The sequence below is a fragment of the Homo sapiens genome, chromosome 5 (assembly GCF_000001405.40).
Source record: "Homo sapiens chromosome 5, GRCh38.p14 Primary Assembly".
Classification (NCBI taxonomy): domain Eukaryota; kingdom Metazoa; phylum Chordata; class Mammalia; order Primates; family Hominidae; genus Homo; species Homo sapiens.
In genome coordinates this window covers 33,176,782-33,298,677 of record NC_000005.10, presented here as the reverse complement: position 1 = coordinate 33,298,677, position 121,896 = coordinate 33,176,782, and the positions used below count along the sequence as shown (strand labels likewise).

The 121,896-nt window shown below is 37.1% G+C and overlaps 2 long non-coding RNA genes across 2 annotated transcripts, besides 2 other annotated features; one reads left to right on the top strand and one right to left on the bottom strand.

The window, feature by feature from the left end:
• The first annotated feature begins 704 nt into the window (after positions 1 to 704).
• LOC124900637 (uncharacterized) lies at positions 705 to 35,210 on the top strand. Its single transcript, XR_007058725.1, has 2 exons — positions 705 to 946; positions 35,012 to 35,210. It is a non-coding gene; the product is annotated as an uncharacterized LOC124900637 (long non-coding RNA).
• Positions 4,809 to 5,310: an enhancer, noted in NCBI's record as "NANOG hESC enhancer chr5:33293474-33293975 (GRCh37/hg19 assembly coordinates)". NCBI's record gives its function as "activates a minimal SCP1, AML or CMV promoter by ChIP-STARR-seq in primed H9 embryonic stem cells {active_cell/tissue: H9 hESC(primed)}" and the evidence as "EXISTENCE:reporter gene assay evidence [ECO:0000049][PMID:30033119]".
• Positions 35,211 to 43,124: 7,914 nt separating the features above from the next.
• On the bottom strand, positions 43,125 to 68,943 carry LINC02160 (long intergenic non-protein coding RNA 2160). Its single transcript, NR_147008.1, has 4 exons — positions 68,820 to 68,943; positions 53,622 to 53,826; positions 50,027 to 50,136; positions 43,125 to 43,202 (listed from the first exon to the last, which is right to left on the bottom strand). It is a non-coding gene; the product is annotated as a long intergenic non-protein coding RNA 2160 (long non-coding RNA).
• Positions 62,661 to 62,710: a silencer, noted in NCBI's record as "silent region_15961". NCBI's record gives its function as "represses an Ori minimal core promoter by ATAC-STARR-seq in GM12878 lymphoblastoid cells {active_cell/tissue: GM12878}" and the evidence as "EXISTENCE:reporter gene assay evidence [ECO:0000049][PMID:35858748]".
• Positions 68,944 to 121,896: the final 52,953 nt, after the last annotated feature.

The window sequence follows — 121,896 nt, the reverse complement described above, 5'->3', positions numbered from 1 at the left end:
AGGTTTATTAGGAAATTATGCTGATAGTAATTTGATATTTTGGGGGTAGTGTTTCCTAGTCTGTCTGAAAATTATAAGATGGAGAAAATAAACTGAAGGAATGTTGCATGATAATAGTTATATTTATAGTGTATGTTGACAATGAAAACACATAGTGACAAAAAGCAACTATGAATTCAGTAACACTGTACCTGACTTGGTATTTTATTAGTCACAAAACACACATATATATATATTTTTTAAATAGGAATACTTTTGTGAGCAAACTATATTATTCATTTAGTTAACAGATAGTACTAGATGCATCTAAGAATTTAGTTGCAGTTTCTCTGGAGCTTTTGGTATCAAACCGCTGTTCACCCAGCGCAGGAAGACCAGATATCCACACTGAGGTTTGCAGCAGGAGAAAGGAAAGTGTTTATTTGCAGAGTGCCAAGCAAGGAGAATCAGGCAGTTCATGCTTAAGACTCAAACTCCCAGAGGGCTTACTGTAAGATTCTCCCCGGGCCTGAAAGCTTAAGATGAATAACTCCTCCCTTTTCAGGCCCAGTCCCAAGGCGCAACTTGCGCCAGCAGGGTGCGCCAGCAGGGTGCGCCAGCAGGGTGCGCCAGCAGGGTGCGCCAGCAGGGTGCGCCAGCAGGGTGCGCCAGCAGGGTGCGCCAGCAGGGTGCGCGATAGCAGAAGCAGGAAGAGAGCCGGGGGAAGACACCTACCCTGGCCGGAAGACACGAAGATCCAGAAAAAGGCCATCCGGGTACAACGTAGCAGTTACATCGGACTGTGACACTTACTGTTTACAGGAGACTATAAAACTTTGCCCAGTCGTCACTTGGGGCCCGCCTGCACCCAGGCCGTCATTAAAACAGCATGTTGCTCCACACCGCCTCGTGTTGTCTGTTGGTGTGCTCTCAGGGTGGAAACGATACAAGAACGTTACACTTACAGGTAAGGGTTTTTAAAGGCAGGAAGGCAGAAGTTACAGGTAAAGTCATAAATCAATATATAGAGGCTATACATTGGTTTGACCTAAAATGGTAGGACATCTTGAAGTGGAGGGGCCCACAGGTCATAGGTAGGTTCAAATATTTTCTGATTTGCAATTGGTTAAGGAAGAGAAACTTTGTTTAAAATTGTAAAGTCAGTAGTAAAGAATGTTAGCTCTGGCTTGTGGGTGAGACTTTCTCCAGGCCCCTCAGGAAGAAATTTAGAAGAAAGGTCAGAGTGCAATCCTCAGCTCCCCCTTATCTGAGGTCTCAGTGCCAGCAGATCCATTTGGTGGGGGTCCAGGTTGCTGAAAAACAACTCAGGTATACATGTTAAGATGTTATCTTTAGTTTCTACAGGGAACCAAACATTCTGGTGATTCTAACTCCTTGGCTATTGTTTTAAGCTACTATTACCTTCCCACTTATCAAGTTGTTTATTTACTTCTTAAGGATAGCTAGGTGCCTGGAATTACCCTTGAGGGAACTCAAGATTTTCCTTTATTTTCATGCTAGTTGTTGGGGTGGTACTCACAGGCCCCTATGAGGGGTTCCTGCCCTGTTTCACTTCTCCCAACTGTAAGTTGGGAACACTGTTCTAGAATGATAAGTATATCCAAGTGAATCAAGTTTTAACAATTTGTATTTAGCAGTAGCTAAAATGTATTGGGAGCTTAATATGTTCAAGGAGCTATGCAAAATTGCTTTATATGTATTAACTAACTTAATCCTCATTAACAGTCCTATGAAGTAAGTGCTACCATTGTCTCCTTCTTATAAATGCAGAGAGGGAAGCTTAGATGGTTAAAATCACTTTTTCAGGGTCACATATTTTCAAAGGTAGCCCCAGGTAAGTTCAATGCATATCCTTGGTTAAAAACTACTCGTCTAATTCATCTTCCTTATTTGTATTTGAGGAATTTAAAGTCCAGATGGGAAGCAAGTTACTTCTATGCCAGATCTAATATTAAAATCTTGGCCGTCAACATAAACTTTTTTTTTCTGTTTTCAGAGATTTACAGAGATAAAAGGCTCTTTGAGTGGCTTGCAATCTGAATAGGGAGATAGGACTTGAGCAGAAAAAAACAGAAATGATAAAAATAACTAATGCTATGTGGAGAAATGAGGGATGGCAGAAAGAAAAGAATATTTAATGGCAAGAGACATCTTTAAGGTAGGCTTCAGAATGGAGGCAAGTTTTAAAAGAAAAGTAGAACTTAGTGAAGCCAGAGAGGAGGAGTGGGAAGCTCTCTAGTCTGGAGTAGTAGTATGAGAAGAAGACAAGAAGGTGGGAAGATGAACAGAAGTTTGGGTTTGATGAACAGAAACATTCTGGTTCAAGTGAGTGGTCTTTTAGGGGACAAATAAAAGACCAGTTATGGAAGTGGGTAGGGTTTAGATAGTAGCCTCTTGTGCTGGACTAAGAAGTTTGTACCTTTTCCTATAGGAAGTGGGAAGCTATTGAAAATTTTAGAGAATGGGTAACTGGTTAAAATATTTCCATGCCCAGTGGCTGAGTTTGAGGGTGGGGAATTGGATTCACTTGATGCCTTTGGGACCCTCCTTCAATAGTAGTAGAACTGGCTTGGAATTAAGAGTTGGAATGGTGAGTATAAGTTGCCTGAGATGAATTGTCAGACACAGACTCTGATAGCAAATAAGCAAGGAGAATCTTGCTCAGGACCCTCAAAGCAGTGCCCTGAACTACTTTCCACAGTGGAACTTCTAATATCTGTGTTTACAAAGTTAGTATTCTTAAATTCAAGGAGGGTTGAAGAGGTGTTTGGAATTTAGTTCAATGTTTTATGTTTGTTTGTTACTGTCTATTCTTGCTCTAGCTAAGTATGCTGATATGTCATTATATGGACCTCAGGACTTTTCACGTGGTGAAATTGATTCTGGCTCAGAAAGAAACGTACATGAGAAGACCACAATAACTCTTCAGGAAGAATTTATTTATTTTTGTTTATTCACCCTTGTGGATTTAAAAAATTAAATTAATATAGATTAAATTAAAAATTAAATAAATATAGATCCACATGTAGCTATAGAAAATAATACAGAGAGATCTTGTGTACTCTTTACTCAGTTTTCTCCAATAGTAACATCTTGGAAAACTAGAGTTCAGGATCACAGCCAGGATACTGACATTTATTCAGTGAAGATACAGAACATTTCCATCATCACAACAATCTCTCATTTATAATAGCCATATCCAGTTACTGCCTGCCTCCAACACCACCTTAACTTCTGGTAATCACTAATCTGTTGACCATTTATATAATTTTGTTTTACACACACACACACACACACACACACACACATGTAAATTGAACAATGCATGATGTAACATTTAGGGACTGGCTTTTTTCACTCAGCCGAATTCTCCGGAGTTTCATCCAGGGCATTGCATGTATCAATAGTTTGTTCTTTTTTATTATATTCTATAGTGATTTTGATGTATCTCTTTGAATAACTTGTTTAGTGATTGCTCTATATATCACATTATGTATACATTACTCTTCATAGTCTGCTGGTATTATCACGTTATTGCTTCAAGTGAAGTATAGAAACCTTACCTCCCTTTAAATCTTCTATCCTCCCCTATTTGCAATACAATTGTCTTAAATACTTCTTCTGCATACATTTAGAACCACATCAAGTAGTGCTATATTTTTTGCCTCAACCATCAAACATGATTTAGAAAACTCCAGAAAAGTCTGTTGTATTTACTTATATTTTTGCTTACCATGTTCTTTCTTTGTGATGTTCCAAGGTTCCTGTTTTATAAATTTCTTTCTGTTGAGACCATTTTCTTTAACCATTCTTTTTTAGTAGATCTATTGGTGACAAATTATCTTAGTTTTCCTTCATCTGAAAATATCTTGATACCCACTTCATTCTTGAAGCATATTTTCACCCAATATAAGATTTTCGGTTGACAGTTGTTTTCTTTCAGTTCTTGAAAAATGGCGTGCTGTTTCCTTCTGGTCTCTATATCTTTAAAATTAATAATTACTGTCATTTGAATTGTTTTTTCTTATAGGTAAGGTACATCTCTTTTGCTGCTTTCAAGACTTTTTCTTTAGTTTTTGTAATTTGACCATTATGTGTAAAAGTACAGATTTCATTGAGTTTATTTTGTTTGGAATATTCTCACCTTCTTAAATCTGTAGGTTTGCATTGTTTTTGCAAAATTTAGGAAGTTTTTGGTCAACTCTTATTTCTTCAAGTATTTTTACAGCCCCATCCTCTTTTTTCACCCCTTCAAGAATAAAACATGACAATTAGATCTTTTGTTACAGTTCCAAAGGTCCCCTAGAATCTGTTAACTTATTTCAATCTATTTTCTCCCTGTTGTTCAGACTGGGTAATTCCTATCATCCTGTCTTCTAGTTCACTGATTCTTCTGTTCCCATTCTGCTGTTGAGCCCATCCACTGTTTTTTTTTCGTTTGTTTGTTTGTTTTTAATTTCAGTTATATTTTTCAGTTCTAAAATTTCCCTTTGGTCCTTAATTATGTCTTTTACCTCTTTGCTGAAACTTTAAAAAATTTGTTTGCTGAGACATCCTATTTTGTGTCAAGTGTATTTGTAATTGTTCATCGAAATGTTTTTATCATGGCTGCTTTAAAATTTTTGTCAGATAATTCTAAGATCGCTATCATCTTACTGGCATTTGTTAACTATCTTTTTTCATTTAGTTTCAGATTTTCTTGGTAATTGGTGTAATGAATAAGTATCAATTAAAACCTAGACATTTAGGTACTATGTTATAAGACTCCAGATCTTATTCAAATCTCTGTTTGAGATGGCTTTCTCTGACACCAAAGGAAGGTTGAGTGCTACCTTGTTACTGCTGGGTTTGTGTAGCAGTCCATTCAGGTTCCCCAGTTTGGATACATTGGTAACCAAAGCCATATACTTCTTGTTACTACTGGGCAGGAATGGGAGTTCCAGATCCCTCTAGTCTCCACTGATACCTTCCTAGTGGGGAAGAGTAGGAGGGCATCCTTGCTGCTCCCTTCCTAGCTACTACTGACCCCATGGGGAGAGGATGAGTGGCCTCATTTTCTCCTGGAGAGCGATGAAAGTCCTGACTTTCCAGTAGGTCTCCTCTGACACCACTCCAGTGAGAAGGCAGAAGCATACCTCATTACTGCTGGGTGGGTAGAAGTATGTTCCCCATGGCATCTCCATTGCTCCCCAGGTGGTCTCCACTGACACCATGGGTGTTTGAGGGGGGCTGGCTCATTAGTGCTCAGTGGGGAATGAATGTCCCACTTCCTACTCTACTACTACAATGAGGGATGTGGAGATGCCGTGTTACAGCCTGACAAAAGTGGGTTTTTGCTTGGCTTTTGCTGCTGATGGTGGTGGTGGAGGGGAGTGGCGATGATGTTTGACAAGAGTAGAGCAACTATTTTTTAAACATTTTCTGCCTCTTTCCAGGACATTTGACTAGAAAGAGCAGACTTTTATTGTTGTTATTGTTTTATTTTTGTATTCATTGGTGTTTTGGGGTTGCTGACTTCTTTAGCTGCAAATCCTGAATATATGAGGCAATGAGAAAATGCAGGGAACTCATCACTGTATTGTCACTCAGATCCTGAGGTCCTTAGCCTGTCTCCCTTTTCTTAACCTGTCAGTCTTCTTATATAAATTTTACATATGCAGAGGTTTTAGTTGTATTTACTTGGATGAATACAAAAAAGAACATCTACTCCATCTTCCTGAAAGGGGAAGCCCCCTGAAAAATTTATTTTTAAACATTAGTCTAGATCTTTAGGGTAACAGATGTTCTGAGATGCATAATTTATAACTTGTCCCCTTTCATACTGATTTATGCCTTTAAAAATTAATAAATTTTCTTTGTGTATATTTGAGTTACTACTTTTTAAGTGAAACATTTAAATGGGTGCTATTAAAAAAGAACTTTTGGTTTTAAGTGACACTTTGCTCTCTAAGTTGACACTTTGTTCTCTAACTCAGTATTTATTATTCTCTCTTGCTGGGGGTGGTCAAAGAAGTCTCTGAGAATATAATTAAAATAATATGACTTTTGCTGCTCAATTTTGCTTATGATTTAGGAGGTTTATATACAGCATATAGAACCCTGGTAAACCATTCATTTTCTAAGTATTGGTAACACAAGAGCTATGAAACTAAGAAAACCCCAAGAATGGGAATGAAAAAAATGATGAGGAAATACTGGACTCAGGCCTCTGTCTTGACTTAGGCTGGGCAATACCTATAGCCCAGCTCTACAGTAAAACTCCATTTGATTAGCCTAGGTAGAAAGATGACTCTTCTACATACTGGAAAGAGCTTCTGTCAATTCCTATTAATGCAATCCTTAAAGGTAGTGGAGCTACCGTTCTAAGTAGGTCTTCCTTATGTCAATGTTTATACTTTACTTCTTAATGTCATGTCTTAAGCACATAGTGAATATTTTTCTATCTGTATATTGACAGCAGTTTGAGGAATTTCCTTATTATGTAATGTTCATATCCTTACCTTTGGCTGACCAAAATTTGGCATAAAATGCAGCCCTTATGTGAACAAAAATGGTATGTTAGTAAAGACTGAGATTTTTTTTTCCCTCTTGAACAAAAGATTGAAGTAAAGTGTTGGATGACTCTCGAGGCAAGACTGCTAAAGGAAGGTTTTTCATTTGTCTATTGCTATGTGATAAACCATCCCAAACTCAGTAGTCTAAAAACACAACTATGTATTCTCTCTCATAATCCTCTGGTTTGTCAATCTAGATGGTACTTCTGCTGGTCTTGCCTGAGATCACATGATCGCAGTCATATGATGACTTCACTGGGGCTGGCAGTTCAAGATGTCCTCCCTAATACTTCCGGCAGTTGATGCTGCCAGTCAGCTGGGGCACCTTGGCTCTCCTCCACATGGCCTCTCAGCCTCCACTTGGTGAGACTGGACTCCTTGACAGCATGGTGTTCTCACAGTTAGTTCCAAGAGAGAGAAAAATGGAAATGGAAGGTGTAAGGTCTCTTAAGGCCTAGCCTTTGAAGCCACAGTGTTATTTCTACAAATCAAAGGCCTAGCCCAGATTTCCACAGAGGAGAAATAGATTCCATGTCTTGATGAGAAGAGGGGCAAAGTCACACTGCTAAAGGGCATGTGAGATGGGAGGAATACTTGTGACTATATTTGCCAACAGTCTGTCACAGGGGACAGAGAAGTGAAATGCTGATGAGGTCAAGGAGGTTGCAATGAGAGGTAGGGTGAGCTGCTGACACAGGGCCATGTGTCCTGGAGAACACTTGAGATATGAATAGCAGCCAAAGGAAAGAGTGTGAAGCAGTTGGCAGGGAGACTTTCCATGATGACTTTAGACAGCTCTAGGGACTGCTCATTTTGACTGGGCCAATGGACAGAACTATGCTTTTTTTTTTTCTAGAGTTTTCCCTTTATCGGACACAAAGACCTAAATCAACAGGCTGCAGTTCAATCTGGATACATAATCAGCCTGGCACAAAAAGATTTTCCCAAGCTAAGCACGCCACGGGCTTAAAAAATTCAAATATGAAATGAAGCAGTCTGAAAAATACTGGTTATGCAAACATTTTGTAAGCAATGAAAAAATGATGACCAGGGGTTTTGCAAAGTAAGTGATCATTTTGGTGCTTAATGACCCAGTGGATTATCAACATTAGGTTTAGCAAACTAGCTCGAAAGGGGATATTGTGGCTATTTCTTGGTAAAAGGTGGTACTTCACCATTTAGTATTGTACCATCTTGATTACTTAGGTGAGAAATTTATATCAGGTATTCACTTCTGGAACAAGAGCTTTGAGCAGAAATGTGACTATACCTGCAAGACAGAGTGAATGCCTAAGAATGATATTTTGGGGGATTAAAACAAAACAGAGGAATAAAAAGACAGAGTAGATGCAGAATCAGCTATATCTAGGAGAGACATGCACATGAATGATCCCATGGCAGCATTCCAGTACTCAGTGTATGTCCAGTCATGTGTTTTACAAGGCTAGCTTTTAGAGTTTCACCATTTGGGATCTCTGAATTCTAGGTATGCAACCTTACTCTAACACAGCAGTAAGAAACAGCCTAGTAAATAAATGTGACTAAAGTATGGCAGTGATCGCAGACAGATGTCAAGACCCACCTTATTATCCTACATGTATTTTATTCCTTTAATTGGAATATATCGAGAGTATCCATGATATAGATAAGCCATTGTCATGGAAATTAACCAGATAGTGCATGTGGCTGGTTTTATAAAGGTATGCAATAGCAAAGTGATCTGAAGAATTTTAAGGAAAACTTACTACAAAAGAACATCCTTTCTAGCTCATTTGTAAGGTCTGAAATTTTACCACTAAAGCAATTCTCTTTCCCCATTCCTCTCTTCCTTTTCCTTCTAATATTGTTTTCTATAGGTTTTCACTTTTAAAATGCAAATACTGCTGATATGTTACTATATCAAGCTTCATGATATAGTGGAAATCATACAGGCCTTGATTTCTGACCCTGTCTTTACTATCTATGTGATTGCGGGCAAGTTACTAAACCTCTGTTAAATTCACTGGGTTTTGTGAGGATTAAGTGCTATAAAAATTATATGTATATTGAATAAATATGTATATGATGTTATGTACATAATTATTAAATATATAATGTGTATGTATATATTATATATGTTATAATTATATGGAGAGAGAGAGAGAGAGGGAGAGAGAGAACTGGCAAATAGTACATGTTCAATAAACTTTAGTTTCTGGCTTCTCTTAAAAAAGCAAATTAGCAAAATACTTGGGTAGTACTTTCTTTCACTGATTTTTCCTGACTTTACAGCAGAGGTTTTTAACTTGGGGTCCATAGGTAGAATTCAGGGGCTCTGGGAATTTGGATGGGGAAAATCACATCTTTATTTTCATTACCCTTTAACTGAAATACAGCATTTCCTTCAATTATAAATATAGGTTACAAACCACAGCAATATTGGCAATATCAGTGACTTTGTCATCAATAGAAGTCATAGATACTTTCATGTAACGTTATAAGTTACAGAAATCTTGAAACATGATTTATGCTCATGTCCGCTTTGAAGTTGTAATAGTTATTAGACTGCCCCTAGATCTTATTATTTTCCGTGTTGATATAGATGCACATATGACACCACATCATAATTTGTTTAGTGATTGGTAAATGTATTTCATGGTAATTGGTTTCATTTTAAATTTTATGTATTTCATTTTGCATTTAAAAACATTTTAAAACTGGGTCATATGCAGTAAAGGAAAATGATGTTGCTTGTACTTGTTTATTAGTGGTGTTTGTGATACCAACTTTTGTTTATTGTAAGGTTTAATCATTTAATCACTTACTCTTAGGGTTTTTTATCAATTGGCTGTAGACATGACTGCCTTTTAGCAATTCACAATTTTATTGTTCAAAGAAATTCTTCACAGTGATTCAATTTATTATCAAACAATTAAAATTTTTATGTATAGAAGACTTTAATTAAACTATGGCATATCTATAAAATAGAATATAAACCAGTATAAAAAGAAATAAGGAATAGCTACATATACTGCTATGGAATGATTTCCAGGATATGCTGTTAATTCAAAAGAGCAAAATTAAGACATAAGTATGTAGTATACCACATATTATCTAAGAAATAGGATATGTAAGTATAAACTAAAAATATATGCTAGCTTATTTTTATAAAAATGGCCTAAATGCAATGAGATATTCTGGATGCTGGAACAGAAAGAGGACATTAATGGAAAAACTAATGAAATCTGAAAAAAGTTTATAGCTTAGTTGATGTTACTTCTCATTTTTGACATTGTACCATGATTATATAAGATGTCAACATTAGAGGAGGCTGGGTAAAGGGCGTATAGTCCTCTCTGTGCTATCTTTGTGACTTTTCTGAAAGCTGAACATTATTCCTAGTTTTTTAAACAAGAGTAAAAAAATGAAAAGATAAATAAGAAACTAATAAAAATATTACTTATGAGGGAGAACAGGATAAAGACAATAGGAATAGAAACTAGAGGGCTCTAAATGTACACTGTTTTATAAATGTAACTCTGGAACTATGTAATGTTTTAAGTAATTTTTAAAACAAAAGCGAAGGGAATAAATTTCCTAAAATAAAAAGCCAAAATAATCTAAAATATAACTACTTTTTGCATTGCTGGCTTAATTACACAGAGGGGAATTATGCCAAGTGATTTTAAAACAGATAATTTGCCTGCACACTCCTAGTGGGATGTATACTATGGCCAAAACAAACTGTAAAAAAACCTTAAACTGTTTTGAGTAATTGTGTACTAATATTAGCACTGTTATTTTGAACCCATTGTATATGTACATATATATACATATATATGCATATGTATATGTGTCTGTGTGTATAATATATAGTAGTATAACATTAATAAAGTATGTTTATGTCATTACTAATCAATATTTTCAGTACAATAGACAAAAATAAAAACATAAAATCAAAGAAGTAAAAGCCCTATAGTCATGTACTTAAACTGCAGTGTTTACTGGGATGAATTCATGACAATTTTCTCTTAAAAATATCAGAGGCAATATGATATTCTTTTACTGATGATTAAAAGAAGCAAATTAAAGATAAAGACATAAATAAGGTGATTTCTTGGTGATTAAAAGAAGCAAATTAAGAGATGCATACATAAATAAGGAAAAGAAGTCAGATTGAAAAAAGAAATTAAATCAGCACAGTGGTCTCCAGTGTGCAAGGCACTGTGGGGAATAGTGGGAAAAGGATAGTCTACTCGTTATAGCTATTGTCAAATGGAGGAAAGAGATACTTTGGAGGTAATGAGTATGGGGCAAACCATCCCTTTATACTTAATCACTGAGGAAATTACACTCAAATTAACAATACTGACAATTATGATTTGAATTAAGAAAAGCTTCAATCATGACCACATCCTCTTTTGGAGAGCAGTCAAATGTTTTAATATATTAGAAAATAAATAAAACACGTTTCAGCATTTAAACATAAGTTCAGGTATGTAAAAATTTATGTGTGTGGCTTGCCTTATTCCCAGATGATACTGCAAAATGAAGAGTGGTTATATTTGGAAGCACTTCCAAATATGAGCTAATGTCCCCTATTGATTTGCACCATGTGATACCTTGAAGTATCTTGGTAGGAATAACAAGCGTCTGGTCTGAGTCTATAATTATGAAAGGAATTGGCTGATAAGTAGTCATATGAATCCATGTGTCTCTCAGAATGTAAGTGCTGCCTGAATAGGTCATTGCAAGATGATCAGGCCTGTCTAAATATACAGTTAATCTCCAAATGAATCTGGAGTATCTCCTCCCCTCCCCACAGTGCCTTGCACATTGGAGACCATTGTGCTGATATCATTAAATATTTTTTTCAATCTGACTTCTTTTCCTTATTTATGTCTTTATCTCTTAAAAAGTAGTAGCACTATAGTTTGCTTCACATTTTAAACTTGGGATTTATTGAGTCACTAGTCTCAGATATCAATGACAGAATAGTCTTAGTTGAACTTGTCCTTATGTGAGATACTCAGACATTGATGGCTTGCTTTTTTGGTAGAATGGTTAATTCTTTAATTATACTTTACTGCTGTCTGTTTTCTGAGCCAAAGTAAAGAAATATACTGAATTGATAGATCACATTATAAGGAGAACAACTGATCTTATTTTTCAAATAGGGCAGAAATGTGCTCAATTGTATAAAATATATTAATTCTTTCTTTCATAAATGTCTATATACCAGGCACTATTCTAATACTGTAACATGCAAGGGTGAATTATACATGGAGAGTATCCCTCCTCACACTCTTGCCTATTCCTACCATTTTCCTCTATTGTCTGAAATTTATTGCATAGTTGTAATGCAAGTGCAATTCATGTATTTTAACAAGTTTTAAAAAATGCATATATATCTGGAGTTGGTAGAAGACTATCCTCTTAGTGTTAGCAGAATCAGATTACTTCCCTTCTAACACCTAGCTGAAATGAACTTCATTGATGGAATAAACTTTGTCTTAAAATGAGCATTGTGGAAGAAATTGTTGATTAATTTGGCACGTTAAATATTCGTAGTGTCAACATTTGGGCAGCTAGAAGACAGATGACAGCAGTGAGTATCTAAGGAATCTGGGGTAAGGGAAAGAAAGGAGTAAAGAAAGGAAGATCCATTTCTAAGGACAAACTGCTTCTGTCATTGTGCCACAGACTGACTTTGTAGCCTATCCCAGGGCCAGTTCTCTTGGCATCTTGTCTCTTGCTCCACTCTCCCTCATCTCTCCCCTTGAACTTCCCTTTTATTGAGGCTGTTCTTTATTTAGGATGTATCAATCAGAATATCCACACAGTTTCCATATTTACAAAGCTGCCAGAATGATATTTTATAAACCTCAGCCAAATATTACTCCACTAATTAAAACTTTCCAGTGGCTTCCCAATACATTTAGAATAAAAGTCAAACTCCTTACCTCAACCTACAAAAGTCTGCTTCATCTGGCTTGGGCCTGTTCTGTGATATTATCTCCCACTGTCTTAGTTTGTTTTATATTGCTATCACAGAATACCGCAGACTAGGTAATTCATAGTGAAGAGAAATTTATTTGGCTCACAGTTCTGGAGGCTAGGGACACCAGAATTGAAGGGTCACATCCAGTGAGGGCTTTCCTTTTTTTTTTTGAGATGGAGTCTCGCTCTGTCACCCAGGCTAGAGTGCAATGGTGCGATCTCGGCTCACTGCAACCTCCACTTCCCAGGTTAAAGCAATTCTCCTGCCTCAGTCTCCTGCGTAGCTGGAATTACAGGTGTGCACCACCACGCCTTGCTAATTTTTGTATTTTTAGTAGAGACGAGGTTTCACCATGTTGGCCAGGCTGGTCTTGAACTCCTGACCTCATGATCCGCCCATCTCCGCCTCCCGAAGTGCTGGGATTACAGGCTTGAGCCACCGCCATCCAGTGAGGGCCTTCTTGCTGTGTTATAACATGGCAGAAGGCATCACATGAGTGAGAGACAGTGGGAGATCAAACCCACATCCTCAAGCCCTTTTATAATTGGCATTAAAACATTCATGAAGGCAGAGCCCTCACGACCTTCCCATTGGGCCCCCTTTCCCAACACAGCTGCATTGGAGAGTAAGTTTCCAACACATGCTTTTTGAGGGGCACATTCAAACTATAGCACCCACTGTTCTGGTGCTTAGCCATGCTGCCTTTCTCTCTGTGATTTGGGCATCCTCAGTATATTCTTGGTTGGCAGATTTTGGACTTCTTTTTTCTCTCCTATCTCTTGACTCTTTCCCTAGACCTTTGTATGTCACTAACCCCCATGTTAATCTCTAAATGGAAATACCTTATTTTTTTTTTGTTTACTTGTTTATTGTTTCTCTAATTTCATTGGAACATAAGCTCCATGAAGGGAGAGATCTGTTCTGTCATGTTCTCTGCTGTTCATTAATGATGTGTTCAATGAGTAAATAGAGTACATTTTATTTCGACTGATTTTACTTATTATTTTAGGGGAATAGCCTCTGTCGGCAATGCCTCATTTTCATTTAGTTTCCCTCTTTGTAAAAAGGCCAAAGTTTTCAAATAAATATACAAATATATGCACAAGCTGAAAAAAACAAACTTTGCCTTACATTCAAGTCTCTTTAATTTGGGGGAAGTTGAGATGGTAAAAGAGCATGCAGCTCTCTTTTTCTTACAGTTCATACTTGTGTTAGAAGGCTGAAAAGTATTCTTACGTGTCTTGGATATGTTTCCTGGGGCTTAATCACCGTTAGCCAGAGAATGTTATCTGTTGTTGAAGAAAAGAATAGGCAAGAGAAATGTCAGACCAGCAGTATTGCTTTCTATTTTATGTGATTTTATTCTTACTGCACCATCCTCCTTCTCACTTCTGCGTTCTGTAAGTAGTTTGGAAGCTTCTTAAGCATGAAAATGGGAATATGTATTTTTATTTCCCAGTAGTGTGTAGCATAGTGCTAGAGAGTAGATAACCAATAATCACTTTTTCACTAAAAATAGTATTTAAGTTTTACATAGATCTTTACAGTTTAGTAAGAAATACAACATCATTTATTACAAAAACCCAGTGAAGTAGCAAGGCAGATATTAATTTCTTTTCTTTTACAGATTGAAAGACAGATTTCAGAGCTCAACAGAGTTATCTGAGTTCACTCAGCTAGAAGTGGCTGAGCTGGGAGTAGAGACTCTGGAGAGTGTTCTGTTTCCTCTAAGTGCTCATGTCTCTTTGTGACACACTGTTAATGATGATGGTATTGCATACAAATTAAAAGAGGAAATAACTTCATGTAAGATTTGGTGAAATACTGTTAATTCTTTGATAATAAAGTGAAAACATGGATTAAGCATTTGAAACAGAACTCACATACAGTCTCTCAGATACCGATGAGGCCTCTGAGACTATGCTGGCATTTTAGATCAATAGTGGAAGCACAAATGGTTCCAATGGGTCTCAGCCTTCAAGCCTTATTGTCTTTTGCAAATTTGCTTATAAGCTGCTGAAAATGCCACAGAATTGCCCTAACATTAGAGAATATGATAGTATCAAAGAATTTTGCTTTTTTACTTCTAAGAGAATTTTGAAAAACTATTAACCTCCTTGCATATTGTTGACATTCAAAATTTTTGTTATAAGTAAAATGGTTGACCAGGAGCACTGGCACACACCTATAATCTCAGCACTTTGGGAAGCTGAGGTGGGCGGTTCACGAGGTCAAGAGATTGAGACCACCCTGGCCAACACGGTGAAACCCCCTCTCTACTAAAAATAAAAAAATTAGCTGGGAGTGGTGGTGCGCGCCTGTAGTCGCAGCTACTCAGGAGGCTGAGGCAGGAGAATCACTTGAACCCAGTATGCGGAGGTTGCAGTGAGTCGAGATGGCACCATTGCACTCCAGCCTGGCGACACAGCGAGACTGCATCCCAAAAAAAAAAAAAAAAAGAAGAAGTAAAATAGTTGCAAATGATGGAATTGTCACTGTATTATTATAAATATTGACATACTAAAACAAAACTACTGTATGACTTTTTAGAATATGTTCAGTGGCATATAAGTGCAATTATAATAAAAGGCAATCATATATTTAAAAATACTTGCATAAGCTCTTTTTAACAGTTGGAAATTTTATATCTCTCTTGGAACTATAATTTTCATTGCATTTTTCTTTCATAAATCATAATGTAAATAGTTTTATGCTTGCTTTACTTTATGGATCACTCATTACATACCTCTTAAGACATATGTCCATTCTTATAAAACTTAAAACAGTGAATTTTCTGTGACCATAAGGCTCTAAGTATTTAAAACATTCTCCTGAATTGCATTATCATTACAATATTATTACTACATGATTAGTACAAGATAAATATATATTTTTAAAATAATATATAATTGTTAACATAAAGTAAAATTTTCTTAGGCATACTTTATTACCATTATTAGATGGGTCAGGTGTTTTCCCAATCAATTCATGTGTCTATGTTTACTATTTATTGCTAGGATGAAATGGGATTTAGCATCAGTTTTATTTCTGTTAATTTTTAAATGCGTAGATGCTATAAATCTTATTCATACAAATAAGTAGATAAGAATGGAATGGAATAAGTTTGTTATAGCAGTGTTATTCCGTGTGATATTAGAGCAGTATTCACTTAGTTCTTTTTTTTTTTTGCAATAAATGCCAAAATTCATGTAAGTTAACTTTCATCAAGATTAATTTTAATGATTTATCAGCTGACAAGTTGATTTTGGCTCTCCTTCAATTTTGCTAAAAGCAAAGAATTTGAAACCATCATATTTTCCAAAGGTTTTGCTTCCCTGTCAGAATAATTCATTTTCTAAAAGCTGATACTGATATTTGAAAATGTTGCTTTGTTTGGTGCCCCAGAAGTTTTGACATTTGTGGGCCACAAACTAGGGTAAGATTCTGGATGGGTAAAAAGTTTGCCTATCTTTTGTGGGAGGGAGAAAGAGATTATAAACGAGCACCACAGGCATATCCTCAGGCAGATCAGCTTTAATAAAAAGAATGTATGGAAATTGAGTACCTGGAAATACAGTGATCTGCAAATACCATTTTGAATGCCACAAGGTTAATGGACTAGCTGTGAGAGTTGAATGAAACACCCTGATAAACTGGGTCGGGAAGAGAACGATCAGAAGCTGCCACCATTCACGTTTTATTATTTATTATTAATTGTCTCACTTTAGAGGAAAACTCCAAAGATGGTCAAATACAGTGACTTTTCATTGATTTCTCAGAAAACTGCTAAGTCGGCAGAATAAAGTAAGATATGTCACTAATTTTTATTATTTAGAGATGTTTTGCTTACTTTTTGAACATAGAAATTTAGTGTTTGCTGAAAGCAAACTGGTTCACATTTTTTTTGCAGGGATAAATAATAGGAAGGCTGGTTTTTGGCAAAATTATGAGATAGCAATGTTGATTTTTGGTGATTTCTCACACCTTCCTTCAGCATATACCTTTCTTTCATTTTTCAGATTCTTCAGTTCTTCAACTCTTGAGTTGCTACAATAATCCACCTACCCCCGAACCCCAACCTCCTTAACTTCACCTTGTCTCTGACATCTCAATTTTAAGGGGAATTCCTAAAGAATCCAAAACCTTCAAGATGCAAAAGAATGCAAGATACAAAGGAGTAGTGACAGGCAATGAGAAATGTTCTTTTGGAATAAAAAGTTACTTCCTGAAATATAGATAGGTAGCTAATGCTACTTATTTTTTCTTCCATGGTCAGGTCTGGGGCACTGGGAAGAATGAGTAAAGGGCAGCGTAGTTCCTGTGTGCTGGACCAGTGTTTATTATGTAGGCCAAGTAGTATTTTGTAAGCCAAATGACCTTCTTAGACTGAGTTCCAAGACTAGGCTATTTAGATCAGATCCACGTGATATAAATATTGCATATCATATGAAACTGAAGACAGTGACCAGATACTGACCTCCCAGGTTGTGGCGCCGAAAGATTAATGAATGGATGAAGTTTGGGTTTCTGACAGCATTTTGGCTTTTAGAAAAAGTTGTGAGCAATGGTAGTGACAAGCAAGTAAAGGACTGTTGTATCTAAGTCTAAATAAACAAAAAGATAGGAGCAGACTGAATATAAATAGATGAAGGTTTTTCTTCTTAGCGCCAAGATAAAGCACATAGCAAAGCAGAATCTTTATTTATGATGATTATAGAGTCGAGTTTGAGTTCATTGCTCTTGAGAAGAATAAGCAAATCTGTGTATTTTTAAACATCTTCCATGCTAAATTTTATTTTTAATGAAATCATGTGCATCAGTTTAAAGAGAAACAATATTCTTGAATCCATATAACTTCAATTATTGGCATGAAGAATGTGGTTTAACAAGACACTATCCTACAGTTTTCTTACGGAGTCAGTTTCTTCTTCAAAAAGCAAAACCATTCTTAACTCTATAAGAAAATGATAAGCTATTGTATTTCCCATTCCAAGGAAAGTTATTCCAGCACAGCAAGCTGCAGCCATCATGATAAATCTTAGAGCCAGTCACCAGAGTGTTTCTATATTGCTCATGAAGCCTTAGCATATTTTATATCCTACACAGTGTAGTGGAGAAAATTAAGCCTTGCAACAGCTAGGGACTTATGCCAGGGTAATTTCCTTAAATAAATTTATTTGTTTTATTTAATTTATTATAAAAGTCATTAATACATAGCTTATAGAATTTCTGCCATAAAAACGCCTGAGGAGATGCTCAGTCAATTTTTTTTTTTTAAATCTAGAGGTCTAGAGATCGGTCAAAGGTCACGTCATGAGTTGGTCCCAGAGCTGACTCCCAGTCCACTGCTCCTGCTACTTTTCCAGTCACCCTCCTGAGATGGCCCGCTTGTCTGTATGCACATACAGAAAGAAGTACTGGGAAAAGTAGGAAATAATACTTAAAGCCCTTCCATTTGTATTTCCAGAGCCTGTCAGAGAGAATTTGGCAACCCAAGTAAAGTCTTTAGAGACATCAGAGTATTTATTCTTCACTCCGGTGACCAAATTTAGACCTGTCTGAGATTTTTTTTTTTTTTAATTATACTTTAAGTTTTAGGTACATGTGCACAATGTGCAGGTTAGTTACATAAGTATACATGTGCCATGCTGGTGTGCTGCACCTATTAACTCGTCATTTAGCATTAGGTATATCTCCTAATGCTATCCCTCCCCCCTCCCCCCACCCCACAACAGTCCCCAGAGTGTGATGTTCCCCTTCCTGTGTCCTTGTGTTCTCATTGTTCAGTTCCCACCTATGAGTGAGAACATGCAGTGTTTGGTTTTTGTCCCTGCGATAGTTTACTGAGAATGATGATTTCCAATTTCATCCATGTCCCTACAAAGGACATGAACTCATCATTTTTTATGGCTGCATAGTATTCCATAGTGTATATGTGCCACATTTTCTTAATCCAGTCTATCATTGTTGGACATTTGGGTTGGTTCCAAGTCTTTGCTATTGTGAATAGTACCGCAGTAAACATATGTGTGCATGTGTCTTTATAGCAGCATGATTTATATTCCTTTGGGTATATACCCAGTAATGGGATGGCTGGGTCAAATGGTATTTCTAGTTCTAGATCCCTGAGGAATCGCCACACTGACTTCCACAATGGTTGAACTAGTTTACAGTCCCACCAACAGTGTAAAAGTGTTCCTGTTTCTCCACATCCTCTCCAGCACCTGTTGTTTCCTGACTTTTTAATGATCGCCATTCTAACTGGTGTGAGATGGTATCTCATTGTGGTTTTGATTTGCATTTCTCTGATGGCCAGTGATGATGAGCATTTTTTCACGTGTTTTTCGGCTGCATAAATGTCTTCTTTTGAGAAGTGTCTGTTCATGTCCTTCACCCACTTTTTGATGGGGTTGTTTGTTTTTTTCTTGTAAATTTGTTTGAGTTCATTGTAGATTCTGGATATTAGCCCTTTGTCAGATGAGTAGGTTGCAAAAATTTTCTCCCATTCTGTTAGGTTGCCTGTTCACTCTGATGGTAGTTTCTTTTGCTGTGCAGAAACTGTTTAGTTTAATTAGATCCCATTTGTCAATTTTGGCTTTTGTTGCCATTGCTTTTGGTGTTTTAGACATGAAGTCCTTGCCCATGCCTATGTCCTGAATGGTAATGCCTAGGTTTTCTTCTAGGGTTTTTATGGTTTTAGGTCTAACGTTTAAGTCTTTAATCCATCTTGAATTAATTTTTGTATAAGGTGTAAGGAAGGGATCCAGTTTCAGCTTTCTACGTTCAGCTAGCCAGTTTTCCCAGCACCATTTATTAAATAGGGAATCCTTTCCCCATTGCTTGTTTTTCTCAGGTTTGTCAAAGATCAGATAGTTGTAGATATGCGGCGTTACTTCTGAGGGCTCTGTTCTGTTCCATTGATCTATATCTCTGTTTTGGTACCAGTACCATGCTGTTTTGGTTACTGTAGGCTTGTAGTATAGTTTGAAGTCAGGTAGCATGATGCCTCCAGCTTTGTTCTTTTGGCTTAGGATTGACTTGGCGATGCGGGCTCTTATTTGGTTCCATATGAGCTTTAAAGTAGTTTTTTCCAATTCTGTGAAGAAAGTCATTGGTAGCTTGATGGGGATGGCATTGAATCTATAAATTACCTTGGGCAGTATGGCCATTTTCACAATATTGATTCTTCCTACCCATGAGCATGGAATGTTCTTCCATTTCTTTGTATCTTCTTTTATTTCATTGAACAGTGGTTTGTAGTTCTCCTTGAAGAGGTCCTTCACGTCCCTTGTAAGTTGGATTCCTAGGTATTTTATTCTCTTTGAAGCAATTGTGAATGGGAGTTCACTCATGATTTGGCTCTCTGTTTGTCTGTTATTGGTGTATAAGAATGCTTGTGATTTTTGTACATTGATTTTGTATCCTGAGACTTTGCTGAAGTTGCTTATCAGCTTAAGGAGATTTTGGGCTGAGACAATGGGGTTGTCTCTCAGACCACAGTGCAATCAAACTAGAACTCAGGATTAAGAAACTCACTCAAAACCACTCAACTACATGGAAACTGAACAACCTGCTCCTGAATGACTACTGGGTACATCACGAAATGAAGGCAGGAATAAAGATGTTCGTTGAAACCAACGAGAACAAAGACACAACATACCTGTCTGAGATTTAAGATGTTTGGTGAACTATACCATCAGTAATATTTCCTCTTAAATTTTAAGAGAGGTATGCCAAAGAAATGCTGGGATACGGCAGAGATTCACTAGGCAGGATCTGGGTATTAGGACACACAAAGCAATCTGGAGAGCTGAATATTTATGGTAAACGTTTGCAAGTTTGAAAATCTTGTATATACCAATAGGTGCTCTGATTGAAGTCAGGGGTGAGAGTTCTGGAGCTCTGTTTACTTGTCTTTCTCTTTCCTCTGAGCTGCTGCTTCTTCAAAGATCCCTGGGCTTGTACGAAAACACCTCTTGGAAACCACAGGGCTAGGAAATTGACTTGCAAAGGAATCGTTTATTTGAAATTACTGACATATCACTTTCTTTCTTTAGTTCAACAAGTATTTACATAATTAGAGTGGTCTTTTATGCAAATTTAGATGTGCTACTTTTCACTCTAAGATAATGTTAAGTCAGCTGATTCCTCAATAACAATTTATTTTTTCATACCAGTTATTGGAGGAATGTCTATGGCTATACCTACCACCCTGAATACGCTCGATGTTGTCTCATTTTGGAAGCTAAGCAGGGTCGGGCCTGGTTAGTACTTGGATGGGAGGTAGTTGACTATACATTATGAGGTGTCTTCATATAATTGACCCACTTGATCTTTGTAACAGTTCTTTAAGACAAGATATTTTAAATATTCATTTCTCAGGTGAAGCAACAGAGCCTCAGAAAAATTGAGTTGTCCCAAGGCTGCATAAGTAGTCACTGGGGAAACCAATATCTCAACCTAGGCTTCTGACCATAAGTTTGGGCATTTTAGACTGTTTTCTTTCTAACCTACGTGGGTTTGCCCATTGTCTTTGGTACAATTTGAGAAAATGCTAGTATAGCCTGTAGTCACAGAATTAATCAAATCCAGATTTGGTTTATAAAGTACAGAAAACCATGACCTCGGTTTCGCTTGCACTCACTAACTAAGCTAATTGGCTGAGGGGAATTAAAATCTCCATGGTAATTATCACTAAAGCTTAAGCATGCTTAATTATAAGCTGGAATCCTGGATTGTTTTCATTACTGTCTGCTTCAGGATTCACTGTTCTTATTAAAGCATAGTCATGTCTATGATCAGAGCTATCTCTAGATAGTAAAAGAATTTTCCCTAAACTTTCATCTCTATTTTTTGTGCTAGTGTCAGGGAAATGACTTAGGGAAGTGGGTGATGGGAAGAAGGAAGTCATCCTGCCAACAGATGCACAAAAGGACTTACACAAATATAATCAATCCACAGTTTTGCCATTTTATGCCAAAAGGGATAGAATTTCTCTCATTTCACCCTCAAGCTGCAATTTTCTGATATCATTTTAAAATCACTGCTCCTAATCCTCATTTCATCAAATTTTATCTCTTCATAATAACTGAGATGTGGAGACAGAAAAGTAAGCTCATACTGATTTTCTTCCCTAACCCTGTCCCTCTCAGGAAAGTTGCTGCTAATAGGCACCAGCACAAGCCTTTTATATGTTCTTATACAATGCACAGCTGTGCACTAAGCACACAGAGAGGCGCACAACACAAAACCAGTCACCTGATGAGCAAAGAAGAATCAAGGGCAGGGGAAAAGTTGCAGCGAGATTTTTGGCTCTTTCTTCTTAGGACACTGTTTTTGTCTGACTATAATGTAAGACTGGAGAATTGTTGGCTCTAGTTTACAAGTCTGGCCACACTTAGAGAATCCTTTCCATGTGGGGAATCATTTTGATCTGATAGGCAGCCACATACTTGTCTTATTTGTCTGGGAGTCCAGTCATGTCACCTCTTTAATTTCCACTCAGACTTTCCCACAATATGGTTAGGAGTTTGAAAATATTCGATATGGTCAGACCTCCAAGGTTTCTACCATATGAATGTTTAATTGGCTCTGAAATTCTCAGCCCTGGGAATCAGTTGCTATCAGCCAGAATCTCCTGAGGTCACTTCATACCATAGCAGACCACCTCTAATCTTCTGCACCCGATGGTATTTTGGCAGGATATTCAGACTTCCTTTCGTGTCTTAGTTCTTCTTGAAGTTTGATGCCAATTAGATGCCCTCACTGTGACAGTTTCCTCATGGTCACATCTCCAGGTGTTGGGAACAAGTATGTCTGGTGCTATATTTGAGTATGACCCAAACACATATTTTCTTTCTTCCCAGGCAAGCCTGGAAGCATTTTAACCATCTTTTCTGCACATATTTTTGAGGAGATCCTGACGAGAGAGTACAAGTTGTGGTTTTCATGTTGAATTTATTGCCTTTCTCATTAAACAGTAGTAAGAAATGGAGTCTCACAGTTTTCATCTGTCCAGAGTTTCTGGTGCAGCTTTTGATGTTTTCTGGTTTACAGCCTGCTATGGATTTCCTGTATTCAGCAGACATTTGACCCTTTTTCCCGCCACCCTCCTATTTTTTAAACACAGGAAAGTTAAATTCCTGGGATGGCAGAATACAGTAGCTGATACAAAACTATGGTATTTTAATCCTATCACACAGTTAATTGTTAAGTCCTTGGTTGTAGGACACACACTGTAAATGTTAAAAGTCCTCAGAATTGGGGAATACCACTGTCATTCATTCAGCATATATTTTTTTAAGCCTCCCTTTGGAGGGACAATGCTGGACTAGGCAACAAACTAGATTCTGTTAATTTATTTCAAATATTTTATCTTGAGAAAACGAAAAATGTTTCAAAGAAAATAAGAAGGCACTTGAATTTATTTTTAGCTCTTGGTGTTTTCAAAAAATGACCACACTAATTGATGTATGTCCTGAGTAAATCTATTTGTGGGATCTCACTATGGCCCCAGTTACTAGACAGAAATAGCAAATTAATATCATCATATCTTCTCAAGTCTTTATCTGAGAGGCATGGTTTGTTTTTGTAAATGGAAAAAGCGATATTAATTAACATGATGTATCTCCACAGGAATGATGTATGATGTGGAATCCCACCCTTGCATCTTTAACGCTTTGCCTGGTTCTCTATCTCCTACCTCTTAGAATATGACACACAAGGATGGTTTTTTTAAAACAATATGTAGGATATAATTAGGAAACTACTGAGTCTTCATGGTAATGTCAGTGTTTGGTGGCTGAGATAATAAAAAAGCAAGATAATTTAAAACCATTTATTAATTTTTGCAACCAATCATATGTGTACAGTCACATACCACATAATGATGTTTCTGTCAGTGGTGAACCACATATACTATGGTGGTTCCATAAAATTATAATGGATCTGAAAAATTTCTGTCACCCAATGATGTAGCTGTTGCCATGTCATAGTGCAGCACATTACTTCTGTGTTTGTAGTGATGCTGATATAAACAAATCTGTACAGCCAGGTATATCAAAGTCCAGCACATACAGTTATGTACGGTACATAATTCTTGATAATGACAATAAATGACTATGTTACTGGTTGATTTATTATACTATGCTTTTAATCATTATTTTAGAGTATACTTCTTCTACTTATAAAAAGAAGTTATCTGTAAAACAGCTTCAGGCAGGTCCTTCAGGAGTGCTCCAGAAGAAGGCATTGTTACCATAGGAGATAACAGCTCCATGTATGTTATTCCCCCTGAAGACCTTCCAGTGGGACAAAATGTGGAGGCAGAAGACACTGATATCATAGGCCTAGGCCAGTGTGTTTGTGTCTTAGTTTAAATGAAGTTTAAAACATTAAAAACAATTATTTTAAAAATAGAAAAAAGCTTATAGAATAATAATATGAAGAAAAAATACTTTGTGTAGCTCTGCAATTGTGTTTTTGTTTTAAGCTGTTATTACAAAAGAATCGAAAAGTTAAAAAAATCAAAAAGTTTATAAAGTAAAAAAGTTTCAGTAAGCTGAGGTTAATTTATTATTGAATAAAGCATTTTTAAAATAACATTTAATGTAGGAAAAGTGTACAGTGTTTATAAAGTCTACCGTAGTGTACAATAATGTGCTAGGCCTTCCCATTCACTCACCACTTACTTATTCACTGACCCACCCAGACCAGCTTCCAGTCCTGCAAGCTCCATTCATGGTAAGTGCCCTATACAGGTGTACCATTTTTTATCTTTTAAAAGATAGTTTCACTGTGTTTTTTCTATATTTAGGTATGTTTTGATACACAAATACTTACCATAATGTTATAGTTGCCCACAATATTCAGTACAGTAACATGCTGTGTAGGTTTATAGCCTAGGAGCAATAGTTCACACCTTATAGCCTAGGTGTGTAGCAGGCTGTACCATCCAGGTTTGTGAAGTCACTCTATGATGTTTGTACAGTGATGAAATTGCCTAATGAAGCATTTCTCAGAACATTTCCCTGTCATTAAGCAATGCACAACTGTATTTATAAAATCAGGTATATCTTCACTAATTGGCTTTATTTAGGTTAAAGTTAAAATGTTTTCCCAAAATCACACTAACACTTGGAGGTTATCTTACACAAGTATCAGAGATTACAAATGTATTTTGAATGTCTATAGTAGATATTACATTCTGTATTTTTTCATATTTGATGATTTACATTATTATTTTCATTTCTGCTACCATGAAAACAAGAATGAGTTTAGCACACTGTTCATAAGGTGTCAAAGGTGTACTGGCTAGGTTGGAGTCACCTCTCCAGATCTGTCTCTTTTTATTCATACCTGCTTCACCCCGCTTTGGCCCCTAGAAACTTGATAGGTATAGACTAGTCAGACTCTGGTGCCTCTAGCTTCTGGATGCTTTTGGTCAGTGGGAGCCTTGCTCATATTTCTGGGCATTTTTCCTGAGTTTACTTTCAGTGGCTGTCTCTCTTTCAAAGGTGACCATCTGACATGACGAGTTTCCTCTTGGGTTACGGTCACCTCACTCCCCTTCCACTGTGCTTAGGAGTATTAACAGATCCTTGGGCGTTGTGAGCCTTCAAGTGACCTACTTACTGCCTCTCCCCTCACATCCTTCCACACATTGTATACATCTTGTTATAAATAAAGCATCCTCAAACTCTTCTGCCTTCAGTGTGCCATCTGTTTCCTATAGGGACGCTGACTTTTTTTTTTTAAAAAAAGAAAATATACAGAGCTCAGGGTGCAGGGTAGCTGTGAATTACTTTCATTTGTAAACAGTGAGGGAAGAATAGAAGAATAGAAAAAGAAGAATAGAAAATTGTAGCTCACCTTCAGATTTGTTAGAAAAGAACTTAAAGCTCCTAGGATAAGCACATTTACTATTTTTTCTGTCCCAAACAGATATAATTTTTATGTGTGTATATATATATATGTATATACACACATTATATATAAATATATATAATATATAATATAAATATAATATATATATTATATTTATGTTATATATATAATATATTTATATATTATATAACATAAATATAATATATATAATATATTATGTTATATTATATATATATATACACCTTGTGTTTGCTCAGTTTTGTACATAGCTCAAAATTTCACTGAATATACTAGTGCACGAATATGGGTGAACAATAGCGGTTTAGATCTGCCCCATGGGTAAGATGCAATTCTTTTTTTTTTTGACGGAGTTTTGCTCTTGTTGCCCAAGCTGGAATGCAATGGCGTGATCTTGGCTCACTGCAACCTCCGCCTCTGGAGTTCACGCGATTCTCCTGCCTCAGCTTCCCTAGTAGCTGGGATTACAGGCACCTGCCACCATGGCCTGCTAATTTTTTGTATTTTTAGTAGAGACGGGGTTTCACCATATTGGCCAGGCTGGTCTCGAACTCCTGACCTCAGGTGATCCACCCTCTTCGGCCTCTCAAAGTGCTGGGATTACAGGCAATATGCAATTTTTTTATTCCTGAGATTCTATATGTTTCTTCTGACTGACCCTGAGATGATTATTTATTATCCATAGTGATTGTGCTGATGGAATTTCTGAGGATGACTAATAATTCTGTCAGAGCTCACTCCAGTTAGAGTCTTTTCTTTGGCAAGCGTCTTTTCTTTGGCAAGTGACTAAAAGTATTGTTATGTCTGTTATTCATTGTGGTACTGCTTCCTCTATTCAGAGGCTACGTGGACTATAGCATTCTAAATGTATAAACTCTAAACCTTAGTGTTCTAGGTGGGCATTTGCAATGATGAATGGCAAAAGACTTTTCTACTCACTCAGTACTTTCATATATAGGATACAGGCCAGGATAGGTGAAATGGTAACTCTGCTTTTTTAGCATTTGTTTTGAAATAATTTTAGATTCACTAAAAGTTACAAAAATAGTAGAGTATTCTTGTGCACCATTTACCAACTTCCCCCAATGATAGCATCTTTGCATAACCAGAATTTTATATTTTATTAAGAAATTTTTTATAGAATAGATTTATTGATTTATTTCTGTCCTCTGTGTTTTAGTTTGTTCATGAGCTAATATCAAAGAAGCTCCATCTTTCTATTTTTATTTTGGGAAACAAATTTAGGATGCTTTTGTTCCCTCTTAAGAGGGAACAAATAGTATAATAAACAAATTCTTTTTGCTAGAAAGTATTAGCTTGTGGGTAGTGAAAGGCTGCTTTTATTGTAGAATTTTTAGCAATGACAGCAAAATATTGACTTTTTTTATTCCATAACAGAACAATTGGTTGTGATTTGTTACATACCAGAAATGCTTTCCCTAGCAGTGCCAAAGTATATTTGGGGAAGGATGTGGAGTTTATAGGCAGCCTTTGTTTAAAAAAAGAGAGAGAGATGGAAAGAACTACTTTTTCCAATTTTTTATTTATTATAGCTAGCACATTTTTCTGTTTATAAATTTATTTCCAATGTCTGTCTACCAAAAAGTAAAATCTGATAGAGTACGTTTGGATATTTTATTTTCATTTTCAGACGTATGGTCTGGAAAGACCTCTTTAACATTAAAAGATCCTTTAAAATAAGGCTTCAAATTGCCAAGAGCTGAAAATATAGAGTAATAATTTTTATGCTAAACTTGACTTTTGAGTACTCTGTAATGATTAATGTCTCTTCTGATGTCCAATTCCATATGAAATATTATATTTTTATAAGATAGTTTGTACTTCTTATAACTATAGAATGATCATATTCTCATTCAGATAGCCCTGCCCTCAAAATGTGGCCCTGGTCAACCAAACCCTGTGTATTCAAACACCTATTTCAGATTCTGCATTCACTAAGGAGATGAAAGCAAGTGGAAATAACCTGCTCTCTGTAGCATTCATTCAGCTATAAAGAGGTAGGCCATTGGTCTTTTAACAGATTATTGTGTATTAGCTGCTTTTCACTGAAGTCAAGTCTACTGATCAAGAAGCAGACACATCAGCTAAAAACTAGTAACTTTATAAATGACCCATTTGCCAGTTTCCAAGCATTATTTGAAATATTTGCATTTAAAATTGGAGAGACAAATGTAATTTTAACTTTCCATAAAAATTGGTTATTAATTGCAATGAATTTTCAAGGTTCTAGTTCTATAATATAAAGCAAATTTATACTATATTAAATTGTACATTTATTGTGCTACTTTCAAGCATTTAGTTTTAATAGCCCTGGGGGAGACTGCAGCTTGTTTTACTGTGCTCAGCAACAAGTCAAGGCTTGCGTTGTATGTCTATTTACCTCCTATTTGAAATTCTTTCTACAAGTATCTTTCTGCTGAAGAGGAGAATTTAAAGATGAAACTGAAGTACAAGGAAAATCTTCAATTTTGGTCAATACTTGGTTCACTTAATGTGAACCCTAATCCTAGGATCTAGAAGGGGACTTACCACTCAATGGTGTGTTCTTAGGAAGCTGTGTATGTCATTAGGAACATGATTGAACTTCTTTTTCATCAGCTTTCTCTTCATGAATCCTCTTATGGTTTTTGCTTGCTGAGATTAATACTACTTATGTTGTAAATAAAGAAGTATTTTTAATAAGTAAGGCAAACCTCTTAGGTACCTTCCTGTGGTCAATTTATTAGATGAATTCATAATGACCCTCATACTTGTGTATTATCTGGGTTGTACTGAAATTAGCACATACCATTAATGACCTGAGGAGAGCTGTGCGAGGGTAGTTGTTCATCCTCTTTTATGGTCACAAACTTTATTCCTAACCTGGCTATGTACTACTGGTTATAAAGAAGACTGGGTAAAGAATAAATCCATCACCACTACAAGGAAAATCCTTGGGATTTAAAGATTTAAATTGGGATTTAAAGAGGCATGAGACATGGTTTCTGCCATCTCGGAGCTCATAATCCAATGAGTTGGAAGTAAGCACAGAATTACAATGTAGTTTGTTAATGATATGATTAGGGTGTGTACTATATCTTTTTCTAAGGGTGAGGTTTGGGTCAGGGAGAGCTACCAGGTGGAGCTAACCTAAGATGTGAGTTCTGGAAAGACAAGTAAGAGGGCTACATAGGCAAAGGAAAGGGTGGGCAGACTGGGAGGTGTTTGGGGATGTGAGGTGCAGCACAGTAGAGTTAGAATAGATGGTAGTTAGGTGAGATACCATTATGAGCAACCATGTGTCTGAGCTTTGCAGTTCTCACACACCTTCATTTCAACCCATTCTATAGGCAAGCAAAATATCATTCCTATTTAACAAGTGAGAAAAGTAAGGCCAGAAATGTTGAGTGAATTACCCAAAATCTTATAACTGCTACAGTCGGGGTTTGAATCCAGGTCTGGTGACTCTAAATTCTGCCCTTTTAGTATGCCATTTTGTTCAAGTCCCTCTAAAGTGAATAGTGAGTTGGACTATCTCTTCACTCATAAAAACGTACCAGTTTTCTTTCTGAGACTATACATTTTTTAGATATATCACGTGTTATTTCACTTTGTACCCTCAACTGTGCTTAGCATGTGCTTGACTTGTAGTAGATGGCCAATCATTGTTTTGAACTGAATTGAATTGATGTATGGGTATTGTAAAACTTCTTGAATGAATGAAAGTCTTGGCCAGGACTTTTCACTTTTTGCTCTCCTTACTTAGTTCTCTTCCAGTCTGTTCTTACCTTCACAGGTGTCAACTCGCACTAGCACTTCATTCCCAGATCCAAAACTCAGAACTGCAGCTTCTCACCCTCTAACCAGACTCTCCTTTGCATGTGGTAGAAGGTTCCTTTTCAGATACATTTGTGTAGAACCTATGCCACATGTTTAGGTTTTTTTCCCTTCATATTCTTCACTCCAGACAAAATCTTGACAAAGAAAATTATGCCTTTGTCTTGGCAAATGGTGTTTGTTATCAGTTTTCTTTTCTTAAAACACTAGCAGAAGGCACAGGCACTCGGCTTCCTGTGAAGACCTTGAAGTGATTGTGTACTATTTTTCACACTTGCTCTTGGCTAGGGTGATGATGACATTTTTGTTTTTAGTGGGGTTTTTTGTTTTGTTTTGTTTTTGAGACGGAGTCTAGCTCCATCACCAGGCTGGAGTGCAGTGGCACGATCTTGGCTCACTGCAACCCCTGACCCCCTGGTTCAAGCGATTATCCTGCCTCAGCCTCCCGAGTTTTGGTGGTCTTTTTTACCTCTACTTGAAATTGATGAAAAAGGAAACTATACAGTTTGTCTGGAAAGGAAATCAGAGATCATTTGATGCTGACCTGATGTTAAATGAGGACAGGGCTGAATTTAAGCAACAGAACTTATTTGTACTGACTGCTCTCCACTTTCCAGCATTTGAATTGTGTTGACATTCACAGGAGCTGTGTGAGGCCAATTTTGTGTCAGAAAACCTGAATTTCCAAAAAAGTCTATGGAAGTAATTATATGACTCTAATGGTTCATCTTCCCCACTGTAACGTGAGAGACAGGTCCTAAAGGACAACCTGCATCAGTCATCACTGGAAAAGCCTGTCCTGTGTTGGAGTGGCCCCATACCGAGTGTTTCTAGTGTTTCTAGTGAGGAATCCACCATTTCTCTTGGCAGCCCTTCCAATTCTCTGTCCATCACAGCTTTTTCCAGATGATGAGGCTTGTTTTCTGCAGCTGTGTTTGGCCAGATGGTCGTGGGTCATTCTCCCAGGCCCATCCCCATTATGCCCAATAACGTGTGGGCCACAAAGTTCTGATTTGGATGGGGTAGGGGGAGAAGTGTAAATGTTGTTAGCTTAAAGATTCATGTTTTAGTGTTACATTTTTGCTCTTAGTTAAGCCTCCAGGATCCCTGTTACTTGTTTCTTACAAATGGGAGATATCAAATGTAGTGATATCTAGCTTTACTTTTTATCATCACTTAGTTCTGTAGTGACAAACCAGTACCTCCACATCCAGTCTTCATCAATGTCGTTACATCTTTGTGGGGACCTAATGTCACAAGAAACATGAGGCATTCACTTGACCAGTACACCAAATGTTCCTGGCCCACTTTCAAGCAGTACTCTATTGGAAAATCATCCATAATTTTCTGGCTGCTGTCATTCCTGAGCCTCTGCTTTCCATAACCTCTCATTCCTGTTGAACAGCTGTGCTTCTGATTAGTTTTCTCTGGAGGTATTAACTATTCAGCACTCTGCACAGGGAAACTTTTGAAGTGATGGGAACAATGGGCCCATCCTTGCTTTGTTCCAGCCAGTTAGTCTGCTGTGCTTCAGAAAAAACACTGAGAGAGACATGAAACTAAACAAAAATAAGAATTCACATAAAATTTTCCTAAAAGAAATCTTGAGCATTGACATTGTAAAAATGATTATCCACTCAGTATGAAACAGTGTGTTTTCTTGTGTATATTTCTCTTATCTACTTTTTCCACATATTTTGAGAAACAAATATTTAGTTATTAGTAACACATACCAGTTCTCTGAGAATTTGAAGAGAGAATGAGTGACTCCAGTTGTCAAAGGTAACTATACATAACCACTTTTACTCTTTTTCTCTGACCATCCAATTTTAGTTCAGATTCTATTGTTACATACACTTACTGAATGACATTTTCTTCATAGCATTTACTACTCATTCAAGTAAAATCTGTTTTACAAATGTAAACACGGGGTTCAAGCGACTCTCCTGCTTCAGCCTCCCAAGTAGCTGGGACTGCAGGCATGCGCCACCAAGCCCAGCTAATATTTTTGTATTTTTAGTAGAGACAGGGTTTCATCGTGTTGGCCAGACTGGTCTCGAACTCCTGACCTTAGGTGATCCACTCATCTCGGCCTCCCAAAGTGCTGGGATTACAGGAGAATCACTTGAACCCTGGAGACGGAGGTTGTGGTGAGCCGAGATCTGCCACTGCACTCCAGCCTGGGTGACAGAGTGAGACTCTTATCTCAAAAAACAAGAAAAGAAAAGAAAAGAAAAGAAAAATAATTCTATAATCCTATGTAATTCCTATTACAGAATAAAAGATTATCTGTAATCTTTCATTTTTATGAAAAATATTTCTATGCAATTCCTATTATAGAATAAAAGATTATTCATACTCATAAAAGATCATCTATAATCTTTTATTCTGTAATAGGAATTACATAGAATTTTTCAAATTTTTCAAACAGTATATCAATTTTGTATGCCTAAAATAAACTCAATTTAAACATAATCATCATTCTATTTATCAATTGATGAATTTTCTTTGCTAAAATTTTTCAAGGACTGAAAGATCTGTAGTAATATACACATTTTTATTCCTAACATTGATTATTTGTGTATTCTGTTTTTGTTTCTTGATGAATCTCCTCAGGGAGCTATTAATCCTATTAGTCTTTAACGGAAACAAATGTCCTGGAAGGAAAAGAAAAGGTATGTACAGCTTTGATTTTGTAGAGAATTTAATGAAGGAAATATCTAAAGGTATGTTGTTAGGGAACCCAACAAAGGATTCTGAAGCTCTCAGGTACTAACAATAAGAAGCCATTGCCATTACTGGGCTTGATATATTCACAGGAAAGGAGCCTAAGCATATAGAATTAATAGGAATGAATGGATCTTATGATAAGAGGTGTGCTTGTAGAGGGACATAGCCCCTGCCACAACTATAGCGTTGAGGCAGAGAGGAAACAAAGGAACGATGGCCTGATTCCTTGTTTTCCTCCTACAATTCTGTCTCTTACCAGTGCCTCTCCTTGTCTGAACTCTATCAGAAGGCTAAGTTTGCAGAATATAGTGGTCAGCCTCCTGAGATTGAGAAAGGCAGAAAATAGATCTTGGGGTCAAGCAGAATAGGCAGCACACAATGATCTAATCCCCTCTTAAAGGCCCCCACCTCACAACCCTGTTACATTGGCAATTAAATTTCAACAGAATGTTGGAAGGGACAAACCATGTTCAAACCATAGCAGTTCCTAAAAGGTGACCATAAACCTCTGCCACTATGATTATAGATTTGTCTATTTATCCTTATTTTTGTCAGTCTTTTTATTTTGAGGCCATGTTATTAGGTTTATATGAATTCAAAATAGTAATATCTTATTTGTGAATTAAATCTTTTAATCATTATGAAGGATCCTTCTTATCTCCAGTGATACTTTTAGCTGTAAAGTCTAATTTGATGTTAATTTAGTTATATCACCTTTGTTTTCCTTAGTGTTGGCATGGCAAAATTATTTTGATCCTTTCTTTCAATTTTTCTGTATGCTTTCTTATGATCTGGCTGTGTCTTTTGCAAACAGTCTATAGTTTGTTTTTAAATATAAATGAAAATCATTATTTTAATTGAAGCATTTAATTTATATGTATTGTATTTATTTTTATAGTTGTATTTATATCATCTTACCATGTGTTTTCTATTTGTTGCACTTGTTCTGTATTCTGTGCTTGGCTTACTTTCGTTTATTATTATATTTTTTCCTCAATTGATCCAGGAATTTTGTATTCTTTTACTATTTATATTCTTTTACTGAGCAAGCTATCAATTTGAATTTTAATCCTTTAAAGGTAATCTGCCCTTTTTCCTCTGGTTGGTTTTAAGCTTTCCCATTTGTGGGCCACAATAGCTCGCACCTGTAATCCCAGCACTTTGGGAAGCTGAGGCAGGACAATCGCTTGAGCCCAGGAATTCAAGACCAGCCTGGGCAACATAGCAAGACTTCATCTCCCCAAAAAAAAAAAGATCCTATTTGTCTTTTGTTTTCTGCAGTTTTTAGTGATTACTCTAGAGCTTATAGCCTGAATCCCTTACTTATTATATCTAATATTAATTAATAGTAGCTATATTAATTAGAATGAATTAGAATAAATGAGCAATATTTACTGACCTTCCAAGTTACATGCTGTTATTTTTGTGCATTTTAATTCTTTCTATATTTATACAGTCGATGTTCATCTACATCTTTCCACATATTATCATTTTTGTTGTTTTCCTTTTTTCTACATTTCTAATCTTCCATCTAAATCATTTCCCTTTTTCCTGAAGAATATTCTTTAGTATTTCCTTTAGTTTGGTTTATATATCTTTTAGATTTTGTCTGAAGATAATTTTATTTTACCTTTATTCTCTATATTTATTTGGGGAGGTATAGCTTTCTAGTTTGCCAATTATTTTTGTTAAGCACATGAACAATATCCTTCCATTAACTTTTGGTTCTCATTGTTTCTTTTGAGAAGCAAGCTGTCAGTCTGATTTTTATTCCTAAAGTAATCTGCCTCTTTTTCTCAGATTGGTTTTAATATTTCTTATTTGTCTTTTATTTTCTGCAGTTTTTCTATGATGTTTAAATTGTGTATCTTTTTAATCCTAGTTGGGGTTTGGAGCTCTTTTTCAACCTGTGGATTGATGCCTTGCATCAGTCGCAGAAATTCCTCAATCATTATCCTTTCAGATAATACTATCCCAATTCTCTCTTCTCTGTTTAGGGCTCCAATTAAGCCTATGTTAGACCTACTCACTATATCCTCTAAATCTCCTATCCTATCTTTTATATTTCCTATCTTTTTGTCTTTCTGCTTTTTTTTTTATTCTGGATATTTTCTTCTGACTTATTTTCTATTTCACTAACACTTTCTTCAAATGTATCTAATCTGCTATCAAACCCATACTTAGAGTCTGATCTATTTACTAACTGGGTATAGAAAGGTCAAGGACCATTTTGGCTGTACTGGTGCATACCAGTGGAGTATTAACCTTGGTGATGTCAACCATTACCAAGGATTTAACTACTAATTGTATGTCAAAGACTCTGTAGCTTAATCTCTTCAACACATTCCTCCCTTTAGAACTCTAGACCCAACAAACAAATGCTTACTTAACATTCCCCCTAAAATTACTTCCAGGTATCTCAAACTTTACATGTTTAATATTAAACATTCTATTTCCCATTCAAATCTGCTGTTCCTTGCACCTTTCTGTCATCAGTAAATAGAATTCCCACCAATTTATATATTCTTGCCAAAGCCTATGAATGGTTCTTGATATATCCCTTTCTCTTATCTTTAATATCCAGTCTGTCAGAAATGTCATCTGTTCAATTTCCAAAATATATTTGAGTCAATTCACTTCTCTCCAACTTAACTGTCCTTCTACTAGCTAAGCTACAATCTCATTGTATCTTTTCTTTATCTGTTCTCTCTGTTTCCACTCTTGTCCTTTATTCAGTTGTTTCTCCATTCAGCATTTGAAGAGATCTTTGTAAAATCTTAAATCTCTGACTTTTAAAAACCCCTCTAGGATTTCAAATGCTTTCCCATAATACACAAGACAATACATGTCTATTACAATAGCCTGCTTCTCCAACTTCCTAAAAACTTTCTCTCACTATTTAGCCATACCTATTTTAGTTTTTTGAAGGTTGGTTTGTGTTTGTTTGTTTGTTTGTTTGTTTTGGCCTAAAACTCTCTTCTCCTCACTCTCTCTTTCTCTCTTTTAGGCTTTAGTTTATATTATTCTCATAGAAGACTTCCTCATAATCCAATTTAAAAAATGAGAGTTTCCCTGCACAAGCTCTTGCTTTGCCTGATGCCATCCATGTAAGACGTGACTTGCTCCTCCTTGCCTTCTACCATGATTGTGAGACTTCCCCAGCCACGTGGAACTGTAAGTCCCATTAAACCGCTTTCTTTTGTAAATTGCCCAGTCTTGGATATGTCTCTTTTTTTTAATTTAATTTTATTATTATTATACTTTAAGTTTTAGGGTACACGTGCACAATGTGCAGGTTTGTTACGTATGTATACATGTGCTATGTTGGTGTACTGCACCCATTAACTCATCATTTAGCATTAGGTATATCTCCTAATGCTATCCATTCCCCCTCCCCCCACCCCACAACAGTCCCCGGAGTGTGATGTTCCCCTTCCTGTGTCCATGTGTTCTCATTGTTCAATTCCCACCTATGAGTGAGAACATGCGGTGTTTGGTTTTTGTCCTTGCGATAGTTTACTGAGAATGATGATTTCCAGTTTCATCCACGTCCCTACAACGGACATGAACTCATGATTTTTTATGGCTGCATAGTATTCCACATTTTCTTAATATGTGCCACATTTTCTTCATAGTATGTGCCACATTTTCTTAATCCAGTCTATCATTGTTGGACATTTAGGTTGGTTCCAAGTCTTTGCTATTGTGAATAATGCCGCAATAAACATACGTGTGCATGTGTCTTTATAGCAGCATGATTTATAGTCCTTTGGGTATATACCCAGTAATGGGATGACTGAGTCAAATGGTATTTCTAGTTCTAGATCCCTGAGGAATCTCCACACTGACTTCCTCAATGGTTGAACTAGTTTACAGTCCCACCAACAGTGTAAAAGTGTTCCTATTTCTCCACATCCTCTCCAGGACCTGTTGTTTCCTGACTTTTTAATGATCGCCATTCTAACTGGTGTGAGATGGTATCTATCTCATTGTGGTTTTGATTTGCATTTCTCTGATGGCCAGTGATGATGAGCATTTTTTCATGTGTTTTTTGGCTGCATAAATGTCTTCTTTTGAGAAGTGTCTGTTCATGCCCTTCGCCCACTTTTTGATGGGGTTGTTTGTATTTTTCTTGTAAATTTGTTTGAGTTCATTGTAGATTCTGGATATCAGCCCTTTGTCAGATGAGTAGGTTGTGAAAATTTTCTCCCATTCTGTAGTTTGCCTGTTCACTCTGATGGTAGTTTCTTTTGCTGTGCAGAAGCTCTTTAGTTTAGTTAGATCCCATTTGTCAATTTTGGCTTTTGTTGCCATTGCTTTTGGTGTTTTAGACATGAAGTCCTTGCCCATGCCTATGTCCTGAATGGTATTGCCTAGGTTTTCTTCTAGGATTTTTTATTAGCAGTGTAAAAATGGACTAATACACCACAGCCCCAAGGATACTCATTCAAATTTATTCTTCAGTATTAAAAAATTAGTGCCAAAGAGTAAAGATCATGACATTTTTTTTCCCCACCACCATAAAACCAAGACCTAGTTTGTGTCTGGTACATGGTAGGAACTCATTAAATACTTGTTGAATGAGTGAATGATCTCCAAATGGCAAATTTTACTCTTCCAAAATTAAATTTCGTTCTCTGCTCCCTGTTATGTTCTTTTTGAAAAAAATTTTCTCAACCATAACTTTCCATGTCTGTTATAAGCCATTCATTAGAGTTTTTTGTCAGGTCAGCGCATATTTACAAATCTAGTTAGTTCTTATTTTTCCATTACAAACAAATGTTAGAACATCATTCTCCAAAACCCTATCTCAGAAACAGACAAATTTGCTTTTATTTTTGAAGTTTATTGTTTAGTTTAAATCAGATTTTCTAGATCTTTCCTTTTTACAATACAAACATGAATTCTGTTAACTGAGACTACTTGAAGCTACCCAGTTACCCAGTGTCAGTTTGTACTAACTATAGATTTTTAGACCAATAGCCCTTGTTTTCTCCATACATTTCTTGGAATTTTCTATTGCTTTTGGTATTAAGATTTTTTTTTTTTTGGTCAAAACACTGGGTTTGCCCACCTCCTCCTCCTCCTCCAACAAGATGCCAGAAAGAAAGAAGCATGAGTCATAGGAAAATGAAAGAGGAATGTCTCAAATATTAGGATGAGAAGACTGCTCTTCTCATCTAACAGATTCTCATTTCCTGCCCCGCGTCATTTCTTCCCATTGAAATAACAACTGTAATTCTAGTCATGGGTGTGTGAGTGTTTGTGAGGGTGGGTGGGAGGTCTTCAGAGGTCTCAATAAAAAAGAGAGAGTATGAAACTTTTGTTATTTCCTGTTTCTGAATATGTCTTTTGGTTAAGGATGTTGGAAGGGGTGAGAATCTTTGGATCTCTGTAGTGCTTGTAGTGGTGATGGGGAGTATTGAATGTTTCCAAGCCAGTACGGCACACTGAATAACTGGATCAGAGTTCTCTTTTGGTGGGAATAATATTAATAAATAATGGAAGGTAACTACATGTTGAAGACTTGTAGAGTAATCATGAGTTTCACCTTCTCATGCCAGGTGACTCTTCTTTATGGGTATAGTCCTGTATTTGGTCTTCTAGCTTCCATGTGAAACTAGTCAACTTCGAGAAGTTTTGATCTGTCTCAACAGAAATGAATCAGGGAGAGGGGAAACAAATAAATAAATGGTAGTTACATCAAGGTGGTATACTAAGTATTAAATACAAATTCTCAAAACTTTTACCCATTTTCATTTAAAAATATTTATTTATTATTTGTACTCTCATAGAAAAAAATAAAGATCTCTCAAGAGGTCTCTCAAGACATTTGCAAACAATAAGGTTTTGTTTTTTCATGAGCCAAGATGGATTTTGGTTTGTCCTGACTTTCCTTGAAGTAGTTGTATTTCAAATGATTAATTGCCTTGAGCTGCTTTTAAAAATTGTTTTCCTGCTTCTGTGATTTTTTTATTGTGACAAAATTTGAAGGAAGTAGTAGAAATAATATTAATTATTGAAGTTTCAAGAATTTCTTCTTTTTCCTTTCCTTTAGGAATAAAATTAAAATGTAAAAATCTTGGAATTTGGCATTAACCAGCTTAAAATTTAGTATGCTAAAAATAATAATATCAATTCAACATTATTCTATGAAACTTATACAAAATTTTGGAAACATGGTCTTTACAGATGCTATATATTTCAGTTATACAAGTTCAGAATTAAGTGTTTATGCCACGTTACATTTAGATTATAGAGTTACTTATATTTCCTCACCTTTCATATTTTATTAAAGAGATTCTCTGACTCTCTAGCCTCTAGTAGCTTTTGATAACAGTCCTTTCTCCCTAGGGAACCCAACCTCTCTTATTAATGAAGTCCAAATATGAGTCACCAATCCACATTCCCAAACACTATGCTTTTTAGGTGGCTCTTCGTACTCCTTTACCTCTGGACCAGGCTAATCAGAAGTGGAGGACTTCAAGTTAATAAGTCATGTTATAGAATTTTTTCTATTATAACTAGGGCTCAGTATTTTTTTAAAATCCTAAAATACCACTAAATATCTTTGGCCACATAAAAGACTAGATTTCCAGTTCAGAATGACAACAGATATAGGGCTTGACATATCAGGTACCAAATAATGCTGTGGCAAAGTTTGGATTTTTTTTGAAGATAGTAAGATGTATGCCAATCTGTAATATCACTTGCATTAATGGATTTCCGAGTACTATATAAATCGACGATTATTCTTATTAAGCAGTGCTAATATATTTTACAAACAAAAATTCTCCCCAGTTTTATCCCTTTATATGTGTCATATCAAAAGACTTAGTCAAAGCTGCTTTCTACTGCTTCTGATGTTATATGCTTCATAAAAGTGTCCCTGTGCTATGCTTCTAATGAAACTTTATTTTGTCTTGTTTTATGTAACACATTTGAAAATTCTATCTTTTAAAATACATTATTTTTATTGCTACAGGGGTATTATGTTATGATGCTTTCTTTTACAGTTTATTCTTGTATTGACTTTAGTTCCAAAAATAAATTAATTCATATATTACTTTTGGTAATACCTGAAAAAAATTAAGTTATTCACAAAATATTTGTGAATCCTGAATCAGTGTAAGTTCTATTCAATTACAGAAATAGTAATTGCATACCTACTAGCACTATCTGAAGTTATATAAAATGAGATTTTTGTTTTCTTATTTTTGCTTTTGCCTTCTTCCAGAGAGTATTGAGTTCCACGAGAGAAAGGCCTTTGTTGGTTCACTGCTGGATTGCTGGTTTCTATAATATTTCATGGCACATAGTAAACTGCCAATAAATATTTGCTGAATGAATTCACTTATTCAGAAAATATTTATTGAGTGTCTCTTGTATGCCACATATCTAGGCACTGAGGATAGAACAGTGAATGGGCCAAAGTCCTGACTTTTTGGAATTTATTTTCAAGTGGGAAGAGAGAGATTATAAAATACGTGACCCTGAAAATATATGTCATATGTCTGATGTTGATAGTGCCAAGAAGAAAAATAAAGCAGGACAAGGTGTGGGGAGAGAGAATTATTATCCTAGCTAAGGAATTAAGTGAAGGCCTCTCTGAGAAGGTGAAAAATGATTGAATGTTACTACTCCTGTGCCACTGCCACTGGTGATACTGAAGAAAGTGGAAGACCAGGTCTTAGACTCCAAGGTGAGTATAATATGATGATAAAGTCAGACATATTACCTATCATAAACATAATGTGCAATGATAGTGTCATACGTACATGCTATGGAACAGTGTCTGGAGAATGAAGCATAGCCACCTATTAGCAAGCAGAGTATATGGTGGTGGGGTGGAGGATGACTACAGTCTGAAAATGCAGAACTGATTCTAGGCTGTGAAGGTTCTGCCAGATCAAGGACTTTGGGCTTCAGTCAATAGCTGGTGGGTGACTAATGGTAGTCTTTAAACATGGAAAGGGACCAATCAGAGCTACATTCTAAAAACTAACTGGTAGCAAAATGGGTGGATTCGAGGGCATGAGATTGGGTCAGCTGATGTTTTGATAGAATTTGTGATCAAATATTACTTGAAATAACAGAACCTTAGTTGGGCCAAATCTTTTCTTCAAACAAAAGAATAGTGCTTCCAAGATTTTTGTTTTTATGGTCGAACCGGATTACCATATAAAGACATAAGAAAGAAAGAAATAATATTTCATGACAAACTAGCTGAGAAGGATCAAGAGAAAGGCAAGAATGAAGATTTATAATCTGGGATTTATAGAATAGCTGTAATTGGTACAGGGAAAACACCCAATTTATCTGGATATACTTGTGTTTCCCTATTTAATCCACATGGTGTCATTTTTTACATGTGTTTTCTCAGAGCAGTTATTTTCATTCACAGGCTGTGGTGATGACTCACTTCATTCCCTTTTGGGTATTAGAGGCTCTTATTTCATTCAGGAGATTTTCCGATTCACCAGACAGTGCATTAGACATTATTGTCTTGTTGGAATTTGGCTGGGGGAAAATACTTAAAGAAATATATCACTGTTGCTTGTACCACCCTCACAAACACATTTTATTTAGCAAAATCTGAACCTGATGAGGAATCCGTATTAGTTTGCTAAGGCTGCCATAACGAAGTACCATAGACTGGGTGGCTTAAATGAAAGAAGGTATCATCTCACAGTGCTGAAGGCTAGAAGGCTGAGATCAAGGTGTAGGCAGGGTTGGTTCCTGTTTTGGACATTGAGGGAAAGATACGTTCCAGCCCTCTCTCCTTGGCTTGTAGATGACATTCTTCTCCCAGTGTTTTCACATGGTCTTCCATCTGTGCAAGTCCCTCTGCACAAATCTGTGTCCAAATTTCCTCTTCTTGTAAGGACCCCGTGCTTAGGGTCTACTCTAATAACCTCATTTTAACTTAATTACCTCTTTAAAGGCCCTATTTTCAAATATGGTCATATTCTGAGGTACTAGGGGTTAGAACTTCAGCATATGAATTAGGAGGATGGGGAATTCAGATGATAATAAAGTCTAAATGTTTGGCTTTTTCTCTCCAGATACCCAGTTTCCCTAAAGTGACAATCACACCCAGTGACTGGCTGATGCAGTGCTATAAAGGTCTGTTCCACTTGCTGCAAATTCAGGACAATTCCGTAAAGCCATCCCAGCCCCAGAACTCGCTGTGCCATGAGCTGAGTTCTTTGTTATGAGAGTATCACAGCTCCCCTCTCTACCTAGTCCTACTTCCTCACTCCCTCATAAGTGTTGGGTCCTTATAAATTTGCCAAGGAACTCAACCTGTGACAACTTTAGTTCAATAGATTTGACCCTTTCCTTGCAAGGGAACTATTGGTTTCTTACTATTATTGTCAGTTGTCCTCATTAACAAAGTCATTTACTAACTGGCTGCAAATTACTGAAAATTGTTTGGAACGACAATTTTTCGTATAGACTTCAATGATTATTCTGGCTAAAGGTCATTTTTTTTCTCTGCACTTCTGTAGGACAGCCCTGTACAATTTAGTACTTTAATGGTGATTTGTATTTTTTGCTCATTCACATTTGTAAATTATTTAAGGTTGCACATTTCTTGAAAGTTGATATGCTTCTATCAGATTTTTTTCTGTTCTTCAAAATGTTTAACGTAGTTTCAGAGCTCTAGTTGGTACTTAAGGAATTTGGGAGCATACAGTAGTGTAGATACCCCAGAATTTTTAAATGAGAGTGTGGAATCTGAATTATAAAACTCATATTAGGGAAAGCCTACACTGGGAAAAGAAATTGCATATGTGGTATAAAATAAATAGAAGATCTGTGTTTGAATATTGACTATGCTGTTTACTCACTATGTGATCTTATAAAAGTTACTTACCCTCCCTGAGCCTGAGTTTTCTCATCCATAAAATAGGAATATTTTTAATAGCAATCTTATAAAGTTGCTGTGAATGTTAAATGAGATGCAGTATTAAATAAGATGCATGCAGTATTTAGCACATGATTCAATCATAAAATGGATATTACCTTCACACTTCAATATTTCTGAATTCATGATGCATCTTGTGATTAGTGTCAAAAGAAATTTGTCAATTTTACACAACGAAGTGGAGTGTGATACATTAATAGTTCTTAACGTCTATATGAGTGGACTTAGTCATCAGAGAAGATAACTATTCACCCAGTTACTTGCCTCAGTTAAACACCTTGTAGTTGTGACAGAACCTTAAATTTGGATACCTAATTATTATTTTAAGGTGTCCCCAAAAGGATTACATTATAATCCAAAGACATAGCTTTAACATAAATGGTTACAGTGGAGCAGATTGCCTATCATATGCCAAGTAATTCAAATAAAGATGATGGAAATTTTTAGATATTTTAGAATTAGCTGTATAACCTTAAAAATTAGAAAAAGTTGTATGACCAGTTGATGAATTATGAAAACCAAACTCTAAATCTAATCCTAAAGAAGCAATCAGACAAACCCAAATTGAGGGGCATCCTACAAAATAACTGATCTATGTTCTTCGAAAATGTCAGTGTCTGGGAAAGCAAAGCAAAGCAAAGCAAAGTTGAGGAACTTTTTAGAGTTAAGAGAGACTAAACCAGTATGACAACTAAATAAAATATATGGTCTGGATTGGATCTTGAATTAGAAAAAATAAAATTGCCATGAAGGACAAATTAGGACAATTGGTAAAATATGGTATTGACAATTTGATTATCATATTGCATCAATGTTAAATTTTCTGAATTTTCTTATTATACTTATTATATTATATAAAATTCTTAAATACTATAATTAATCTAATTATACTGACTTATTTAAGAGTTTTCCCAGGTTAAGTTCCTCAGCAAGTTTGTAAGGACTCAACACTTGTGAGGGAGTGAGGAAGTAGGATTAGGGAGAAAGGGGAGCTGTGATACTCTCACAACAAAGAACTCAGCTCATGGCACAGAGAGCTCTGGGGCTGGGATGGCTTTACGGAGTTGTCCTGAATTTAGGGCAAGTGGAGCAGACCTTTATACCACTGCATCAGCCAGTCACTGGGTGTACACTGCCCCAGGGAAGAGTACATGACATTCATCAAAGTGTGTCTCTTTAGCCAAGGATAATTTCCAGAAGGGGATTCAGCTGCAAGCTGTTCATTGCCAAAACTCTTCAGCTGATGGGGAAAATTAGTAGTTCAGTCCTAAAGAGGGAAGAGGAATATAGGTGTCAGACCACAGCATCCAATCTGGTTATCATATCTGTAATTTACTTTAAAATGATTCAGTAAGTAAAATGATGTGAGAACAAAGATAATACCAAAAATGCGGAAAAGCAAGAAAGATCTCAAATTAGCAAAATACGAAAAAACCGGTGAATCTGGGTGAAGTACTGTTTTCAGCTTTTCTGTAGGTTTAAATTTAAAAAGAAAAAGTTTTAAAAATGAAATTCCCAGGTGATACCAGTACACTAGCAGATTGGAGGACTGTGGAATGAAGTCATCTTTAGAATTCATCCCAGCTCTAGCATGAGGGAATTCTGTGACATGATCAGATTGGTTATGGTGCATTTGCTTTGGGCTTTTGAAGCCATGGAACCACAGCATATTTCCTACATGTTTGTTTTGTCCATAAGTTCTCAAACTTTAGTAAATCATATTGTTTAATTAAATGGGTTTGAGGGATTGTAATACCAACCCTGAATTTATAAATAAAGCTGTTCTTTTCTCTATTTTGATGAACAGTGGGCAAGTTTCTGTATTAAAGATCAATTATTATCCATTTGAAGAAAAACAAGGAAGCTGAGAATATTCAAGATAAATTTATTGAGATTATTAGATCTCACAGTTAATGAAATTGTGTTGTAATAGATACATACTGTCAATAGTTTATTGAAAAACTGCAAGCAAAGCAAATGTCTTTGCCTTTATTAAAAGTCAGGGGAAGATATAGCAGGCTCAAATATTTAATATTTATCTTTTTAATTGTGAAATCATCTTTGGGATATTTATTTATTATGAAATACATTTTAAAATATTGCTTAATTCTAAAATACGATTTAAAATAAACTATTTTTCTGTGGTTTTTACTGAGTCCTCATCTCACTAGGCTGGAATATTGATCCCAACCACATCTTGTTTTAGATGTGAGGATGGTCATGTCTTCCCACTCTGTTTTCAGTGTTACATCAAAAAGTCCCAATTCAAGGGCACTGAAGACAGTTATTTTCTTATTAAAGGTTTGCCAACTCCTTTCTTACAGGGATCTTGCTGAATGCTTTCAACAATCATTTTTAAGCATAGACTCTAGAGTCAGTCTCCCTGGATCTGAATTCCAGTTCTAACACGTAGCTATGTGCTCTTTGGAAAATTACTTAACCGCTCTGTGTCTTAGTTTCCTCATCTATAAAATACAGTACTTATAGAGTTAATAGTTAATATTACCTATGTTATAGAGTTATTTTGAAGATTAAATGAGTTACAATATGTAGAACACCAGGCATGTAATAAGTACTTAATAAGGATTAGGTATTATTATTGTCATCATTATTAGATATTTATACTGCATACTAGAATCATATGTTTTAACTTAGATCATTATTATTATGTTGATTTTATAAAAATAAAGATGCAGGTTAATTAAATGTTAATCTGAAATCGCCAAGGTCATCTAGCTAGTGAAGGAGGGGAGCTGGAATTCAAACTTCAAGCCCAATTTTCTTTACACTGTTGTGGACTCATGGGTGAGAGAATTCCAGTGTATTTTTTTGTCAGCCTCCTGGGACCAGCAGCAGATTATCATTTGGAATGGACTTAAATAGGCCCTGCCACCTCCAATGTGTTTTTACATGTAATCCTGCGTGCCACAGATGTAAGCATCTGGGGACTTTATTTCCTATCAGATTATAAATTATTGAGAGCACAGTCTAAGTCTTGTTGGTATTTGTGTCCCATGCACTGCTTAGTGCAATGCTTTGAAGATAATAGTTGTTCAGAAATTGTCAATAGCATTCCAGAACAAAATTACTATTGATTTTTAACATAGTTAGGCTGGGTGCAGTGGCTCATGCCTGTAATCCCAGCACTTTGGGAGGCCGAGGCGGGTGGATCACAAGGTTAGGAGATCGAGACCATCCTGGCCAACATGGTGAAATCCCGGCTCTACTAAAAATACAAAAAATTAGCTGGGCATGGTGGCATGTGCCTGTAGTCCCAGCTACTCAGGAGGCTGAGGCAGGAGAATCCCTTGAACGCGGGAGGCGGAGGTTGCAGTGAGCTGAGATTGTGCCACTGCACTCCAGCCTGGGCGACAGCGCGAGACTCCATCTCAAAACAAACAAACACACAAACAAACATAGCTGATGCTCGTGTCTTAGTTTTACATGTTGCTGTTCCGACATTTAGTAGGGATGCAATAGCCAAGACTCAAGCTTGCCACAAGGAATTAAACAATTTGAACTTTGCTTTGTCCACCAATAAAATTCATCCCATTATGGTTTTGTGTAAAACAAGCCTTATTCTCTGCCTATAGATTATTTCAAAATGTTAATTAGTGTGGGCAGACCTGATAATAATTTCCTGATTTGTAACTAGATCTTTTAATTTATCTAACCTTAAAGCTTTGTGTTATTCTTTTCTCCTTATGAACTTATTGCCATTTCAATCAAGCTTGTGCAATCGTCAACCCACGGGCCACATGCGGCTCAGGACAGCTTTGAATGCAGCCCAACATAAATTCGTAAACTTTCTTAAAACATTATGATTTTTTTTTTGCGTTTTTTTTTCTTTTAGTTCGTCAGCTATTGTTAGTGTATTTTGTGTGTATCCCAAAGACAATTCTTTTTCTTCCAGTGTGGCCCAGGGAAGCCAATATGGATATCCCTGATTTAGATGATAGTCCGCTTCTGACACTTCATTGAGCTTCATTTACCTAATCTGCCACAAGCAAAAGTTAGATTAGATGGCTTCTAAAATATGACTTTGTAAATTTTTGCTCTTTATAAGAAGATATTTGTATGTAAACCAGTTTATTTCCATACTAACCGAGATTGTCTCCTTTCAGAGTAACAAATCAGATTGCTATCCATTTGGCCTGGTCATTTGAGTCTTGCTGATTGGTCTATGAGAAACATGGCCAAAATTTTGAATCTGCTCTTTAGGGGGACATTTAGGTGAACTGGTATGAACTGATATTTTAGAATTGTGTCCAGTTGAATGTGTGTGTGTGTGTGGGGTGGGGGGGGGTTGCCACATTATCAGTTTTTCATCTAATTTTAATATTATTTGAAGGGTCCTAGTCAACTTTGTTCATGTATTTCTTCTTAAACACAATATAAACAGACCCATTATTAGGATTCAAACTTTGAACTGTATCCTTTCCTCCTTCCTTCCCAACTCCTTTCTCTGCCCCTACTCCTCCCTCCTTTCTTTCTCTCTCCTTCTTCCTTTTCTTCCTCTCCCTTCTCTGCCTTTCCTCTCCCCTCCACATACTTTCTCCTTCTTCCCTTTCTTCCTCCCTCCCTTGCTTACTCACTCCTTTCTTTCTTTCTGAGAAAGTTTAATGAGAATCCACTGTGAGGCACTTTTCTGAGGACTTAACAATTCAAGCCTTAAATAAGGTCTAGTCTTGTCCTCAGGTAGCTCTTAGACTCATAGGGCACACTGAAAAGAATAGATACTAATTATAAAATAAGTTGGTAAGTACAGCAATATGAAAAACAGTGCATTCTCATAGGGTTAGATATAGTTTAGGGTTAGGAAGCATTCCAAATGAGGTGATAGTTGGGTTGAGACTAGTCAGACAAGGATGGTCATGGTAACAATATATACAATATATCTACTATATATATACACAATATATATACACAATATATATAGAATATATACTGTATATATATAATGCATATATATACATATGTGTGTGTGTATATATATATATGTATGTATATATATATATATTTCCCTGCATCCCTTTTACTGAACTTTTGGAGTTTCATGACTGCCCTTTAGAACCTGGAAAAGAACACAAGCTACAGTAAAGAAAAATATGCCTGTCCAAACAAATTTGAAAGGTCAACTCTCAGTCTATCAAATTGAGATTCTTGTCCTACACTTGATTCTCTTAGTGTAACACCCACATGGTTTGAAGGGAAACATGCCCTTTAGAAAACAGGACAGACGGTTATGGGCCGGGTGTGTCAAACTTTTTGTAGTACCCTGGGTTTTATCAAAATAACGCCATCCAGTTTTGCCAAGGGCTTTGCTCCTCACTTAAAAAGACCTTATATTTCAATCCGTGTGTTTCATATTCATTTAGACATCTCATCAAGCTAGAGTTGGGTAAGAGTTGTTTAGTATCCAAAACATCTTTCCTACTAGCCTTTGATTCTTAGAAATAAAGAATTATGCCGGGTGTGGTGGCTCACGCCTATAATCCCAGCACTTTGATAGGCCAAGGAAGGCGGATCACTTGAGGTCAGGAGTTCAAAAACAGCCTGGGTAACATGGTGAAACCCCATCTCTACTAAAAATACAAAAATTTGCTAGGTGTGATGGGGCTTACCTGTAGTCCCAGCTACTCAGGAGGCTGAGAATTGCTTGAACCCAGGAGACAGAAGATGCTGTGTGCTGAAATTATGCCACTGCACTCCAGCCTGGGTGGAGAGTCTGAGACAGAGTGAGACTCTCAAAAAAAAAAAAAAAAAAAAAAAAAAAGAAAGAATGAATGAAAGAATTACACTTTGCCAAATGTAAATGAATTTCGGACCCTTACTTTTCAAAGGGGCTTTGCAAATCGCCTTGTGCTGTAGGCAAATCTGGAAAAATCTTTGTGTCCCTATCCTGATTCTAGAGATACTCAGGCATGGGAACCTTTCTCAAAGTGATCTCTCTACATTAGAATCCCAACAGGGGTTCCTAAAAATGCCTCTTGATGGGCCCCAGTACAGATTTACTAAATTTGAATCCCTTCTTGTTTTATATAATGTGATTCTTTAGAAGGAACTGCACATTGACTTAGTGAATATGTACTGTATATTTATATAGTGAATAGGTACTATATATATATATATATATATACACACACACACACACATATATATACACATATTTACCTATATATATTTATATGTAGTACCTATTCACTAAGTGTTAGCTATTATTATCCAGATGCCTTTAGACATCTCAATTTGATATCTAACAGGCATTTGGAACTCACCTTGTCTAAAATTGAACTCATGATTGTCCCTCCAAATGTAGTCAAAAGTATACCTTGTCTCAGGGGGCAGGGTGCCACCATTGCCAAATCCAGAAACCCCAGCAATTACTTGCCTCTCACTTCTGATGGCTCAGTATGTCCTAGTTAGATTTTACGTCTAACTAACATCTTTCTAGTTAATTCCCTGGTTTTCATGCCTTCTGCCACTGGCTGGTTAGATCCACAACATCACCTCCACCATCATCCAGATTACTGCAATCACCTCTTTCCTTTGCTTTCAGTCTTCCAACTTCTCCAGAGGACTAATCCATCCTCCACACTTAAATATATATCTGATGATGCCACCTCCCTTCTTGACTGCCTCGGCTCAAGCTGTGATTCCTTATTAATGTCTAGGATGAAGTTTAACTTTTACTTTAATGCCCACAGCTCTTATGATTGGTCTCTTTCTTACCTCTGCAGCTTATCTCTCACTACCCCACGTGAATCCTTTGCTCCAGCCCTACAAATAAAGTTCTCCAAATGTGTTCTGCTCTTCCATGCTTTTACATACTCAGTTATCCTCTTTCATTCCTATTCCCTTCCATACATCACCCTCTCCTAACTTCTTTTAGCTCTTACGTTTTCTTCAAAATCAGCTTTGATATCACCTCTTCTTTAAAGTCTTCCCCTATCAGTCTGATTTAATTGGCACTATGCTTAGCAGAGTGTAGTAAGCACTTAGCATAATATAATAAATGATACAATTTATCTTTTATTTCTTTTTTGGGAGAGGTCAGGTGGAGTTTACCACACTCTTGTTAGTTATAAAGCTTATATTGAGACCTGTTCTTTCCGCATTTACTCTAGAACTTTCTAAATTTATGAAACTACTTGATCTTTGGAATGCTGATTACATTTAGAGGGAGGTATCTGAGGGGTCCATAAGGCTTGCTGAAGTGCTGCTGATAATGTTCTATATCTTCATCTGGGTGGCACTTCCATGAATATATACATATGCAAAATGCATTATTCTGTATTCTTAAATATGTGCACTTGATTATAAGTCATACTTTATTTTTTAAAAGTGAATAAAAGTAGCTGACCTTTTACCTTTAACTATAAAATTCTATTTTCTGTTTTGTCTATTGAGTGATATCATGGGCACCTTGGTTCCAGAGCACAACGTTAAATGCCATTATGGCAAGGCACATTTAGCTTCCTGGGGAAAAGGGCTTTTAAAATTTTAACTTCTCACTAGGTAATGAAATAATAAAATGGGATTAATTGGAGAAGTAGTTTAATACTTGCTTTACTAATGTTTCTACTCCCCAAATATTTATTTAATTTTGCTAGGTGTTAATCTTGTTACTATTGTGATACTCTTTTTAGCTTTTCAAGGTTACTAAAAGTAAAGATTATTATGAATTATCTCATTAAAAATTATTAAAAATATAGATAAAAATAAACCATTGCTTCTGAATTTTCAACTTCAGGTCTTAAATCTTTGACTTAATCATTGTCTACATGATCTGTAAACTCTTAATCCTGAGAGTCTTTGATTTCACTTGGAGTGTTTTCTTTGAAGAGACTTTATTGGTTAAGAGTTGCATTCATTTCCTGACTACTTTGAAAAGTAAATTCCCTTTAAAAGTAGACTTATAGCTATAGATTATGTTGCTTGCTATTGTATCTCCAGCACTTAAAATAGCCTCTGACACATGGTTGATGCTGAAGTATAGTAACAATAATATCGAAGCACACCCTAAATATGAGGCTCTTTATTCAGTAATTATGATTTATATATACAAAGCAACCCACTGCTATATCTTACCTAGATTTACTTCTAATTTAAAATTCATGGATCACAGCACAGCCATATTTCTGGGAGATGAAAGCATCAATTTCGTTGTTATTGTGGCTTTAGAACAAGTCTTGGTTTGACTGGAAAATCAGAAGTAAATCTGGACTCAATCCAAGTTTTATCAAATAACCTTGAGACTTTCAGATTTTAGTTAATCTCCTTGTACTGTAGGCAAGTAGAAACAATACAATTGAAATGCTATTTTTCCTTTTTATAATAGTATTAAAAATAAGAATGAAGTAAAGTCTTATAGTCTTTGACAAGATTAAAACATTATACGAATTTAAGATGATGTTATTAAATATTTTTGGCTGGTACTGATAATAATTTGCAATAACTAGATAATGTATATTTTCAGGTCCTAGTCATACTTGTTAGGATTATAGAGACAAATGTATTAATAGCTATTTCTCAGAGCAACTGTTTCTGGAAGGAATATAGAAAATAATTTACTCATACTGTAGAAAATGTATTTTTTCATAAAATATAAGAAAGTATTTGTTGGGCATATATTCAGTATGTTCTGACTAAAATCAGTTTACCACTCTTCTTTTTCAAAAAACACAAAAGATGGCTGGGTGCAGTGGCTCACGCCTCTAATCCCACCACTTTGGGAGGCAGAGGTGGGTGGATCACTTGAGGTTGGAAGTTTGAGACCAGCCTGGCCAACATGGTGAAACACCGTCTCTGCTAAAAATACAAAAATTAGCTAGGCGTGGTAGTACATGCCTGTAATCCCAGCTATTCAGGAGGCTGAGGCAGGAGAATCGCTTGAATCTGGGATGCAAAGGTTGCAGTGAGCCAAGATCGCACCATTGCATTCCAGCCTGGGCATCAAGAGCGAAACTCCATCTCAAAAAAAAAAAAAAAAAAAAAAAAAAAAAAGGAAACGCAAAAGAAGTAGCTGTTTTCTTACCATTTACTTCGTGTGCCGTTATTGTTTTTCTAGATCTGTACTGGGTTTTGCGGAAAATATGGAAAGATTAGTAAACATGCTACTTAAATTGAAAGGGTTTACAACCTTGTAGGAAAAAATAAGCCATATCTTTGGCATTGTTATTGAACAGTTTTCATGTTATTAACTAGTTTTCAAATCCACTAAATAAATTCTTACAAAGGCTAAAAATCCAGCCTATCAAAATCCCTTTGAGTTAGTTTCCCAGGTAGGTTATTAACAAATATAAGTGATGCTCCCTTCATTTTCTGAGTTTTTGTTGGTCAGTAATTTCTGTTGACTGGTACTTCTTTGTTTTACATTTAAAATAGTTATTTCAAGTATTTGCTATTAGGATGCTGTAAAATGTCAGTAGAAATGCTTTCTATATCATCAGAATTAAATCAATGATTAAATTTGGTTGAATTTAAAGTTTAAATAGTTTAAACTTTTTATCTCCATGTTTGTGGTCCCCTGGAGGAAAGACATTACATGTTTTACCTTCTTGTGTACCGCCAGCATTATGTTTGTGCAAAAAATGATACAGTTTTTTTTCCCCTCAAAAGCTAAAGGCATGGGTCATAACTATAATCACAGCAGGCTGGGAGGCTGAGGTGAGAGGATTGCTTGAGGTCAGGAGTTCGAGACCAACCTGGGCATCATAGCAAGACCCATCTCTACCAAAAAATAAAAGATAAAAAAATTAGCTGAGCACGGTGGCATGTGCTCATAGTGCCAGCTACTTGAGAGGCTGAGGTGGGAGGGTGGTTCATGCCTAGGAGATCCAGGCTGCAGTGGGCCATGATCACACCACTGTGTCGTAGGACTTTCTCCTTAGTTTAGCTAAAAGCTAGGTTCTTGTCACATGGACATGAAATATTAGGCTCGCAGACACTTTGAAGAGTGAGAAAACTGGAATTTATTGGGCGAAAGGGATAAAAGGGAAACACAGACTCTCAGTAAAGTGAGAGTCCTGCTAGCTGGTTTCCCACCTCATAGATTGAATGGCAGGTTACTTCCCTGGATCAGAAAGGCCAGGCTCCTCCCAGATGCAAAGGGCATGAACTTCCCGAGGCCCCACCCCAGTGCGCACTCCTCCCAGTGGCAGGCTGGTTGGAGGTTCTGCCAGGGGTCCCTTTTTACTTGGCTGTCTCAACTGCACTCCAGCATGGGAAACAGAGAGAGGCCCGGTCTTGAAAAAAATAAAAAATAAATGGCCAGGCGCAGTGGCTCACGCCCGTAATCCCAGTACTTCGGGAGGCCAAGGCAAGTGGATCACCTGAGGTCAGGAGTTCGAGATCAGCCTGGCCAACATGGCGAAACCACGTCTCTACTAAAATACAAAAAATTAGCCAGGCTTGGTGGTGGGCACCTGTAATCCCAGCTACTCGGGAGGCTGAGGCAGGAGAATCGCTTGAACCTGGGAGGTGGAGGTTGCAGTGAGCCGAGATGGTGCCACTGCACTCCAGCCTGGGCAAACAAGAGGGAAACTCTGCCTCAATAAATAAATCAATAAATAAGAAAAAATTTAAAATTAAATAAAGAAAGCTAAAGGCTGTTAGAAAAAGATAAATTTAACAATAATTACATAAGATGCAGTGATGCTGTTTTAATTATACAAAGAAAAAACAAATTTAAATCTTCAGATTGCAATGTCCAAATGAAGTAAAGAATTTCAAATTTTTGGCAGGGAACAGTGGCTTATGCCTATGATCTCAGCACTTTAGAAGGCTGAGGGTGCGAGGATTGCTTCAGCCCAGGAGTTTGAGACCAACCTGGGCAACATATAGTGAGATCCTGTCCCAGTTAAAAAAAAAAAAGAAAAAATTTCAAATTTTTACCTAACAAAATGAAATCTGAGTTGAAATCTACTGAAATAGTATTAGATTTTCCTTTCACCTTCTATAGCTGAAATTTCATGTTGAAAGATGTTAAAAGAATAAATAAGTATATAAAAATACGGATTTGCTTCTTTCTAGTGTTTAAAAATTATTTCTCATTTTACTATTGGTCAAGAACTTCTATTAACTTCAATGTTTGCCATTTTGCTCACGGGGTCTAGCATATAATAGGCACTCAGTAACTAAGTTTTTATTAGTTCAGCTGAAAAATAAAATAACATGAATAAAAACAAAAAAACAAACCAGTATCACCACAACAAAAACACCTGGCACAAAGCTCAATTTAGACAAAATACAATAAAGGTGAGTTCTTGCCTTCCTCTCTCTCACTCCTGCCTCTGAATGTTTCCTATACTTCATAATTTTGCTGCAAGAATTCCCAACTGAGTTCCTTTATTTAAAACCTTAGGTTCGTTGGTTCTTTGAAAGTACAAGTGATTATAATTGAATGTCCACAAATAGTCTTTCACATTAGGGCCAATAGGAGATAAATAGAGTTGGTCAAAATGTGTCATGTCCTAAGCTTGGTCACTTTTCCCATTATGCCTTGAGATCTGCTAAAACCTTTGTTTTAATGAAATTTGACTGGAGTGTTGCAAAAGGAAATGAAGCATGGTATGTTGATGGAGAGTTTGCTTCAGTATTATGTTCTTTCTCAAAATACACTATTTTGTTCAGGGCTAGCCTAATCCTAGTATGAACTTAGCCATAATTATATGACTCCATTTACCTTGTGCAATTAACTGGATAATTGCATGAATGTGAACATTGCTTTGGCCAGCCTTTCCTCCATATATTCCACAGGGGACATCCTCTTCAGCTGCCATGTAGTCTTCTGGGATCTAATTATGATGTCTCTTGGAATCTGGCCCGCATACAAGAATTCAAGCTGGTTTTCCAGGGTGGAGACCATGAAGAAATCCCAATCGGATTCACTGGAATTCATTTGTAAACATCATGCTATTCAACTGTATTGTAATGGAGTAATTCATTATGATTTTAATTTACACACTAAAATTGAATGCTAAAATATGTGTTGACTGTCCAACTTCTAGTTCAGCATGTCTGACTTGACATATTTACTGACTGTTGACTGATATGTCTGTAAGGTTGATAGGCCCTATTGTGTTGTTAATGAGACAAGGTAATTGCTCTTGTTATGGGGTTATAGCAAATGGTTCCAGAATGGAAGAAGGGCCAACATTCTTAATTTAGAGATTAAAATACGTTATTTCTTCTCAAGGTGAAAGAAACTTGTAGCAATGGTCGGAACTTCTAAAACACTAGACAGAAAAATGCAGATGAGTAAACCTTTACTCTATATTTTGACTGAGTGGAAGTAAATTTCACTTTTCATATTTCCTCAACTTGTCTTATTAAGGCTTAGAAAGAGACCACTGATGTTGATAGCCACAGCATTCTTCCAGGAGAATTATGTTTACATGGATTCAAGTTTTTTAATTCATCGAGGACAAAGTACTATCACTTGTGAAGTCATTCACTATCCAAACTCATCTTCTTCTTTAAAAAAAAATACTCACCAGGGAGAGTGGGATATGGAGGAATGTTATATAAAATGAACAAATATGGCTAGATGGATTCCATTACATAATTGGGAATAAGTGATAATGAGTCAATCTAGTTATTTAGTTGTAGTTGTATACTTGATCTTACAGCTCAGAGTGGTGGCAGCTGCTTGCTTTTGCTAATCCCTGGATTACCTTACCTTATTTTTACTTCTATACCTTGACCCTGTTTTGTTTCTTAGCCTTTGTATCACCTATGTAACTAAATTCCTTCTATTAAATTTTCGCATTCCTGTTTGCTTGGTTGAACTCTGAATGATGAGAATGAGTTTTATCTTACTAATGGAAAGAAAGAGTAGAAAACAGTTGAAGAAGAGAAATAAAGAGGTATTATAATTTATGGATTGACAATGTGTATGTTTAGGACTGGCCTGTGAGCTGCTACTTTTTTCATTCTGCTGTTTCCCTAAGTCACTGCTCACTTGCAGTAGTTTGAATGACCGGAGGTAGACATCTGAATTTGTCAAGTCCTCAGTGGTGGCTCTTACTAGAGACTTTGATTCCTGCTTGGTCATTTGACCCTCAGTCAGTTTGGTTTTCCTCCAAGAGGATACAGAATTTGTCCACTGAAAGGCTCCTGTACTTTTTGGTTAATGCAGTATGTGGAGAAGAAAGAAGGAATTCTTAACAGTTCAATGTAGGAAATTAAATATTCAATCCCAATGAGTTCTCTTGTTCCCCATAGAGCGGCATTTATGAAATTCGGACTTATTTAGCATGTGTTTTTGCTTCTTCAACCAAATCATCATATTAATAATTTTTCTGCATACACTTTGGCTGAAATTTTCTCTATAAATAAAGCTCCTTCTAAAATGACTTCCTTAATGTGATGTTAGATGTGATTAGTTCGCTGAAAAGCCGCAGAAAATATTTACACGATCAACATTGTAAAAGTAATACCTCAGATGCTGTCACATCATATGAGTACTCCATAAAAAGCAATGCAAATGCTCTTTCCATCTATGCCTTAAAGGAGACCAAAAGAAACCATGATGATCTCAGCTTCTTTATTATAAAAGTTGATCCTTTGGTAAATTTTATTAAAGAATAATTTGCTGAATTGGAAAAGAAAATAAAAAAATAGGTATGTCATCCAATAATTTGTCCTCTTTATGCTAAAAAGAAAACCCTCAGCATAATTGGATGCCTTTTTAAAAATCCAGATTTTCTGTAGTTTTAAAGCATACAGTCATTTGAAAGACAATCCAGTGTCAAATATTTTGTAGAGGTTGAGGAATTGAAAGCCAAGGTAGAGACCAAGGTGGACCTTGTATCTATCCCAGGGAGCTAGCCCATTTCTCTGAGACTATTGTGAATTGTTAGTTGCCTCCAATTTAAAGTATTCACGTTTCATATAAAAAATCCCAGGTTAAATGGAACTCATATGACCTAGGACAGACATTAGGAACCCCTTTACATGAATTAGAAATAGGACGTGCAAAGCCAAGCAGGGGAGACCAAGTGGATACACAAGCTTTCTTTGGCTCACAGAAGGACTTGGACAGCCAGATGCATTAACGCTCTGTGGGCATACATACATGAAAAGCCTTATGTAAGTGTCAGGTGCCAAGCTGCTGATGGTGTATTAGAATCATCAGATAGGTGGTAACACAAATCCAGGCTCCTCGTAAAATAAGTTTACATGTTTTTTTTGGTAGGAACCAACACTAGGTTGGACAGTTAATGAGCTCCAGAGCTGTTTATTGGTTACTCATAGGGAACCTGACGAAGTATTTCAGTCAAACTGAGATGCTGTTTGACTGGTGGGGAAAACCTACCCAACCTTAGTGCTGTTTCCTCTCACATTATGGTGGATATTTCCCTTAGCCAGAGGTCTGCTTTCTTGTTTGTTTGTTTGTTTATTTGTTTAGGGGGTCCATTGCATGGAAATTGATGGGGTTTGTTTGTGTCCTTATTTTTTTTTTAAATCACATTTTGTTGGCAGAGGAGAAGAGGGGATGCATTGGGTCAGCTGGATGGCATTAGGTCAAAGGCAGTTGGGGAAAAAATGGTCTTGGCTAAGGGGTCCCGGGCAGCTAAGGGGTCCCAGGCAGCGTGCAGAAGGCTGTGCTAAGAGAATGAAAGATAAGCAAATTTAGCAAGTGCAGGGAGAGGAAGGAGCACTTCCTCCTGGCAATTCTCAGAACTGTTTCTCAGCTATTTACTTCCTATTTTGATACCTAGAGCAACAAGAAACAAGGCCTCTGGAGCAGCCTGACTGGCCTTGTCGTGAGCTTGTTTATCCACTGCATCTGTCAGGAAGCAATTATGATAAGGCCGCTGGCACTGGTCTGGAAGATTTTTTTTTTCTGTTTTCTGTGTGGCTTTTGATTGATCATGTTGTACACACAGAGCTCTATTCTTGGATTGATCTATTAACAAGGTTCAAAAGAACCTCCACCATTTAGAAGGTTTTTTCCTTTTGCTTCAGAGGAAAAGCATTATTTGCACCTTTACATAAGGGCATTCTCCAGGCTTTCAGTTCAATAACTAATGAGGATGGAGTGACTTGTGTCTAGGGATCAATGCCCCCACATCTAGATGTATTATATATGTGTACACTTGACATTTAATTCATTGCACTGGAGTGGATTTGTTTTATCTGCTGGGAAAGTAAAAGATGAAAGGCTTCTTGAAGAAAATGCTGGTTTGGACAAGTCACTTTAAGACTCCAGGGCTTATTCAAAGGGTTTCTATTATTTTATTACATGTTAGGGAGATCCCTCTTATTTTCTTCACCCTGAAACCACTTTCTCTCCCACAGTTTTCCCTTTGCAATCACTCCAAGCTATACCATGTTGATTTTGTGTCATTGGTTTCATGTTGGATTGGGTCTGCATTTGGAATCTGCCTGCTTTGGACCAGAAATTAGATTTGCTTGGCCCCACTTCACATATTGTCAGCACTCTGTACATTTAGGGCTCTATAAAAGTATGAAATAATAACCACTACTTTATGAGCTGAAAACAGCTTTTCTCACCACATTTACTTCTCAGTGGACAACAGTAATTTCCACATTTAAGAGACAATCAATATTAAGCATCTTTCATTATCTCCATGCTACTTCCACTGAAATGGACATAATGAGAAATTGGAAGCATCTTATTTCTCTCTGTTTGCGGATGATACAGACTAAATGAATGCTTTTCAAAATCATAGTAAAAAGGATACACATTCTTCCCTGCAGTGAGGATGCTTAGATGAAAAATTTGTGTTGTCCGGCAGCTGCTATCACTTGTCATGTTTATTTTTACTTCTATACCTTGACCAATAGCAAGGGAACAAGAATAGACCACCGATAAGATTAGTTTCTTTTTAGAAAAAAGCGTGACCTTCTTATAACTCAGAGCAGCTTTGGTTTCTGGAAAATACCATCTCAAATTCTGCAGAGTCATCAGATAAGGCAGTTGGTTAAACAAACAAACAAATTGGGCGTGAGCAATAATTATACAAGGGCGGTGTAGTAACAGCCAATGAGATCCTTTTATGAAGTCATTATTCAGTATGGCCAAACGCCATGTTGGGTCAGCAAATGTTAGTCCAAATGTTGCTGTTTTGTTCTTAAATTACTGCCGTGTAATAAAGTGGGACACAATATTGAGTTTTTCAGAAGACTAATTTTTAAAAAATGTGATTACTTTCTATTAATGGGATTTAAAGGCTTTTCTTTTATGAAATGATTGTAAGGGTAGTAACTAATGCATCAGTGAACAACAAAAAGTGTTTGATATGATGCCAACTGAGTAAAATTTTACGAATATTTAATAGAGCACATTATAGAGATCTCATTTACTAGGACCCCAAGGAGGAGAAAGTTACCCATGATTGGTCATGAGCTGACAAGTAGGATTTCTGGAGGCAATACCTCAGTTATATGACCTGCTTCTTACCCCTGGTGCCCGTGATTATAATAGAGCATAAACTGCAAAACACAGGGCAGCTGCTCCTAGTCCAGAGGCAGCACAAGCCTCTGCCATGTGTTCAGACTTTATTCCTAAAGAGTAGCTTTCCTGGATCCATGAACAGCTCATCGGTTCTAAAAGCAAGGTCTGCGGCCCGAACTCTCTTAGCATGGGCTTTTTGGATTATGATACAGTATTTTGATCTGTGGTGTTACTTATCATATTATGGTATATAGATAATATACTTCGTGGTGAGGCTGAGAAAGGAGCATTAATAGCACACCCAGGAGACCTGGGTTCTCTTTTCCGTACTGTTTTTAATATGCTAGTGTCACTTTCTTGGGCTTCAGTTTCTTTGTTTGTAAAATGAATGACAAAGTTGGTCGAGGTCAGTGTTTCTGGTCAGGATCTGTTTGCCACGTGCTTCATGCTCAAAAATCCTTGTTGAAACACAGATTCCCGGGTCTATCTTGCACCTATTGAATTAGAATTTTGTGGGTTGGCCGTGCAATCTGCATTTATACTACATTGTTCCTCATAGGTGATTCTTACACAAGCAAAAGTTTGAAAAGTACATGATTGCACTGAATGTCTCTAGGATTCCTTCCTACTCTTTAGTCTCCTACTCCTCAGGGTGGTGCTTCATCAAAAGGAAGAACTCACTTTTCCTCCCCCATGGGAATGGATCACGGCTGTTCAAGGGTGTTTTGCCCAACTGAATTCTTTTGTAGATAAAAAATTGTGGAACTTAGTTATCTCCAGTACTTTAGGTTAGGAAGATTGCCTGCATCACAGAGATAAATTAAAACAATGCCCTTGTGGGGGGAAAACTTCACAAGGTTTTGAAAACACAGATGTCCTTGTACTACATTCCCCTACAGTCACCTTCAAAATAATCCCTTGAAAGTCCCAGTTTCCTCTTTGTGGGCAACAGTTCAGTCTGTGCCGAGACTCATGCAGCCAGGTGATTCAGCTCTTTAAAAGGCTTTGGTTCAGTTCTGCTGAGGATTCAGTTCTTCCCTGACTCCTTCAGACTAAACATTTGAGTTACAAGCCACATTAAAACCATTTGGTAGAGATTGTAACTAGGGAAAGTCAGTTCACAATCTGACACCTTATAAAGCCTTATTTTAGAGTTTGTGGGGTTTGGTGTATAAAATTTATTCTTTTGGTCTTAAGCAAGCACCTGGCTGTAGGTTTTTCTCTTGCTGGCTGACAAAACAAAACAAGGTTCAATTGATTTCTCTCCTTTAAACAGTTTATGATCTTTGCCTAGTTTTATTTGGACTTAGTTGAGCTAGCTGGGATCACTGCAAACACAAAGCACCTGGAGGAGCCTGGATACAGCCAGATAAATTTGAGCCTGGGTTTCCTTTCTCCAGCATTTACAGAGGTTGCTCTCAAACAGGGACAATTTACCTCCCAGGGACATTTGGCAATGTATGAAGACGTTTTTCCTTATCACAGCTGGGGCAGTTCTACTGGCCTCTAGTTGGCAGAGGCCAAGGATGCTGCTAAACAGCTATAATGCCAGGTTAACCCTCATTACCTACAAAGCATTATCTGGCTCAAAATGTCAACAATCCTGAGGTCAAAAAACCCTAATATTCTAGGGTAGCTAGAAAAATAATCCATGTATTTTGGGGGTGAGATATATCCATAAAGCCAGAAAATGGTATGGGATGGAATAATAGAAGGAGGGTAGCTTTGACATAGACTTTTTGACATAATAGTGCTGAGTGTGGTGGCTCATGCTTGAAATCCCAGCACTCTGGAAGGCCAAGGCAGAAGGATTGCCCCAAACTGTGAGAGCAGCCTGGGCGGCATAGTAAGACCATGTCTCCTCTATTTAATTTAAAAAAGAAAAACTTCATTTGAAAATGAAGTCTAACTAATTTCTAGGACAGGTTCAAGCTCAATAAGTTCCTTACAACAGATTTTGACAAGGATCCAGGAGAGAACTGTAGGCTGCATTAAATATAATAAAGCAGGCCCACTCATTTTAGGCCAGGTAAGGAACAAGATGAGTTTCATTTATCAACAGAGACATATTAGACATCTTAGCAGTTTGTTTTTCTGATGTGATTTTAACAAAGAATACATTTTCTTTTAAAAGTTGTGTTTATAGATTCTAGAATATTTTTTATATATCTCCCTATCCTTTCAACTTTTCTAAGGCTATTAAAAGCATCAAATAGTTAACCACTAGCTAAAAAGAGAGCCTGGCTGAAAGCACTTGTTTTTACTGATGTCCCTAAGACCACCTTTGCAAAATTATGACAGTCTGATTTCCAAGCTGTCCTTGGTCATTCCTAGGCATAGAGCAAGCTAACTTTGGGAGGAATTATGATAATAGTCCCTCCCTAAAACTGACCCAGGGACGAAATACTCACTTTATAAGACCAATGAAAGGTCACAGGTATAGGATTATGGGAGGGGCCTGAATTCTGCAATGATGTAGGCATAGTTTCTATAATTTCTTACTGCTCAAGGGTCATGTGGCCAGAGGTCACAAGATTTGTGACTTCTCAATTGCTCCTATAGATAACATCACTATTGTGGAACCTAACATTGGTTTTTCTTTAGGTGTTTCTCACTGACCTCACCCAGACTCATGACCCATGACTCAGCTGGTCCTGTGGCCCTACCAGAGGTAGACTCAGCCTGTGAGGATGGTTTTCCACACCCCTGTGATTTCATCCCCAACCAATCAGCAGCACTCTTCTCTAGCCCCCTGCCCACCAAATTGTCCATAAAACCCCTAACCTCTGAGCCTTCAGGAGGAAGTGATATTTGAGTGATAACTTTAGTTCTCCCATGTGAGAACTGGCCTTGCGTCAATAAAACTCTTTCTTTCTCTACTGCAGTGCCATGGTCTCAGTGGATTGATTCTGTTTGTGTGGTGGCTGGGAAGCATCTGTCAGGTGCTTACATCCTTCTACTCTCAACCTGCACTGGTTATTTTCTCTGCTCCACCCATTGTTTTCTCTTCCTTGTACACCAATAAGCTCCCTTGCTCCTGGTTTCTGTGTAGATTTGGCTAATGAGAGACACCAGTAAGAAACTAAGGGCAAGATGAAAAAGAAGTCCAGGAGGTTTACCCCAGTCCTCCTGGCTTTACAGCATTCTGGCAACAGATGACCCTCTAAGACCCCAGCTTTTATATGGGGCAGCCATTTTTCCTCCATTTTGCCAGGAATAAACCCTGGTTTCTCCCCTTGCTCCTCCAGACCTAAGAATAGTAATGGCTTTTCACTTCTCCTAGTTTCTAGATGCATCACAGTTTCCCTTTTCTCCCATAACTCAGCACTGCTCTGTAAACAGCCCCTTCAGTTCTTTTCAGTTAAGCCCTCTTTAGTGTAGGCCTCTCAGTGATGCACTGTCAAATTTTCAGTGGAAGGTTTTTGATTTTTTTTTAAATGAACTGGCCAATTAATATTGAACCGGAAGCTGTTCTTCTATTCAAGCTCTTTCCTTATAAAAACCTGATGAGTCTTATTTCCTCATCTGTTAAATAAAGATTTAAAAATATGCCCTGTGTTACACAGAAATGTAAACATTACTGCATTGAAGATTGGAAGCCACTTGACATAGTGAAAAGGAGACTAGAGACATATATTCTAATTCCAGCCCCAATTATTTAGAACTTTAACTTTATGTTATATATATAACATATATATATATATAACATTTATGTTATGTTTTATATATATAACTTTATGTGTATACTTTAGTTCTCTTGGACTCTTTTCCCCATGATAAATATGCTGATTAGGTTAAGTAATCTCCCTGTCCTTCTAGTTCAAACAATTTTACAGTCCTTATATATTCTGTTCTTACTGTTCTAGACTATTCAGTAGCATGACCTATAAAAACAAACAAAAAGAATGTGGAACATAAAACTGAAGAAAAGTGTTGATAGAAGTTCTCCAGAGAAAGGAAAGTTAAAAGATCTAACTTCTATGTGGTTACAAAGGGCATAATCAAGACCATTGGCTAGATGCTGTAGGAGGTAGCTGTAAGTACAATGAATGGGAACGCCTTTCTAGTATATAGACTGGTTCAGTAATGAAGTGGAATATGTTGACTTTCAGGGAAGTGACTTTTCCATCACTGTAATGTTCAAGAAGAGATACATATTTACTATTTTCTCAGCGGGTACTGTAAAGAAGATGCCTGTGATGATATGCGGTTGAAGTAATGGCTAGGTAAGTCACAAATGTGCAGTAGTCTTCCCTTATCTGTGGTTTCACTTTCTGAGGATGTGACTATATGTAGAAACAGGGCATGTAAAGAGGTTATTAAGGTAAAACGAGGTCATATGGGTGGGCCTCATGCCTCTGTGACTGATGTTCTTATAAGAAGAGGAAGAGGCACAAGGGGTGTGCATGCACAGAGGAAAGACCCTGTGAACACACAGGAGAAGAAAGCCCCCTGCAATCCAAAGGAGAAAGGCCTCCGAAGCCAACTCTGCTGACACCTTGATCTCAGACTTCTAATCTCCAAACTGTAAAAAACACAAATTCAGCTGTTGAAGCCATCAATCTATGGTAGTTTGTTCTGCTAGTCCTAACAAACTAATAATATGATAAAGGATACTTAGTAGTAGCACATGATTTCAAAATTTTCCACCATATAGACATAAGGTTTACTATACTTCCACACCGTGTTCCCCTCACATGTATTTACACCACTGGTACTCGGTGTGAACCCCTAGAAACTCTATACCCAGTGGTTTCAAACCTTCCAGGAGCTGCCATTGCATGTCTTTCCAGTGTATCAGTGACTCACCGAGGAGGAGAGCAGCCAGGTGAGGAGGGATTACTGGTGATTATTATTATCAAGGTTCTGTGTAGATACTTCCTGCTGGGATGTGCACAAAAGAGAGATCTGGTACATCACTGTAAGCAAGCTCCGCCTTCAGAATGCAAAATATGCTCTTGAATCTAATTAGATATGGGATCAAAGTAAAGAATTTTCTTCCCCAGATTGACTGGAAGTTTTGTATATTTTTTAGTGGACCAGGTCACCTGAGAGTACCAGTCAGCCTACAGGCTCAAACTGATTTATACTTTGGAGGGAAGGAGAAGTGGCTTTGGAAACTCCAGCCTTTTCTAAATACCATCTAGTATTTAGATGGGTCTAGTTGGCTGACCCTTCTAAGGCAGCACTGTACATCTGCAATGATTTATACAAACAGAGTCTGCAGCTTGGCTGTCGTGGTGTGACTCCTTCCCCCCAGCCCTGTCCATATTTTGAGGACCAAATGGAAGAGCCCACCTATAGCAGCACCCCATGAGGAAGAAGTTTGTTACCTATGGATTCAAGCTGAAAAAGATGAAGTACTATTTCTTCTGAAATAGCTGCTTAAGAAGCAGAAGAAACAGCTATAGGGAGAAGCATTCTCCAGGAAGGTCATCATCATAGGCCAAATGCTATCAGGAATGTAGCATGAAGAAGAAAAGCTTGAATAGATCAGGAGAGGTCTAGGTTTAATTCTGAGTTCTAGCACAGGAACACGTGGTTGGCAGGTCATTTAGACCTTCTGTATCCTCCTAAGAAATCCAGTCTGTGAAAAATAATAATGGGAAATTTTACATAGCAATTCAGGCACTAAATGCTTTATATTTATTGTAACTCGGTTAATCCTCCCAAGGGTTTTTGAAGCTTGTTGTCTTACGCAGAGTTCCAAAATGACCCTTAAGATTCCTGCCCCCTTGTGTATATGCCCTGTATGATCCCCCTCCCTCATACCCACCTGAGCATGCATGGGACTTACAAATATGAAGCCTATCACTTTATGATTGTTGTTTTATAAGATGAAATAAGTTTGTAGATGTAATTAAGATCCCTAATCAGTTGGCTCTGAATTATTCAAAAGAGAGATTATTCTATTTGAACCTGACCTAATCAGGTGAGCCTTTAAAAGGGACTGGGCCCATCTTGAAAGAAGAAATTCAGCCAGGCGTGTCAGCTCACGCCTGTAATCCCAGCACTTTGGGAGGCCGAGGTGGGTGGATCACGAGGTCAGGAGATCAAGACCATCCTGGCCTACGTGGTGAAACCCCATCTCTACAAAAAATTAGTCGGGCGTGGTGGCGGGCGCCCGTAGTCCCAGCTACTCGGGAGGCTGAGGCAAGGGAATCACTTGAACCTCGGAGGTGGAGGTTGCAGTGAGCCGAGATCGCGCCACTGCACTCCAGCCTGGTGATGGAGCAAGACTCCATCTCAAAAAAAAAAAAAAAAAAAAAAAGAGAAAGAAGAAATTCATAGTTTAAGAGGGACTCTCCTGCTGGCCTTGATGTGGCAAACTTCTGTGTTGTGGAGAGCGACACATGTCAGGTACAGCAGGCAGCTTCTAGGAGTTGAAAATGAACCCTCCATTGGCAGTCAACAAGAAATCAGAAACCTCGGTCATACAATCACAAGGAAATGACCCAAAAGAGCTTAGCAGTGAATCTTTCCTTAGTCAAGTCTCTAGATGAGCATGCACCCAGCCAATTCCTTGATTTCAGCCTGTGAAACCCTGGGCATATACATATATATGCACTAAAATGTGACTGGCTTTGACCTGCAGAAACTATGGGAATACATTTGTGTTGTTTTAAAGTCACTAAGTTTGTATCCACAGAGACTGCTAAGTTTGTGGCAGTTGTCATGCAGCAATAGAAAACTAATTCACTGGTGCTATCATTACCTCTATTTTACAATAGGGAAACTTAAACTAAGTTGTCTAAGGTCACAAAATAAGCAAGTAGTAGAACTTGGATTTGAACCTAGTTTCTGGCTCCAAAGTGTGTATGTTTAACTATTGCACTGCACCAAGCTCTTGCCACCTGCCTTCTGTTTTCCTCTCTTTTATAAGTTGCCATGGCTAGTGTAGACATAGGACTCCTCCGTCTGATATATTGGTCTGAAAAACCATTTTGAAGTCAGTAACTCTAGGCTCTTGGCCTCTAGCCAGTCTCCCACTCTGTAACAACTCCCATTTTTCATAGATGGGAAATTCTAGGCTTCACTCCCAGAAGGTTTTTTTTTTTTTTTTCACCTCCCTTAAAAAAAAAAAATCTACGGTTTTAAATTATAGCCCTGTGGTTAAGGGAAAATGACATTTACTGGGGAAGCAACTTGTTACGGTCTTAGGTACTCTGCCAACTGCAATGAAAAAGGGGCTTTTAAATGTCATTTATACATTAAGAAAGATTTAAAGAGACACTAAAGAATATACCTAGCTGGCATTGCCAGAATCTGTAGGCCTTATATCCACAAGTATCCTGGGCTAAAATTTAATTTGTTCTTTTATGTGTGAGTAGAGTATGTTCAGCCCCAAGTCTGAACCAAAATGTTTAAAAATCACACTTCATTTAAAGGGATTCATGGAGACATGCCAGATCTACAAAGATATAAAGTGTAGATCTGAAGAGGAGGCAGAAATCTCCATTGCCTGGAGAGTCTCTTTTTAGGGTGGAAAAATTATCTTAAAATGAGGCAATATTCTGTTAAGAGGACCTAACCTGGATGAGTTGTCTTAAACTTTCTGAAAACCAAAACAGAATCTCCTCTAATTTAAATAAAAGATGACCGAGGCCCAGGTAATAGTATGGTCCAGGTATCAAAAGATAAAGAAGTGAGTAATCAGATTTATTCAGCAATGCTATTGAGTTAAATTGAATTTCCACTGTGGCTGATTTAATCTGATCCCTGTAGAATGAAGGTTGAAGGAAGATAAAATCTTGAGGATAATACTGGCAGTGATACCACTGTGATGCATTTTAGCTTCTGCCAGTTAATTTCATCTATGGCCATGAATATATTAGCATTATATATCTCTGTTGTTTCATTTAGTTATTCACATTTTTGCCTGTAAAATGCTCCTGAGAACCCTTCTCCCACTAACCTTCAAACATCTTAGACCCTGTGTTTCAGCTCTGCTCATTTATAGCCCTTACACTTGCCTTGGAAGGGCCGACAAAATACTGATACATTTCACTTTTCTGAGGTTGATGGAGCACACTAGCACATTAAATTAAAAAGTGGTCACTATATATAAAAGTGACATAAGAGTCTCAGTATCACTGGGCTGTGCATATCAAACTGTTTTTACTATAAGTGTTGAATTTGGGCCAAGTCGTTTAATGCATTTTAATCTTGTGACCGAGAGTATGCATTTACAAGATTTTCACCAGGAATAAGTGTGCTCTAGAGTAGATCTGCTTACCATGTGTTGCTACCACAGGAATGTGATTTTTCGAAATAGAGTAAAAAATGGTACAATGGTGAGGAACTATTTGGTCAAAAATTTGCAAAGAAATTTTTAAATAATGCTAAGAATTGGATATCTTTAAAAATCTAATTCTGATGTATTTGTGTAGCACAAGGCCTGCATCTTAGTAATAATAATCCCCCGTGTCCATAGCAAGGTCTCTTGAAGGTGATATCTAACTCAGGATTTCTGTAATGAATTTAGGAGACAATACGTGAGACTATCTATACCTAACACAATGCCTGGCACCTGTGAGTTATTTAACTGGTAGAAAATAGAAATCTAAAAAACAAGTTAACAGGTTGTATTGAGTGCCTGATAGAATGAATGAATGCAGGTAGGAAACATTTAAGATACTTATTAATGAGTAGGCATGGAATTTTCTGTACTATGACTATATAATTTCTTAAAATTGAAAAACATTGTTTTAAGAGAGTTCTTGCCATCAACATTTAGTATCTCATGACTGTCAAATTCTTTTAGATAGGAGCTTACACAGAGGGAATGTTGCATAATTGAAGAACACTGTGGGATGATAAATTGGGCTGTACCAAATTAGGTCATCCTTAGTCAAAATGTATAATGACGGTCTTTTCACAAACATCTTCACTGGGTTAAAATACCTGACCCAGGAGTTCCATCTGAATGATGGCTAGGTTGAGAACAGTATTTTCTCATGCACACCATGAGCAGAAGAAAAGCCAGGGTGAAAAGCCCTTTCCCCCTGAGGCTTTAGCCACCTTCAGGCTTTAGCCAATTACCCTGCCTGATACTCTGGTTTACTTAAAAACACATTAGTTGGAAAACAAAACAAAAAAATCAATTTAGTTGTAAGGATGTTGACCATTTCCCTCTACTATTTCAGGCTTCGCGACTCTGCCCTAATTGGCAAACAGGTCACAGAAGGTTGATCATATTATTGTATCTGCATCACTATAAAATTGAACAGTTTTGCTTATTTAATTATTTTCATTAGATACCCTTGATATTCTTTTTTCTTTAAATTTCTTCTAAAGGAAAGATTGTATTTGTCACTCTTTTGGAGCCTGCCAAATAGTGTAATTAATTGATAAAGGGTATTTCAGGTATTGGGCTCACTATCTAGAATTCGCTACAGTCGTCATTGTTCTGGGGAAAAAGAAAACAAACACTTGGAAGTGGCAGTGGATAAGCCGGGGCCGTGGTTTATTCAGTGGAAGGAAGTGTAGTTAGTTTCAGCGTAGAGGAAATCTGTCTAAAGGAAACTGGATTGATTTCTTTAAGGAATAAAAGCCAGAGTGCTTTGTGGGGAAGGTGAAACACTCGGTGACCGTTTGCTTAGCTTTCAGTACAGTCACAAATACTAGTCTGCTGAGTAAAAGCACCTAGGACCGGTCACAAAAGGACTCCACCGCCACAATGAGAGGCTGTCTAGGGCCTGCCCTGGGCAAATAAGTGAGAAAGTTTGTCCTCCACGGGTGTCCACGGCCTCCGCCACCACAATCTGCAACCTCTTCTTCAACTCTAGAGTTTCTTTTCTCTATTTTCTTTTCAAAGGCTTACGGTGTTTTCATTACTTTTTTGTTGTTGTTGAAAGTATTTCTTGTGTTTTCTTTCTGTAGTATAACATTCTCTAATTAAAGCAGGAAAGTAGTTTGATAAACTGTATTCATACTAAGGTAATACAGTCTCAGGATTTTTTTTTTTACACTTTGTAGTGATCTTTCTACTAATACTTGGAAAGGACTGTGCTGAACTTAAGGAATTTTTAGACACCTGAGAACCAGAATGGAAGAGATAAGCAGGCACTTGAGCAAAAGATGAACAGAGTGAATACAATTGTACAGTGGATGCCAACAGGACTGAAAGTGTTGAGTTTCAAATCTGTTTCTGCACTCGGTGAAAAAAAGGTTATTTTGCTTGATTAATACGTGAAGTAGGCTTAATGACTACCACATTCTCTATCATTTCATTTTAAGTCCTTCCCAGAAAAAAATGTATACTACCTGTAAGACTGCTTGTCGTATGAAAGTATAACTTTTTTTTTTTCTGATAGTTTGTCATATACAACACCTAACCCATCTGCCATCATCTTTTTCAATTTTTGTTTTTGTAGAGCTTAACATTATGCTGAAACTCAATCATATATTTTCCCTCTGGGGGTTGCATCAGTTTTGAAGAAATGAAAATGTACTTACGTTCTAAAGAGGACAGGCTACATAGTGTGACTTCTGTCTGGGTAGAAAGGATTCCTCCATCTCCATCAGGCATCGGGACATGCAGAGGCTTCAGCCTAACCTGCAGAAATACATATCTCAATAAGACTGAAGTCTCCTTCCTAGTTTTTTCAAACAATGATAGTTTACTCTGTATCTCAGTAGTGCCTATAGGGAAAAGAGCATGGGATTTGTAGACAGGAAAGTAGATATGTCTGCTTGGCATGCTGCTCCCCTCTATGTCCACCACATCCGTCAGATTCATTCCACCCTATTTTGACCAGTTCTGTGCCCGGGAAGCTGACCTCTTTTGGTTGCCTCATCTGAAATCCTTACTCTCCGGCTTCTGCTTTATTTTGGCACATTGGAGGTACTGGCAGGGGACTGGAAGGTGACAAGAGGGCAGGATCAGAGTATTTCTTCGCTGGCTTTATGCCTGCTTTGTCACAATTCTGGCAGTACCTGTGTTCACTGTCCGAGGCCACAGCTCCTGCCACACAGATCCTCTCGTGGTGGCAGCTTTCACCAGGCTCCGGGAACATTGTTTCCTCTTCTTCAGGCCTCGGCGTGTAGTCCTGCTTCCTGCTTTTAGTCCCTGAGTGCTTTACCATCTTTTTTTTTTTTTTTTTTCTTTTTGGCCCCCTTAGCTTTACTCTTCAACTATTTTCAGTCAAATCCTTGAGATGTGCCATCTATTTCCTGCCAGGACCACAAAGGATACATTCAGGCTGTTGGACAAGTCAGATAATCTCTTTGACCTTTAATTTCCTTTATCTGTAAAACCGGATAATACCTATATTGTCCACCTTGAAGGGTTGTTAGGAGGACCAATCATGCATGTGAATTGTAGAGTGTCATAAAAATGCAAACCATGGGTAGCGAATCATCTGTTAATGTTGATTTCCCAACCAGCTTTCTTTAGGCACTTCATAAGTTTTTCTTACCTTCCTCTCTTGATAAATTGATACAAGCTTTGGGAGTGCAATTTCACATTGACTAAAGGCAAGCAGAAGTGGGAACAGGAATCCTCTATTCCACGCATTTGAAAGCTAAATATAAAGCATCCTTAGGTTTATCATGTCTCTGCTCCCCTTCTCAGCAGTATGTAGTTCAGACCTGGGAGGGCGGTATAGAAGATCTTAACATACCTTTGTTTCTGCCTGGAATTTTTACCCTTGATAATAATTTCGTCAAACAAAATTCCCCCATAGTACAGTGCATGTATCACTCACATCTCTATGAGATTGTAAAGCTTCTTTATAATGTTTCTGAGGATACGGGATCCTATATATATATTTTTATGACTCATAGTAACTCTCATACTGTTAAGTACATATTTGATAAAGTAGATACTTGGGAAATGGATGGCTAGGTGTTAAGTGCACATTAGTTGATATTGAGATTTCTCAAGCGTGATAATATGCATTCACTGGTTTTATGCAAGAGCATGCTCTCTCTGATTAGCGTGGCCCTCTCTTTGCATGCATGGAAAGTATTTGTTTAACAAATGAATATTTTATGGACATCTGTTGCGTTTTATGTGTGTATTTTATTGTGTGATTTGGCACATGCAGGACTAAAATTCAAGAGGAGAAATTCTTCCTCCCTGTCCCCATCTTACTAGGTTGGAACCCAGTAAAATGATGTTACAAAACAAAATAAATATTGAAAATGAAGAATGCTTTTCCATCTAGTCTTCCCAAAGCTAATTAAGAAAACTAGTGCTGCTCCTGAAGACTAGGTAAACCCAAACCCAAATGTTCAGGGGGAAGCATTTACATTTCAGAATGTTAGGCCTGGGAATAGTGAGTGCTGGTTTACCCTCAGCGCAGGCTCTAGAAAGGGTACACAGACAATGGTATGAGAGGTATTTGGCTCACTGATCCTTCCTTTCTTTGTTTTCTTACTTCTGGGTAGGCACAATGCACTCCAGAGAACCCTTGCTATTTTTTGTTCCCACATTCTTACTCTTTCAAAAATAAAAAAGGAAAAATAACTGAGATAATCAGGGGCTACATTAAGGGCCCTTGGGAGGTCCAGACTGATCCTACTAATTTCTCTCAAGGAGAGACTATGTAAAAACAAAATCAACGGCCTAGTTGAAGGGGCAGTATAAAAGTTTCTCCTAGTTTGCTGAAGTCACCGAGGTGCTGAGGAAAGTGAAGAAATGCTTAGACCCTAAAATAACTTTGGTAAATTTAAAAAGGGGCCAGAAATATAAAATGGTAGGAATATATGTGTTTATGCATGGTATAAAGAAAGAAAAGTGTAATAGAGGGGTCATGGTAGATTAGCAGCTGACTGAGAGTAACATTCCAGTGTTACAGACAAGAGCACAGGACTACTGGGAAGTTCCAAGAGGAAAAGAGAATGTATGAGCTGGATACATTTCTAAGTTATTTGTTATAAACAGTAATGCCACAGAGGTTTAGACAATGGACAGATTAAAACAAAAAGAACCACCAGGGAACATTCCTTGAAGAAGATGAGCCCAACTGGCCTCTGAAGGGTTGGATTAGTGGAAGGCAGAACTGTGGGGGTGATGAAATGCCACACACCTTCCCATGGGAGGGTTTATACATTAAAGCAAAGAAAACTGTTCAAATAGAATGCCCAAGAGAAAGTAATGAGATGATTTTGGAAAGTTTTCTCTCCTTCACCCTTCTTCTACAAGACCCTAGACAGAGAATCAGTCTATCTGGTAGTTAATGGTGGTAATGTTCCCAGAACCAAGCTGGATCTGGCTGCGTTTTCTCAAGGCCCAATAACGAGAAGCAGACAAACAGGGAAAGAAGGGAATGTATTGCTGTAACCGGATACAGGGAGAAGGCTGGAGATAATTCCACCAGACCAACTCTGTTACGGTTTTCTTAGTGCTTATATAGGTTGGGTTATGTGCCTACGTGCAGTGTAGCATTCACCTAAATCTATTGGTAACTAATTTCGTTTCAACTAGAAGGTCAGAGGCAAAAAAAAAAAAAAAAAAAAAAAAAAGCTTGCTAAGTCCGAATATGCTGTGAGAGCTCCAGGACCTTCAAGTCCTGTCTACTGTGGTACTGGAGTAATGATTTCTATCTTATCTCTTTTACAGCTTGGTCCAGAGAGCTGCCTTAGACTCTCTAATAAATCTATTCAAACAGCTGCCTCTGTTACCTTGACTCGTCTCAGATTTTGTTGACCCAAGATGGGTGTCGGCCCTAGAAGTGTAAGACTGTCTCTTACATTCCTTATTTTGGCTTGCTCCAGGTTAGGGAGAAGCCCATACAAGGCTCCCACTTACCATATGTTTCATTTCTAGCTTTGATGTCTTGGCACTGATTTCCTTAGGTTTAACTGTTTGCTTAATGTTCAGTCTGCTCTGTGGAAATTTGTCTATGTATTTGAAGTGCTATGCAGGCCTGTCTGTGTGATTGTCATGCAGGCCTGTTTGTATGATTGTCAGGGAGAATTGGCCTGCCACAGTAAGGCAGAGAAGCATTCATTCAGGGTTTTCTTAATGGAGAGGCTGAAGGGAGTGTCTTGGTCTGCTTACGCTCCCATAACAATACCATAGACGGGGTGGCTTAAACAACAGAAATTGATTTCTCACAGCTCTGGAGGCTGGGAAGTTCAAGATCAATGTACCAGCAACATAGGTTTCATTCTGAAGTCTCTTCTCTAGGCTTGTAGGTGGCTACCATCTTGCTGTGCGTTCACATGACATCTTCTTTTTGTGTGCTCAGAGAGAGAGAGGAGCTCCAGTTTCTTCCTCTTCTTTTAAGGGCGCTAATCCCATCATAGGTGCCCCACCCTTATGACATCATCTAAACCTAATTATCTCCCAAAGGCCCCACCTCCAGATACCATCACATTAGAGTTTAGGGTTTTAACATAAATTTTGGGAGGATACAAACATTCAGTACATAACAGGGAGTAAGTCAGTTGCAGGAAAGGGAACTCATTATTCTGTTGGAGGCATCTGGAGAAGCTGTCATGTGAAAAAGGGAAAAGGTAGCCAAACAGCAGGAGGAACAGTAGAATCCTGACTACATGGTTATTTAAGAAAGTGGGCCCAGAATAAGAGATGAGAAGATGTGACATATCTAGAGTTCATTGACTAGCCATAGGAACTAACTAGCAAACTAGGGACTGCTTAGTCAGACAAAAGAATCAGAATGCACAGGAGTTGATTGGATATGGAAAAAACAAATGTAAGGACCGATGTCTGCATCTAGAATTCAGACAGAATTAATTCCAGGGAAGGAGAAGTTTCTTAAGTCACTTCATGATGGTTTGATTGCCAAGGAAGGATACTTTAGGGTTATATAGGAAATAATTTTTGACATGTAAGGCCAGGAATTAAAGGCAAAGAAACAGTTGCAGAGTAAGCACAGAATGACCCAAATTCAAAGAGGGTACGGTCCTGAAGCAGAGACCTGGAGTGCTATATTGTACTTAGTGGAAATGGGGGAAATGGTGCAAAGTTAACACTCTGGTAAGGGGTTAGGGAAAGGATGTTTTTACAGAGAGGGCTAAGAGTCTTGACCTAACCCTAACCCAAATGACTGGTGAGATATCCTGGGAACACATTGTGACATAGTTCAAAGTGAGACACCAGTAAAGAGATCAGTGATCCTAGGATCTCTCACTTTTAAGCATAGTATCATTATAGACAGGAGTGGCCTTTCATTTAATACCACTGAAACTCGATTACGCTGGGGCCTATGGGGGGTGGGAGGAAGGAGAGCATCAGGAAGAATAGCTAATGGATGCTGTGCTTTAATACCTTGGGGATGGGTTGATCTGTACTGCAAACCATCATGACACACGTTTACCTGTGTAACAAACCTGCACATCCTGCACATGTACTCTGGAACTTAAAATAAAAGTTGGAAAAAAAAAGAAAGAAATTCTGTTACTTTAACTAGTTATCTTTCCGCTGCCCCCCCACCTAAGGAAGCTCCAAAAGAAAACAGTGACAAATAGAAGAGCAGCTGAACATCTAAGGCCTAATACAAAGAGGAGGATATTAATGTACTTGATGGAGAAGGAGACCGATTTCTCTTAGTATAATGTGCTGCCCTCGAACATTAAACCAGTTTATACAGGATCAGTGCACTCCAAAGCAGGCAATGTGGCATGCATACTCTGCATTTGTCCAAATGTGCATTATCATAATGCTAACAATAATTCATAATAAAAATCACTCTAATGAAAAAATACACAAAAAGAATGTGAAACTCTATACATTTAAGATGATATGAGCTATAAAGTTTAAATTTACATTCCTATTTCTACTGGTAAATATGTCATATTTATTGGGATAAATTCCACAAATAGTTTTTTAAGAAAAAAATAGTCAAACTAAATTTCTGCTGCAGCTGTAGAATCTACATTACTCTGTGACCTCATTCTGAGACAGTGCAACCTGGATAACTTATGGTGGCTTGAATAAATGGAAGAGATATATATGTACTCTCTGCATACGTGCATGCATGTGTCTGTGTGTGTGTTTTTCCATTAAATTTTAAACCCTCTTTCTCACTCATTGCTCTACCATTCTGTTCCTTTTCCCTGTCTGTCTGTCTATCTGTCTGCCTGTCTATATTAGAGGAATCAGAGCCCATCTGAATGATTGTGGAATTGTAAATCTTATCTCTGGAGCAGCCAGTTTGAATCAGAATTTAAATACTACCAGCCAAAGGCTGACAAACAGTCCCAGAATGTAGAGTGTCTGCCAATGTCTGTTACTTGAGGATAGATGGATTTGGTTCTGATGTGATCATTCTCTATTGGCAGCAGAGACCTGTTATGAGACAGAGTGCTAGGAAACAAACAAGACATTTACTTATTTTCAAATCAGAAATTCCAGAACTCCTTTACCTAGGGTGATTATCTTTTGAATTAAAAAATTGAAACATTATTTGAAATGTATATTTGAATTTTATAGATTCCCTGGGCTAAAACTTTTTGGTTGCCCCAACAAAAGAGGATTAGGAAAAAGCATAAACGAATAGATGATTTTAAGGAAGGCAGCAGGCCAGATCAAACAAAGGTCAGAAGCAAAGTGAGTCCGGGCCTACCATCACTGCCCTACTAGACGGGCTCACTCAGTTGTCCTAATCTGTGTCATGAAAAATAGCACAAGCCAACCCTGGAGAGTTTTAGAACATAGAACTTGCTCAGCCATGCTAAGCTCAGCTCACATACAGCCTCAATTTGTTTATATGGTTCAAATTTGTAAAAGAAGAGCATTGGTCATTTTTAGTGGAGTGTATATGAGGGTTAGGAAGGGAATATGCTTTATGCTTGGACCTGCTAGCTTTTGAGTCCTGCAGATGGCAACACATTTGTTCAGGACCAAAGTGTGTGTGTATGTGTGTGTGTGGTGTGTGTGTGTGTGTGTGTGTGCGCTTTGGAACTTTGAGTGGAAAATTAGTGTTAATGTATAATTTTTAGTTTTGTAAAATCCCAGCACTTCCACGGCTACCTATTTCCTTCTAAAATGATGCCATTCATATAAAAGATAACCAAAGGCTGGTAGTACCTATAATAGGACCTTGAGATTTTAACAGCTAGGCTCCTAAGAAATGTAATCAGCTGAATTAAAAGATGTTTTTCTACTCAATCTCTTTTCTATCAAAATCTAAACTTTAATTAAGTACCAAAGCACAACTATTATGGAATATGTCTAAAACTCTACCAAGAGCTACCTAATTGGCACTTATTGTCTTTAGAATACTAATGTGGTCAATAAGAAACCTAAAATGAATCTTAACTGGCTTTGACATTCTTTTTGAGAAAACTAAAGAACTTGTACAGAGAAATGGGAGAGATAGGTAGAATTAAAAAGAAATAGGGTATAGAGAGTGGACCCTGATTATTTAGAGGAATTAATAATAATAAAAAAAAATTTGACCAAAATACTGGAGGATGAAAAGTGATAAAGTGTTTTTGGAAGGCCAAGAAGAAACTGTTTGTAGTGAATGTGCTAATGTTTTAGGGGTTTTAAAACTCATTCTCAAGATAAGGCCAGAAAGGCCAGACAGAGAAAGAAGGTATCAGAGTGTAACACACAAAAAACTGTAGTGAAAATGCTGTCCAGCTATTCTTGGCCGTCTCCTGCCTTATATTATCTCTCCCAATGTGTCTCCCACCACTTTTTTAAAGCTCTTCACTCCAAGTCATATCAAACTACTTAAAATTTCATCAATCTATCATCAAGTATCTTTATTCCTTGATGCTTTCATTGCTTGGAAGCTCTTCCCTCCTTTGGCCACATGGCAAACTCCTACTTATTTTTCAAGACTCAGCTCAAATATCTCCTTTGTCATAAAGTTATTCCTGACACCCTGTAAATTTTTGGTTTTGATTGCACTAATTGCACTATCAAAATTATTTATGTCTTCCCTTTTAGACCATTCAAAACAGGTATAGGCTATCATAGTCATCTTTCAGGTTCCTAACTCATAGTAAGTGCTCAACAAATTTTTGTTCAGCAACTAAGTGAATATTGAGTATTATGATTTCAGAAAGACATATGATTATTTCTCATGACATAATTGTGAATCAGATAAGGAAATACAGAGTGGATTTATGGTTGGTTAAATCACTAGCCTAGAAAGTCATTGGTCAATATGAATCTAGGGAAGTCTCCAGTGACATACATTGAGACTTTGTCTTAAGCCAAATCCTATACTGTATAATCAGTGACTTAAAGAAATAAATAAAAGATTATAATTGATTAATTGCATTTATGTAACTCTTGGTAGTCTTTAAAGTTCTCAAGTTCTACAGTTCTAAGGTATGCTATGCTCCTCAATGTATCAGTAATTTAGCTTTGTAATAAATTAATTTTGTGAGTTATACATTACGTTTTTTTTGAGTTGGGCTATTCGTTTGGCTTTCCAGAGGTTGGAAATCTGTACCTGAACTAAAAAGAAATAGAAAATAATAAAACTAAAGATTCTGAACTTATAATGGTGAAGTGTCTCTCTCTTTGCTATTTTCTCCTTAGTACCATAAAAACAACAGTAATTTGTCAAAAACTACAAATCTTAATTGTTTCCTTTTATTTCATCTTTTTCTTTTGTTTGTTTGTTTTTGAGACAGAGTCTCACTGTGTTGCCCAGGCTGGAGTGCAGTGGCATGATCTTGGCTCACTGCAACCTTCACCTCCTGGGTTCAAGCTATTCTCCTGCCTAAGTCTCCCAAGTAGCTAGGATTACAGGCACCGGCCACCATGCCCAGCTAATTTTTGCATATTTAGTGGAGACAGGATTTCACCATGTTGGCCAGGCTGGTCTTGAACTCCTGACCTCAAGTGATCCGCCCAACTCAACCTCCCAAAGTGCTGGGATTACAGGCGTGAGCCACTGCGCCCGGCCTATGTAATCTATTAAGGAAGACGGAAGACACTGAATGTCTTCAGTAATTTTTAGATGGCTCTTGGAGACCAATAGGAAATACTAGCAAATGAAAATAATAATAATAAACCCTTATGTTGTTGATAACAGTCAGACTCTTACAGAAAACATGTGAGTTGTGTGTGTGTGTGTTTTAAGTTTTAGGGTACATGTACAGGATGTGAAGTTTTGTTACATAGGTAAATATGTGCCATGGTGGTTTGCTGCACCTAACAACCCATCACCTAGGTCTTAAGCCCAGCATGCATCAGCTCTTTTCCCTAATGATCTCCCCCACTTGACCTCCCCCAACAGGCCCCACTAAGTGTTGTTCCCCTCCTTGTGTCCATGTGTTCTTATTGTTCATCTGTCACTTATAAGTGAGAGCATGCAGTGTTTTTCTGTTCCTGCATTAGTTTCCTGAGGATAATGGCTTCCAGCTTCATCCATGTCCCTGCAAAGGACTTGATCTCATTCCTTTTTATGGCTTCCTAGTATTCCATGGTATATATGTACCACATTTTCTTTATCCAGTCTATCACTGATGGGCATTTGGGTTGATTCCATGTCTTTGCTATTATGAATAGTGCTGCAATGAACATTAGTGTGCATGTATCTTTATAATAGAATGATTTATATTCCTTTAGGTATATACTCAGTAAGAAGCTGCTGTTGGAAAATAATGAAAAGAAAACCTCTCTAAACCTCTTGGCTTAGAATATAAACAAAGCCATTAATCCTGAGGTTTTGCTTATCTTACCATCTCAACTCTGCTTTCTCTGTGCTACATAGAGGAACCCAGTGTCTGGGTTTAAAGACTGATTTGCACAAATATCAATGACTACAAAAGAGAAATATATTAATAGTTTTTGAGCCAGCTGGGAACTTCAGAAATCATCTGGCTTGTATATTTCCAGACCTGACTGCTCATCAGAATCACCTTAAGTGCTTTTAAAATATAGATTTCTGGTCATCATCCCTGAGATATTCTGGAGAGAGTCTAGATAATTAGATTTATTAGAGCCTCCAAACAGTTTTGATGTCTACACAGGTATGGAAGCCACCGATCTGGTCAAGCCTCCCTGATTTCCAGATACCTAAACTGAGACACTGAAGGTGAAGTGACACTTAGCTCAAGGTTGGCAAAGCCAGCATCAGAACCCAGTGCCCCAGTATGCAGTCTTCAGTGCATCTATATTAAACCACAGAGGCACAGATGGCATTTTTCTCTGCCTAAGTGATATTGTAAGTGACCTTTCATAGTTATAGGAGGCAGTGGAATAGTGAAAGAAAAAACATCTAAGTAAAACCAAAGGCTGGAAAGACTGCTATGAGAATCGGTGAAATGACAGGTCAATGCTTCATGAACTGTGAAGTACCCATACCAGTACCCATATAATATGGTATATGCAGGGGAGCAAAATTGTCATGTAAGAGGAAAATAAAAATATTTTAAATGAACTGGTACATTAAAATTATCCCAACTTTTTTCTGTCTCAGGCATATCAGGCATAGTGTAGAGGTGAGCAGGAGCAGGAAGATCCATAGGTGCTTTGTATCTGTGCATTTTTGTTTGTTTGTTTGCTTGAGACAAGATCTCTCTGTCACCCAGGCTGGAGTGCAGTGGTGTGCTCAAGTGATCCTCCTGCCTCAGCCCCCACCTCCCCTATCCCCACCCCAGCAGCTGGGACCACATATGCCCGGCTAATTTTTGTATTTTTTTTAGAGATAGGGTTTCGCCACGTTGACCAGGCTGGCCTGGAACTCCTGGTCTCAAGTGATCTGCCCGCCTCCGCCTCCCAAAGTGCTGGGATTACAGGTGTGAGCCACAGTGCCTGGCCTGTATCTGTGGATTCTAAGAACTGTGGACAAAACATAGAGACGTGGATTCAAACACTTCTTATTTGCTGCTTGAGCTCTCTGAATCCTGTGGTACTTTTCTCTGCCTATTTTGCAGATCTCTTTGCCATCTTGATTTCTCCTATTTCCTGATTCTGCTTTGCGACTTTCCCCATTTTCACCTCATTTCCCAGTCTCTTTTTTTAAATTCAAGAATAATTTATTAAGCAGCTTTTTAAATATGTTGCTCTGTTAAGTAGCTTGGATATAAAAATGAAGAGTATAGTGTTCCTGATCTTATAGAAATCACATTCTAGCTGGGCAGAAAGTCATGTAATAAGCACATTATGATAAAATAGGATAAGTTCTACAATAGTAACATGGGATGTTTCCTGCAAGCACATGGAAAAGAAAGATTAATCCTTCTGGAGCTATAGAACATGCATGTAGATGTTGTTGATGGATTATAGAGGTAGGGGGGTTTGAGTGGGATGTATAGAATGAGTAAAGTATTGGAGACCACATTCCAGGTAAAAAGTATGGATAAAAGTGTGAAAGTGCCTACTGTGTTCATGGAATGGCTACTAAAGCTCGAGTGGGCCTACAGTTTGGTTTAGAGTGTGGTGCTACTTGGATTAGGGAAGGAAAATGAAATGGAAAACTAGGATAAGTTGAGAGAATCATGGTAAGATCTAGAAAGATTTCTGAGACAGCAATGTGGTTGTGTGGAAGGGAGGTGGAATAGAGAAGGAACCCAGTCAGGAGAACGTGTAAGTAATTATGAAGATAGATGAAGAGAGTCAGAAGTAAGATGGTGACATTAGGGATGGAGAGGAAGAGGGGTATCAGAAATGCTTAGAGGCAAAATTTGTGGAATAAGATGACTAGCTATAGTGAATGATGGAGATGATTTGAGGTTTCTACTTTTGAGCAACTGTGGAATATAGGGCTAATAGATTTTTGAAGGGCACGGTAAACAGGAGATACCTGTTGGTTGCCCTACTGGAATGTCTAGTGAGTTGTTTGAAATGTAAGTTTGGTTCTTTTTGTTTGTTTGTTTTGTTTTGTTTATAAAGTTTATTTACTTATTTATTTATTTTTTGAGATGGAGTTTTTTGCTCTCGTTGCCCAGGCTGGAGTGCAATGGCGCAATCTCGGCTCATTGCAGCCTCCACCTCCTGGGTTCAAGCAATTCTCCTGCCTCAGCCTCCCGAGTAGCTGGGATTACAGGCACGGGCCACCACACCTGGCTAATTTTGTATTTTCAGTAGAGATGGGGTTTCACCATGTTGGTCAGGCTGGTCTCGAACTCCTGACCTCAGGTGATCCGCCCGCCTTGGCCTCCCAAAGTGCTAAGATTTAAGCAATAGAAATGCTTAGACTTGCTGGGGAGAATGTTTAGAGAGAGGAGAATCTACAGGATAAGACTCTGAGGAGTACTGACATTTAAGAGTAGGTAGGGGAAGAAGAAGCAAGAAAAGAGGGTGAAAGGAACAATGAGATAGAAAATCAAAACAAAGCAGGAGAATGATGCTATAGCAACTAAGGAAGTCCAAGTAGGGTAGTTCATGCTGTTGGATAAAAACTAAAAATGGACCATTAGATTGGACTATTTTGCTGGCTTTGTGAGAAATGTAGTGTTATTACAGCAGCAGAAGCTAGACTTTTCTGGATTGAAGAATGAAGGAGAAATAAGGGCAAATGTAGATCACTTGAATGGTGGCAGAAAAAAAGAATGATAACATGATGACTTGAGAGTTTTTTTTTTTAGGAGAGTAAGAGACTTCAAATTTCTTCTTGAAATTAAAATAGCGTACCCCCTAACAACAAAGAAGCAAATCTGCATATCATCTTGTGATTTTTGTCTCTCTTCTTCTTCCTTCTATTCCTTTTTTGTTTTTACTTTATTTCAAGCCTCTCCCTTTTGCAGAGGGTTAACATCAATGCAAGTTTCTAAAGGGCCATTTACCACGTAAGGCCTTATGCCATCTGGTTCTTCTTTATCTCTTTCCTTTTCTCACTTCTCTCTATTCTTTGCTGGCACTCACATGTACTAAACATGCTCCCATCTGTGGAACTCTGAATATGCTATTTCTTCTTTCTAAAATGTTCTTTTGGTCAAGTGTAGTGGCTCGTGCCTGTAATCCCAGCACTTTGGGAGGCCGAGGCAGGTGGATCACCTGAGGTCAGAAGTTCAAGACCAGCATGGCCAACATGGTGAAACCCGGTCTCTTCTAAAAATGCAAACATTTGCTCAACATGGTGGTGCGTGCCTGTAATCCCATCTATTTGGGAGGCAGAGGCAGGAGAATCGCTTGAACCCATGAGGCGGAGGTTGCAGTGAGCCAAGATCATACCATTGCACTCCAGCCTAGGCTACAAGAGCTAAACTCCATCTTAAAAATAAAAATAAAAATAAAAATAAAATAAAATGTTATTTCATCCTATATCCACATGGCTAAGCTTTCAGTTTATCCAGGTCTCTGCTTAACTTTCATCTCCTCACAAAAGCCTCCTCTGGCCACTGGATGTACTCCTCCTTCTATCCCCCGACCTGCAGTGTTTTCTTCTATACACTGATCACTACTTGGCCTCTTATGTGTATACATTTGTTTGTTTGCTGTCTGTTTCTATTTATTATAAAATATAAACTCCAAAGGTACAGGGTATTTGTTCTATTCACTGTGTTATCTCCAGCTCCTAGTATAGTGCATGGTTCACAGTAGGCATTCAATACATATTTCACAGTAGGCATTCAATACATATTTTTTAAAAGAATACTGTCTTCATCCTTTTTACTGCTATAACAAAATACTATAGACTGGGTAATTTACAAAGGACCGAAATTTACTTCTCGTAGTTCTGGAGGCTGTGAAGTCCAAGATCAAGGTGCCAGCAGGCTTTATGTCAGTTGAAATGTATTCAACAGACATAAAATCAAAATCTATTCCTTATAGCTTTTGCTGCCCAGGTGTCCTCACATGGCAGAAGGGGCTGAAGAACAAAAAGGGGGCAAACACTGTGTCCTTACATGGCAGAAGAGCAAGACAGTGTATTCTTCAACCTTAAGCCCTTTTATAAGGTGCTGATCCCATGAGGGCTCTGCTCATGGTTGATCCCATTCTTCAACCTCAAGCCCTTTTATAAAGATGTTGAGCCCATGAGGGAGCTCTGCCCTCATGATTTAATTGTCCCTCAGAGGCCACACCTCTTAATACTGTTGCATTGGGATGAAGTCTCAATGAGAATTTTGTAAAGAACATCATCATTCAAACCACAGCAAATATTTATGAAGGATGAATTTAATTGTGGACATGGTTAAAGTGTCTATTTATATCATTTATTCTTATAGGAAGGTATAAGATAGTAGTTTTGTCTTCTTGGCTATTTGCTTTGTTTTTGTTGTTGTTCTTGCTTTCTTCATTTTTTAAATGCATATACGCATATACATTAAAAATACAAATCAATGAGCAATAGGATTGGAGTCTAGTATAGTTTGGATGCTTGTCCCCTCCAAATCTCATGTTGAAATGTAATCCCAAATGTTGCAGGTGGAGCCTGGTGAGAAATGTTTGGATCATGAGGGTGGATCCTTCATCAATAGCTTGGTGACATCTTCATGGTAAATGAGTGAGTTCTGACTCTGAGTTCACAGGAGACCTGGTTGTTTAAAAGAGTGTGGCATCTCCCCTCACCCTTGCTCCTGCTCTCAGCACATGACTTCACCTGCTCTCCCTTCACCTTCCACCATGATTGTAAGCTTCCTGAGGCCTCACCAGAGGCAGATGCCGGTGGCATGCTTCTGTTACAGTCTGCAGAACTGTGAGCCAAATTAAACCTTTTTCTTTATAAATTACTGAGCCCTAAGTATTTCTTTATAGCAATGCAAAAATGGACTAACACAGGGTCTTGCTGGGTATGTCTTATCAAATATTTATTAATTTTCTTTAAGCTACAAGGTGTGAGTGTGTGAGTATGTTTGTGTTTACAGGTGTGTTGGTAGCTAGAAAGAAGGGAGTTGCATTGGCATACTGGGAGGAGGTGTTTCCAAAGACTTAGTAGTAGTCATTTTTCAAGACTTTATGGACACAGTGGATGAAAAACTGATAAAAGCACTTGTACATTTTTGGTTCTGCAAGCACTTTTGAGCAACATGCCAGGGAGTTTGTCAGAGTTTTCCACTGTAGTAATTCCCTCTCTCTCCCCATTCCCCATTTCATACTTTATGTGGAAGGATGTCATTATGTGCATCCCACAGTTCAGGAATGGGGAGTTAAGCTCCACCTCCTTGAGGATAGATTATTGACATCAATTATTTGAAATTCTTCTATGCAGGAGATTTGTCTATTAAATGTCAGTGTTCCCCAATGCTTCATTTCAAGTCTTCTTAACCCTCTCTGCATACTCAGTGGGTGATCTCATGCTGTCAGCTACTGTGTAATTCCTCAAGCTTTGATTTCTTTTTTAAATTATTCTTACGTATTTATTTTATGAGATGGGGTTTTGTTCTGTCACCCAGGTTGGAGTGCAGTGGCGTGATCTCGGCTCACTGCAGCTTCCGCCTCCCAGGCTCAAGTGATCCTCCCACCTCAACCCCCAGAGTAGCCAGGACCACAGGCACACACCACCACGCCTGGCTAATTTTTTTGTATTTTTCATATGGACAGGATTTTACCATGTTGTCCAGGCTGGTCTTGAACTTCTAAACTCAAGCAATCCACCTGCCTCAGCCTCCCAAAGTGCTGGGATTACAGGCATGAGCCACTGTGCCTGGCCTCTAGTTTTGATTTCTATTCCAAGTTTCAGATTCTATTTCTAGCTACAACTGGACAGCTCCTAAATCTAATTCAATGTTTTAAAAATCAAACTTTTTCCAAATCTCCACTTCAATCTCCTTTATTACTTTTCTCAGTGGCTGGGTTTATCTTCTATGTACTTTCTTATTTTAAAAAATCACATTCAACCTTTATTCTTCCCTTCCTATAACCTTTACATACTCCCAATATCTACTGGTCATAACATCCTATGAAGTGTATATCTTTGAAATATTTCTCAAATCAAGTTCTATTTGCCATCTTGACAAAAGTGTCTAGTATTGGTCCCAGTGTAACCTAATAGTCCCCAGATAACTGCTTTAGGCTTCTAGATAGAAGTAATGGGTACAATGTCTCTTGTGTTTAGTATACCCTGCACACAGATGCCATGGTGATCTTACTAAATCAGAACTCCACATCTAACTTGTATTCCTAAAATTGTTCCATGGGACATAGCATGGTGTGAAAGCTACTTCCAACTCTGGCTTCTGTCTGACCTCTTCAGCTCTTTCCACTGCCATTTCCTTCCTTTCCTCACATCTTGAACTTAAAGCTCTACAGAACTTATTACTATTAGTGAGCACACCATGTTCTTTTGTTCTGCTGAGATATTTAGATGTATAAAGCTGGAGGAATTTCTGCCTGAGAAAAGTCCACCTTCCTCTGCCGAAAAAATTTCCCTGCATTCTTTATGACCTCACTTGAATATCAACTAGTGTTTACTGAGAGCCTACTATGTATAGAGCCAATATATTATAATCTTCATGTTTTCAGTAAGTGTCCTAGTATTAAGCATTTTGCTCTTTTTTACCTTCTTTTCAAATATAAACATTTGGGGGAAAATAGCATATTAAGTATTTTATACCTAAGTGAGACTCAATTTATAACATTGTTTTCCTCGATGACATAAGGGCCATGTGAGAAGAAGAAACAGTGGATGAGAGGGAAGAAAGTGTCAAAGAAGAGGAAAATAGAAGTAGCTACTAGAATAGATAGCCTGTTACCATATTCTCCAGCCTGGAAAAGTGCTGTAGTCCACAAGTGGTATACTTTTTTTTTTTTTTTTTTTTGAGATGGAGTCTTGCTCTGTCGTCTAGGCTGGAGTACAGTGGCATGATCTCGGCTCACTGCAGCCTTCGCCTCCCAGGTCCAAGCAATTCTCGTGCCTCAGCCTCCTGAGTAGCTGGGATTACAGGTGCATGCTACCACGCCCGGCTAATTTCTGTATTTTTAATAGAGATGGGGTTTCACCATGTTAGCCAGGCTGGTCTCAAACTCCTAACCTCAAGCCAACATAATATAATCTTTATGTTTTCAGTAAATGTCTTAGGCCTCCCAACGTGCTGGGATTACAGGCGTGAACCACCGCACCCAGCCCACAGTGGTATATACTCTTAACTGGATGACAGCAAGAGAAAAAATTGTCAAGGCACAGACAAGGCTGAACATCCCTGAGCTGAATCTTAGTAAACTCAGAGGTGTGTAGTATGTCAGACTTAAAAATAGGTCTTGAATTTAAAGCAAAGAAGGGCAAAAATGTGCAAAATCTCAAATTTAGAGCTGTTCTTAGAATACAGTTCTGTGGTTGAGATTCCCCTCTGTGTAGGGAGGCCCTTCAGGCTAAATGTCAAAAAGGTTGGGGAAAGAATCAGGCAGTTTGAAGGGAAGTGATATCTCTAGAGAGGCTGTGCAATTTCAAGTGCTGTGTAGGAAAAAGGAAGATGTGGTTGGCAGGTTTTTTTGTTTTTGTTTTTTTCAGTTGAAGTGGACCTTAGAGATAACTTAATTCAGCCGTCTCATTTTGTAGTGAAAGAAACTGAGACCTTACATGTTAGCTTTGAGCAGATCTTAGCCCTCCTGCTGCAAGTGAGATAGGGAACTCCTCCAATCGGTTTTATTTTTCCACAAATAAAACTAATACCAGGATGTTGCATAAAAATTACAACAATAGCATACATTTGTATAGAGCTTTGTTTATAATATTCTGGGCACAACATTATCAGAGAATGTGTACTGTTTCTGCCCCTGAGACACTTATTAATAATGTGTAACCATATAATTTATTATCTGAACCAGGACACTTTTGAAAATGAAAGGGGAGGCTATTAATAATTTTTCAAAAACAATAGGCATTAACTGGGAGTGTTCCAAGCACCCCGGGATATGTGGTCACTTGCTTTTCACCTAAGTGCAGAATTTCCAAGGCTAAGGTCCAGATTAGGTTACAATGCAAAAGTTTCTGGGCCAGCAGACTGAGAGCTGTTGGCTCAGGTTCTCACTCAGAATGGGAAGACTGGGTTTGTTTTCTGCCTTCAGGTTTAGCATTTGTATATATCCATGTTTGATGGGATTGTGTTCAGGCTTATTCATTCAGCAAGCTAAACATTTATTGAGAACCAGGTGTGCAGTGTTAAGAGAGAAAACTGTAGAGGTAGGAAGAAGTAAAATCATTGAGGACAATTTATGCCATGTAATAAACTTGCACTGGTAATTTAGCAGGCAAATAGACTGCTGAATATTTAATTCAGTTTAGTCAGAATGAACAAACAAAATAAAAATATTGTTATTTCATTTCTGTTATCACTACATTGAAATGCTACTTTCTGAACTTTGATTTATTTTTTGGTACTTGGCCCCCATCATACACAAATGTATCTGCTTCTGTTTCTGCTAGTGCAGACTTAGAGAACAGCTAACTCTGGCCTGTTTAAGGACTTAGATCAGTGTTTCTCAGTGGAAGGCAATTTTGTTTCTCACGGGACATTTGATAATGTTAGGAGACATTTTTGTTTGTCACAAATATGGGAAGGGATACTGCTGGCATTTTAGTAGTTAGAAACCAGGATGTGGCTCGACATCCTACAGTGAACAGAATAGCCTCCTACAACGAAGAATTATCCAGCCCAAAATGTCAACAGTGCTCAAGCTGAGAAACTCTGAAGTAGATGGAGACAGTATTTTTGATTCTTTGTAACCTTGCTGTGTTGGTTTGGGTTCTTCCAAAGCAGAGCCTGAGATGATGACTTGGATATGGGAAGTAAGAGTGAAGGAACGGGGAGAGTGCAACAGAGAAAAATGAAGAACTAAGATAAGGGGGCATTATTGGGGTGTCCCTGTGTGTAACAGGGGATAGATTTCCTTGAGATCTTCTGAGGAACATTCAAGATGCCTCTCTAAATAGTCCTCCCACGAGGAATGAAAAATGGTAGCATTTACTCACCATTGGCATTCATTCAATCCCTCATTGGCTGCAGAAAGCTGCTGGGGCTTATATACCTTCATCCACCCAGACTGTGTTTACAGGTGGGCTGTGGAGGCTGTTGTGCACTGGAGGAGGTCCTGGGGCAGAAACAGGAAAGATGTGCCAGGTACTCTACATGGAGCCCTATCAGTGTTAGCTGAATCTGAGTTTACATGAGACTGTCCACCACAGATGCAGCTGAAGTCGGAGGTGGGCTTCTCAGGTTGACATGGGGCACGAGAGGTATTTGTTACAGTTGGTTTAGGAAAAGTGCAGTTGTTTTCGAGATAAAGTGCTGTATCATCATACTAACTATATTCCTCAAAATTTATAATTCAGTTTATTCTATTATTGTTGACTTTTTACTATGTGTCAAAAAACTGTTTGCTCAGCAAATTGAGACCATAAACAAGATTTCAGAAAATGTTATTATTTAAAAATTGCTTAGGACTTCAACACCTTTTACGTTAACAAAACATATTCAGGATAAAAGAATTGTCTCTTAAGTATATATTAAATTTCTTTTCTTCCACAACCGAAAATTAATAAAATAACATTAAGTATGCCATATATTTAAAAAGTTAAATGTTTTTAATGCTCCTAACCAGTTACACTGGGTTAATTATTCCTCTCTTTGTTCTCTTTCCCTTTCTCTTCTTCCTTGGTAAAAAGTACAAAGTGAGCGGATGTCAGCTATGGTAATCAGGAAAATTTGTTGGTATTGTGCTTAAGGAGGCTGCTAATGTTAGAAACTATCCTGTGTTTGAGTCTTGACACAGGGTTATTATGTTAACTTGTATTTTCCACTAGCTATGCATAAAACAGAGAAAAAAATGTGATCCAACTTTTTTTTTTTTTTTCCTGATGTCAGTCAGCTACATATCCAGCAGGGATTGGAACTTTAAAGAAAGGGCCCTTTTGTTTTGTGTTACACTTTAATTATAGTAAGGATATACCTCAGAGATACTGTAGGTTGAGTTCCAGGCCACAAAAATACAGCAAAGATTGCAATAAAGCAAGTCAAACTAATTTTTTAGTTTCCCAGTGTGATGGTTAATATTGAGTGTCAATTTGATTGGATTGAAGGATGCAAAGTTGCTCCTGGGTGTGTCTGTGAGGGTGTTGCCAAAGGAGACTAACATTTGAGTCAGTTACTGGGAGAGGCAGACCCACCCTCAATCTGGGTGGATACCATTTAATCAGCTGCCAGTACAGCTAGAATAAAGCAGGCAGGAGAAGATGGAAGAGTTGACTTGCTGAGTCTTCCAGCCTTCATCTTTCTCCTGTGCTGGATGCTTCCTGCCCTCAAACATCAAACTCCAAGGCCTTGAGTTTTTGAACTCTTGGGCTTACAAGAGTGGTTTGCCAGGGGCTCTCGGGCCTTTGGCCACAGACCGAGGGCTGCATCTTTGGCTTCCCGACTTTTGAGGTTTTGGGACTCGGACTGATCTACCACTGGCTTCCTTGCTCCTCAACTTGCAGATGGCCTATGGTGGGACTTTACCTTGTCATCATGGAGTCAATTCTTCTTAATAAACTCCCTTTCATGTATACGTATATCCTATTAGTCCTGTCCCACTGGAGAATGCTGACTAATATACCCAGCACATATAAAAAGTTGTGTTTACACTATACTGTAGTCTAATAAGTGTACAATAGCATTATGTCTAAAAAATATACATACCTTAATTTGAAAATTGTTTATTTCTAACAAATGCTAATGATCATCTGAGCCTTCAGTGAGTTTTAATCTTTTTACTGGTAGAGGGTCTTGCTTTGATGTTGATGGTTGCTGACTGATCAGGGTGGTGGTTGCTAAACATAACCTGCACAGACCTTGGGGGACTGAACAAAGCAGGGCAAACGGGGGACTAAAGACAAAGACAAAAGAGTATGTTTGGAAGAAGGGGTCAGGGGCACCTTGCCTCCAGTGGACAAGGGCCCAGACTTTCCACTGCCCTTCGTATTCATTGGTAAAAGAGATAGCAAGAAGGGGGGTGGAAGAAGAGGTCAGCTGCTCAGTCCAGAGTAGGCTTGCAAGACTGCGTTCCTCGAACAGTAAGCTCTAGATGTCCCAGTAGATAACCTCAAGGAGCCCAGCGCCAGGGGCTGACTGCCCTCAGCAAACCTTCTGGTGGCAGGCACAGCCGTGAGTTTGCTCACATCCTGCATTCATGATAAACAGTTTGCTGTTTGATCATATAGCCTCCAGTGGAATGCCGAGTTGGTCACGATCCCTTTGGCCTTTTCGGCTCCGAATAGCTAAAGGTTAGGGTGGCTGTGGCAATTTTTAAAAATAAGACAATAATGAAGTTTGCTGCATCAATTGACTCTTCCTTTCATGAAAGATTTCTCTGTAGCATTTGATGCTGTTTGATAGCATTTTGCCCACACTATAACTTTTTTCAAAATTGGAGTCAATCCTTTTGAACTCTGCTATTGTTTTATCAACTACGTTTATGTAATATCCTACACCCTTTTTTGTCATTTCAACGATGTTCACAGCATCTTTGCCAGGAGTAAATTTCACTTCAAGAAACCTCTCTCTTTGCTCATCTATAAGAAGCAACTCCTCATCAGTTCAAGTTTTATCATGAGAAGGCAGCAATTCAGTCACATCTTCAGACTCCATTGCTAATTCTAGTTTTCTTGCTGTTTATACCACATCTGTGGTTCCTTCCTCCACTGAGGTCTTGAACTCTCAAAGTCACCCATGAGGCTTGGAATCTACTTCTTCCAAACTCCTAATGTTGATATTTTGACCTGTTCCTGTGAATCACAAATTTTCTTAATGGCATCTAGAATGATGATTCCTTTCCCGAAAGTTTTCAATTTACTTTGTCCAGATCCATCAGAAGAATCACAATCTCTGGAAGTTTTGTCCTTACAAAACATGTTTCTTAAATCATAAGACTTGAAAGTCAAAATTAACTTTTTGATCCATGGGCTGCAGAATAAGAATGGATGTAGTGTTAGCAGGTATGAAAACACCATTAGCTCATGACCAGCCTGGCCAACGTGGCAAAACCCCATTTCTACGAAAAATAAAAATAAAATAAAAAAAGCTGGATGTGATGGTGATCACTTATAATCCCAGCTACTCGGGAGGCTGAGGCAGGAGAATTGCTTGAACCCAGGAGGGGGAGGTTGCAGTGAGCCGAGATCACGCCACTGCACTCCAGCCTGGGTGACAGAGTGAGACTCCATCTCAAAACAAAACAAAACCAAAACATTAATCTCCTTGTATACCTCCATCAGAGTTCTTGGGTGACCAGGTGTGTTGTCAATGAGCATTAATATTTTCAAAGAAATCTTTTCTCATAAGAAGTAGGTTTCAACAGTCGGCTTAAAATATTCAGTAACCGTACTGTAAACATGTGCTGTCATCCCAGCTTTGTTGTCTGATTTATAGAGTGCAAGCAAGGTAGATTTAACACAGTTCTTCAGGGCTTAGGATTTTCAGAATGTTAAATGAGCATCGGCTGCAACTTCAAGTCACCAGCTGCATTAGCCCCTAACAAAAGAGTTATCTTTTCCTTTGAAACTTTGAAGCCAGGCAGTGACTTTTCCTCTCTAGCTATGAAAGTCCTACATGGTATCTTCCAGTATACGGATGCTTCATCTACAATGAAAATCTGTTGTTTAGTGTAGCCACCTTCATCAGTAATCTTACCTAGATCTTCTGGATAACTTGCTGAAGGTTGTACATTAGTACTTGCTGCTTCAACTTGCACTTCTATTTTATGAAGATGGCTTCTTTTCTTAAACCCTGTGAACAAACATCTGCTACCTTCTAGCTTTTCTTCTGAAGCCTCTTCACTTTTCTCAACTTTCATCAAATTGAAGAGAATTAGGGCCTTGCTCTAGATTAGTCTTTGGTTTAAGGGAATGTGTGGCTAGTTTCATCTTCTATCCAGACCACTCAACCTTTCTCCACATCAGCAAGAAGGCTATTTTGCTTTTTTATCATTCATGTGTTCACTGGAGTGGCACTCTAAATTTCCTTCAAGAACTTTTCCTTTGCGTTCTCTACGTAGCCAACTGGCACTAGAAGCCTAGCTTTTAACCTATTTTAACTTTCAACATGCCTTCCTCATAAAGCTTAATCATTTCTAGTTTTTTGTTTAAAGTGAGAGACATAAAACACTTCCTTTCATGTGAACACTTAGAGGCCAAAGTAGGGTTATTAACTGGCCTAATTTCAATACTGTGGTGTCTCAAGGAATAGGGAAACCTGAGGAGAGGGAGAGAGAAGGGAAACAGCCAGTCAGTATCTGCAAAGCACAATAAGGCAAAGTACAATAAAATGAGGTAGGCCTGTAAGCAATTCCAAATAGAAGCAGACAATCCTAAAAGGCCTAAGATTGATACAACTGACTATGAACTCTCTTGCTCCAACAGAGGAGTTTCTCAATAGAGAATCTGTAGTCAGCCCAGAATCAATATTTCTTGGGATTATGAAAGGAAGCAAGGTGACTATCGTATCCCAGCTCCAACGTAAAATATAGTAATGACTGCTAACTAAAATTTACTGAGAGATTTGCCAGGTATTTTCCTACTAGGCATCCGTTTTATGTTCTGCTTTCCACTTTTGCAGTAAACTACATTTCCCAGACTTCCTTACACACTGGCATCTAGCAGTTCAGAAAATGGAGGCACTGCCAGAAGATTAGAAGAATCTTAGAATTAGAAGATTAGAAAGCCCCAGTTCCTAGGCCTGGATAAAACTACTTCTTTTCAGCCAGGCACGGAAGCTCATGCCTGTAATCTCAGCACTTTGGGAGGCTGAGGCAGGCGGATCAGGAGGTCAGGAGTTCGAGACCAGCCTCACCAACATAGTGAAACCCCATCTCTACTAAGAAATATGAAAAATTAGCCGGGCTTGGTGGCAGGCGCCTGTAATCCCAGCTACTCAGGAGGCTGAGGCAGGAGAATCGCTTGAACCCAGGAGGCGGAGGTTGCAGTGAGCCGAGATTGTGCCATTGCACTACAGCCCAGGCAACACTGTGAGACTCCATCTGAAACAAAACAAAACAAACAAACAAACAAAAAAACTACTTCTTTTCTTTGTCTTCCAGTCCTATGGGGTGGTAGAGACTTCTAGCACTTGTTAATCTCTAGATTCCTTCATGGTCCCCTGTTAGCCTTCAGCACTTCCAACACATTTGAAAATATTCCCTAGGGTTTAGTTTCTCTGCCTGTACACCAATATTTAAAGTTCTAGGCACTTTACATATATTAATTAACTCTCTAAATAGCAATTCTATGAGGTAGACACTATTATTTTCCTCATTTTGGAAATGAAGAAACCAAGGTAAATACAGATTCAGTAGCTTGTCCAAGGTCCAACAGGAAGTGGTAGCCTGAAAACAAGCAGTCAATTTCCAGAGCCTAAACTCTTTTTTTTTTAAAGAGCCTAAACTCTTACTACTAAATTATATTGCCTCTCATCAGAACCAAATTATTCACCCTTGACTCCAAACATTTCTAACTGAAGGATTCTTCCCTCAATTCTGAGGTCAGGGTCATTGGCATTTTGTCAAATGTCTCTAGTGATGCTTCTATTTTTAGTAGGGCAAGTGGCCAAGGGACTGCTTGTGTTACCCTCCATGAACCCCTAAGATCCATTTTGCTTTCTTTCTGTGTTTTCTCCCCTCTGTTGCCACTCCAGGCCTCCTACCAGGGTCACTCACTGAGTTGTCTTGGTCCCAGTAGTGCACTCAGTGCATCCAGAGGTGCCTCTTGCTCCAGTTTTGCTCCGTGTCTCAATTCTGCCTTTTGCCAGGTTCATTGGTGCATAAGGACAGGTCAGAGATAAATTACATAACACATTGATGATTCTAATGATGAACTGAATACTTCCCAGAAAAATTCCACTGTCTTTTCCCATATAGCACTGTCATAAATATACACTGGCTCTTCATTTGGGATTCTGTGAATATATCATGTAATTTTGTATTTCTATATTTTTTCTCTTACTGTCTTCATTATTTGAAATGTCCTTGCCTTCTCTCTCCTCTGGGTGAAATATTACTCATCTTGAAAGGTAAGGTCTAGCTTAAATGCTATCTATTCTGAGAACTTTCCATGATTCCACTTTCCCTACTCCTAACTCAGATAAACTAAATCACTTTCTACTTTTTGCTTCCACATCACTGTGTTCACCCGTTTGATCCAGTTCTCAGCGTGTACTTGTCTCCCAAATAAACTTGAAAGTAGTGAGTATATCTTTGCTTTTGTGTTTCCTGTTACCTAATACCTGTTTATCAGATTTCTAAGTTGAATCAGAGCAAGCAGTTTTGTTGACCTCTGCTGTAACAAATCTAGGAGCCAGAGGATAAGTAAGCATCATTTAGTGAGTGCTAAGCAGGTGAAACCCTCTTCCATATTGACTTGGTTTTTATTCTTTTATCTTGATATGTTAGAAAATGGGAAATTTGGTGATTTTTCGTAGGTTATTTGTTTCTTAGATGCTAAGTTCTAACTCAAAATTGTGTGTGTGTGTGTGTGTGTGTGTGTGTGTGTGTGACAGTGGACAAATTTACTTGAACAGTTACTTTTTCTTGTAGACAACTGATTCACAACATTATTGTGAGTAAAGATGACTGCATGGTAGCAGAATATTATTTTGGAAATACAACTCAGCAATGAAAGATAAGAATTACTGAATCAGCAGTAGGTTATAAATGGGTTTATTTTTAATAGGAACTATTTAACACAGAGAGTTTACTGTTTTAGTGCTAGGGAGAATACGTACAATCTTAGCCTATGCCCACACAGGTTGGGTATTTCATGTGTGGCTTTCACCAAAAGATAGTTAATTCATTATTTGGGCGATATAAAGGCTATTTGCCAAATAGTTATATAGTTTATTGAATAGCTATTACGAGTTAATCATTAAACAGTTTGCAATTTGCAGATCAATAAGTTCCTGCTCTTACTGTCTTTGAATAATGTATGAAGTTGGTTACTAACCAAAGTGGTTTAGTAGCTAGATAGATAGACCCATTGCAGTACCAAATGTATAGTAAGTCTTAGTCTGTTAGAGCTGCTGTGATAGAATCCTATAGACTGGGCGGCTTATAAACAACAGAAATTTATTTCTCACAATTCTGAAGGCTGAGAAGTTCACAATCAAGGCGCTGGCAGATCTGGGGTCTGGTGAGGGCCCCTCCCTGGCTCATAGACAGCAGTCTTTTCTTTCTGTTATCACATGGTAGAAGTGGAGAGAGATCTCTCTGGGGCCCCTTTTATAAGGGCACTAGTCCTATTCATGAGGGCTCTGCCTTTATGAACTAATCACCTCCAAAATCCCCCACTTCCAAACACCCTGACACTGGGAATTAGTTTTCAACATACAAATTGGGGGTTAAGGGGCGGGCACAGATATTCAGACTACAGCATACAGTATATGTATTTTTCTCATGGTGGGTCACCCAGTATAACCCAGAGAGCCCTATCAAAGGATCATATTTGATAAGAGTGACTAGTCCATACTGTTGCCTAGTTTTACACTTGTAAATACTAGTGTTCCATTCTCTGCTTTCTTCAGTTTACATGATTGCCACTAAACCAATTCTTTTCCTTAAAAAAATTGTAAACCTTTTTATTTTTAACATGATCTATCTTTCTGCCATTAATTTATGTTCAGGTGAAAAGTTTAGGCCCCAAATGCCTAATAAAAAGCATGCAAGTAATTTGACTGGAAGTACAGCAAGAGTGCTAAAAAAAAGTGTTGTTATTTGTGAAAATGAAGGTTGCTGTTGGCTAGAGGTGAGAGGGCACCCAAAAGGAAATATACGAGAGGCCAGATAATAAAGTTCAGCAGGCTTTTAGACATAGATGAAAACTCTTTGACATTGCGAAGGGCGTTATAAACATCTCCATAACTGGGAAGAAGTGACCAACAATTGCATAGACAGGAGCTCCACAGACTATGGTTAGGGCTTCATGGGAATTTAGGAGATCTGAAGAAAATAAAACCACCACCAAGATAAAAAATCAGGAATGCATCTCCGTAGAAGCTATAAATGAGACAAGCCCTATAAGTATGTCATACCCTGCATGTATACAAACACAAATATAAATGTATATACACATGTATAGAAAGTTAGTGTCTGTTTTTATTAAAATGAGACAATATGCACATTATTCTATAACTTATTTTCCTCACTTAACAGTGTGTCATTGGAAGTGCTTTCTTAATATGTAGATGTAACTAATTTGTTTTTTGACAAGGGTGACAAGATAATTTAATAGAGAAGGATCCATCTTGTCAACAAATGGTGTTATGACAGCTTCATATCCATCTGCAAAAGATTAGAATTTTACTTCTTCTTTATACTATGCACAAAAATTACTCCAGTTGCATCATAGACCTAAATATAAGAGCTAAGACTACAAAAACATTTGAAGAAAGCATGGGAGAAAATCTTTATGACCTTGAGTTAAGTAAAGCATTTTTAGGTACAATACAAATGCACAAGTGAAAAAAAGAAAAACATATAAATCAGACTTCATCAAAATTAAAGACTTGTGCTTCAAATACCCATCAAGAATGTGAAAATATTTTTGTTTCATATATTTGATGAGAGGCTTGTATCCAGAACATATAAAGAATGCATGTAACTCAACAATAAAGACAAATAACCCAATTAAAATGAATAAAGGATCCGAATACCTATTGCTCCAAACAAGATAACGCAAATGGACAATAAGCATGTGAAAACATGCTCAACATCGTTAACTATTAGGGAAACGCATACCAAAATCATGAGATAGTACTTCACACCCACTAGGTTGGCAATAATCAAGAAGATAGATAATAGCAAGTGTTGGTGAGGATATGGAGAAATTGGAATCTTCATTACATTGCTAGTGGCGATGTAAAATGGTTTGGCCTCTTTGGAACACAGTTTGCCATAAACATAGAGTTACCATATGACCCAGTAATTCCACTCCCAGGTTATACCCAAGATAAATTAAACATATCTTCAAATCTCAAACCATATCTAAACTTCGATATCTAAAACATATCAAAAACTTATTCATAAATGTTATAACAGCATTATTTATTATAGCCATAAAGTGGAAACAACCCAAATGTCCATCAACTGATAAATAAATCAAATATGGCATAACCACAAAATGGAATATTATTTGGCAATAGAAAGGAATGAAGTACTGACGTATACTACAACGTAGATGAACCTTGAAACTTTATGCTAAGTGAAAGAAGCCAGTCACAAAGGACCCCATACTGTATGGTAAATTCAATATAGGCAAATCCATAGAGACTGAGAGTAGATTAATGATTACTAGAAACTGAGAGAGTTCGAGGAAAATGGAGAGTGACAGCTAATGTATATGGAGTTTATTTTTAGGGAAATAAAAATGTTCCAAAATTGATTGCGGTAATGGTGGCACAACTCCGAATAAACTAAAAATTACTTAATTATGCCCTTTAAAATGATGAATTTTATAGTGCATAAATTATCTCTTAATTTTTAAAATCCATAACAATAATATTTGCAAAATTATTTTTGCTGTGTTAGGTGCCATATTCATTCACAGGTTCCAGGAGTTATGATGTAGATATATTTGTGGGAGCCATTATTCTGTCTCCCTACTTAGATTGTATGGAAGTAGCTGCAACTGTAATAGTCAGACCTGGCTAGACCTTGCTGTCCTCTGTGAGTAGCAATGCAGCTCTAAAGAGTATACGTCTACAAATAAAGACAGTCAGGATGATACACTTCTTAGCAGATAGCATGGAAAGATGAAGACAGAAGGCACTATTTCCTACTCCCTTTTCTCTCCCAACAGTCGGACATAATGATACCACAAAAGGCCCTTTGTCTTAGTCATATCTTTGTTATGGTGTCTTTTTCCCTCAATGCTTTAAAGTTTTAAGTAAACTCTCCTTTTTCATATTTCCTTGTTACTTATGTTGTTTAGAAAGATCTCCCCTACATCAACATCAAAACTATTCCCCTAATTTTTTCCATTATTTTATTTTTCTTTTAAATATATAATGTGTGTGAGATTCTTTTTGTCAGTAATGTGAGACGGGTATGCCTTTGTTTTCTTTTAATTGGATAGCCATTTATTCCAGCATCATTTGTTAAATAAACAGTTTTTTTCTCTCTGAATTAGAGATCTTAGCCATATATTACATTCCATATTACCCCTATCTATTTCTGGACTCTGTCTTGTGTTTCATTGATAGCTGTCATTTTCAAGAATAAGAGCCTAATGCAGAAAAATAATTACATAATTAAAACTTCTATTCTGCTACACAGTTTGACACTGAACAATTAGAAAGTAAAGCAGTTTGGGCCATTTTTCTTTCCTGCTATTAACATAGGCCTTATTTGTGTAGTCCAGTTCACACTAAATGCAAAGCAAGATTGTGTATACACAATCTTTTAAGTATTTGCTCAAAGAGCTGGCTGATAATGTAAACACTACCTGAAATGTACAGATTGAAAGACACTGGGGCCGGGCGCGGTGGCTCACGCCTGTAATCCCAGCACTTTGGGAGGCCGAGGCGGGCGGATCACGAGGTCAGGAGATCGAGACCATCCCGGCTAAAACGGTGAAACCCCGTCTCTACTAAAAATACAAAAAATTAGCCGGGCGTAGTGGCGGGCGCCTGTAGTCCCAGCTACTTGGGAGGCTGAGGCAGGAGAATGGCGTGAACCCGGGAGGCGGAGCTTGCAGTGAGCCGAGATTGCGCCACTGCACTCCAGCCTGGGCGACAGAGCGAGACTCCGTCTCAAAAAAAAAAAAAAAAAAAGAAAGACACTGAGAAGCTCCTCTGCTTAAAAATATCTTCCTTACTGACAAGCAGCCTGGCCTGAAATAGCCACCATTAGAGTTACTCTCTTATAATAAGTGTACCACATCTAGAAGTTTCTTATATGAAAAGTTGAACACAAATCTATGGGCATCTACCACCATGTTAGACTTGAAATGATAGCTTTGATGGCATTATGAAATGCAAACCATTCCATTCAGTATATTTTCTTAGCATCATTAAATATTGAAGGAGATGGGGAAAGGTTTCCCCCATGACTTAATCTCTTACTAGAAGAAAATGTGTTTCTCATGAATATATTATCCTGGAAAGAAATCTCAGGGGGAAGGTTCGCGTGTATCAGTGACTCTTGATTTAGCTTTGCCATTTTTTGTTGTTGTTGTTAGCTTTGTAGGCTTTGCTATACTTCTTGACTGTTGCTTATTTAGAAGCATAATAAAGAAACTTGATTTTTTCCTCCCTGAGACTGCCTGCTTTCAGGATCAGTTTATCTTTCTTCTACTGAAAGCTAAGATTTGAGCTCATATAAATGATTTATTAATTGGAATTTGAGTTATCTTGAAGAGAAGCCTACTGTTTAAAACCATTAGCATTTTCTCCCCTCAACCCATTTCATTGAAGGGGCATTCAGCAAGGTTGTAATTTACGCAATGACCCTGAATTTACTCTGTGCTTTGCTTTCTGTAAATGTTATATGTTATAATGTGGTAAGACAGAAGTAGCCAAGTTACATTAAGAAGGAATGTATCCTGAACAAATTAATTAGAGTAACAATTTTCCTTTTGAGGTTTCTTAGTCTCTTGGAGCTCTTAAGAGTATCTGTAAGGAGACTAGTCTATATTTAGTAATTACTGATTATTTAACATGAGATTTCAATAGATAATTTTCTCTTCATGACTTTTTCTTAGTCACTTCAAGGGATGATATGTTCTCTATAGATGTTTTTCGATAGTAATTTTATTTTTGTTCTCATCCAATAACTGAAATCATTTGAGCTTTCTTCTTATCCTGGACCCTTTTTTATATCACTTTAAGTGAAATGATAGGTAGGAGGGCAGTCATATTTGGAAAACAGAAAAAAAGCTAAGATTGAGCCATACACATAATTGTAAGGCAATATTTGTCTGTGTTTATCTGTTTATTGACCTGTGCAAAGATACAATTAAAAAGCTGTTTATTAAAATGTTTTTTAAATCAGCTTTAAATATGTCTGTGTGTTTAAATGTATTATTCTGTGAGTAGAAGAAAAACATTTTTCTCAACAGTTTTTAGATGTATTATCTCCCACTGAAGAAAGACATGGAAATATTGGAATTATGGACCACCACAACAAAAACCTGATAGTGTGTGGCTTCAACCTTGACTCAGTTCAGAATTTCAACTACTTTGGTTGTTTTTATTTGATCAAATAGATGCCCAGATCCAATGCATTTATGGATAGCATAAATGAGTTGACCTGATTTCCTTAGTCTGAGGAAACCTTTATCAGAAATAGTGATAACATCATGAACTGGAATGAGAAATAACATAAAACATTTAGCAGAAAGATTAAAATCGGAGAACTACACCACTGACAGTAAAGACATTTCAAGACTAGTTTTATTAACTACTTAGTGTAAATCAAAGACTACAGAATAATTGTGTAATTATTTCTCAGAGCTGCTGTGTTTATTTTCATACAAAACATAGAAAAATACCACGTAGACAAAATATTTCATTTTAGTCAGCGTATAATGGCAGCTTGACATTTTTTCCAAGGCAAACATGACTTCTAATCTTAGATAGCTCTTCCCCTTGGTGATAAGCATAACTTCCCACCTCATTCTAGTTGATTTTGTAAAACAAGCAAACAGTTTTTAAACTGCCCAGTAGTGACTCTAACACATGTACCCTATTCATCGGATTATTTTATAAATATTCTAAATTTATTAAAATGCTTTTCTATGAACTTATTCTATATACTGATAATTTCTAATGTGAAAAATCTCAAATTTTTGCCACTAAAGAGGAAATATTTTCTATGTTATTGTTTTAAGAAGTGCTTCCTCAAAACAATAGAATGCTGGTTACCAGAGGCTGGGAGGTGGGAGGAATGGGGATGATAATCAAAGGGTAAAAAGCCACAATTAGATAAAAAGAATGATTATGATTTTTTAGATCTATTGCACATAATGGTAAATATAGCTAATAATTGATTACTGTACATTTCAATATCTTGAGAGTAGATCTCAATCTTATGACAAAAAAATGCCAAATATTCCAGGTGATGGATAGGTTAATTAGCTTGATTTAATTATTTCATATTGCATTAAAAATAATAGCCTCACTTTGTACCCCATAAATATATACAATCATGGTTTGTCAATATATAATATAATAATACTAATAAGTGCTTTCTCAACTTTTTTGGCATATGGTAATAATATAGGTCATCAATTATCTATTACATTTATGATTGGGTTGTATTTAAACAGTGATTTGAATGAGTGTTAAATTTTGCCATTTTAAATGCAACCAGGGAAATAAGTACCATTTTGCAAATGATTTTTTTTTTTTTTTTTTTGAGACAGAGTCTCACTGTCTTGCCCAGGCTGGAGTGTAGTAGTGCGATCTCAGCTCACTGCAACTTCCACCTCCTAGGTTCAAGCAATTCTTCTGCCTCACTCAGCCTCCCGAGTAGCTGGGATTACAGCTGTGTGCCACCATGCTCGGCTAATCTTTGTATTTTTGGTAGAGATGAGGTTTCACCATGTTGGCCAGGCTAGTCTCAAACTCCTGACTTCAGGTGATTTACCCACCTCGACCTCCCAAAGTGCTGGGATTCTAGCTGTGAGCACCATGCCCAGCTGATTTTGTGAGGTTAGAACTCTTGCTATTTCAATGCTCACCACACAAGTGTTATACTGTTGAATATTTGCTTGTCTTATGACTATACACACGACATATACACAAGCAAAAATATGTAACTGATTTAAATTTTTGTGTTAAATAAAACAAGAAGGTATTTTGTCCACTCTTCTATGAATTATTTTTACTTAAATAAAATGAGTCAATACAAATAGAGATTCATTATGACTACAAAGTAACTAAATCAGTTTTAGAATTGTTCAATCTCATTATGTAACAGTCCCATTATGTATATATAAGTTAAATATAAATTTTAAAATTCCTAGAAAATTGTAATAAAAATTTACTAGTCAAGGAGCTAACATTCTCTACTATATTGAAGGAGTAACTTTGTTTTCAGATTCTATTGAATCTAAAATTCTTTCTATTAAAAGATATACCTGGCTGGATGCGGTGGCTCATGCCTGTAATCCCAGCACTTTGGGAGGCCAAGGCAGGCGGATCACGAGGTCAGGAGTTTGAGACTAGCCTGACCAACATGGTAAAACCCTGCCTCTACAAAAATTCAAAAATTAGCTGGACATGGTGGTGCACATCTGTAGTCCCAGCTGTTCAGGAGGCTGAGGCAGGAAAATCACTTGAACTGGGGAGATGGAGGTTGCAGTGAGCTGAGATCACGCCACTGCACTCCAGCTTAGGCAACAGAGTGAGACTCAGTCAAAAAAAAAAAAAAAACAACACCCAGAGATATACCTCATGTACTACCAAAAAAAATCTAATTAAACTGTAACATAATACTTTCTTATTGCTTCAGATTTTTATTTTATACTTGCCAAAAGAATTATTTTAGACTCATTTATATGTGGATTTTTAAATAATTACTTCTGAGCACTCAAGCAAAAAGAAAATTTAAACAGAATGCATTTATTATACTTGTCAAACATCTTTGCATTCAGAGTTCAATTCTTCTGAATCACTTTTAAACTCAAATTGTCAGTATCTGTTTTTCATACATATTATCTCTTCTATCATCAAGAACATTAGTGCTATAGCTGTTCCTAAAATATTAATCCAGTATTATCTGTAGTATTTTCTTTCAAGTCACTAATACTCATCCAATCTGCCAGTTTTGAAACTGGCATTTTCCTGTCTTCTAGAATATTTCAGTGAAAGGTTTTTTTTTTTTGACAATAACCAATCTTGATATTCCTTCCTCAAATTATAAAGTTGTAGACATTAATTAAGATCAAGGCATTGCAACTGTCTGGTCATGTGCAAGAATATAAACCTAGTTCACTCCTTCAGTGACAGCCCCAACATGACTGCTCCCTGGATAATAGAGAATATAAGATGCCACCTATTTAAGACAAGTCTTAAGTTCAGAAATGTTAAAATATAGAAAAATGTGTATTTTAGAATTAATGAAATGTGGCATTAACATTGTTAAATTTTTCTATAATTGCAATAATTTAAAAAGTTTTAACAAAACTTTATATGCCACATTATCACTATATTATCTGGAGCACCTTGTGTGAATCTTTGCTATATAAACAAGAAGCAGCTTAATTGCAAAACAACATCTGTATTTCCATATCCTTTTTATGAAAGGATATGGAACAGATGTTCACTGGGAACTGACAATCTATGGAGGCAAAGGGGAATAGTTCTAGGGATTCAGAGTCATTCAGGAATAGGAGTTTTTCCTTTATTATACTCCATGGAAAACACAGTGTCACAATTTCAGGTTAATGTCTGAAATGTTAGACATAGAATTCAGAATTGGATGGCAAGGAAGTTCATCAAGACATAAAACAAGTTGAAACCCAATCCAAGCAAAACAGTAAAACGATCCAAGAGTTAAAAGATGACATAACCATTTTAAGAATGAAGCAAACTGAAATTTCAAAGATGAGGAATTTACTACAGGAGTTTCAAAGTACAATTGGAAGCAAAAACAACAGAGTAGACCAAGCAGAGGAAAGAATCTGAGAGCTTGAAGACCGCTCCTTCAAAACAATACAGGCAAACAAAAATGAAAAGAATGTAAAGAAATGAACAAAACCTCCAAGCAATATGGGATTGTATAAAGAGACCAAATCTGTGACTCATTGCCATTCCTGAAAGAGGAGAAAGAGCAAACAACTTGGAAAACATATTTGAGAATATAGTTCATGAAAATTTTCCCAATTTGCTAGAGAGGTCAACATACAAATTCAAGAAATTCAGAGATCCCCTGTGTGATACTATACAAGACAACCATCCCCAAGATGTATAGTCATCAGATTCTTCAAGGTTATTGTGAAAGAAAAATGTTAAAGGCAGCTAGATGGAAGAGGCAGGTCGCTTACAAAGGGAGCTCCATCAGGCTAACATCAGATCTTCAGAAACCTTACAAGTCAGAAGAGATTGGGGGCCTATTTTCAGCATTCTTAAAGAAAAGAAATTCCAACCAAGAATTTCATATCTCACCAATGCTTCATAAGCAAAGGAAAATTAAATTCCTTTCAGATAAGCAAATGCTCAGGGAATATATTACCGCTAGATTTGCCTTACAAGCGGTCTTAAAGGGAGTACTAAACATGGAAATAAAAGAACAGTACTTGCCACCAAAAAACACTTGAATACATAGCCCATTGTCAATATAAAGTAACTGCACAATCAAGTCTACATAATAACCAGCTAACAACATGATGACAGAATCAAATCCTAACATATCAATATTGGCCTTGAATGTGAATGGGCTAAATGCCCCACTTAAAAGGCTAGGTACAAGCTGGATAAAGAACCATGACCCAATTGTCTGCTGTCTTCAAGAGACCCATCTCACCAGTAACTACACCTATAGACTCAAAGTAAAGGGATGGAGAAAGATCTATCATGCAAACAGAAAACAAAAAAGAGCAAGAGTTGCTATTTTTGTATTAGATAAAAAAGACTTTAAAACAAGAGTGATCAGAAAGGACAAAGAAAGACATTGCATAATGATAAAGGATTCAATCCTAAAGAAGAGCTAACTATCCTAAATATGTAGGCACCCAATACTGAGGCACCCAGATTCATAAAACAAGTTCTTAGAGATCTGTGAAGAGATTTAGACAACCGCACAATACTTTTAAATATTTAAGTACTAGAGTTTTCCACATTAACAGGAATTTTTAACAATTCTGAAATGATTTAGCAGTGGAATTGGTTACAACCTTATGTTCACCATTCTGTTTTAGGGATTGATTGAAAAATCTCAGATAGTCAACAGATACTGAATTTCTCAGCATACTTAATTTCTTGTTTTGGAACCATTTCTTGATTTGTACATAACATCTTAATCTTATGATGCATCCTTTTGAATCAGCAATCAAATGTCCCCTGAGCTGGACTTTGGTTTCAGTGACCTCTGCGAAGGCAATCACAGCATATATAACACGTTGGATATAGCTGTTTAAAAATTACTATCTCTTTGGTTGTTGAAATTTCTTTCACATTGATTCTTCACCTTGTTTTTCCTTTGACATTGTACCTCTCTCAGTGGGCCCCCAAGTGTTCCTCACATAGGACATTGCTACAACTGGCTCAAAAACAAACAAACAAACAAATAAAAAAAACCTTTGTTTTTAGACTGGCTTTCAAATAAGAATTCCCTATAGAGAGATTTTTAGACTCTTTCCTCTCCTCTCTCACCTTCCCAGCTCTTGCTGATATGACACTAAGATTGTGTATCCTTGGAGTGGCATTCAGATCATGAGGAATTAATGAGTATTTGGGACCCAGATTTATTAAATTAGACCAGAATTCAAATAATAAAAGTTTCTCAACATAATTCATTGAAATCTTTATAATTATGTGCTACTCTACTCCTTACAAAAGAAAAAAAAATAGCCAAACCTGTGTTAGTCAGTTCTAGTAATTCTTGTCCATTTAACAATCTCTAAAACCACAGTAGTATATCACAATAAAATCTTATTTATTGCTTATATACATCCTTGCAGTCTGCGAGGTCCTTGTTCCATGCCTTCCAGAAGCCAAGTTCCTTCCATTTGTGTAGCTTTATCTGTTTCTCATTTCTTGGAGTCCTCTTCATTCAGGATTAGGGAATTACATGAGATACAATTTTATAAGCTGGGCCTGGAACTGTGCACATCTCTTTTCTTCACATTCCATTGAACTAAACTCAGTCATCTGGTTACACCTAACTGCAATGGAGACTGGAAAATGTATTCTAGCCTTATACCCAGGAATAAGAGAAGAATATGGATAATTATGAGCACCAGCTCTCTCTGTCTCAGTAAATTTTGAGTAGGCTATTTAGCAGTACTCCAGATATACCCTCCAAATTTGTTGAAAATGTTCAAACAAAATATGTTATTCAAATACAGGTATAGATGAATAAATATGAATGTATTATAGATTCAATCTTGTTGATTGAAGCTTTATTTAATATCTGAGAAAATTAGAATTAAAATGATAATCTATCACTGAAATTATCAAGAGAAAATATATAGAGAGGATTTCACATAATAAATGCATCACTTTAAGGGAATACATGATTTTGTTCAATATGTAGTTCCATGTTTAAAGATTCTTTAAGGGGTTATAGAATTTAACAACAGATTTAAGAGAAACAAGGGGCGTGGTTTTAAAAATCAACTTTTGATTATTCAAGATCTGATTACCTGTTTAGTGTATTCCAGAATACTCAATTTTCATCATATTTGTTCTAATACCTCCAGTAGCTATTTTATGAATTATATATGTCTCCCCTGGAAAAGAGAAAGGACAGAAAATTCAAACATTTAATATAGTTACAAAGGAGTTTTAGAAATTGCCAGTCTCTGAAATGGTGTTTGTTAAGATTATCCTACTGTCCATGGCAATGATCAGTATTAGCCCTAGTTTTCAGTACCCTAGTGTCAATGAGGTATGAGTGAAGGCCAAAAGCAGATGTTGTCCTGAAGACCATGTCTTGTCATACATCATGACAGACTTGATTTTCTCAGTCATTAGTTCAAGGGAGCAGGGTTAAACAATTTAGTTTTACATTAAGACAAGCTTTTGGCGTACACTGCACTCTTACTTGCTTCTTAGGAATCAGGAATGTTCTCTGTTCATCAGTTCTCATTTATCTTTTGTTTCTCTTTCTCATTGTTCTTGCTTTCAAGTGATAGGATAGAGGTTAAATATTAGTGAGGACAGAGATAGACATATCATTCTTTAAATATTTGTTTTTGAATGGCGATCATTAAAAAGTCAAGAAACAACAGGTGCTGGAGAGGATGTGGAGAAATAGGAACACTTTTACACTGTTTGTGGGACTGTAAATAGTTCAACCATTGTGGAAGTTGGTGTGGCGATTCCTCAGGGATATAGAACTAGAAATACCATTTGACCCAGCCATCCCATTACTGGGTATATACCCAAAGGATTATAAATCATGCTGCTATAAAGACACATGCACACGTATGTTTATTGTGGCACTATTCACAATAGCAAAGACTTGGAACCAACCCAAATGTCCCACAATGATAGACTGGACTAAGAAAATGTGGCACATATACACCATGGAATACTATGCAGCCATAAAAAATGATGAGTTCATGTCCTTTGTAGGGACATAGATGAAGCTGGAAACCATCATTCTCAGCAAACTATCGCAAGGACAAAAAACCAAACACTGCATATTCTCACTCATAGGTGGGAATTGAACAATGAGAACACGTGGACACAGGAAGGGGAGCATCACACACCGGGGACTGTTGTGGGGTGGGGGGAGGGGGAAGGGATAGCATTAGGAGATATACCTAACGCTAAATGACGAGTTGGTGGGTGCAGCACACCAACAGGGCACATGTATACATATGTAACAAACCTGCACGTTGTGCACATGTACCCTAAAACTTAAAGTATAATAATAATAAAAAAAAGAAAAAATAATGGGTGATTCCTCTAAATAGATGACTAGCTTTTTCTTTCTCTTACCTTTTTTAGTGTTTTCTATATAGATAAGGTTGGCTGCACTAGTAGGCAGAGCTTGAGTATTATTCTTTCGGAGGACAGGTATCTCCTGTCTGACCTGGCATACAGTGATTTGAGGCAAAACAAAATTTTGTGCGTAATTTGATTCTCAGGGTGTCTAGAAAATCTTTTAGTTGAAGGTTTCTGAGCAAATGAACAATCCTCAGTTCTTTGAACTATGATAAATTCTGAGAGAAGCTCATAGAACATTCATTATTCCCAGGTTATATTTTTCCATCTTGGATAGTACTAGAAAGCCTTTTCCCATGAATTCAGGAATGGAATAAGATTATGTTGTTTGAAAGTGCAGTTTTTTAATTAGAATGTAATCACCAGGACTTCTTTTTGTAGAAAAGATGGTTAAGTGTGATGCATTCTAAAGGCTCTCTTTCCAACAAATTCCTATCACCAGCCTATCTTATGCTTGAAATTGATTGTATCAGGTTGAAGCTTTGCATCTCCAGAAGTCTTCTTTAAACACAGTCACAAAAGAGATAGTAATATCAGTCATTAAAAGAGTTATTAGAAGAACATTATTTCTAGAAGAAATTGGATAAGAGAATAACTAGCTGAGCATTTCAGATATATTAATCAATTGAATAATTCATGCTCAGTCAAACTATTTATTATGAATCAGCTATGTATCTGCCACTGTGATAGGTTCTGGTTATACACACATAATTGAGACACTACTGCTGACTTCAAGGACTTACAGTCTAGTAGGCAAGACTGACAAGTAAACAAATAACTATCATACATTGCAAATCCCCCTAAAGCCTGTGAAGTGGGTAAGGTTTTCCCCATTTCACAAAAAGAGCACTTTTTTGCTGCCCAAAGGAAATAATCCTATTGAATAAGTAGTGTCCCCAGTAAGGAGGCAGAAGTAGCATAAAGTACCTGGAAATTAATAGGTGCCCAGGAAATATCTGTGCATGACCTCTTCTATATCATGCTTTCAAGGATCAGTTTTGCCTACCACTTAAGAAAATAGAAAAGGATTTATATGACAGTATTTCAGTTTTTCTGTTTATAAATTGGACACTCTAATTCTGTAGAATAGAGTCAGAAGTGAGATTTAAATATCTAACAGTCTGTATAGCGTGGACACTGACCACGCAAAATAGACACAGCTATAGCACTGAGGCAGAGTCCTGTACGTCCTGTGCTGTGAATATACCTTTATTCATTGGACACTGGGGATCACTAGAATCCTGAGGGAAGGACCTGGGAGACTAGGGTGGTGGTGAATCACCTGGAAAACTTCAGATAGCGGCTATTTGCCAACTTATACAAACATATTTAAATATTTTAACAACAGGTTTAGCCATTCTAGTGCGTAGGGATGAATGTGAGCTCTGAAAATAGCTATGCTCTGGAGAAAGAATAAATGATACTGTGAAGTAGAGAAGTTACAGTTATTGTAAAAATTGATGCCACTAAACTAAAGCCAAATTTCTTTTTGGCATCTGGATTACTTTATGATGTGGCAGGATATAATCATTTCTTATTCTTTCCCCCTCCTACATACTGCTGATGCTAAGTTGTGGGTGAATTTAGCTAAGATCTAGAGGCTCCTTTCTTCTGCCCAGCCCCAACTCATGGGACCGAGGCTGTACCTTGGTTGTGGTACTGTTGAGAATACTGGAGCCTTCATTAGCCTAGGTAATTCTCAGACCTACCTTATGGTCTGAGAGTTTCACAGTGAGAGAAACAAGCCCAGGACACCTTTGACTGTTGCCCTCTATCAACTGAGTGTTCAGCTCTCAAGAAGGTATTTCACTCAGAAAGAAGCTCCCATTGTTCCTATCCCTAGCACCAGAGACATGGATCCACCATTCTCAGCAAACTATCGCAAGGACAAAAAACCAAACACCGCATGTTCTCACTCATAGGTGGGAATTGAACAATGAGATCACATGGACACAGGAAGGGGAACATCACACATGGGGGCCTGTTGTGGGGGAGGGATAGCATTGGGAGATATACCTAATATTGGATGACGAGTTAATGGGTGCAGCACACCAACATGGCACATGTATACATATGTAACTAACCTGCATGTTGTGCACATGTACCCAAAAACTTAAAGTATAATAATAATAAAAAAAGATTCTTTCCTAGGGAAGGGAGGAGAAAGCAGGTGGAATATGTAACTCCAGCTCCTACCCAAAGGAACTGACTTCATTTGCAAGGAAAGATGGAAAAGTTCAAACCTAAGAACACTCAAAAGCAGTGGTGAAAGGCAGTTGGGAGGAGATGGATGGGCTCACTGGAGATATAGAATAAATTGTAGGCTAACTAGTTCTCTGGGGAAAACTAAGGAAAGAGATACCTGAGAATAGCCTTTTTTGGGTCAGAACAAATCTAAAACACTGAGGAACTATCCCTTAAAATGAGCCTGAATTTAAATGGATTAGTCTGTGAACCAATTTATACCTCAGGGCATTGTTGAAAAAATAGAGCAATCAGCCCTCAATTAGTGGAACTTAACAGCTGAATATGGTCAGGGAAAAAGACAAAGAGAGCCCTGCCAAAATTATTGTCATCCCAGGGTGACTGTGAGCATAAGCAAGAATGCATGCCCTGAGGAGCAACATCAGAGGCTTCACACTCTGTAGGAGTGGATAGATTATTTTAGTGGATTAGCTAAAATAATCTAGGTCGTCTCTAAACAGCTAAACAAGCAACCAGCCATAACAAGCCCCAGAAGGAATACCCTGAGTTGCTACAATATATTATCTAAAATATCCAGTTTCAAACAAAAAAAAATATGCATGCAAAGAAACAGGAAAGTATGACCCATACACCAGAAAAAATGCAACAGAAATGGTCAGTGAGAGCAACCTGATGCGAGATTAAACAGACAGTAACTTCAAAGTAGCCATTATAAATATGTTCAAAGAACTAAAGGAAGCTGGGATTAAGAAACAAAGGAGATATGATGACAATATCAAATGAAATAAAGTCCATCAATAAAATCAATAAAGTAAAACAATTTTTTTAAAACAACCAGTTAGAAACTCGGGTTAAAAAGTACAATAATTGAAATGAAAAATTTACTAGAAGGGTGACAGATTCACAGTGGATTCACAGTGGAATCACAGTAGATTTGAGGTGTCAGAAAAAATGATTAGTTAGCTTGAAGATAGAACAATACGTATTATGCAATCTGAAGAGCAGAGAGAAAAAAAAGAATAAAGATAAAAGAATAGAGCCTCTGGAAAATGTGGGACACTGTTAAGCATAATGAGAGTGTTAGAGAGAGGGCGAAAAAAAGAAAACAAAAAAAATTATTGAAGGAAATAATGGCTGGAAATTTCCAAAATTTATTGAAAAATGCATCCAGGAAGCTCAGCAAACTTCAAATACAGTAAATGCAAAGAGATCCACAAATAGACACATCACAATAAATATTCTGAAAGCCAAAGATAGGGGAAAATCTTGAAAGCTTCAAGAGAAAAACAATTCATTATTTACAGTAGAACCCCAATAAGATTAACACTCACTTCTTATTGGAAACAGTTGTTGGCCAGAAGGCAGTATGTTAACATTTTTGAAGTGCTGAAAGAAAAACAAAACGAAACAAAAATAAAGAAAAAAGAACTGTCAACGAAGAATTCTATACCTAGCAAAGCTGTTATTCAAACATGAAGGCAAAAAAAGACATTCCCAGATAAGCAAAAACTGTGCAAATGCGTTGCCAGCGGACAACCACTACAAAAAATACTAAATTCCTTCAGCCTGAAAGCAAGTGGCCCTAGACAATAATGTAAATAAATAAATAAATAGCACCAGTAAAAGTAATTATGTAATTATAAAAGACATAAAAGTATAAGTGTATATTTCTTCTCCTTTTTAAACCTATGTAATACTGAGTATAAAAACCAATATGTATATAAAATATAAACATACTGAGCTATAGCACATAGAAATCTAATCTATCTGCCAATAATAATACAAAGGATATGAATGGCAGCAAAGCCATATTGGGCTAAGAAAATGACTCCAAATGGTAATTTGAACCCATAGGAATAAAGAAAAAGAACCAAATAAAAATATGAACATTAATATAACAATACCTATAAATACATATTTGCTCTCCTTTCTTGGAGTCTCTTTTTTTAAAAAGTCTTTTATAGTAATAATTAAAACAATAACTATAACCAAAAATAGTCAGGTTTTTAAAATTTATGGATATAATATGTATAACAATAATGCCACATAAGAGGGAAAAGAGAATAGAGCTATATAGGAGTATTGTTTCTATATCACACTGGAATTAAGTTAGGATAAATATGAAGCTATTTCTGATAAGATGTATATAGTAAGCCTTAGAGCAAGAATTAAGGAAATAACAAAAAATATACCAAAAAATACTTTTAAAAATTGAACTGCTACTTTTGAAAATATTCACTTAATACAAAAGAAAGCAGTAAAAAAGAATAGAGGAACAAAAATACACGAGGCATATAGAAAGCAAAAAGTTAAATGGCAGATTTTAATCTACATCAATTATAACATTGAATATAACATGGATTAAAGATTTCAACAAAGGGCAGAGTTTCTCAGACTAGATTAAAAGACAAGATCTGACTGTGTGCTATCTAAAGGTGACACACTATGGATACAAACAAATCGGAAATAAACGGATGAAAAAAGATATGTAAACAGAACTACAAGAAAGTTGGAGATTCTGTACTAATATCAGACAAAATGACTTTAGTTGTGATAAAGAGAGGCCTTTTCTAATGATGAAAGGATCCATCTGTCAGAAAGATATGGCAATTCCAGGTTAAGCATCTCTATTCCAAAAATTTGAAATTTGAAATATTCCAAAATGCAAAATCTTTTGGGCCAACATAATGCCATGAGTGGAAAATTCCACACCTGACCTCATGTGATAGGCCATAATCAAAACATTGTCAAAATGTTGTTTCATGTACAAAATTATTTAAAATATTGTGTAAAATTACCTTTGGTCTATATGTATAAGGCGTATATGAGACATAAACGATTTTGTGTTTAGACTTGGATCTCAGTCTCAAGATATCTCATTATGTATATGTAAATATTCCAAAATCTGAAACACTTCTGATCCCAAGCATTTTGGATTAAAGGATACTCAACTGGTGTATACATATGTGCAGCTAATAGCAGAAAACTAAAATACATGAAGCAAATACTGACAAAAATGAAATAAGAAATAGACAATTCAACAACACAGTTGGAAACTTCAATATTCTACTTTTAGTAATGGCTAGAACCACTAGGCAGAGGGTCAACACAGATCTAGAAGATTTTAACAATGCTAGACCTAATGCATATCTATAGATAACACTCAACAACAGCAGACTACATTTTGCTCAAGTGCACATAAAACATTATTCAAAATAGAACATATACTAAGCCATAAAATAAAGCTCAATAAATTTAAAAAGATAAAAAATAATACAAAGTATGTTTTCTGACCACAAAGGAATGAAATTAGGTATTAAAAACAAAGAAATATGGGGAACTCCCAAATATGTGGAAATTAAGTGACACACCAGTTTCAATGAAGATATCAAAAGATACACTTTGATATAATTTTAGGTGAATACAAAAAGGCCAGGCACGGTGGCTTACGCCTGTAATCCCAGCATTTTGGGAGACCGAGATGGGCAGATCACTTGAGGTCAGGAGTTCGAGAGTAGCCTGGCCAACATGGTGAAACCCCATCTCTACTAAACATTACAAATAATTAGCCGGGCATGGTGGCACATGCTTGTAATCCCAGCTACTTGGGAGGCTGAGGCAGGAGAATTGCTTGAACCCAGGAGGTGGAGGTTGCAGTGACCTGAGATCGTGCCATGCCATTACACTCCAGCTTAGCAACAAGAGCAAAACTCTGTCTCAAAAAAAAAAAAAAAAAAAAAGAATATTACATGATAGAGTAAAAGCAGTACTTAGAGGTAAATTTATACTACAAATGACTATATTAAAATATATCCTACCCTTCTGTATTGACATTGGGAAAAGGAGAGTAAACTAAACCTAAAACTAGCAGAAGCAAGGAAATAAATATTAGAAAGGAAATTAATGAGATGTAGAATAGAAAAACAGAGAAAAATAATGAAACCAAAAGCTGGTTCCCTGAAATGACTAATGAAATTGACAAACCTTTAGCTCAACTAACCAAGAACAAAAAAAGGACTCAAATGACTAGAATCAGAAATGAAAAGGGGGACAAAACTACTAACCCTAGAGAAATAAAGAAGATTACAAAGGCATAATTGAAGAACTGTATATTAAAGTATTAGACACCTTAGATGAAATGGTCAAATTCCATTTTAGAAGGACTATATTAAAATAGATCATAACTTTCCATATTAAATCAATTCAAGGAGAATAAGGATTAATTAAACCAATTGTTTGGCATAATTGAATTTTAATAATTTCAGTTCATTGTACAGGCTTCATATATTTAGGTTTTGAATCCCATGTAGCCATGGATACTTCTTTGTCTTTTTCCCTAATAATCAACCCATTATTGATTTCAGGGCTTTAATTGGGTTGAAGAATGAGCACAAATATTAACTGTTCCTGCCTGAAGAATGACGATTATTGTGAAAGGACTTTTTAACGTGTGCAACAAATGATCATAATTTCTTTTTGATTTTTCTTTGTGATAAAGGGAAAAAATAGCATTAGTAATTGTTACAGAAGGTAGTAATAATATATAATAATTATATAATAATGGCAGAGTTAAGTTGAACACAATTTAGTAATCGTTTTGTTCTACAATATTTGTAAGATTCTTTTTCCTTTTGTAGTAAGTTTGTGTCTAAATTTTAAACATCAGACAAGTTGTTTTTAATTTTAGTGATGATCAGAGGAAATTAATGAGAAGCATTTGACTTTGCTTGTCATGCAAAGTGTACTGGTTTTGGTTGGTTTTTGTTTGTTTAACATTTGACACATTCTAGGAGGTACGATTGTTTCGGTTACCTAAACTGTGTTTTATACTATATGAATGAACTTACCCAGGGAATGGAGTAGATGAAAAAGAGAAAGCAGGAAGGAAATCTCAAAGGGATATTTTTATTTCTACAAAATAGCAGACTTGTAGCTTTCCTATCAAAGAAAGAATAATAATTAATTATGGGCCAGCAGCATGAACATGGGCAGCTCCTGGGAGCTTGTTGGAAATACAGACTATCAAATACCACCACAGACCCACTGAATGTGCATTTTCACAAGATCATGTGATTCCTATGCATATTTAAGTGTGAGTAGCCCTGATAAGGTACCCCTCCCCTGTATTATCTAGAAGCACTTTCTGTATTTGTGGTATTCTGCTAGGTGGGGGGTTCTACCCACCTAGCCCAGTGTTTACATTTAGATAAAAGGCTTTAAGCCTTAAGCTGTGAAAGATGTTTATGTAATTTACAACATTACTGATTAAAAGAGAAAGATGTATAAAGCACCAGGAGCTCTAGTTCCATTAAAACTGAACCGTAGGTGTGGTATCTGTTTCACGTGTAAGTAAGCCAGCTTTTTTTCAGTTAACCAGTACAAAGTAATTTAAATTCTTTGCGTCTTGGATTTCACTTGTTGTTAGAAGCTCTGGGCCTAAAAGTTATTATGCAATTTTGAATGAATCTTATAGGGGGTCAGTTTTTAGACAGTTGTGTCTGAAGACTGAGGATGCTATCTGCCCAAGGGGAGAGGGCATACTTTGGAAATTTTGGCACCTTTGGCTGAAAGGAATGTTTGTGGCCTGACTATATTTACTCCGCCTGCCTGAGATTATTCTGTTAGTATTTTGATATAAACCCATGGTAAAAAAGATGAGTATTAAGGAAAATCCGTAAATTATGCTTGCATCAGATTGAGAATTTTGCATTCCACTATCATTGCCTGAGGACATTTGGAGAACTATTAATATATTTAAATGATATAATAGTCCCTAAATGCAGAACCACAGAGAGTGTATTAACCTAAGTATTCTGGACAAATATTAGCAGATTGAATGATGTCAGTATGAACTAAGCCGCTACCAGCTTGAATCTGTTGATACAATTTGCAGTCACATTAAATAGTCAGTTTTATTCATTAAATGACAACTTCATCCTCCAAAAACCCATCTTGTTTGTAGTGTGATATGAATGGAGAAAAGCAGATAAAAAGCAAATATCAGGGCTTTGTTCTTAGCAGTACAGTTTAAGCAATTTTCTCAACACCCTCGTTTAATTTTCTTTCAAGGAATACCTACTATCTGTTAAACACTTTCCACCTGCCCAGTGTTCTAAACTTAATGAAACAACATGGCAGTAACTTTTGCAAAAGGCAGCATTTTCTAATGAAAATGCTCTTTGGTTAAGGAACACCAGAAACACACTTTTAGTTGAACAAGTTGATGATTTATTATTTGATAAAATGAAAGAGAATAAATCCCATGGAATCGTGGGACATCTCAGTAATAGTGTTGTTATGAGTGAATATTTGTGTCCCCCCAAAATTCATATGTTGAAGCCCTGATCTTGATGTAATTGTATTTAGAGACGGGGCCTTTGGGAGGTAATTAGACTTGGATGAAGTCATGAAGATGTGGCCATCATGATGGGATTAGTGCCGTTATAAGAAGAGATATGGTGGGAGTTTCCTTTTCCTCCCACCCCTGCCATATGTGGACACAACGAGAAGGCAGCAGCCATCTACAAGTCAGGAAGTCACCCCTCACCACAAACAGACCACGGTAGCACCCTGACCTCAGACTTCCAGGCTCCAGAACTGTAAGAAAATAAATTCTACTGTTTAAGTCACCCATTCTATGGCATTTTATATGGCAGCCTGAGCAGACCAATACAAGGGTGCTGGAAAGAACCTATAATAGCATTTGAGCATTGGTGGGGTGACTTTTGGGAGGGTCCAAGAAAGCAGAGATTTGCTCTAGATTGGGTACTCTCAAAAAGTGGGGACAATTCCGTGACTGGGTATCTCAGTGAACAGAGAGGGCAGACAAGAAAGAGGATAAAGCTATTTTTTTGTAAAGGAACAGCAGTCACTCATATTAGCCAGGAGATAGGGAGGTTGGGTATTTCGTGGGGGACATAATGACCTTGATTTTGTCTATGCTAAGATAAAATTATAAACTGACGTTGTTTTGTCTCACTTTATCATGGTCTCAGAGTGACCTTTTCTGATATTGGTGTCATGTGAAATTGTTTATGTCCTACAGGGAAATAACATGGCCTAACTGTGAGTACAAGGCCAGCTTCTTAACAACAGTGAAGCCCAGCCACACATGTCAGACTAGTTCCAGATATTACAGGCTGATTTCCTTTTCACTAGCTAGAAAATTGTTTTCTAGATGTTTTGGAAGAATTATTCCTTCCAGTAGCAAAATATATTTTATTTTAATAAAAGTATTTTTGATTTAGAGTCTTTAATTCATTCAATAAGCAAACATTGAATAGATAAAAGGACCATACATAGACTCTTAAAATTTCAGTTGTGAAATAAAGCTTAAACAGCATCTAATTCAATCTCTCGTTTGATACTGGTATCCTTTCTCTGACATTGCTGCCTAGTAATTGCCTAGTCTGTGTTGGAATGGTTCCAATAAGAGGAAGCACTCACCTTCCTGAGAGAATTCATTCCATAAGTTGAATAATCAAGTTAGACTTTGATTCGTTGTATATTTCATCTATTGGCTTTATTTGTACCCCTGAAGCAACAGAGAGCAAAACTAGTGTTTTCCATAAGAAAGGCATTCTAATCAAGGAAAAAATAATTCACACAAACTAATTCAAAGAAAAAAGTAATTTTTTTTAAAAAAGGCTACAACAGGCAATATCAAAGACAATAAAAAGAAATTCCCATCACACTGAAGCAAGCTAAGCCTCTTCCTCACGTCTTCCAGAGTCATACCATCTCTGATTTCTATTTTTCACTGAGTGTCCTTCCCATTTTTTCCTGCTTGCCAATCAGCATTCTGTTTCCCATTTTACTCGTAGCTTCAGCCAGCTGATTACTTTGGCTTACGGTGGTCCTAGCTCCAATGGAAACTGAAATCCCAAATCTACAGGATATTTTATCTTAAGAGCTTATGAACTTATGAGCTTAAGTGACTCAGTTTTGGATTAGTTCAAATTTAAGGGTAAGGGAAATCTGCTTGGATCAGTTCAGCCTATGATTTTTCTTCCTCTAGGTCAGGTGTTCAGTCTTGTCTAATTGTTCTACTTCTTAAAATGCAGCTTTTGTAGACAAGGGCCAGCACTGTGTTCATTACAGAAACTATTCAAGGTTCAAAGAGTTATTTAGAAATGTACCAGATTAGGGTAGAGGATGTGAAAATATAGAACCATTTAGGAAAATGGTCCCTAAACATACGAAAAATGCTCAACTCACTCATAATATGAATATAAAATAAAACTACTCTGTAATGCCATTTTTCACAGGCCTGTAAAATTGTGGAGTAAAATGTTAGATATGTTAGCCAATATAGCATATCAGAGGCTGTGAGGAAGTAGACCTTTTTACACATTGCTAGTAGGAGTATATATTAGTACAGTTTCTATGGAGATTAATTTGACAATGTGTTCGATTTAGATTTTCATCATTAGGGACGGAATAAATTCATTAAGATGCAGTCATAGAATGAAAACCTATGTAAAAATGATAAACATAGAAATACTTTACTTAGTGATATGGTATTTCCACATAAAAAAAAAAAATCCCACCTTCCTGGGCCCTTCCCCCATCCCCAAAATATCCATTAAAGAAACTAGACTCTGCTACACTGACAGAAGAGGGCACCATTGAACTAAAAATTTTGTAAGCCACCACACATCTACGAAATGGATTAGACAAAAGTGAATAAATCTATACAAATCTGCTATCTACTATAACAAAATCAAAATCAAAATTTTCATCCGATAAAAATTTGTCTTCAGAAAGCATCACGAAGCAGAAGAAAAATGTAATAAAAAGCTCCAAACTTGATTTAGAATTCTTAAGCATTTGTTGATATGAAAACATTAAAGGCAAAGTGGACAAAAAGCTATAGAAATCAAAAGAGATTGACTAAACTCAGGAAAGAAATTAGGAAAAGGAGAAAATTATCATAAATATGAAGACTAAATTAAAGAGTGCCTAAGGGAGGACAGACTGAAATGAAAATTTTATGGTATATTGAAGTAGGAAAACATAAAAGATATTGAAAAGTGACACACAGAAAAGTAAAATGGAACAGAAAAGAAGTGGCTGAAATGGAAGACAGGCAAAGAAGAAGACATATTAATTATAGTCTTTGTGGGTACACTAGCATGTCAGAAATCATCACTAAAGAACTTATCCATGTAACCAAAAACCACCAGTCCCCCAAAAACTATCGAAATAATAATAATAAAAAAAACTATAGTCCCTGAAGCAGAAAAAGAAAACAATAGAACAGGGCTAATATTTAAAACTTTAATTCGAGAACACTTTCCAGAAATAAATGAAGACCTGTATGTGCATATAGTAAGAGCTCAGTGGGTAGCTGGAAAAATCAACCTGGAATGGTGAACTTTGAGGCACATCCTAGTAAAACTATTAGATTTTGAAATCTAAAAAATAATTTTCTTAAGCCCTCCTACCAAAAATATTAAATGATTTACAAGGAGGAAAACATAGACTGGAGTCAGACTTCTCCAAAACAACATACAAAGTAAGACAGCAATAGAGCAACTGTGCAGAGTGGGGAGTGTGGAACTAGGAAGAAATTTTGCATTGGGGATTCTTTATTCAGATCTTAGAACAATAGGTAAAGTCTACTAGGGATGGTTTTTTTTTCTAAATAAAGGGACAACTGGGAAAACTTCAGAAATGGGGTATATGGTAAACATCTACTAGATTTTATCATAGATATGAGATTAAAAGAAATATGGGTACAAAGATATAAGTATAATGTAGAAATATTACATGTTCTGACAATGTAATGATGCAAACAAAAGAGAGAGGATAAAAGAGAGGTAAAGGTAAATAGGAAAGAGAAATAAGCTCTTGGTAGTATATTTTATATGTGAGAATTAAAGGATCATTAAAAACTGATAAATAAGAAGGTAACAGACAACTGAAAAAAATTATTTGCAATATACAGCCAAATAAAGGGCTAGTATCCCTAATGTATAAAGAACTATTAAAATTGAGAAGAAACACCAAAAGCTTGGTAGAAAAGATATGAACAATTTACAAAAAGAGATATAAAATTGACCCTTAAGTATTTGAAAAGTTATTCAGCCTCACTGATAATATAGAAGTGCAAATTGAAACTACAGAAATATATTTTTCATCTCTCAGATTGGAAAAAACTAAAAAGTATGGCAACACATTTGTTGGCGAGGTTATATGTAATCTGGCACTCTCATACTGACAACCTCAAACATGCCAATTGGTACAGCCTTTGGAGAGGGAATTTGGCAGTATCTAGTAAAAGTATTTAGACATTTACCTTTCAATGCAGACACCTTTTCTAGGAATTTATTCTGAAGATTTTCATTCAACAATTCAAAAAAAAATGCACGCATAAAGTTGTTTACTACAGCATTTTTTTGTAATTGCAACATATTGGAAATAACCTAAATGCCTTTATGTAGGAGAGAAGTTGAGCAAATTAGAGACTGTTCATCCAATGTAGTACTATACAGCTTAAAAAGAATAAGGAAGACCTCTATTCTGATATAGAATAACTTGTGGTATACTGTTTTATGAATTTTTAGAAAGCAAAATGCAAAAGAGCATCTAACACCTATAATTTTTATTTAAGGAAAAGGGAAATAGAAATGTATACATATTTGCTTATTTGTACAGAGAAAAACACAAGGAACATAAACTAAAACTAAAAAATAATGAGCTAGTTGCCACCAATGATGATTAGGAATATGAGAGTGAGAGCAAGAGAGAGAGAAGGAATGAGGTAGAATACATGGGTTCGGGGGAGAGATAGTTCTCTATACGTATTTGTATACTTCTGACATTTAGTACCAAGATGATGTTGCACATCCTAAAATAAATGAAGGAATGGATGAAATCAATAGGGTGTGGGGGGATGATGGAATACTAACAGGATAAATGAGGCTAATTGTATTTCAAATGGATAACATAACTATACTGAATGGGAAGGGAGCAGACTCATTTAAAGAGCTTTGAACATTGTATTTTGATTATATATCCTCAGGTTACAGACAAAAAGAACTTTAAACAAACATTTATTCTAGTTAGTAGGTTTATTTTTCACAGGGTGTACTAATCTGTTGTCATGCTGCTAATAAAGGCATACCAGAGACTGGGTAATTTATAAAGAAAAAGAAGTTTAATGGATTCACAGTTTCAGATGGCTGGGGAGGCCTCACAATCATGGCGAAAAGCAAATCATAGCAAAAGCATGTCTTACATGGTGGCAGGCAAGAGAGCTTGTGTAGGGGAACTCTCATTTATAAAACTATCAGATCTCGTGAGACTTATTCACTACCATGAGAATGGTATGAGGGAAAATGCCCACATGATTTAATTATCTCCACCTGGCCCTGCCCTTGACACATGGGGATTATTACAATTCAAGATGAGATTTGGGTGGGGACATAGCCAAACCATATCACAGGGGTATAAATTAGCAATTCTGAAACTATTTGAAGTGTATTCTAGTATAGAGTAATACATAGTAGTATGTGAGACAAGTTTTTTTATTATCAAAGAAGCAAGTTACGGATACATAAAGTGGAGACTAGAATGAAGTTTTTGATGTTACGTTAGAATTTGAGATGCCATTATGAACTCATGGCTTTAAAACATATAATAAAATATATGTAAATAGAAACAGATCTGTGTGTGTGTGGGGGGGGGGCGTGTTCTATCTTTGTTCACGAAGATAACCTAGAAACAATACCATTTAATACCATCGAGCATCCCTGCCATCCAGATGTAGTTTCTAAATACCATTGTTTACTAAAAGGAATAGGGGTTCCTTAAAAAAAATGACTGGTTCCAGGGCTGGTGTAGAGAAAGTTCAAGTTCAATTAGAACATCTTTTTGTGTGCTGTTAACTAAGGAAGTGATCAAATAGTGACAGAGACATGACAAAAAGGCATTGGAACTAGTTTAAAGAGCCCTCACTGACCAAATTTTGGACAATTGAGCATCAAAATAAATAATGATAGTTAGATTAAAAGTCATGAGTTTTTTATATAAACACATAAATAAATATAAATAGGGTAAAGGAGCACTCTGTCTAATAGTAAAATATTAAGTAGTAAATATAGATGAATGATGGAATTAGCAAAAAATATTGAAACATCCACCATAGTAATAAATGTTTCAGTCAAGAATCATCAATCAAATTAGTGAGTGGAAATATGCTGATGAGAAACAAGTTTTTACATAATCTCAAAGTATCACCCCATAAGATACTTATTAATTACAAAAGGAAAAATAGTAACTTTATCGTGGACAAACTTTCAGACACCATCATAACCAAATAATATAAGTCAGCATTGTTAGTGATAGGACAAATGTCATGTACTTCCAGCTATGATGTACCTAGAAGACACATATTTTCTGTTATTCCTGCCGAAAGCAAAAATGTGAATCTATACTTGAAGAAACATCAGACAAACCTAAACTGAGGGGTATTCTACAAAATATCAAGGTTATTAAAGACTGAGACATTGTTCTAGAATAAAGGAGACCTGACAACTAAATCCAATATATAATCTTGAATTGGATCCTGGGCAAGGAAAAAATTATATTTCTATAAAAGACATTAGTGAGAAATAGCCAAGAGACTCTTTGGGATTCAGAGACTCACCCTTTGCCTCTTCACTTCTCAAAGTTGATTACTATTTTTCTGTCTTGGTTCACTCCTTTCTCCATGTTTCCCCAATTTCTCCAAAAGATGAGAACTTTAGCCTACTCCTTTTGAGAACAGAGGGCTTATGCAGAGGCTGGGAGGCAGTTATCAAACAATTTATACTGAAGTCCAATCACTTCCTTCCACTCTTATTTCCCTGATCCTAGCTACTATCATCTTGTACTTGATTGTTGCACCACCTTTTTTATTGATGCTGTTGCTTTTACTATTGCTTTCCTG